This window comes from Cyanistes caeruleus, chromosome 2 (genome assembly GCF_971803275.1).
Source record: "Cyanistes caeruleus chromosome 2, bCyaCae1.hap1.1, whole genome shotgun sequence".
In the NCBI taxonomy this organism is placed as follows: Eukaryota; Metazoa; Chordata; class Aves; order Passeriformes; family Paridae; genus Cyanistes; species Cyanistes caeruleus.
The window spans coordinates 16,704,636-16,848,814 of NC_141702.1; the positions used below are offsets into that span (position 1 = coordinate 16,704,636).

Genomic DNA, 144,179 nt, shown 5'->3' on the forward strand with positions numbered 1-144,179 from the left:
AAAACAAGTATAACATAGGTGTGTTTCTTTAAGTTCTGACTGTCTTCTATCCCAATTCTATAAGCAGGTTAGGAATATATGGTTAAAAAAATAAATGCAACCTCAAGATGGGAAGGTACATAAAGACAGGATCTACATGGTTCTGTGGATGGTCTGGTAGCCTCTAGACTAACATTTAAATTATTTCAACATTAAATAATTTGGACAGGAGAATTGAAATAAGTTATCGAAATCTGAGGCTGTACAATCCTTTAATTGTAAATGTAGTAGACAGCAAGATTAGAACTCAAAATTACTTTGATAAATTGAATACATTCTTGGTGTCAAGAATGACATTGAGATATTGAATAAATGACATGCAATAAATGGGACACAATTCAATAAGGCTGTGTGCAAAATATGGCACTGTGAGAGATAAACAAAAGTGAAGCACAAATACATCAGCTGTTGCCAGTTGCTAGAAATGGTATCCATTTTGAGAAAAATAAATGAGAAGACAAAATAATAGTCATAACACTGGGAGTACAAACTGCTCTGGAATGGTGAAAAATCTGTGATGGACATCACTGCCACTCCTTTGGGACACTTCATCTCACTTGTAGATGAGACTCACAGAACAGCACAAAGTTATTCCAAAGCAACTGAGCCATCCATGGCCCTAGATTTAGGGAGTTATTTTTAGATACCCTGGGTTTAGACTACAAAGACTCTCAAGGGCTTGGAAGACAAGTTGCATTGCTGACAGATTCATATTCAGGAGTATGGCACAAAATTAGTCCATTTGAGGGGTGAAAATGAAACAAACCATTCCTTATCACTCAGGCAGAACATTATTGTTTATCTTCAGGTTGTGTGCTAGAGACAAAAAGAATTTGTGTTGCTTTCTTAATTTAATAAAGGCTGATACCTTGTTCTGTGTGAGAAGTAAATAAACAGAGGTGGTCTCCTTTATGATTTAAAAAACCCAATAAAACCTTGAATTTTCATTCTAATTACCGTGGGACTGTCTTATATCTCTCTAGTCTTTAATGTATATCTTAATCCTACAGTTTCAACCTTACTAAGGAAAATTCTAATTTTTCTTATTCATGTATGGGAAGAATTAGTATTTTGTGGATATGTATGTCAAGAAAAAGATTTTTAATAAAATAAACAGAAAAAAAACACCAAGGAGACATTTTATTTTTATACAGAATCTATCCTTTTATAAAATTCTTTGAAACACCTAGCTGACCTCATCCATTTGTATTTGTTTACTAGCTGAGGAGGAAAACCCAAATAAAAATAAGCTTTCATCACCTCTGTTAGGTAGTGGATATTTTTTTTCCTGGTAAAAATATTTATGTTTTCAAATGAAACATGGGAGTTATAAGACCTATAGGCCTACTTCTTGAATGCTTATTAGCAATTCTACCTAAAGCAAATTTAACATTCAGGCACTAATGAAATAGAAAATCTGATCAATTAAAGTCAGAGGAGTTTTGGGGGTTTTTTAACATATATATGTCATTATATATTGGAAGTTTAAAGAAAATTATTTTAGAAAACTTCAGGTGACAAAGATTTGTTTTCATATTCATAGAACATATTTGTCCTATGAAAACACATAAGGCTTTGTCTAGGGTAAGTTGTGAAATTATTGAGTTCATTCAGCTTTTACAGTGCCATAAGAAAAATGGTCATCACCATTGCTCATTTCAGCTGAGACTGTCTTGCTTTGAGAGTGGTATGTAAGGAACACTGGTTCACTTAAATGTTGTTTCCTCCTTCGAAGACATGAAAAAACAGACCCCAGCTACTCCTCCCCCTGGTAAGGATTTTGAGTGTGAATAATCAATGCCAGTGAAACCAAGGTAACAGAACCAGCTGAAAATTGATTTTGAAGTTTTCCTTCTATCTGCCTCTAGCTGGTCATGGGACCAGCATAATGGTAAAGACCACAGATTACTGTGAGTAAAGTTTACCCAGTAAACTTTGTGCAGTTTGCTATACAAAGAGACTGAAACTGAAAGGAAAACATGGGAATGGTACAATTTTTATAATATATCTATTGGATAAAGTACTCTTACCAAAAATTAAAAAAAAAAAAAAAAGGATAAGTATTACTTGGGTACTCAGAGTGTGTGGAATATCAGGAAAGTCAATCCATGCATTGGTGTCTCTCAGGCATTCAATGAGCAATGTCAGTGCTTCTAGAAGTTTGTTGAATGCATTTAGGGGAAGCTTCTTAGGTATCTGACCCAAAATTAAGGTAAAATGCTGAGCAAATAAGAAATTCTGGACACCTCCATCCACAGAATCACATTCCCATAGAATCATAAAATTGTTGAAATTCCCAAGGCACCTCTGGAGTTCACCTAGTACAACTCCCTGCTCAAAGCAGGGTCAGCTAAGAGCAGGTTTCCCAGTGTCCTCTCAGGTGTTAGATATCACCAAGGCTGGAGATGCCACAACCTCTCAGGGCAATCTATTTTGGTGTTAAATCAGCCTCACATTAAAAAAAGCTTTTTTCTGATGTTTAAATACAATAATCAGTACTTCAGCTTGTGACATCACCTCCTGTATTCTCACTAGATACCACAGAGAAGAGTATCTGTATCTTCTGACCAGGTATTTATATACATTGCAAGATTCCCCCTAAGCTCTCTCTTCTCCAGGATGAATCAACCTTTACCCATATATAGGATGCTCCACTTCCTTCATCATCTTTGTGGTCCTTTTCTGGATCTGTTCCAGTATGTACCTGTCTGTCTTGGTCTGTGTCCAGAGTGTACTGATAGTGTAGAACTGAACCAAGCACTGCAGATATTCAGAGCTGAATAGAGAGGAAGGGTCACTTCCCCTGACCTGCTGGCAATGCAGCCTCTGATTCAGGCCAGGACATTGCTGATTTTTGCTGTGAGGGCACTTTGCTGGCTCATGGTCAACTTGGTGTACAAGGGTACCCCCAGGGCTCCCTCTGCAGAGCTGCTCTCCTGCTGGCTCGGCCCTAATGTGTCCTGATGCACAGGGCCACCCCTCCCCAGCTGCAGGACTTGGCATTTCCCTTTGTTGAACTTTAGAAGATTCTTGCTGGACCATTTCTCCAGCTAGCTGAGGTCCCTCATTGCAGGGCAAGCACCTGGTGTGTTAATGTATTAATCCTAACCCTACTCCTCACAGTTCTGCAATGACATGGCTACAAGCTGACACCATGAATTTACACACAGCATTGATGGTTCTTCTTTACACAGAGACACACACACACACAAATATACATCTGATGCACTGGAATACATAACCAAGTGTGCAGGCATTGCACTAGATGAACATTGTAGCTTTCTTACAACTGAAGTATTCTATTACTCTATTTTATATATATAAATATGTGTATGCAATGATGCACATATATAGATACACACATGTACACACACTGATACATACACATCAGGTATAATAGAAAAATTCATGGGGTATGAGTAGCTTTTAGGTAGATGCCTGTCATTTAGAGCACATTTTGGAATGTGTCAGTCCCACCCATAAGTCACAGACAATGGAGAAGTATGATGGTGGACAGGGAGCCACCCCAAATCTGATCACCAGAATATGCCAAGCACATCTGGGATGGCATAGACCAACACTCTCCTGGATCTGTCACCTCTTCAGAAGTGTGGAGATTGTTGTACCTACATAATATCAGGGTTCATTGAAGCAAACTCATACTGTCTGTCATCCAGCTGAATGAAATGTGCCTACTTTGGCAGCAAATCTTGGAGAAGTTGGCATTAAAATGCCTCTTTGCTTCCATCCAGAACAATATGGAGACAAAACTTCTTTTAAAAATTCTCTATTCTGAAAGAACTGTGCAAACAGTTATATTCAAAATTCAGAAGTTAGCTGCATTTTGATAAGCATTTCAAACAACTTAATTAAATGGTGCCTAAAGGAGAGCTGACATTCTTGAATATCCTTTAATAGGACATTCCAACCAATGCCAAATCTAGAAAACAAGCTGTATTTAATGCCTTTAACAAAAGGCTTCAGATGTCATTGCCACAGCAGGAAGTAAAACCTGGATTTAGAGAGAAGCAAGCTGATGTTTAGACTGAAATAGGTTTACAGATGAGATTTAGGCAGAGTGGACAGAAAAAGATGTAGATGGGTAGCCACAGTGCAGAGATGGAGAGATGAAGAGATAGATAGAGCAGATAGATTCTCATGAAATAGTCTTTCCGTGTTTGGTGTGCAGCTGCATAGCACCTGCCTGACATTTACAGCAGATAGCTTTTATTCATTTCATGGGATATTCATCAAAATGGGGTTGAGAGATGGAGAAAATTCCAAGTATGTGTCATCACTTTACTGGTTTGTGCAGCTGTTTCCTAAAGCACACAATGATGTTGTGTTGTTAAGGAAATACACTGTCACCCTGCTGAACAAATAAAGCATTTAGTTTATTGAGTAACATTACAATAATGATGGGAGATAATAGACTAAAAATACAGTTTATTCAGTAAGAATGGACAAAAACTTTACTGTCCATGAAAGAATCACTTCATGTACAGAAAATAAAAATTGTGTTATTTATTTAAGCTACCTTTTTAACAGTACTAGTGCAAAATACTTCCTGACATAAGCTTTGATCAAGGATAAGAACGAGCAAACATCCTTAGTGGCAGAACTCATCAGACTAGAGCTCAAACTACTGGAAGCAGACAGGGGACTGTACCTATCATGTGTAACAGCAAATAATTGTGCTGGAAAATACATAAGCCTAAGATAGATGAGGGGTAGGGAGTAGGGTGGGTGCTGTGTTTTTGTTGGGATATTGAATTAATAAATTTCTGATCACAAGAAAAGCTCATGTTACCCTTTCCCAGGAATAAGCCTGTCTTGATTTTACTCTTTTTACAGGATGCTAAATATTTCTCAAAACCTGATGCTTTCAGAAATATTAAAGATATTTCTGATGAGAATTGAATGCCATCCAAATCATCTGAGACAGCTACATAGGACTAGGCTGTTAATTGTATGAGGCTCTATTGCACAGGCAAATCTAGCCCAAAGTCATAGCATTTTCTTCTGTCCTGTTTTGTTTCTTTTGATTTTACAACTGTTGCAGGAGAAAAAACTAAACAGAAAAAAAAATAAAACAAAAACAAAAAGAAAAAATAAAAATAAAAAAAACCAAAAAGGAAATAAAAAAAATAAAAAAGAAAAAAATGAAAAAAGGAAAGAAAACAAAAAAGAAAAAGAAAAAAGTAAAAAAAGAAAAAAAAAGAAAAAAGAAAAGAAAAATAAAAAGAAAAATGAGAAAAAAGAAAAAATTGTCTACCATAATATTGCCTTTAGAGAGGCAGGTGGGACCCATTCTCTTGTCACAGTTTCATTTGTAATAGATTTTTCCTATGTTTCTTATATTTGAGCTTATGTTTTGGGGCTCATACTGGATTTAAGCAAACTTTCACAAACAATTTCAGGGACAAGATACAAGTATTTTTTATTTTGCATGCAAGACTGTGTGTTGGTTTAGACTGGATCAAAATCAGACCCAGTGTCAAGCAAGGCCCCATTCATATGCTCCACCTGCTTCATCCTGAAGCTCTCACCACCTCTCCAGACATCTGCCCCTCTGGGATATTCCCCAGGGATCACCTTACCCTCACTGCCCCAGAGCAGCTCAGCAGTGCTACAGTGGCACACCCCATTCCTGGGCTGGGGACAATCTTGGGGTCTGCAAACCCACCCCATGGCTGTGGGACAAATGCAAAAGCAACATTTTATGGGCCCAGGATTACCCAGCAAAGCAGTATGAGCTCACCTCAGATGGCCAAAGGAGATGTGCAAAGCCAGGAAGGACACAAACACAGACCTGGAATGCTGGAGCAAAGGGCTGGAATGGTGCTGCGAGCTGGGAGAGATAAAAGAGGAAAGCTTCTACACAAGAGAGAGAGTGCAGGAAATAGTGCTCAAAAGATGCATGGGTCTTTTTACTAATTTATTGGAAATCTAAAAAAAAAAATAAGCCCTCAGGACAATCCCTGCAGTCACAGCTATGGAGAGATGCAGTTACTGAGTGGTCCAGGCCAGCTGGAGCAGGGAGTTGAGATGCATGGCTGTAATTTATGGAGAAAACTTCAGAGATCCCCAAGACCCCTCCCTGCTCGAGTGGCAACCCCAACCACTGCAACCACAAGCTTTTCTGACTTGAGCACTCAGTAGCACCCTCTCCACTAAAGGAAAGTTGATTCAATTTGTAACACAAACTGTCTACTGAAGCCTCCTGGAGTCAAGTGAGGAACTCAGCAGTGCTGGAACATTTTAGGCTTTGTCCTTCAGAACAAAGTTGTTAAACTATGACCTCATGGTGCCTCTACCTTGGCCTAGATCCAAAGGCAATTGAAGTCAACTCCTATTGACTTCAGTGGGCTTTGGAACAAGTGCTCTTCCACTTCAGCACAAGGCTATTTTTAATTAATCAAGACAGCCTCACTGGAATCCGTTTTGGCCCTTAAAAATGGAGTGTACTGTTGCCCTGGAACTGAAGGTCTCATCATGATGCTTGGCTATGATATCAGGATGGAAGGAGAGATAAAAGCCCTTTTCTTGCATCAAGCTGCTCCTGCTGGAGCTGCTCTTTTCTTGTTTCTTGTTGCTAAAATAGCAGTGCTATTCTTTGCTTTATTGGTCTCATCTTTTGGGATTTGGAAATCCCTCCTCGGGCAGGCAACCTGCACACACACACACATGCCCCTGACCCCCCTACCCACAGAGGCACACACCAGTCATGTGTGCTCATTGCTGCCTATATTTCTGCACAGGCATTTTAACTTCATTATCTACAAATCACTGGTTATCTATTCAATTTATTTTTTTTTCACTTATGTATAATCCAGGACAGATTTCCCAGAAGAATCTGCTGTCATATTGCTATACACAAGCACTTTTTCCATTTCTTTAACATGTAGCAGAACAACTTATATACTATTTTTTGTGCTCAAGAGAAATTTTTTTACTTTATTTCCATTAGTTTTCATAGTGTGTTGCCCTGCCTTAAATAATCAAACAATTTTGTAGTAACATAAACAGGAGATACTAATTAAAAAAGGGGGAAAAAAGGCACAAATTGAGAGATTTTGTTTATTGCTATGGTACTAGAGAGCAGTCTACTCCACAATCTAGAAAAGAAAACCAAATCAAACTGGGTTTTTCAACCATACTTCATCACATTATAATGTGTTACAGGCAGTGATAATTTGTATTTCAGACTGTAATTAATGATAGATGTTGACTGTCATATGTATAAAAGAAGAAGATCTAATTTCATAAGTAAAACATAAAACTGAAGAATGATCTCTGACTTGATATTTCAAAATGTGAATAACTTCTTAAGTTATTATATTTTATAGTATTTTTGTCATAAGAAATCAAAGAATTATAGAATATGATGAGTTGGAAGGGACACACTAGGGTCATCAAGTCCAACTCCAGTGCCTGCACAGCACCATCCCCAAAAGTTACACCCTGTGCCTGAGAGCACTGTCCAAATGTTTCTTGAGCTCTGTCAGGCTGGTGCTGTGACCTCTGCCCTGGGGGAAAAACCTTTCTCTGATATCCAGCCTAAACCTCCCCTGATTCAGCTTCATGGCATTGTATTTTCTCTAAATCAGAATGACAACATTCTTCAACATGCTACAATTTCTTAGCAAAAGTAATTAAAATTTTGAGCTGCCTCTGAACTGTGAGAAGGTTGGAAGACCTGCATTTCAAGACAAAAGACTTTAATCTTGCTTGATATTAATAGAAGTCATAAAAGGAAATATTATGAGCTTTCACTGAGCTTTGTGGATATATGTCACCACAGAAATGGAAAGTTTTATTATTAAAAAGGAAAATAGTGATTTAAGGTGCTGAGCCAAAATGAGCCAGGATATGGAAAGAGACACATCCAAAGCCCTCTGGAGTTAATCAAAGCCTTTCCATTGCTTGCTGTGGAACTTTATTCAAATTGTGAATTTCTCATGGTGACATCTGTGTGTCCTTCATTGCTGGATGTGGTGAAACAGTGCTGGAGATGATCACAGAATGACAACTTCCTGGCTTTGTGTAGCATTTCTTCAGTTTTTCATGCCATTCTTTGGATGTCATCATTCATCTGTTTCCCATGGCTCTTTTCTGTTTCCTACTTTGATTTAATTCTCTCCCTATTTTTTTTCTTTTACAAGAAAAAGTAATAACATATTCAATCAGATGCAAATCATCGTTTTGGAATATGACACGTCACACTCTATACTTTCTGTTTTACTCTACACTTTTTGTTTTACTCTGCAGCATTTGTTTTCTGCTTTTTTTTTCCTTCCATGAATACAATGCAATACAATACAGGTAAGGGTGGAAATGAAGTACAGTATTGCATTTGTGACTACCTCAGAAATAACACCATCACTTCTTTCCCACGAGATGAAGTTACAACACCTGTTTTCATGCCACTTCTCCATATTTAAATTCTGATGTCATCTTACATTATAAATATGCAGTAAAAATGAAAGTGCAGTTATTTCCTTGCTTTCCATTTCACAGGAAAACACATTGATAAGATTTTGTTCCATTGCTTTGGGAATAGGGGAGAATTTAGGTCCAGTTTAGGTCTCCTAAACGTGTGCAAAGTTCTGTGAGTTCAACTTGTGTAAGGCTAATTACACAATTAATTACAAAGCTAATTAATTGTGTAATGAGTACTACTGAGCTGGTCTACTGCTCCTCAGTGCATGCACTGCTCTGCAATACAATGGTCAGCTCATAGCTAGCCCAAAAATTACTAAGAAAGTCTACAATATACACCTAGAAAACAGTACCTTGTCAATATGTGGGGATGTTATCTCCTCTTTGATCTACACAAACGGGGAGCAGGAGCAACTTGGGTTTGTGCATTGCGGATGTGTAGGTCTAGAAAGGGTCTCTAGAGTCCAGAAACACCAAAAGATATGTCAAGATTTTAAAGATGATTTCACATCAGTAAAACAATAAGAAAACAAAGGGAGTAGAGATTTAGCCTATTGACTTCCCAAATAAGTCTGACTTGGCAAACATCACTGCCTGCTGTTTCTTTTCCCTCCTAAAAAGCTTTCTTTAAGCACTGCAGCTGATACCTGCAAAAGCAGCAAGTCTTGTTTCCAAACAAAGTATTTAATTCTATTTAAATCTAGTGAACCTGGCAGAGCTGGTGTGCCAAACCGCCCCACTGTGTGGTTATCAAAAGAAAATTAGGTTATAGAATGTATCTGCATCACAACTTACCTTCTGAACAAGCAAACTTGGTTTCGCATGGGCCTTTGAAACAAGGCTTTCCTTTACCATTGTTCTTTCTTAAATACCCTTTTCTCTGTCTTTGTTTCTTGAGACCTCTTCACTCCCAAACTTGTGTTGAAACTATTTCAAAGTCAGATATTTTCCCATCTTACTTTCTCTTCTCAAAACCTCTATAAAACTGAGCTCCTTGTGCAGGGTGGTCTGTTGTTTTGTTTTAGGCTGTTGGAAGGGCAAGCAAAAGCTTCTTGCATTTGTTGAGCAAGACTTCTCCTCTGCTGGCAAACAGCCATTAAATGGTGATGTGGATAGCTACATCCTGGCAATCATGTGAAGCAGCAGCTGGGACAAACTCAGGCTGCCTCTTCCATGTGCTGTCCTGAGTATTTGCTTCCAAGGAGTGAGATTTTAGCAGCATTCCTATGTTACAAAATACTTTAGTGGCCATAGTGACTTGCCCAAGTGTCTGAGCATAGGTCTGAACTTTCCTGACAATTTGGAGTATGTACTCCTTTAAGTTACAGAAAACAAAAGGTCTCATCATGGATTTAAAATCATTGAACACCAGAGTTCTGGTGTTTTGTGAGGTCCCAATCCATCACCAGAACAACCTTCTTCCCCTGACATATTTGTCCAATCTCTTATTAAAATGTCTATCACAGAGAAATCTGAAAATCTTCAGCCTGTTACTGGGCTTCACTGGTTCTTCCATTAGCAAGCCTTGGTTTCCCTTCATTGTCCTTTCTTGCAGGCTAAAGCCACTGTTTACCCATCCACTTCAGACAGAACACACCTCAACCATTCAACATCTTGCTCTGCAGAAAGCAAAGCAGCTCAGGTACTGCAGGATAGCCTGACATGGTGGGAAAAGGTGATAGGAAATGGTAACAAACCCCTGCCAGAAGAATTTCGAGATAATCTTTGATTCAGCCATGTAAACTACCTATTTTAAAATCACTCCCTAACTATTGGTTCATAACTTGGAAAAGTTATAGTTGAATTCCTGTACATGAAGAGGGCCTACAAGAGAGCTGGAGGGGATTTTTACCAGGGCATGTAGTGCCAGGACAAGGGGTAGTGGCTTCAGACTGAGAGCAGATTTAGATTAGGTGTTAGGAAGAAATTCTTTGCTGTAAGAGTGGTGACACACTGGAACAGTGATATGATAATGGCAACAGTAAGGGAATTTAGTTTGACTTGCATTTTTTGAACTTCATTTTCATTAAAAAATGTTCTTTTGGAATATCAAACTGCCCAGAAACACATAATTAATTGTGTTAAGGAAGTCTTATAGAGTCTCACCATACAAAGAATTCTTATTTAGCATTTTTCAATAGGAAAATATCAAATAATTCATTCTTCAATGGGATTTTTGAATGTAACACACCCATCTATTTTTAAACTGATGAATTGCTCTAAAAACAAAGATCAGTCAGAAGCAATAAAGCAAAGGGGACTATAGACTACATACAAATATTCAAAATGAAGACATATGGCTTCTGGCAGCAGTGCACCACTACTACAGCCATCACTGCTGTTTGATGCAATTAGGCTGGAAGAGAGAAGAGAATGGAAAGAAGGAATGTTACACAAAATTATATTGATTTAAAATGTGAATGTCCTGATATGGATCTTCTTATATATGGGCTACACCTGGATGTATGAAATTGTGAACTGCTATCTGGAAAAGGCACAACTACAAACCTGGTGGATACAAACAACTATAAGCTGAAGAGTCACCAAGATGGCCCCATGTGTTTTAAGTGAGTTTAGGCGAGTTTCCTCTCCCTCACAGAAAACTCAGATGACTGTTTCTAATCACAGTTCAGAACTGGCACAAAAGCTTAACTATTTGCCATTTTACTCTTAATCAAATTCACTTTTGAGCTTCCCATGTATGTCTGTATCAAGTTCACTGTTTTAATTTCTCCACTATCAGGTACTTCCCTCAGGAATTCAATTGCTGAAATACAGAGCATGTGTAACACGCTGTTTGTATTTCCCCTAAAGATTTCTAGACTTTTTTTCCCCACAGAAATAACACTTGAGAACAGCAAGTTACCTCTGAAACTAAAATGAGAACCAATCTCTGTAGCAGGCAGTCAGGAACATAGCCCTCTAACCAGTTCCACAAAAACAAACATACAGAACTCCTCAGAAATAAATTTATCTTGGGAAGTTTAAGCAGCTAAAACTTATTCATCTCAGACTGCAATTTTACAGTGATTCTTCCAAGTGATACTTCCAAAGGGCTGCTAAATATACACATGGAAAAGTATCCCATAGGCTCCAGGTTCTTGGGAAGAGAAAAACCTTCTGTCAGACTTGCTTGGGCTATGGGAAACCAACCCTAAAGCTCTTCAACATCAGGGGACTGAGAGAGGGAGCATTTCAACTCATCTCACTCCTCTTAGAAACCAACCTGGAGACAAGTCTAAAACTTGCATAACTTGTGACATAAGGCTCCTCTGGAGGGAACTGTTTCTTTCTGTTGGATGTAATAGAAGGCTTTGCTGCGTAGCTCTAATTTGTAGACATCCAGTTTGGGTGAGATAAAAAACGTGAGAATCAGTGTGAGAATCTCAGTTTTGGGCTCCTCATTACAGCTCTGTGAAAGGAATGAATGAATAATTTTGCAGAATATAGTAATTAAGCCCACCAAATGTAAATGCTAGAAATTTGCATGTATGCATGTCGAAGGAAGAGAGTAAAAATTTTGAAGAAATAAGGGTGTCTTGTAAATCTCTATTTCTTTTGGACACATTTTCACTGTTGCTATTTGTATCCTAGTCCCCGGACTAAAGTGGGATGGAAACTTGCTGTGTTACTGCAAGGTTTTGTTGCATGTTTTATCACCACTACTAGAGCTATCACTGCTGTTTGATGCAGATTCCTTTACTGTTTTTAAAAATCAGAAGTTTCTCCAAGGTACTTAATGATTTGGTTGTTTGACAGAAAAAAAGTAAAAGAAAGAGAAGATGCAGAATAATACAAAACAAATTACTTCTGTGTTTATCTTTTGGGTTGATTTCTTGACTGGTCACAGCATTTGCTTGCAACACTGAATACAACAAAATGTTCTTAGAAAGAAAGGATGGTAAAATCAGGGTCAGAAACATTGCAAAGGTGGAATACAAGTATTTCTTTGGAAATACGTCAGGTTCTATCAATCAAAGGCTGCCACCCGAATGTCTAGTCTACAAAAGGCAGCAGTTTCCAGCCCTGTCTCCTGAGGGGTTTCAACCTTTCATCAGTAGCACATTGTTTGGTTAAGAATGGTGTCTCTGCCTCCCATCAACTTCCTACTAGGATGCTTAACCTCTAACTTGGGCAGGAAAAATAGTGACTGGAAAAATACCCTTGAAAGGGTGCCAGTCCCTGATTTCAGTTCACCTTCTGCCAAGGTCAAATTCCGCTCAATTTCCAAACTCTTTTCATTTAGGATCATTCCCTGTGGTTGAGAAGAATTTCCCATGGACACCTTTGGAACTGCTTCATCATTCTTTATACTGGTCTAACTCCCATTAAATGTTAAGCTATAAGATGTTAAAATTACAGTACTACAAGGCTTGGCCCTTGAACTTGCTGGAATGAAGATGAAAAGTGACTCTCTTCAGTGACCCTGGTTGGAGAGCTGAACGAAGGTAAAGCAGTTTGTGCCTTATCCAGGCACCAGTTTATCCAGGTGGGAATGCTGCTGCTGGATTCAAGGGAATAACCTGTCAAGGGAAATAACCTGCCAGCAGTGCTGGCTTGAGCAGATTTACAAAGCAGAAGTAAACTGACCCTGATATGCACTTTTCTACACAGACAGTCTATTAAACACAGTAGAAATAGATTTTACATAGGTATTTTATGAAATAAAACATGCGTTTTCACATAAATGTTTTACACTTGCTTGATTTGCATACAGTGGTTTTTTCTCCTTTCTCTTGTATTTGCATGACGGGCTTGTGTGGTGGTTTGGTTTTGTTTTTAATTACACTGTGCTTCCTTTTTTTTTTATTAAATACAGCATCCTCTTGTACTCTACTGGACAATTCTCCTCTTATTCTCTCTGCTTTTGTCCTTGCCCCCACATGAATCTGCTTTGCCAAGTTTTCAGCTGACAACATTGTTCATATCCAGGAAGTTACTGAGCTCCTACTGCTTTCCCACTTCTCTTTAGCTATGGATTAAACAGACAGCCTCTCTTCAGCTGCCTGCAAGGTCTCACTTGTTCTGCTAGCTGGGACCACATTTTTCAGAAGTGACAGTCGTGGGAGCATTTTGGGAGGAAGAGTTTACTGGTACACATCAGGACTCGATTGCTGCCTGCTTGCCAGCCTATATGGAACAAAAGCTGGTTCTCGTTACTGCCATGCATAAAAGAAACAGAGTAATTTAAAACAATATCCAAAATAAATGACAATAGTAATTTGTGGAACTATCTGAAAACATGCTAGAGCAATTCAGATGCTAGAAATTGTCCAGTATAATCTATAATCATCAATGCTGGCTGCAGGCAGGACAGATTCAAAACACCAAAGAGAACCACATTAAAAGAGCCACAAGGAAAGCACTACTCCTCAGAGTAACTGTGGACTAGTAAATCTGGTTATTGCCTTGTCTCTTACCCACTCTCCTTTAGCCTCACAAACTTCTTCATAAAGATGATACTCAAGTGATATCACATACCAGAATATCTTCATCCTGCATCTTGGGGAAGTGTCTACACCCCCAAATATTTCTGTTGAACTGAGTAAGTTTCCATTTTCAAAAAATATGGCTAGCAGAGTTCACCTCTTTGATGCTCCATATGTGGACCTGAGGAATCAGGAAAGGTGCCTAGACTTGTCTCTTACATCTGGTAAGTGGATCAATTCCTCAACACTCTGCATGGAAGACAGGCCAAGACACTGCTCAGTGCTTGTTGCTACTTTTCCCACATGTTCTTTCGCAGTTGTTGCAATGAGTTAGCTGTTGTTCTGACAGAAATTAGTCACAATATCCAGAGGTTATTTAAGCAATACCACTGATCCCTGATGCCAAAGTCTGGGAGGGCATTAGCTTCTGGAATTTCCAGTCATCAGCACATATTGTGCAATAGCTGTAGAAATTGTGTTGAGACCCCAAAGGTAAATAAGTGTGGAGTAACTTAGGGCCAAAGTGCTCTCCAAGTAGCTCTCACTGCATTCAAAGGCTTGAACAACAGCAATGTCCACAAGCTGCAGGACTGCCTAATGCCTAACTTCCAGAGAATTATCAGCCTAGTTAAAGATCTCTTTCACTCTTCACTAAACCAAGAATTAAATGCACTGTGACATCTGAATATATGTTGTTGAGGGTTTTTTTCCCCCCAGGTAGGTATAGTTTTTCATGCCAATGAAAGAAACATTTCTCATTCTCATTAAAAAAAAAAAAAAGAAAAGAAAAAAAAAAAGAGAATATTTTTTTTAGTCAATGGTAGGTTGTTTCTGGGTACCTTCTACCTGGAACATATAATTCAGACTGATTTGGCATAAAGGAACTAAGCTGTACAGAAAATTTGTTTTATACAAAACAAAGGACAAAATGCAACTCCTTGTATCTATTATTTATTCAAAAATCCTTCTTTTGGAGCTTGTACTGTATCTCAGACTTGATTTGTTTTGGCATTTTTTTTTAAATATTGCTTCTGGTGATCATAATGAATGAAAACTTGCAGACATGGACGTTTATCATTCAAAAACCAAAGAGATGGGCACAGAATATCCAGAACTTCAGTTTTATTTATTATTAATGCCTTTATGCCTCCCATGATTTCCCAGAAGCTGCCTCATAAATGGTTTGCTCACACATCACATGGGGACTATTTCTGCATTATGCAGAACAGAGGCTGAAGGAATTTGCTGCAGGGTCTCTCAGTCTGCACTGAGGTCCTCCACAGGATGCACAGTATGCCTGCAGCTGAAGTGCAAAATAGACTTGCTGGTACAGATTTGCAGGTTTGCCAGAGCTGGCAAACCAGAGCTGGCTTTCCAGGTGGAAGAATTCTATCTAATGGTTAAAAAATGGAATTTTGTCCACTCTACATAAAAGCTGTACAATATATGATTCTTAAGCAATGCAGAGCAGAAGAGAAAAATTAATTTAGTACTCTGACTTTGAATGAGGAAGTGAAACACCTGCTAAGGCTGGAAAGTCTAACTCAATTTTTATTGAGTTCTCTTTGTGTACCATCGAGGTAACTTTCAAGTTAAGGCATCACCATATCAAAGCAGGTACTGAGCATTTCTCAGATGAAACACATTCTCATTTCTGATTAATAAGTCATAAATAGAATCTTAGGGAAATTGTTAACAGTAATAGTTATTGAGCTGCTCCTGTTAAAAAGAGCATGCTTTGTTTCACCCATTGAGTTTACTAAAGTTTAACAAGATCAGTTTCACTTAATCACTTACTACCTCTTCCTGCTTTCCCCTCTGAATATTCTTTTGTCATGTATCTCTGTATTAATTCAATTTTCTTTGGCAGCTTGCTACATATTCAAATTATTGACCACAAGATCTTTACCAGACAAATAAAAATCCTTAGTAGCAAAAAGGACCTCTGATATTGCTTTTTCAAAAATAAATCTGAAGGCCAGGCTAAATCAAACACAATATAAGTAGAGCCCATCTTGCCTGGATTATAATTAATTTTTAATTCCTCCTGTTGCCATGACACCATGCATGAAAAGAAATAAGCCAGGCATTGTGCAGTACTCAGGATCTTTTTGAAATTTTGGGGTTTGCTTCTTATGTTTAAGATAGGAAGAAGAAAATAGTGAAATAAAAGCCATAAGTAACACAAGAGATGTTTTCCTCTCTGTGAGGTGGGAGAGGGGCACATGCCAGATATCTTTTGAAATTTTGCTTGTTGAAGGAAATAATAATGTATTAGAGACATATGCTTAAATCTGATTCTACTGCTGACAAATCAAGTGATTATCACATTTTCTAATCTTTGTGGACTACCTTCATTTAATATTCCTCTGTGACCACCCCCTCCCAGCTGCTTCAGGGGCAGCAATTAGTCTGAGCACTGCACACAACCCACACACTCTTCACACAAACCTTACATTGAGCCTTCAGTAGCTCTTCAGAGAAGCTGGGAGAGAACGAGTTCCTCAGGCAGAAAAACCTACTGTACACAAAAGACATACAGGATACCCTAGAGAGGAATGAAATTTTTTTCTGAACCTCATGTTCTAACTACCTTTATGGCTTTTAAAGAGATTATGATACTTTCTTGTTAACAGGAAAAGGTTTTCTTCTCCCTACCGACATGTTGAGTGCTCCTTGTATCCAGGAGCTTTCTTAGTAGTGCTTCACATGTGGTTGTTGAGCAGTAAGATACATAAAGCTCTATAAAACCCTTCCATTGGGTGTTGTTTCATTGGCAAATCCCACCTGGCACAGCCTCCTGAGCAAGACCAGTAAATGCTGCTTGAAGAAACACCACAATCGTTTCTGTGAGGCTGCTGCCCATGCCCGTTTGGAGATGGCCATCTCTGAGCAGAGGCAATCATTGACCATCGCCCCATGGTGCTGTGAGCTGCATGAAAAGGGCAGGCAGGCAGCTCTCAGATGTTTTGCTGGCACTGGATAGCAGCTAGAGCTCCTCTGCAAGCTTCATATTTGAGTTGGAGTAAGGAAAGCCATAGTCTATCCAGCTGCAAGCAGCCTTAGAACCTTACTGAGCTGTGCTGACAGGCTGCACATCTGAGGCTGCCATCAAAGACTTTAAAGACTTTAAGTACTGAGTGTCCTGAATGGTCATTAAGGCATCCAGTGATTTAAAACAAATGTTGCTGCAACCTCAAGCATTTGTCAGTTTTTCTCACAGCCACAGCTTTTCCCTGCAGCTCCTGGCCAGACCCTGTGGCTCAGAAGGCACTTTCTCAGGCTTAATGTTAAAAGCCATGAGAGAGGGTTGCACTGGACAGAATTCTTTAGGTTTAAGGAGCCCTGAGATGCTTCTAGAAGGACAAATGATGCTGCTTGCAGACACTGTAGCTTTTCACATTTGGTTTATTTCCACAGCACAATGGCAGAGAAAATATCTAGGTTAATTCTATCAGTCATAGGGCACAGGTGAAGCTGAGTCAGAGGGTCAGCTCTCACATAAGGCACTCACATTTGAACCCAGTCACAGCCTTCCCCTGTCTCCCTTATCAAGTCTTAGTTGTCAGGAAACACTAGTAATTGACTGCAGAACCTGCAATGCAGTACATCCTGAGATCACAAGTGAAAGGATAAAAATTGCTGGTAAGGATGATGGCACTGAGCACCAATGTACATTTTAGTCACAGCATAGGTAGAGGCAACAGAGAGAAATGTGTCTCAGAGGCTCTCCCTTCTGCTGCTCTGGATATCTCTTCTTTCTGATTCCAGTTGTGGGAAACAATAAGATAGCACACACACCCCTTCCCTCCCAATTTGCATCTTCCAAGGGCTATTCTTCAATACTCTGCGCCTAGAAACACTCCCCTGCTCCTGGGAAGACAGGAAAAGCTGCAAGGAAAACTGAAAGGCTGGAGGCATCCTGCATTGTGAAGAATCTCAGTCTGTAGCCCCCCCTGATTGATGTTGAAGGCTGGGAAAATTTGCTGAACAAAATGCATAGATATGATGGGAGGAAAGAGAGGTCTCATAAGAGGCACTGAGCTGCCCCAGTCCTCTAATTGCTCCATTTCACCTGAGAAAATGTCAAGGTTCTGAAAAGGAAAGACAGATTCAGCTCAGAAATATGCTTGAAACACATTCCAACAGGCTGTAATTGGCATGAACTAGAAATTTCCCAGGAGTCCCTGGAATTTTGTCAGGGAGATGGTGGCAGCCAGGACTGCACGTTGAATCTTTTCTTAAAAAAGTTAAAGTTTGTGTTAGCATTGGTAGGATCCCGAAACAAACCTCTAGTCCACAAAAAATATGAGATACCAACTTTTCATTTTGCTCTACTCAGATGTACTTGGTGGTTGGGCAGGGGTAGGAAGACACACGAACTTTGGAATGTATGTAAACAGGTAAAGGTAGAAGGACTCACAGCAACTTCCCTGTTGTATCTTGCCTCCCCTGCCAAACACATTGACTGCTGAATGGGTGGCTGGAATTATTGTTTGGAGAGTTGCATTGTTTCTGCTGAACATCTGTATTAAAGAACACAGATACAACAGCAGGCGTGGGTAGGAAGAGAGGAAAGAATAATTTGGCTGAGCTACAATATCCGTCCATTATAAAATATAGAGAAGATGCAGTGCTATTAGCCAAATCTTTGTTTGTAACCAACTGATTTTAGTGTTCTCCTCTCTTCTCCCAGTAAAATCAGTGTTTTTTGAACTTGGCATATTGAAAGAGACCCCTGGTTTGCACCTCTCATTTTACATTTGTAGACTGGAGCATCTCTTTATCAGCTTTTCAAAGTTCAACACTTGAGCTTTTTCCCTATCAGAAAAGGTTTATACACCCTCAGAGAACAGGAGCAATAATGTATGTTAATATCAGAGACTAGAACAGCCCCAGCAGTGTGAGCAGGCCCATCATAACACAGTTATTTTTAGCCCTATCTTTACAATTAGCTCTGTGGAGGCTTTGAAACACAGACTTTACAAGCTGGAGGTAGAAATCTGATTCCCAGGGATTTCTCCTGCAAGGCAGCCCACGCTGAGCCACGGCGATCAGCGGCTGCTCCCTGCTGGCTCGCGGCAGCACCGCTCACTGCCCGGAACACCCTGCCCGGGGACTTTGCCAAGGCAACTGAAAGAGTTTATCCTATTCCAGCTCAGGAATCCCTCACTCGACCTGTACCCCTCATAGCAGTTACATGGGACTTCAACAAAATTAGTCCACTAATAATTACTAAGGCATGAAAACAAAGAAACGCTGCTCATCTGCCGAGGCAATTTTAAATGCAGTTTTGCACAAGCTCATGCATTTCTCCTGTGGTTAACTCCTAAAATGACAGTAGAATTCTCAAAATATAATAAGACCCCAGGATTTTGTGGCAGCCTAAGTATTTCTGCTACTCCTATTTTGAGGAAGCAAAGAGGAAAAATAAAATGTGTGCTTGTTTGCAATTGTTCTCAATAACATACAGCAGTGAGATATCAGGAATGGCTGAACTAACATCTTTAATTTAGACTGGCATGAGAAGGTCAGGCCTACAGAACCTGCTAAATTATTACATTTCCGACAAAATTATGCAATAGAATTTCTTCTTCCTGTAGTCTTATATGAAGACACACTTGACATTTAGGGAGATGCTGTGTATAAAAATAAGGTACACATCAGCTACACACACACATATATATATCCAGATTTTAGAATACTGCATTGAATTAAATTAGGACACTTACAATTTACTCCCAGAGGCTCTCTTTATTTGGCTTGTAGTGTTAATTTCATTTTTGGCTTTAAAACCCAAACAAAAATAAAACAAGGAACATGAGAATAAATTCACAGATAGCACACACAACTTGATGTTGTTCTCTGCCACACACCACAGAAGAACAGGACTCTAGTCTTTTAAGTGCATTTCCATTGTTTGCATGTGTGAGTTGGTTCATATGATTTACATAATCTAAACATTTTGTATATGTGGCACATACGTTAAGTTATAGTTATCACACACAGAGCCATCTGGAAATACAGAGTAACCCTCTTTGCACCACCAAGTTCTGCCCTGGTATCTAAAAACAGTCCTTGTGATAAGGCACTCTACCAATGCTGTCCTCAGTTTTAACCATGTAAAAAGCTAATATGCCTGGACAAGTCATCAAAGCATATAGTGAAATAAACCCCACACCCAAGAACCAACTAGAGAGGCTAAAAAAGCTAATTTGTCTAGAGAAAAACTTTAGTAAAAGCAGCATAGGATGGGAAGGGAGATGTCCCAAAAACTCAGGAGATGTGTCTTTGCATCAACTACCACCAGCTGAAACCAGACACATGTATGTCAAGACACCTGACCTTAAGTGATGTCAGATACTACTAGGCTAAATCTTCCCCGAGCAAAGGATCTGGGTAGCAAAGGCTTCCTTGTACAAAACAGCCTTACCTGTCATTCTCAAAATCAGTGAAAGTTTCAGTGGTTTCAACATATCCTGCATAATATAACTCTTAGTATAGATGCAGCACTGACAGGTCAAGTACCCATGGCACAAAAATCTCTTATGAGGAACTTCCCAGCTGATCTTCAATTAAGAAAATAAAAAGAAAAGAAGAGAGGTGTTTTGTGGATGCTGTGGATGCACTGTGCTTACAAGCTGGTAGTGGCAATTTCTAGCATTATCTGCCACACGTGTGTGTACACAATACCAATTCCTTTAGTACCACTGTAACTAGCAGAACTAGCACAAAGGGTTTGTGCTGGGCAATTGTCTTGTCTCAATCTTTCAGTTCTTACAGGACAGTTACTGACACGATTTTGAGCAGAACTCTTCCATCCAATGCCCAGGTACACTTCAGGAGTTATTCTGGGGCTGCAGTCCCTCCCAACAGAACTTACTAATATGGATGTAGTTCAGCTCTGGCAACTGAATGATCCTGGACACTGTTTACTAGAACATAAGTGTGCTGTAAGTTTGCCACTTAAGAATTCAACTTAAATTTTCTAATTTTAGACAGATGACTGTTACTCCACTTAATTTCTGCAGTGCTTGATTCTCTGATGACTTCTGGTCATTCTCTGGTGACTTCTTGTAAAGAAACCCAGTCACATAGCTGAAAGGCACAGGTTAGAAAATCCTTCTATAGCAAGAGAAGCTGAACCTGGTAGAGAAACAGAGAAGCTAAAGGTCATTAAACTAATGTTATTGCACGTGACTGAGAAATAATCCTATCTCCAAGAGAAAACTGCAACACCAAACATCCTTTAATTGGAAGCAACAGTGTGGGAGTGGCAGAAGCAAGCAGAAAGATCACTTTGTTAAAAACACCTGCTCCTAGAAGAGGTCAAAACCCCTTGTGGCTTTTAGAGACTATTTTCTGCCCAATTAATCGAACAAAATACCTAACTTGCTCTTACCCTTATGGACAAAAATCATTATGCTCCATGAAAATGAAAGAAGAAATGAGTTAGTAGCAGCTATTATATGATCTTTTCTAAAGTTGTTGAGTAGAAGGGATGCATGTTCTTTATGCACACCATTTTCTTGAAGAAATTGTGCCTATGCTTTTTTTATGGGTATAGACAAATTATATCTTAACAAGTGATAAATAAACTGTGGGAACTTAAGAAAAGTCTGCATTCTCAATTGCAGTTTAGGCAAAATATAAAGTGGTTGTTGATGGAGTTAAGAACATGAGAACTCATTACCACTGTCAGGGAGTTAAATATGCTCAGTTACTCAGGAGATTGAGCTTTGCTCCTAAGTTTCTCTTCCACACCAAGCTGAGGGGAGTACAAGCTGCTTGCAGCCACCTGCACCAGACCTAAACCCATGGTGCAAGAACATACACACACCTGAGACTGATCCTTGGGGCAGCACGTTCACCTGCCTAGAGCATCCACCCATGGACTACAACAGGAGCTGGATCAAGGATCCAGCTGTGCATAGAATTAATTCTAGAGATATCCAGATTCCCTCTTTTAGCTGAGCTGGGAAATGGTGAGTCAGAAACCACAATTATATCCAGAATTGTGCCAGGAGGTCTCCAGGCCGCTGGCTGTGCTTTCTCCTACGGACTGAGAGGCAGAAAAGCACGAGAAAAAGTCACTATGAAGAATCACAGGAAACACATTCATTTAAAATATCTATTGAAATTACAAATTAAACTCTCCAATATGATTCAAAGTACAAAACACCACATTAAAAGGCATTCAACAGCTCCTTTATACATCACAGTGTTAGTGGCACAAAATGCACTTACATTTCAAATACATCAACAGAACTATTTTTACACTGGTCAAATACATTATTTATACATATGCATGACTCCTTCATGCTTATGCCTATACAAGTTTAAAATACATCATAATAAAATGATCAAGAAAGGTTCAGTTATGTACCATGTACCTAATGTTCCTGGAATTCTTATAAGATATACACAAAGCAATAATGAAGACCACAGGGCTCTAAACACAAACAGCATGCCTTACTTAGTACAAGTGCATTAGCAATTAAGGGCTGATGCAGGCTTTTTTGATGTCCTTAGTATCACTGTCATCAACAACAGTAATTTACTTGTTTTCCTCAGGCTTTTAGATTATGTACATGAAATGTACAAACTTTGGTTTTAAAAAAGCAAACCTGCACAAAGGCTTATGCATGCTGCACCTCACTGGAATGATAATGGCCTGCATTAAAAATATTTATTCCTATACAGTAAAAAGCCTACAGATGAAATGCACAGAAGTTCATTCTAATCTTCCTGCCTATAACATTTTTTTAAAAAAAAAAAAACACTTTGTATTTTTCTAAGCTATGGATATTTTATCCTGTCAGCTCCATATATGAGAGCTATTCACTAATTTTGATTGTTTTCTGCATGTCAGGAGCTCAGCTGTAAACTGAGTTAAGTTGATCCAGTCTGCTGTTATTTGGGATTTTGCCTAATTTATGCACCAGAGTATCTGAGGAAAAATCATGCTTTTTAGTATCTGGGGGGAAGTATCTTAAATTCTTGACATGCTAAAGTCAGAAGTAGGAAGTTTCAGGATGAATGTCAACATGAATAAAACTGAACTATTAACATAAACTACAGTAATCTTTTATATAAAATTGTTCATCACAAACTTTTCAAGAACCTCAAAACCAATGAATTTGCCCTCACAGCCCTCCTGAGGTAAACACTGGTCCATTCACTAAAAAGATGGTTAAATTGAGATAAAAGGCAGTGACTTGGTCAATGTACAGGGCAGAGGGGAAAACCTGACGTTACCACCACTGAAGATGAAGTGGGCTCTGCTCCTGATCTCTCTCAGGACTGGCTTCAGCCCAGCTAATGGCAAGTCTAGGGAGATGCACAGCCTCTGGAGCTGGGACTCCACACTCGCTAGACATGACACCACATGACAGCCCAGAAGAACAAGCAGATGATGTGCTGTAACTCATGTTACAAACTCCATTAAACAGCATTTACAAACAGATCACTCACTCAAGAGCTGAACTTGATCCTTGTGGGTCCTTTCAAATGAGAATAAACTATGATTCCCCCTAAATAATAGTACAACCATAAAAATGCAGCAGAAATCATGCTGCGATACTTTTCTGGTGTAAATTCAAAAAGCCATGACTGTTTTAACAGACTTTCACTTGAAAAGACAAAGAAACAAATATTCCCTTTCCCATGGCAGGGGGTTTAAATGTCAGAGTTTAAAATTATGTATTTACAGTTCAGTTTTTGGGTATTAAATGTCACAGTATCAACATAAGCTGTAACATAAAAGCACCCTGAACTTAATATATCACCACCAAAAAGTTGCTACTTTGGAACTAAATGAGCATTAAAAATAATAGTAATAATATTAACAACACTAAAAACAAACAAAAAAATCCCCGAGAATACAGATGGAATGACATTTAGGAAACCTGAAAAGACTGGGAAGGTATTTGGTAAATATATGTAGGTATACAGACTATTCCAACAGCTGGGATGTGAAACAAGAGCTGTGTCATATAACTCATCAGTAGCAATTCAAGTATGTTGAGATCAGAGATTCACTGACACAGTTTTGATTAGATATAATTTTACCTGTGTATATCAATTATAAATTATAATTTTTAAAGTTCTGTAGTTGCAAAGAACTTAATTATCTTTCTTTTTTCTTTTAAATCTGGATATGCATTAATTCTGACTTTGATTATTAACTGGCCACACAGCACGTGGAAAGGTCAAGTTTTGCTGCATTTTGACATAAATTCTCTAAGAAAGGCACAGAGAAGATAAACCTCCTCATACCAGGACACTCAATACTGTTCACAGGACAGTGAATCCCTCCTGCTTACTTATGACCCCAGTAGGAGAACTGGTCATCAGTCACAGCCACAATACAGCAAAACCCCTCAGTGCCCCAGCTAGAAAATTAATAACCCATGAGGTCTTTACATCCTATTGCCCAGGGTTCTTTTCTTCAGTTACACAGAATTACAGGGCCAAGGAGGAAAGACCATAGTTCAAGCTAACCTTCAGGAAGCTGTCCTTTGAAGAAAGGTTTCTACTAATTCTGGACAATGAAGCTATGACTCAGGACTACTCAGGTGTGTGGCTTGGGATCCCTGTGGGATGGACTGAGCTGATGCCAGAGCCAGAGCAGCACTTCCCTTGCTGCTGAACTCAGCAGTGCTTCACACCCCCTGGGAGCTGGTAGACAGGGATCAAATGCACTACCCAAACTTCCCTATGGATATTTTTGAACAACTAAGCAATTTTTAGTAACAAAGATGGACAAAATACTAAAGATACTAAGTTAACAGAAGATCTGAACTGTGCATTGCCATAAACAATCTGAAGATATCACGAGTTCAATTTGTTGGAAACCAGCTATCCTTCTCATTCACACTACAGAGGCTGAACTCATTAATATCAAGCCAAGTAAGTGAATTGCAGATATCACCAGCTCCTAAAGCTAAAATCTCTGGTTAGATACAGTTTTAATTTGGATAGCACTAAACTTGGAAGATAAAGGATGAGAATAGTTTTTTTAAAAATAAATTGGCCCTTTTCAAAACTGCACCCTGCAACAATTTTATTTAATATACAGTGTAAACCAAAAGACAATAAAGAGAAATTTTTTATGGTTGAGCTATTAAAGCATATTCCCAGCCTGTGACAGTAGACAGAAGCAGATGGATTTAACGAACTTAAGACATTTTCAGTGTAAAGTTATCTTGTCTTCAAGATACTCATCCATCTCAGTACATTGCTGATGACAGAAATAAGTGATGAAGAAAAAATTCCGTAAAGCTTCAGTCCACAAGCAAAAGAATGTTTCCCTTCATAATACAGACACACACATTGTTTCAGATGCTTCATATGTCATGGCAAGAAGCTATTAGTCAAATTCTTGTTGGCTTTAAAATCAGAGCAAAATGGTTTTCAAAAAAATATTTCAAAAAAGAGAAAACTCAAAGATGTAGCATGTTGAATAGCACACTGTACTACCCTGAAAACACAGCACTGAATTATGCAAAACTATCAAGTGATTAGTTTTCAAATAAAAACTTATTTTGTCACAGTATCGTTATTAACACAATACATCACATATCATACAATATTATCTCTGAAAATGGGCTAAGTAGTTTAAATGCAAAGCACAACTTCCACAAACATCCCAGGCATTTTCATATTAATTACAGGGTTAACCATGATGTATTTTTGCATTTAAAAGGAAAGACTCATTGATAACCCAAGAGTCTGCTAAACAGTAAAGTTAGTCCTGTATTTTTTAATAATTGTCCTAAAGACAGAAGCAAGCTATCCTGAATTTCCAAAATATTTCAATAGCACAGCTATTTACACATTTGGTTTAAATAGGATTATATATATATATATCTATGTATCTATAAAAAGATTAAGATACCTGGATTAGAAGTTACATAGCCCTGTAAGTGTAGCAGAACCCTAAACAATAGCAAAAAATAACAATTCAGAAAAACATTAGTGGTCCAGGGGTAATCAATACCATCAATGCATTTTTAAAATAAACTTGATTAAATAGCAGGTTTGTGTCACCATTACAGCTTCATCAATTAATTTTATAATGTAGCTTTTTAATCAAAGAGATTTACTATAAGACTTTATAAAATTAGTGGAAGGCAGCAGGACCAACTTTGTCCCTCTGATCCTCCCCAAATTTCAAGAAAGGCATAGGATGGCCTATATGCACCTTACTAATTTTGTTAGACTTGGAAAAAATAGGTATTAAAAAGGATATTGTGATGGCTTTCACAAAAACAAATGTGTAATAAAGTCACGCAAAGTTGACTGTCTGATTTAAATAATAGACAACTTAAATATATGCAGGAACAAGACACCAAATTTGGAAGCAAACAGATATGCAGAAGTTTGTAGGCTTTTTCAGCTTGGTTTGCTGATGTCATTCAGTACAGTTCCCAGTCCACCAGCAGGGCAGCACCAAGGTTTTGCATTATTTTTAGCAGTATCACCTCTTAATTTCAGATAGCTGCCCAAGTCTGTGGTCTCCCTTTAGCACCAAATTTGCCTTCTATTACCCTCCTTGTCTGTTATCAAGTGATCTGTACAACAGTAGTAACAACAGTTCCTGGAATCAAGACCGTGTCAACGAAAAGCAGAATGGGGCAAGTAAGGCTACAGCAATGTAAGTGCAAGAGGGAAACATAACAGCAACAGTAAAATCAAAACATGTTGTGACGAGTTCAGTCTTCTCTCAGTCTAGGTAGGTAGAGGGTCATCATCTCCTTTATTACATTTGCACTTGCAGCACAGAACAAATGGTGTAGCAAGTAGAAGGAAAGGGGAGGCCACCAAAAGTAGAAGACCAAATCCTGCAAAAATGCCTACCACCTGTAAAAGAAAGGGATAGCATTGTGTCAGGGATGGCATTGCCTAGATTCTATGTCTGCTGCACCATTGCATCATCTGTGTCCATCAAAAAGACTTCAGCAAATGCTACTGACCTCATCAGAGCCAGGACTCCCCCACGTGTATACTTCAGTGACCAGTAAACATGAATGAAAGTAGTGTGAATGTTCATGTTTTATGGCTCCAGTCAGAACTGTGCCACAGAACTCCATTTTAACACACAAAATAATGCAGATGGATATTTGCCTTTTTGAGTTTTCTTATATCTCAAACAACCAATGAAGCAAATCACTACTTTTTTTCTTGATCAAACCTGAATACTAAATATTGAAATCAAGACTACAAGAAAGACTTACACTTTCAGGTGCTCTCTTTTTTTCTACAGAAAGCTTCAAGAAGAATTAGTCAGGGTTCTGGTAGTGCTCAGAGGATCTGGGAAGAATACCATAGTGTCCCACCAGCATGCATTCAAACTTGGGAATTCCAATCACAGATTACTAACACCATGAGGAGGACTTTGTATATGCAATGACTTACTGCAGTCAGATCTGAGCTCACGTTGCTGCTTCAGGGGATGAGATCTAACTGAGATCTAACTCTAAGTGCATCTTTTTCATTGACATTTATTGATCATCTCCTTCCTAGCATGAACAGAGGACCACAGACTTACCTACCTGGTTACCTACCCACCTTACACCTAATTTTGTAATTACAAAAGTAGTAATTTCTACAGAGCTTAAATTTAGAAAATTATTTCAAAAGCATTCAAGTTGAGCTTCATCCCCCAAGAAAGTTTCCCATTTGCCACAGGCAACTGTAAAAGTGATGTTGCAAATGCCCACCAATTATTTGAGAGAATAATTTAGATTTATTCACATGAGAGTGTCTGTGAATAATTTTGAATAATGATGGCAGGAGTGGAATGCTAATGCAAGAGCAGAACCTCACAGCAGAAGGCAAAATGAAATTAGAGTGCAGCACTCATCAAGGATTTTTCTGGTCAGGGCTAGATACACCACTTCGATTAGCTGGCAAATGTGAAACTAGCCACGGCACAGACGGGACGGTGCAGTAGCAGTTTTGCTGGGCACGGATAGCGGTGTGCGGGTGATGCTGCAGGCGGCAGTGGGGCAGCCGCGGGAGATGGCGCTGTGGGACAGCGCTGCGGGCGCTCCGCCGCCCGCCCACCAGCGCCCGCACCTGCCTCGCCATCACCGCCTCATCTCTTCCCAGCAGCGATCTCTTCTTCAGCTTCAGAGGTGGGCACGTTTCGTAACTCATTCTCTTTTTTTTGGTGATGCTGACATTCTGATGCAACTTCTACTAATCTTTGCATGTATTTCTCAGAAACCAAAGTTAAATTCTCATCTTTAAAAAACATGAGCTGCAACTATTGCCGTACTGCTCTTTGCAGCCCAGGCTGAGTGCACTGGTTCAGACAGAGTCAAGCTTGAAACTGGCAATTCAGTGGGCCAGACTGACTACTGGCAATTAATATAAAACATCTGTTTACACCTTCCTTTCAGCCTCAATATGCCACCAAAGAAATCATCAAGTTTCAGGCTTTTTGTTTTGCTGTTTTAGTTTTTTGGTGTGGTTTTGTGTGAGGGGAGGGGAGGAGGGGATGTTGTTTATTTTTAAGTAAAACTGCCCACTGAGTATTACTTATTTATTTTTTGCTTGGTTCTTTTTCTTCTTAAGAAATTGCTGCCCTACTAGGCATCAAGCCATTTTCTCTGGCCAAAACAAATATTTTTTTAAACCCACAAAAAACAAACCAAAGACTTACCTCAATTTGCTTTGGATAAATCTAAGAAGAACCTTAACTTACTCAAAGTTAGCATAAGGAAACAATTGGAGTGTTGATTTGGCTTCAGTGGGTTTAGCAGAATTTTATCCTGACTAGTAGTGAATTATCACCTTCTTTCTCATCAATCACCATATCATCAAATATTCCATATATCCAATATATTTGCACAAACTGCAGTTTGCTTAGAACATATTCCAAATATCAGATTAATTACCTCATACTACAGGTTTATCAGGTTAACTTAATGTACCCACACATTTCCTGAGATACCACTGGCTAATCCAAGCAAAACCCAGTCCACAGCTCAGACACCTAGTGGTATGGGTGAAAGGAGAGGGGTGAGATCCTTCCCTTTTATTTCAGTTTAGCTGTTTATCCAGACTTGATGATTATTCTATAGACTTGGAGTTCATGCTCACATGGAAAGAAATCTGTATTTCAAGAAAATACCTCATGTCAAGCTAAGGTAGCTTTTTCCAGGCACACAGTTAATTTAGGAAGAGATGACTCAGATATACAGATGTCCTCATATCTCTGAAGTGACTGTAAAGGCGGTAGATTGGTCCAAGTCACATATTAACATTTATACCGCATGCATCGAGGTGCTGCAGAGAGCTCTTTTATTACCAGCATTCTTGCTGAGTCTAGTAACACTGAATCTAGACTACAAGAGGTATTCCCACACCCTCTGCAATTGTCAGTTTGAATCTGTGTTTGAAACTACTGATAACCCTTCAGGGTCACTTTGTATCCAACCAACAGCAAGGACTCAGAGTCCATAGCAAGATAATGTCTGTATTCAGGTTAATTCCCTTCCAGTTCTGGATCCAGACCTAAAAATGCCTTGCAGGAAGAGCTTCCTTGTAAATAATACTGACGGTGGCAACCTAGTTCATCCTCCAAGTTCAGTGAGAACATACCTGGACTGGTACCAAACCGGCTCTGCAAACATATCTTTTCTGGTTCTCAGTGGCACTTTGCCAAGGAGGGTCTTCTCTAGGAGAGCTAAACATTCTACTCCAAGCTACTGTCCTCTTTTTATCTGCTACAAAAATCAGTTACCATTTGGTACAGAATTTTACTGTAAGGTGTTAAAATGAGGCACTATGACAGAAGTGACCTGTAGAGAGCTTTCAAAGATCTGAGCTTTACCTGTGTCCTGTGCCAGATAACAGACGCCCTGGAGTGCCCCAGCTTGTTTCGACAAGGTCCTTTGTCATAATGTATAAGGAGAAAATCATCCTACAAATATTAAATGAGAAAGCAGACAATAAACAGAAGTTCTTCAAGTTACAAAACACTATATCCTGACAACTTAAACCAGTAATCACACAGGAAGATTAAAGTAGGCAGATATGGTTATGTCCAACCCTCCCAGTGCTTTGTTTACAGTTAAGTGTCTTCTCAAACAGGTTTGTTTGGCATGTGATATAGATACATAAGAAATTCTTCTCCCAAAGGTTCTCAAGCTGTATATTTAAATGGTAGCATGAAATTTAGCAAGAGAATCCAAGAAGACAAGCTGACCACTGCAAGTATTTATCACACATATAGAAAGAGCGAAGGAAAATCAGTACTTGTGCTGCAGACTTCCCACAGTTGTTTCCTTTATCTAGCTGAAGAATAGAAAGACAAAACAGATTTTTGAGGTCTTATGCCCCTATCAGTCCTGTCAGCCTCTCACAAACTAGACAAGATAGCATGCCTAGTTCTAAGGCAACACTGCTTTTTTATCTGTGAGTGCATGTGAGAAGCCTGTAACTTCAGGATTGTTAGTAAAGTATTCAAATGGGACAACCACAGGATTTGAATAGTTGGAGTAGCTTTCAGGAACCTAATTTCCTTTGCTATTGTTAACAATGTTATAAAGTAAAACTGATGACATGGAAACAGATGTTGTGTATTGTATATACTCTGATCTGTGGCCATGATAACAGGCTGATTTTAAAAAAATATAAACATACGACAAAAGCAGCTTATAGACCAATAAATTCCTGCTGTTGGGAGAACATTGTATTCTTTCTCCTATGTTAGATCTATTTCTTGTCCCACAGAATACAATGAATAGTAAACAAATTTGACTGCTAGTGACATACCACATCTAGTTTGTTAAACACCCTCAGACTAAGAGCATTGCTAGTCTCATATTGTCACACTTTTAAGAAAGGCAACATTGAGAAGTCAGCATTGGAAGAAAAAGCAACACCCTTCCCATGCTGGGTGCCATGTAAAGATTGTAAACAGATTATTGTCATAAAATTTTACTTTCTAATAATTCTTTACTGACTCAGACCAAATGCGACAAGTAAAACAGAGGATACAAATCCTATAAAATTTCCTATGGTGAGCTGTGGTCAGAAGCTAGTGAGCTGTTTATTTAATTGATTAAAGAAAGCTGGACAGCAAAGTAATGAACTTCTAAGTTCCTGAGATTCAGAGTGCATGGCATGTACTCACATCAAGAGATTCCAGACAGTACCAGCAAAAGGCATGTTTGCAATTCTTACACATCATTTGGGCACAGCCTTCATCTCGTTCAATGTAAACTTTACACTTTGGACAGCGTTTGATCGGAGCATCATCATCTTCCATTTTGAAAACTGAACTGTGGGAGAGAGTGAAAAATCAGTAAAATATGTGACCATGTTAGTTTAGAGAATGTTGAAGAACTGTGCTATGAAGGTAAGCCTGTTTCTTTTGCTTTAAAAAAAAGGAATTATTAGAGATTCAGGTATTCAAGCCATTTTATTATTCAGATATTATACCTGTACACTACTTTTCAAACATATCTCTAGAAAAAGATGTTTAATGACTACAGTGTCTACATAAAAGTTAGGATATTTTCTTTACCATGTAAAAACCAGCTGGTTTTGCTATCTAATGATACTAATAGATATTAAACGTTTTTCTTCTGTAACGTACCAGATGAGCAGCAGGTAGCTCACACCTAAATATTTTGTATGTCTAGATTATTTTCCTTTTCTCTCCTTTCTCAGAGGAAGAAACAATCCCTTGATTGCACAATAATGCCAGACCACGTTCCTCTGGACTAGGGCACCAGGGATTGCTTGCCTGTGTCCTCCTTGAGGATCCTCCCTAGGAGTTTCACTCCAAATCAAGAACAGTAAGAGGTTTTGGTGCATGTCATTCCTTCAGTTAAACTTTGTCTCTGTCGAGAGTCCTAACAAGTCACTCTTTATCAGTTAGGGTCAGCACTGGCCTTGCACAAGTGTGCAAAACCACAGATGTCCCCTCCTATAATGGGCACAACACAGAGGAATGTTGAAATAGTGGAACAACTTCTATTTTTCTTTTGTAGCTTTCTACTACCTGCAGGTTTTATGTAAATAAAATATAATATAATATAATATATATTATATTACAAAAATATAAAATAAAATATTTAAATATACCTTAAATGACAATTCCTGAAGCTACTGCCAGTGAAAAACAAGTATGACTGATGGGGAATCAACAGTTTGCTGGAAAACAGGACTCATGATCGACTGATTTTCCCAACAGCACAATAAAAGGACACACTAATTACTAATAGTAGGGGTGACTGTACTAGAAAAAAATGCTTTGTATACATAAAATGTACAGGAAACTCCAAATGCTACTAACAGGCACATTATGCTCCAGGAATTATGAAAAAACAATTTTTACTTTTACTAAGTGGAGTAAAAAAATTAAACGCGAAATAAAAACTAAAAGCAACCAAAACACTAAGCAGAAACAGATAAAGTTTGTTACCTTGCCATGAAATTTAGCAACCTTCAGTTCTTGTCAAGCACACACAAAAGCATGTGCAAAAGTTAGTGTATTTGATAAGGAACTCATCATGACAGCATCCTAGCTAGTCATCTGCTCCAGCAAAGCTTGAAAGAAGACAAGTTATGAGTAAGTAAGTCCAAGGCTGGGCAGGGTTTAATGATGCCTTGGAGTGCAACCAAACCTTTGAAAAAACCCTGACATGAAGTGGAACACATGCACAATGGCCTTTCTTGTTCAGTGGCTGCAGTTTGACACCAGAGACCACTTGAAACAGAACTTAAGATCATAGGCCAAATGTGCAGCAGAGGGGATGACTGACAGGGAATCCTAAAAATCACTGTCTGGCATGATGTTACCAACTCTCACATTGTCCAGTAGAGCAACATTAACAAGACCATCTCTTGCAGGAAGCTGATGAGCTGCCTGGATGTCATTTTTCCCACTGGGGCAAAAGGCCAAAGGCTCAAGCAGCTTCTTTGTGCTTTGCTGGGAATGCTGGCAAAGAGTGAGGCTGCCAAGAGCTTTTCAGTTCTATAATGCAGCATTAAAAGAACAGGAATGACTAAGTGCAGGAAACAGCATTAGAACAAAACATCACGAAAATGCCTCTTTGAGTATTTAGCTTCTAAATACTTAATCTGTTGCAATATCTTACCTTGTTTCTCCTGGAAGAAAAGAGATTGGCATGTTCTCTTGACAGCCTTGACCTGGATGCCAATTAGATTTGCAAGCAGAACAGAACTCAATGTCGCACACTTTGCACTGGACCAGCTGAGGGTCCTGTGGGCTTGATTCCTGGAGCTGGCAAACTGCCTGGCAAGTAGAGGATGGACACCAAGTCCGGCATGGATCCAAAAGCACTTCTGCAAAAGGATATAAAAGAACCAAATTCAAAGGCGGATACAAGATCAGCCTTTCATAACAATGCATTTTAGCTTAGGTTGACTGGCAGGGCATTTGAAGACAAATTTTCAAAAGGAGCTTTTTAATTTATGCAACCCACATTGACATAAATCTGGCCTGCTTTGCAAACAGGCACCAAACCAAAACGAGTTTCATGAGTCTCTATTAATTGCCTGCTTTCATTCACTGAACTAAACTTGTTCTGAGAATGAGATTTTTTTTTTTCCAGTTGCACTTCAAGTTAAATACAGCATATACTATGCAGTAAAACTCACCAGAAAGTGTTTTCACAAAGCCTTGCCCAGTCAGAACTGAGCAAGTTGAAACAGAATTTCAAGTTGACCTCTACCCTAATGTAACCACATGATTAAAAACAGCATAAGATACAGTTTCATCCCTTTCTTGGAGGCTCCTTACAGATAAGTAATTTCATGTTTCAAAGCCCAATGAAGGCAATAAAAACCTACCAATTATTGCAGTGGTTTCTAGGCTAGTCCTACCCTCAGCAAAACTTTAAGTTCTGTATAGTCACACCATTGGCACATCTCCACAGAAACACAGTCAGCTTATGTTCTTAATGTGTTTGTATCATTACACAAAGAACCCCTCATTAATTCTGTACCAAATGTTAACCCAGGAGATAACCCTGGCTCTGTGAAAGAGGTCAGTATTCCTCTCCAGCCCCTACAATACTAGTAGTCAACTTAAACACAAAGCTCAAAATAGAAGTCACTCCCTCCCTTAGCTATTTAGGAATGTAATACATAGCAATTTTCTTTCCTTAGTTTATTCCCAGAGTGCTGCAGTTCTGGGAATTATGCAGACAAGAACAGAAGCAATTATTTTTTAGGTTTTGGGGTTTTCCTTTCTGATGACCAAGCAATTAACACGAAATGCTACTGCAAGAACACATGCAGAGATTCTGATTTCTAGGATTGCTCTGGAACAAACCCATTCCCACAGCCTTCAATGGGAAGTATTACATGTGTTACCTCTTTCAAACTGTAGCTTCTTATACCTTTGCATGATTTCTGATGCGACCATGCACTCAATCTGTTTAAAGAAGGAAAGGAATAAAAAATTCCTATTAGAAACAGTAATAATCTAAGTGATTTTAAACCAAGAGTATTTGACCTTTGAAGAATTAATAAAAATACATATGTTGTCAAAAATGGAAGCTGTAACATAAAAAGCAAGACACATTTAAATATCCTGTAAGGAAAAGAAAACACCCTCTGCAGAAAGAGTGTACCTCATTTTCTTGCAGATGACCTCGCTTTGGGCAGGCAGCATCAGGGCAGCTGATTGCTGTTTCTAGACCTTCTTTGATCAGAAGTTCCACATACTGTTTTAGGCACTGTAAGAGAGCCAAACATTGAGTTAACTATTCTGCCGAGGAAAAAATCACTCAGTATTTTAACAGCTTTCATCTGAAAATCTGAAGAACCCAGACTTTGAAAAAACAGGTACTACTATGTCCCTTTCACAGCCATGAGCCACATTCATAGCTTTTTCCACGGTTGTACCTTTAAATGGAAAACAGCAAGCTCATTTCCTCATCAAATCACATAATCATCCATGTTGAAAAAAACCTCGAAGATCACTTAAACCAAAATTAACCAAATAGCTCTTTATCAATTTAAAATATACAGCAAATTAAAAAATAACAAAGGGGGAAAGAACAAATCAAAGAAGAAGAAGAATCAGAAAAAGTAATTAAGCACCTCCATGATACAATTAGATTAACCACACTCTAAATATCTGTGTGACTGGAAGCCACAATAGAGCTTAGCAAGCAGTAATTCGCCATAGACCGACATCTGTAAAGGATACTACAACACAAAGGGAGTTGTGTATCTTGCCACCTATTCTTGAAAAATAACTATCTGAACTTTTCCATAAAAAGGGCATATATGAGAATTAGGACTCCCTGAAGAACTACAGTTTCTATGGGGACCAAATAATAAATGTTGGTAATACTAATACTTTTCTCCCCTAGCAACCACAGCATTTTCCCCTACTGATAACTGCAAATGTAGCATCTAACACAGCAGTGCGCAGCATTGCTGTCAACAAAGCAGAGAAGAAAAGCGGATATTTTTGACCAAGGGCAAAATATGATTAAACCTTATTATTCTTGATGAGCAACAACTCCCCTCCACCTCCATCCTTCCTACATCAAGCTGAGAGTTAATGCATCTAGGTGTCTTTTGGGAAGACAAGGTGGTAATGAAGAGACCCTGCTCTCTGCTGCTACCATGCAGTGTCTACCAGCCCAGCACTACACAGGAGGAGCAGACGAGGGTCTGCTTCCCAGTGAGCTGGGCACCCTGTGATGTTCTCGCCCTGCCTGTGTGCTCAGCTGGCATAAACAAACTGGAGACAATTACAGAATGAGGTTCCTAACTCTCTGTTTACAGATGTGTGAATAAAGAGTGAGGCTAGACCAACTGCAGAGTGAAATGATGGTATGAAACCAGTTCAGCATACAGCTGTGTGGGAGGCAAGAAGGATTACACACTCTGCAGCAAACGGGCAAAACAAGGATTTCAGTTAACATTTCCAGACATTTGCAAAAGGTATGCAGCTGCTGACTCACCACCAGCCTGGGAAGGCAAAGGGCTGCATTGACTGTGCCAAGGCTGGTGTGCCTAACTTCAGCTGTGAGCACAAAACTGCTTCTCCTAAGCTGCTTCTTCCTTCACCCTGTGCAATCAAATAGCCCAGCAACAAGCACCTTCCAGCCTAACCCTCAGGCATGTGGCTTGTAGCTGTTAAAGTTCAGACTTCAAACCTCTTTTTCTCTTCTGCCTCTCGATTTGCCTATTCAGCTCCTTTCAGACACCTCTAGTAACAAATTATTCTAGATTTCACCTCTCACAGCTTGATTGCAGCAAAGACTGTACTTCCTGCCCACACAATCTCTGCTGATCTGGTCCACAGCATTCCTAGTGGCAAGTTGCCACCACCTTGATAGCACAACAAATCATTTCTGATAGAGCTTCCTTTCTCTGTGTCTCCCAAGCTTTAGAGAAAGCAGGTCAGTTTTTTTGAAAATAAAAGCAGAGATTCGATAATTGATATTCATAAAATTTTTAATTGTGCAAAGAAATCCATGTGTGACAGACTACACATAGTCTTTGTCTTCCTCAGTAGGGATTTAATGAGGACAACTGTTCATTTAGTAGATGTTTGACTTGCAGAAGGTTTCCAAGCCTCCACTTGGAGCTCTGCAGGGCAGGTGGTAGAACACTTGAGGAGAACCTGTATCACTAACCACGACAGGCTGAGCTCTGCAAGACCCAGATCCTAGTTTGTGTGCCTTGGCAAGCTGTGACTTCAGCTGTACTGAGGTATTAGTGCTGCTATAATGACACTGCTGGCTCTTCCCTTTCCTCTCCATTTGCAGACACCAAGTGTGGATTAAAATGAAAATGCATACATTTTTAATGCCAGCACTTAGCACTTATAGAAAGTACTTTTCAAGCTGAATAAGCTTTGCAATCATTAATCATTAATGTGGCTAATTCTCCTCCTCAAACTGCTTAGGACTATTGCCAAAGCCTATTTGATTTGCTTCCCTTTCCTCTCATTTTCCAAGAAACAACTGAGTTCATCCCTGTCATGAGCAGTGTCCATGGCCTTTCCCTTCCCCTGATGGGACACTGGCTGCTGCATTCTCAAAATCAGCACAGCCAAGTGCACTTGTCATACTTCACCTTCTAAGAAATGCCTCAAGTCTATAAAATATTGTTGGAAAATAGGCAGAGGATAAAACACACTATCCACTCAAGTCTCCCCTGAGACTTCTTGGGTGGAGAAAGAGGATCCCAAAGCACTTGCAAGAGAATGTGATGCATAAGGTACCTATAGTTTCTCTTGAGAGCAGACAAAAGATGTGCAACTTGCGTAAAACTGGATACAGTACCAGAAATGCAGCAACATGCAAGCAACACAAAGTAGGATTAGGTATTCAATCATATACTATGAAAAACTCATCGTAAAACAATTACAAAAATATGACAAATTTTTGCAATGCAACTTGTTCCAATGCTGGAAAAAAGTACCTTCACTAAGGCAATAAAGTACTCTATAGCATGAGCAAAAAAATGTGGCAGTGTAGGTCACCCCAAACAACATTCAAACTTAACTGTATTACACAACTTTTCCCAGAGAAAACAGGAGATGAAATTAGATACCTAAAGCCTGACATTGGAGTAAAGTCACGAGAGTAGACTCATGCATATAAAACTAATGTGCTGAGGAACATCTTTGTTATTCCTCTAATGGATGTGTGTCAGAAGAGACCAGTTAGCTCCCCTGACCACTACTCCTGTATTGTTCCCTGTGCATGCATAATCCTTGTGCATCCCTGCTCTGCCCTCTTTCCATCGCTGTTGTCCTCTCTGACGTCTGCATAACTTTTTCTGTCACCTGATAATCCGTGAATCCTATGGGCATTTGCTGTCCCTACGACAAAGGGCAGGAGCGCATCCATTTTGAGGAGCTTTGGCCAAGATTTGTGTGGCATTCCCTCACAAAGATCAACTGAGAGCCCAATTCAGCAGCAGTTTTACTATATAAGATGCCTACATAAATTGGGAACACTTTTTTCTGTTGCCTCAGAGACAGATGACTAATAAAGGAATGACTTCCTTTCTGTAGCTGCCAAGCACAGTGTAGTATTTAAAGCTCAGCAAGATGTGCTATACTTCTAACCTCTATACATCAAGGATTGTGCTACACGAGAAGGAATATATGTACAGAGACCACTGATGTGCCATGGCTTTAGAGCTGCATATCTTTTTGTTTAATGTTATAAAGATCAACATACCCTACATAAGGAATCAAAATTATAATTTTTTGCCTAATTTCAAAACCACAACACATAATCTTGATCTGATGCATTTAGCTCTAACAAACCTGCACAATTTTTTGACAACAAAATTTCTCTACTTTTCCTCTTCTTTTAGAAGAATCCCAGGAATAATCATGCTTACTCCTGATGCTGGTGCTTTGATTTATTTCTCCCGACATCAAACCTCAAATAAACCACATCGTAATTCCAAAAAAGGAATCTCAACTCTCACTGTTTACATGGGGGGCAACACTTATCTACCATCTACTTTGACAGAAAAAATGTGTTCACTTGGTGCCTGAGGTAATTTTACAATATAAAATGCATGTATTTAAAACCACTTGGAGATGGTTTAGGAAAGTTATAAGTAATTTAAGAACATGTTATTGCTACTACTGCAGCAAACAAGGAATGTTTTTTCAAGATGACACCTTTGATTTGAGTTAGGCAGACAAAAAGATTATCCTGCATTATTGTCTTAACAGCTAATAGGTGGAATTTGTTAAAATGTAGACCTCTGACTAAACTAATGCTGCAGATGCAAGTGCCAAATCATATGGGAAATATTTTCATCAGTCCATGGATTTGTAAAGGCCAAAAACACATCAAAAGAGCCAAGTATATCATCACTACGTCACCTGATTTATTTCTTAAAACTTCATTTGTATTTTAGTGCTGGCACTAGGCCACAGCCATCACCAAATTAAGTGTGCACTATATGCAGAATCATCACATGCTGGTATTGGAAAACAATTTTTAAAAAATCAAAACACATGCACTGATAAAACTGAAAGGGGGAAAAATAGAAAGAAGAAATCTAGCTTTTACCAAGTTCTAAAGAAGAAAGGGAATTACGTTTTTTACAACGTATTTAGTAGCAACAAATATTAAAGATAGTCAAGGGCAGTTGCTATTGTGCACAAATACTAACGTTGGAGATAACCCTGCACTTTGGGCAATCACTAGGAGTTTACACTGCACTTCAGAAACATCAGAAAGGGCTGACATGCTTTTTCAATAAGGGAGATTTTTTAAAGATCAAGCTGAAAATGTTTTCAAATAGTGTAATTATTAACACGTAGATTAAATTGCCAGTCTCAAATTCTACATCACCTGCAAACTAGGACTAGATGAACATGTAAAAATTTACATACATAAATACACATACATATATATATAATTACATAAACTTGCACTCTACCACATGAAGACTAAGTAAAAGTTGGTCGGTATTTTGTGATCCATGTTAAAAATAACACCAGGGTAGGTACGTGCAAAGATCCCTTTGGGCATTACATTCTGGGAAAAAAAGATTCTTCTGGATGAAGAATATGAAAGTATATTGAGTAAGAAGCACTTATTTCAGGTCCTGTAGCTAAAAATCTACCGTTTGGTTTATGGGTCACTTTTATACTAACAGGATACTAAGCCAAAGCTCAAAATTCATGTGATGGGGCTACACAGATGACCAAAACTACTACAGCATCAACTACATTTGGTAGCATTTTGTAGTATTTTTATGCTCCACATACTGTGAATTTTTCTTTACGTTGCTTTAAAATCAATTCTAAGGTGGTGATATATTTTCCTTACGTAAGACAGTGCAATACCAAGGTTATTCTACTTCTTTCTGCTAATTCCCCAAAGCAAATTCTGCAGTAAGTCTGGTGAATAGGTAGAATTTATACTCATAGACAAACTGCCTGAAAACCTTTCAGATAATGTGATGCAATGTCCTATTTTTAGCTTTAGATTAGAACAGTAGAGTGTGCAATACTCACTGGGGCAGGGGGAGACAGCATGTGTGAGAATAAGTGAATTTCTTTCACTACAAAAAAATCTGAGTGTCTATGTCTCAGGTGAAGACTCATACTCTTGGAATAAAAGTCCCCCTTCCTTTTGACCAATAGAAAATTCACTCTTGTAGAGAGCTTTTACCTGAATATAATTTTCTAGAAATAATTTTCATTTAGAAAAACCGTAACAATTCCAAGAAGAAAAACTCCCCTAAAACAAGCAGCCTGCATCTAGGATGTTCTCTGAAGAAGAAGGAAGGAAGAATGATACAACAGAGCCTTCCCTATTCCTGAAAAAGACATTCTTGTAACCACATATAATTATCATATGCTACCTTTTTAAGTATTTTGGTGCGTATTTCTTAAAGCAATAGAAATGTTCATCTGGTAATAGAACAAATCACAGAATCATAGCATGGGACAGATCTTAAAGATTGTCTAGGTTCCAACACTTTTGCTATGGGTAGGGTCAGCCTACTAGACCAGGCTGCTCAGAGCTCTATCCAAACTGGCATTAAACACTTCCAGGGATGAGGCATTCACAACTTCTCTGGGTAACCTGGCCAGCACCTCACCACCATCATAGTAAAGAATTCCATCTTAGTATCTAAACCAACTCTTTTTCAGTTTGAAGCCATTCCCACTTGTCCAATCACTATATGCCTTTATAAATAAAGTCCCTCCAATCTTCTTCTACAGCCTCCTGGTTGGACTCCTTGTAGCAACAAACCCATCATAAAGTTACCTGTCCCTGCCCTCCCTTTAATCCTGACCCATAAGCTTTTGGTGGTCTCCTTATCCATTCCCAGGTGTAGCTCCACACCCTCCAGCTGGTTACTGACATGCAGGGTGACATCTTCATTTCTTCTACCTGTCCTTCCTAAATTTGTATATTATAGAAAAAGCAAACTACTTTCTGAGAAATTTCCATTGTATACTTACAGCACACAAGGAAACGTGTAAAAAAGGAATGGTAGGTTCCTCAGAGAGGTTTTAAGCTTCTTTCAAATTTACTACATGGTTTTTTGTGTAAAGTAGTTATAATCCTGCCTCAAATCTATTGTTGTTTAATAACAGGCTCAACTTGGAACCACTCTTGCACTGCTGCTCCAGTGTGCCCAACTCTCTACAGTAGATCTACAATCTAGCTTTTTAATACCACCCTAATCCTACTTAGTTGACAAGCAACTTACTGGAAAATATCTATGCACACTTAATCACAGAGATCTGTTCGAGGCATATGCATGCATTTTCTTTATTAGATGAACTGTCAGCTATACTGACCAAATCTGCAAGCACAAGTTGCATTCAACTTCACAAACCACCTAGATCTGAGACAGATGTACGTTAGAAGTGTAATGTTTGTGGTAATATGCTGAACTTAAATAATTTCCACTTCTATAGACATCTTTTCAGAAGCAATTATCTACTTGCAAATAAATTTTCACTATTAGAACTCAAATTTTTATTAATACTAATTTATCATCTTAAGAATAAATCACAGGAAGAAAAAAATCAAGTATCTTAACATGCAGTACTTCAAATCCGAAAGCAGTAACAGAGAACTGTCTTGCATGTTTATCCTTAATATCCTTTGTTTTGTTAGAGACAAAAATTCTGCTACACCAGCATACCAACCCTTGACTTCAACACAAGCACCTGCAAGGCACTCCAGAGCTCCTCAACAGGGGAATATCTAGAGCCTTATGCTGTGAACAAGATACACAGAGAGAGAGACTTTGGCCAGGACCAGATATAGATAACATCACAGATGACACATGTTTTACCCAAAGAGGGAAGCAATTTGGAAGACCTCTGACAGGTTTCCTGCCTCTATCTTCCCAATACTTGGCCTATTTTAAAAATTTTTTTTGCTTGAAATTGCCAAGGGTAAATGCCTCTTTTTCCCCACCATGCTGTCAACATTTAAAGACTCCATCAGCTGTTCTGTAGCCCTGTTATAGACTACACTGTCAGTCTAAATACAATCACATCATCTTGTGCATGGATGATGGCCAAACAGGATGAGGGCTGGGAAAGATAAACACAACTCATGTACTTCCATGTTTGAGGACAAACCATCTGAGCACTCTTTCCTGAGCTGTAAAAATTATTGTTGCCAAGAGTTCTTCTGTTCCCAGCAGCTGGGTGATCTTAGCATGAGGACTGGCTGGATCCTGGCAGGAACAGGCATCACCCATTACAAATGCTTCTGTAGCTAATTAGTGCAGTGATGGCTGTTGGTTCGTCCTGTGGACAGCAGAGCAGACTTTCCTGCATTGGTTCTACCTCTGTCCAAATGCCTTCTGACAGTACACCCAAATATCACAGCAGCCCCTGGTACACGCTTCTTAACGAATGCGACCAACAACTTGCAGACAAGATGTTCATATCAGGGATGAGGTGCATCTCTGAGTCCAGCCTCCAAATCCTCCTCATGAGACTGTGCCAGTTCAAGTACAGGGAACAGCACCATCAGGCCATCAGTCAGCAAATGATGAAGTAAGGCAAGAAGAAATGTATTATCAAGAATGCAGAAAGAGAAGCCCTGATGACTACTTCAGCTTGAGGAAGGTCAGGACACAGCATTTGAGACACAGCAGTCAATGGCTGGAGAAAGCACAAGCAAGACCAAGCATCCACAACTAAAAGCACTGGAAAAACAAGTGCCTCTTTCCAACTGAGTATCTTGAAAGAGGAAGAGAAGGCAACACAGACTTACAGGTGCCTAGCCTTTGAAGTGGTGGGCTCATTTTTTTATATACACACTTATTTATGGCTGTGTACTGTAAAATTTATAGAAGAACAATTTTTCTTCAGAGGAATCAATCACAGCAGTAGACAGCAGAAAATGGCCAAATGAGACAAGGACAATACCTTGTGATACCTCTTCATCTTTGAATAGATATTTCAAGTGGATGCACACATCAACTTTTTTCATTATGCATTTTTACCCCTCCATTACCTTGCATAAAATTTTTGTTCTCACCTATTTATGCCTGCTGTTGGTAAAAAACATACAGTAAACTTTACAAAAATAAATTTATTTTTAAATGTCAACATATGTGGGATGAAAATCAAATATTCAGAAGGCAAAAACACCACAGAAAAATCAGTCTTATATGTTTGAGAAAAGTTTATTCTATTTCAGAACAGAAATAGCAATTGGGAGTGGGAGGAAAATACACCTGCAGCAAACAAAGGGCCTTTCCTTTTCACATGCAAAACTCTGTGCAACCAAAATGAGCTAGGTTTCCCAACACCCTTATGCAGACAGACAACATTAATCTCATTTAGTGACATCACACAGGAGAGGAGAGCTGAAGGCTCTGGATCATGTTTAGTTTTTGCCCAGGGTTACATGGCTCCTGCTTACTAAAGCAAGGAGTTCCGTCATCCCACCACCTACAAGACAAGTGAGAACGCAGCCAGCCATGCAAACTGCTATGCAAACACACAGTGACCTCTAACCCTGAAGCCTCTACTGACACATCACGTGTCAAGATTAGTAGCAGTTCTCAGCTAAGGCTGGGGTATGTGAGCTCAGGCAGCAAGCTCTGAGCTTTGGTGGTAGGAAACAGGGAAACATTGCAGCTGCTAAGGACCTTGAACTCTATAAAACCTCACAAGCCATTAGGTTTCCCCCTGCCTCCTGTCTCCGAGCAAGCAGGGCAGCTCCTTTGATAGAGGTGAGGAACAGCTTGGTGTCAGCACAGTGCTGCCCTGCTAAGGTAGGCTGCTTTTGGCAAGCAGAGACCAACCACACAGGACCAGGAAGGCAGCCAAGCCCACCTGCTTCCATCCACACTGCTCCTGGTGTCTGCCTTGCCCTAGGGGAAGAAGAGGCTGATGCTGCCTCTGCCTCATTTGGAATGAGGGATAACACTAAGTAAATCACTTTTTTTTCCTGTCCTTCAACTCAAAGAAGCTCCATGTGTTTCCAGCCAAGTATGACAACAAAAAAAAAAAAACAAAGGAGTGCCTGACACCAGTTATAGGCAGGAAAATATTTGCCTTGCTGATTATCAGCCTAAAAGAAAGCTCAAATAGCAGAATAATTAGAATTAAGCAGATCTGTATAACCAGTCATTATTAGGCAAATTCAGAAATCCTGTTTAAAAGGGCTAGTGATAACAGAAGTCTGTCACTATCCTACTATCAAGCTCCTTGGGATAGAACACAACAGACTTAGAAGGACACCTAAAGGTCCAGGTAAGATTAACCAGCTGGCTCAAACACTTAAGGACAAGAATCAGCATATGAATATCTACAAAGCAGTCTTAGTTTCAAACACCAAAGTTGATCCACATGTCCATATCTGACCAAAAAGAAAGCACAAACATGAAGCAGAAGGCAGGTCTTAACCTTAGTTTTGTTATTTTTCTAACTGTTGGTGGCCCTCTCTTCCTGTACCTGACTAGAGTTTCTCCTATCAGTAACAAGGTAGGCTATAGAGCAGAAATAAAATTTTTTCAAAGACAAATTTTCTGTCATGTTTCATATTTCTTCTAGACGTTTGCTTGCTCGGACTGCCTATGTGACAGACTTTTGGTTTAAATTTGAGAACAGTAAGCAATGAATCCGCTGGTACCAGAATGATCAGTAGTGCATAACATCTTGAAGGGGACTCAATAATCTAATGCGAGGTCAAAAGGAGCTTAGCCTGTCTTGAGTAATAGTGGCATCACTGCACTTGGAACACACTGACACATCGATGTGTGTATACATATATATACAGTATTTATGTTCACAGATGTACATGTAAACTCTGAACCAGAAAACATTCAAGCAACTAACTGCCCGACTTCCAAGCAAAAAAAAATTACGTTGCAACTTCAGCACATATACACTTGGTAACACATCCAAAGAAACATCCTGTCCATTAAGACATGTGTGAATTTCATCACAGATTACAAAATAATCAGAATTTCAGACACAACTTGGATAAAATTGCTCCCTGCTTATCTCCCGTAATCCCCTTAAAAAAGCAAAGGCTAGGTAATAAAAATTCAGTGCAGCAAATGATACAAAAAAAATTAAAGAAAAAGAAAGTGCTCTCTGCTTTACTCTGTTTTTCCTTCTCTAAGTATAAAATTTTCTGAAAAAAACATGCAAAATCAATTACTTTTTCTGAGGCTAACAACTGCTAAGTGACTACCTTAAAATTTAAAATTATTAGCTACGTACTGTGTGCTATTTAAACAGGGAAAAAAAATTATTAAAAGGTATTTCAGTGTTTTGGTCCAAAATTGTGTGCCTGTCCACCAGCACACTTAAGATTGGTCCTATTGTTAACATCATTCTAAGAGATATACTGGTTTGCCCCTTGATAATACTCAGAAAAACAAACAAAAAGCTAACAGCAGGTATCTTGTTTTTCTATTCTTTAGACTTTTGTTCCTCTGGTACCTCAAACAATCCAACAATGGATTTGCTTGAGGTACCAGAGAAAATAAATTCTTATAACATTCCTAATGGATGAGATATACAAAACTTGAGAGCTCACAGCATTGTCTGGGCATTAACGATCATACTGATAAAAACAATAATGGAGTATTGTACTAACTGGCAAAATAACACTATGGGAAATTGTAGTGCCTGCCTTATCAGCAGAGGAGTGGCAGTTTGCTCTATTTAATCCATGCACAGCTCTGCCAGAATGCAAATGGAAACAGTGTCCCCATTCTATCTTTCTGAATAGAAATGCTGTGCTACTGTACAAGTGTCAGGAAGAGACAATCCTTCATGGTATCTTTACTACGGCACTTCTGTGACTATAAAGAGTCAAGAGTTGCAGATAGAAATATAGGATTGAGAGACCTGTACATTGATCCAAATGCTGCCAACATACCAGTAGTACTACACTTGAAAGATCTAGTAATACATATTCATGTTGTCTCAGCTAGCTGTGGTTTAGACAGAAGGGCCAGAGCTAGTGGTAAAAGCTGTAGCAAAAGTAGTCCTCACACTTACATGGACATCCCTTTGTCTTTTTTGCTCTTATTCCTGCAAACACCATCAGTTCTCTGTTCATTTACAAAAAAAGAAGCCTGAACAAAACTATATATTGGTCAAACAAGAATATCCAGAGATGAACTGGATCTGCTATACACAGACTCCATGCAAAATCTTGAGTCAAAAGGCGACACTTTTTGATTGTTCGGCCATTTACGCAACTCATATGCAGTGTCCCTGGTGTTTCTGGAAATGATTGCTGAAGTGGAGGATTCTGCATACATCTGTCACACTCTTCCTTAACGACTGTCAATAGTTAGTCAAACAATCTTGCCAGACTTCTGAGAGTATTTTCTTCAGGAATTTATCAACTCAAAGGCAGAAATTAAGGCCTTGGGTTTCAGATGAAGACCTGGGCTGTAACAGATTTATAGCTATTGCCTCTTGCATTTATTTGGATTGATTCTTAACACTTCCCTCACCATCATCCAGGAAAGCAAGGATAGTACTACGTGTTAATTCATAGGAAAGCTTTAGGATAAATAACGTTTTTAGGGCACTTTAATGTCACTGTCTAAAGATCGTAAGTGGCAAAAAAGAGGCAAATCACAAAAATTTCTGTAAACAGGACAAAGCTGAATGAACTACTCAAGACCATCAAATACAAGTAGTAAAAACTCTCTGATGATTCCAGCTGAACAGAGTTCAAAACACAAATTCCATGTCACCAGTCAGATTACTACATCAGCTGTAAGAACAGGTTATCGGTAAAGGTTACATATCTGATCTCTGTGACTGGTTGTACCTTTCAAAACAGCAGTAAGAGTCAGCAATCACATTCTAACCAAAAACCAGACAATCAAGGATGGCAGTAAACATCAGAAGGCACAAGGTAAAGATGAAAAAATATATTTGGTAACCCAGTCTTTCTGCAGCCATGGAAATGTTACTGAAAACTGCATTCAAGCACCAGGGAGAAACATGACATTCAGCTGTAAGTACTAGAACAGTTTTCATGCAACTGTTAGACCAACAGCCTATTACTCTCTTTTTCATGAAGTCTATTATTTTATATGTTTATGCATGCTTGAGCAAACATTTCTTTCACAGTAGATCTACCTGCTCCATTGGCTGCCTCCTATATCTAGGAAATCTACTACAAAATCTACTATAAAAAAAAAAGTATTTCCATGAAGAAAAAATAACTAAAAGTCTTGATCTTAAATATTAAAAACACACACCAAAAAAACTTTGCCGGAAAGGATTTTCATATTTAATAAGTCACCCAATCCCATGTCTGAGTCTATAACACCATATCATAAACTGTTGGGAAATTAAGGTCTGAGCATCATGTATCAAGTTATATTCTTACTGATAATACTCCAATTTTTCCTCTTTTGAACCATCATCTTGGTGTAACTGCACCCATTGCAAAATTTAATGAACTAAAATTTTAATTTAAATTCAGTATTAGGAATGAAAACTGACTAGTAGTTTCCTCTGTTCCTAAACTAGCAATATCCATTAACTGTGATGATGATGATGATGTTCTTTGTCAAATACTACACACATTCTCCAGCGTTTTGCATTTAACTGACAAAATTCTTGTTCTTCTGGGTAAGCATTTGAACCATATGGTAATGAAAACCTGTTATGTGACTGCAATTATGACACAGTGAAATAAGAACCTGTAATACATTAAATAACTTCCTAGTTACAAGTGTGTGCATGGCTATGCTGGGTACTACTGAAAGGCATTTAAAGAACAATGCAATCATTAGGCACGGTAAACATGGGATCAAAAAGAAAAGACTGTTTAACTAATTTAATAACCTTCTATGGCAAAGTCACCTGTCTGGAATTAAGAATTAGGCAGTGCATGTAGTTTCCCTGGATTTTAGTAAGGCTTTTGATGCTCTTTCTCTCTCAATACCCTTCTGTACAAGCTGTCCAGCTGTGAAATGAGCTCTGAGTGCAAAACTGGGCTCCAAGGGCTGTAGTGAATGGGACTACATTGTTTGGCTACCAGTCACCAGCCCTGTTCCTCAGCTCTAGTGTCAGCTGTGTTCAATATGTTTACCAACTGTTTGGACCCAAGAATCAAATGTACCATCAGCACATTTGATGATGATACAAAACTGGGAACTGCTGCTGATTCTGTTGAGAGTCAAGATGCCTTGCAGAGATCTAGATAAATTGGAGCAGGGAAATAATTAATGGCATGAAATTTAACAAGCTGAATTGCCAGATTCTGCACCTGGTATGGAGTAACACCAGGCACAAGCATAATTTGAAGGAGGAGTGGCTGGGGAGCAGCCCAGCAGAAAGGGATCTGGGGGTGCTGGGTGACAGCAGGCTCTGTGTGAGTCAGCAGTGCCCAGCAGCCAGCAGGGCAAAGCCCATCCTGGGATCTCCAAAAACAGCATCTCCACTCATTCAAAAAAGGTGATTGTCCCACAGTGTTCAGAGTTGGTGCAGTCAACTGGGTGGAGTTCTGGGCCCCACCATTTAAGAAGGATGTCAAGGTCCTTGGGTGCATCTCCAGAGGACAACAAAGCTGGTGAAAGGGCTGGAAGGAGTGTCCTGTGAGGAGCAGCTGAGAACCTTAGGTTTGTCTAGTTTGGAGAGAATGAAACTGAGAATGAAACTAAGGGCCAACCTCTCTAAAGCTTCTTGAGTGAGGAAAATAGAAAGGGAGGTGCTGAGCTCTTCTCCCTAGTATCCATTGAAAACACACATGAGAAAGGTTCAAAGCTGCACCAGGAAAGGTTCAGACTGGACATAAGAAAGCATTTATTTACAGAGAGGGTGACAAAACACTGGAATAGGCTTCCTAGAGCAGTGTTTATGAGGTATTTGGACAATGCCTTTTAACACCATGCCTTAGCTTTTGATGAGCCATGAAGTGGCCAGGCAACTGGACCACAGATCATGGTTGAAGTGATCCCTTTCAACTGAGAGACTATTCTCTTCTAAAGTTAAAAAAAAAAAAAATCAAAAATTCAACAGGAAAAAAAACCAAACAAACCACAAACACCTCAGCACCCAACAAAAACCCAATTAATCATAAAACCACCCCCAACAGTCTGTGATAGTCAATTAATTGTGGGCATGACTCCACCAAGGTCTCTAACATTTCTGAAAGAAAGTGAAGATTTTGTCAGCCCTCCCATTCAAGTCCAACTCATTAGATGTTTTTATAAGATACATAAGGGACACCAAAACCACCCCTAGATGCAAGCCACTAATAGATAAAAGGGGAAGTGTGAAGAACCTTGGTAAGGTGATAACTATACACTATATTGAAGTGCTGAATAATTCATCTTTTTTATTACAGGAAAACAAAGGTTTACTTCCTAGCTTTTGTGTCAAGTACACAGCAACAGTATTTATTTCCATTGCAAGATCAATACTTCAGGGTGAGTCCCACCCAGCAGAAACACACTGTTTCTGCAGTTAAACCTATGTCTTGTTTTTTTATGTCTAATAAAGAACACAAACTCACCAGGGTACAGAAGATGCATTGGCATTGTGCTATTGTTGTCATCTGCTCCACAGGGTATTCACCAAGGCAGAGCTTACAGGACACTAATGGGTCAAGTACCAAGTCCCAGGTAGGCCTGTATCTTGCTGTAGTCATTGCAGAGCAGTCTGAAGAACAGCACAAAAATTAAAGACACTCAATTATTTCCTTATATTGATACACAGTACATTTCTGCCATTGGGAATCATATTGTCAGCTATTGCCTGTTGGGTTTTCTTCCCATGACCTAACTAACCAGCAATAGTTAACAGAACAGTGCACTTGCATTCCCTTTTATATCCCCTGCCTGACAGAACTTGCATATAGAATGAAGAAGGAAAAATAACCCCACACATAATACACTAAACATATGAAAGCAAGCAGGAATACTCTTAGGTCATAGGCTTTTGTCACACATTATAAATGCAAAACTCTCACTTCCAATTCCTGTGATTTTCATCACTAGTTACAAGCTTTCTCTCACCAACATTAAAATTTACTCATGACATTCCTTAACTTCAGCTACCCAGGAAAGACTCAAAAGGTCTTCCATAAGCCAGGCATTTATTATGCCCTTTTCCAGTATCATGATATTTCAACTTACAGAGCCAGATATTTTTGTTCCCAGGAGCACGACAGATCAATCAGTTTGCTGTTAATTTTAGCAAGAACAATAAATATTTTGAATACACTGCAAGTTTTAGTCTGAATTTTCCTCCAACCCTTCAATATGCTGAGAGCACAACTTTGTTGTAGCAACAACCAACTGGGGTAAATAAGAGCACAAAGTAAGCTATAAGAAAAAGCTATAATAACCTATATATCACCCTCAAGACAGTGATAGGATAGGATCATGTGCAGGATCTTCATCCTAGGCTTCAGGGCCCAGATGGTGTGTTGTCAACTGACTAAGCAGAAAGAAACTCTCGCACATAAGAAATGTATTCCAACAAAGAGGAAAGCTAATTTATGAATTTTTCATGAAGAAAAACAAAACAAAAACCCACACACTCCCCCAAAACATCTAGGGTAACTTATGGAGTATATCAAATCTTAACAACATATTTACTAGTAATGTTTTGCCACTGTGACATTGACCTTCCAAGCATAGAAAATTCACATCTCAAGCTGCTGAGAGGTTCATGTTATCATGCCTTCCTCATTCCCAAAATTAGGTGGTTCCTTACCATCGTCACACCTGCAGTTATGCTACTCAAATAACGGTTACAGTTTTGTTCAGTTTTGTTTTCTTTTTTCTTATTTTTTCCCGCTTGCCTCCACTACCCCTCGCAGAAACTGCTAATTTTTAAGTCATATATGTGAACTTTGCAGGACTTACAGAACTGCAACACACTAATGCTTGCTAGACTAGATTTAGGCAGATGCTCAAGAGAAACGTGCTTTTTGTCCCCCAAGAAATCACATGCTGGCTTCGCAAACATTTATTTGAAATCCAAGTCTTTGACATTCAGTTAATTTTGGGCTTAACTCCACCAAGGTCCGTAACATCTCTGAAACAAAGTGAAGATTTTGTCAGCCCTCCCATTCAGTCAAGCTCATCAGAAGATGCTTTTTATGATGTACATAAGTACCACCAAAAGATTTTTTTCTAGTGCAGTCAACCAGGAGAAGCAGGGGGAGAATAAAGGTTAAGCAACCCCATTTCCAGGGCTGCTCTAGAGCACTTCCTCTAAAAGCCCATACACAATACTCCCACACGGTTTCAAAGGAAACAGATGGAACAGCCCCACAGAACAGCACATGAATAATGGCTCCACCTCACAAAATACAACTTGTGCTGTGCAGTCTTTTCATAGACCTCAATATGAAAGTCTGACAGTGATATAAATGAAACCCCATGATTCCTAAGGCTACTAGACTGCTTTTTTTCTTCACCACTACTTTTTAATTTCACACAAATTACTAGCAAAACCAATTTTTTTTTCTTCCAAACTTTGGTTTATCTGACATTTACAAATTCATGAGGTATTTGAGAAGTAGTGACCAAACACATCTAAATTGCCTATTTTTTTTTTTTGCCTTGTTTTTCCTAATTTGCTTGGCCTGCCTAGTTTATTGCATATCTGATAGTTATGGTTGCAAGTAGATAAAACAAGGGAATGAATAACGAAGGACAGATTCATGTTAAGGATGCACTTGCATACATCAGGCAGACCAAAATCACAGCAAATTTTATGGCTAAGATGTAGAATCTGACAATTCAGACAAAAGCTCACCAAGCATATGACATGGCTCAATTCAGAAAAAAAATAAAATTTAGATATACGTATTCCGTGAGGGTCAATAAGTGACAACAAAGGGAAAATATCAAGCTTTCAGCCCCAAGGCTTAGCCTAGTTTCTAGGCTATTCAGCAGAGGCTTACTGGTATCACTGCGGTAATTTCACTTTTGCAGAACCACTATACTGAAAAAACACCTCACTGGAAAATATTTCTTCTCTTTGTCTTCTGCAAAGCAAGAATGAATCAAAGTAAAATGCCTTTCAAGCTAGCTTTCAACAGACCAGCAGAAACTAGCTGCCCCATACAGCTGGCATGTAATCCATGCTGAATTCAGCCATGGTGATAACTGAGCAAAATCTGAATTCGGCCTCAAATGGTAGCAGAGCCATTTGCTCTCCCCTCCTTGCCAAACACCTTTTAATAAAGAAATTTTACATTCATTATGGGGCAAGGGGAGAACACAATGTCACTGGTTCCATTAAAGTAAGGACCAAGAAATTTGCCACCTAGCCTAAAAAAGCTTGTACCAAAAGCCTCCACACTCCACCAGATCATTTCTCCTGGGTACCCCTGCAAAGGAACAGAGAATGAAGCTTTTCAGACATGGACTAGGTCTTGTTTCATGATCATCCAGCACACTACTGCAACTAAATAATAAATTTCTATGTTTACATTACAATGCTTAAAAAAGCTTAAAAAAAATAAAGCATAAAACCAAACAACAAACTTGTAAGAGAAAAGCAAAAAAAAAAAACCAAAACACCTTCTGTCAAAACCAGATTTAAACTCCTACTGTTCCACAGCTGTGGGCTCTTATGGCTTCAGATTGTATTTTCATGCTTTCTAGTGATGTGCAGTACTTCAGGGAGAATGCTAAGTAATTGCAAGAAAAACAAGGTAACTTAAAGGGTTTCTAGAGAAACCAGATATTGAAAAGCATCTTGGTGTGTTATTGTGTTGAATGACAACACTAGTTACACAAAAAGCCAGTAGAAAATGCTGCCCCATGGTTTGACTATTTACTAGGAGGTCCCAAGAAATACAGCTAGTGAAGGTACAGAACTACAGTTCAACAGACCTTAGCACACTAAATATATAGTTCACTGGAGACTGTATTGCTTGCCAAACTCAGTCCAAACATCAATATTGACAGCAGATACACCAAATCAGACTTAGAGACACAGAAAACCAAAAGAGAAGTTGGTCATCAGTTCAGAATCCCAATTCTACTGCAGTCAAGGTCAGTCTCCTTTATGTATTTTTGCTGACTGTGGTCCATATCTGGTAATACTGAAAAAACACAGACTACATTTTCTAGTGAGAACAAGTGGCTGATGATCTCTGGTAAGTCAAGAATAGAACAATTTTTTTTAGGCCTCAAAGAGTTGCAGAAAACAGTGAAACATAAATACTGCAAAGACTTCTATGAAAGCAGGAAATAATGCAACTTTCTTATATACCAGCCATTCAAGAAACCCTAAAACAATATGATTTTTCTTACTGCACGCCAGTCAATTATTTCACAGTGTACATTTAAACTGCAATTGCATCATCAACACCTAGGATACATGACTGCCTATGTGAGAAGACTGACTAGAAAATAGGGTTGAATAGAAGTCATATGCAGCACACTAGCTAGTGGGTCTTTTCCACCAAGCAAGACTCCAAATAGAGATTTCAGCAGAATCCCATTTTCAGCTTTAGGTCAGGGATGAATTTAATTTCTAAATTAAGGGCCTCAGTCCCCTCTCCTACCAGACAGATAGTTTATCAGGTACACTTAAGTCATCTGCCTTAAGCAGTTAACTTAATCTGAATTTATTGACATGATGAAAAGCAGCTCTTTTAGAAATCAAAGGAAGGGACTTAAATGGAATTTAAAATTTGGTCTCAATCTTCATGTCCTTCTTTATCAAAACAACTCTAATTAAAGTAATACAGCCTACTAGATGAAATCAGACATCTGCTATAGTACAGTTTTAGTACTGTGTATATGTATTTATAGATTAAAAAGGTATATAATACAGACTACATTTCCTCCTATAAAAAGTCAAACATCTGTCAGTACAATTGTATTTATTTAATATATGAAGTATGTTTCTATACTATATATTTTTACGACTAATATTTATAACAATACAAATCTATACAAAAACCTACAGATTTTTACTTACATGGAAGAAGCTCACAAATGTCTCAAGTGCAGTCATCTGCAGAAAGGCTACTCCACTGCACCCTGGAACTGGCACTGCCTGCCACATCTTTTAAGTCAATATTTTTGACTTTGAGCCTTCTTCTGCAGCCACAGCTGTGGGTTGTACCCTCATGGCAGCAGGGACTATCCTCCATGATCCAGGCTGGTGGCTAAGGACATCAGAGCTTGCATTATTTGCTATTCCTCTGTCAGAGCTGGAACTTGATGCCATTATTTATTGTTCCTAGGCTTTTCCAAAGATCTCAGAAGGATCATATGAAAGAAGCCTGCTTGACATAATTGACCTTTGCAGGCAAACCATACTTTGCAACTGTTTTGGCACCCGTTTTTATTACACAACTATATTACAGATAAGGTCATTTTAAAGTCACTTTATAAAACAAATTATTACATCCACCCACCAGGTAGATCTTACAATAACACAAACTGGCAGGCAGACTTAGTATGTCTCACTTATCAATCTCAGTTAGTTACTGGCATCTATCATTGCAGTAACTGTGTCTCCAAGTCTTCATCTTCACAGAAGTAACTGCCTAGTAAAGCAGAATTATCTCTGTGATACGTGTCAGTCACACTAACACAAGACTAATTTACATGGATGTTTAGAGATGACTAACTTCAGAGTTTTGATGCCTACCTTCCTTAGGTTCTTAAATCCTGTCAACCTGTCAAATGCCTAAGTCTCCAGGCTCACTTAAAAATCTGATCCGCAATCAACTGCACAAGTCTGGCAGATAGGGATCAGCCCTTGAATTCCAGACAATCCCAGTCACTAAAGTCACATTCTTTATTCCAGCAGTATAACAGGCTGCTGTTTATAGGCATAACTCAATTCAACATGTAGAAAACTTAAAAAAAAAAACAAACTTCAACTTAGACTAAGTACAAGTGTCTTGTCAACACACTGTCTATTGTGAACTTTTCAGACCTCGCCTTTAAGTCCCTACACAGACTAACCATCAACTTCAACCTCTCCAGGTTCTCATCTTCAAGCTATTTCAGGGCCCAAGCCCAGAAGAAACAAAAGACCATGCATAAGCTTTAGAACACTGTCAGCAACTTCAGTCTCCTAGACAATAAAGCAAATGGGAAACAAGCTCTTACTCTGAGCTGAAACAAAAATTCCAGGGACTTGAGTCCACTCATGAATATCCACTACGTTTCTCTGCTTTACCTCCCTGACTGAAAAAAACCTTATATAAAACATACATACATATATATAATATATATGTACATGTACATATGTGTATAGACATATGTACGAATATATACATGTATAAAGATCACACTGAAAAATTCAAATACCAAGAAAAAGAAGAAAGAATGTGTCTTGTTAATGATAAAAGGTATCTGAACAGTAACATTGAGTATAAAAGAAATCTAGTGGATTCCTTCAGGGACAAATCACTGTTAGGGCTTGTTAAAAGAAAAAAAAAGAAAAAAAAAAAACACCACACCAATTTCTTTGCTAAATACCTAACTAAATTTTTTTCTTGTTTCTTTTCAAGAGAAATTAGAGTATTATATACAGCTGCCACCCCTGTCAAAACCTTAGACAATGTGGTTTGATTACTGCACAAACCATGAAGATTTTAAAGATCAGAAAAGCAATGGACAGTTTCTAGACCTATGGATGTGAGAATATTGCCTATCAAATACATGGGTGGGTAGAGAGGAAAAGATATTATGGCGACACAGAAAACAAGATATTGTTAAAAGTCCTCTTTCAAAAGAATACTACAAATAGACACCATGCAAAAGTGCCCCAGAAAGCTAGATCCTTGCACATATGCCAAAATATACAGCCACTGAATGTGACAGAGCCAAAGACTTTCCTGACCTTGCATTTTCCTCTGTTTGTCAACCAGCACTGGTGCCACTGTGGCTTCTTGTAGCACTGCCAAACAGCAGCAACCTGAAATAAACTGGGTGAGGCTGCTATTCAGATCCTGAGACAAGGGTGAAAACATTTAAAAGAAAAAAAGAAAATCACTTATCTTCATCTGAAAGAAACTGCAGATGGAAAAGGTAAACTGGCAGAAGGGAAAGAACTGGAAGAGTCAAAGGTAAGAAAAAAGAAATTTAATAGAAAGAAAAATGGTGTAATAAGTAAGACAACAGGTAACATCGGAAAGACAGGAAAAATCTGGAGAAAATAGCTGAAATAGGTCAACCTCCCAGCTCTTCCCAGAAGTAATGTACTTTGTTGTACAGAGTAAAATAACGATTGAGGTGGAATCCCATTGCAATATGACCCAAACATTCAATATTCCCAAAAGATTACATTAACAAAAGGACAGGTGCGTAACTATTAAAGAACATTGCTCAGAATTCACGTGTCAAATTAATGTTTGCTAGCCAAGAGATTATAAAAGCATTGGACCAGCAGCAGATGACCTCAGACAAAAGCTGGGAAGTCCTTGTACCACGCCACTTGCTAGTAGTGGAGTCCCAGATCCTCTGTTACCTCAAAGCACTCTCAACAGCCAGAGGCACGAGGCTTAAGATAATTTGAAATGGTAAGGTCAAGATGAAATGCATTTTAAAAGCATCGTCATCTCTGCTCGATGGCAGAACTGCTTCCCACATAATATGGGAGAAAAGCATGGACACTGTAGAACTCGTGTATCAGCTGGATCTAAAACTGGCACAAGTACAACACATTTTGGTCTGGAGAGAACAAGCCTGCCTCTCTAATTTTCTTGCTTTAAGAGTCATGAACCTACTAGATCCTTATTAGAAACTTCCATAAACTTCACTGCAGTGAACCACTGCCTTTGAATAGTGGGGCAAACACCAAGGTATGATCTGTGAATTACTGTGGCAACAACTAAACCTATACAAAAGTGTGTGAGGCCACAGGTTAGATCATTAACAGTCAAAATGTTTAGGCTCCGAATATTTTAGAGAAGTGAGTATCAGCTGCACACAAAGAGGTCTTAAAGTAAGGCAAGATGAAGCCAACCTAAAAGAGACTGATCTTAAAGTCAGTTGTAACCTAAGCACAACTGCAAAAACACCCCAACACTATCTAGCAATCAGAAGTGACTCAAGACCAAATAATGTCCTAGCTTGTAAAGACCACAATAATAAGAATGGCACAGACAATTCCACTGCTCTCTAGAGAAGTACCTTATCATTTGCCAGAAATTCTTAGACCACCCACTCAGAAACAACCACTTTGATATGTCTTTCCTCCCATCCCTTACATGTTTTTATTTTCTCTTCCCCAACTCTTTTCCCCTCCACCCACTTTCTTGTTTCCTCCTATTCTTTCCATCCTCTCTGCTTACATGAATTGATGAATTAGTGCACTCTGGGCTGTCTTCACACTAGCAGTAAATCAGTAAGGAACAGCTTGAAGCTTAGACATACCAGAAAGTTTTCCTTCTCCACAGGTGACTCAGAAAAGTAAGAGCTATGTTTACACAAAGTCCAAATAACACCAAGTTTGAGCTCTGTAAGACCTTTCTTTCTGAGGGGAAAGAGAAAAGCCTCAGAAGCTTAAAGCTAAAAACCACATTTAAAGCTATGCAAAGTTATTGTGAAACTGAAAATAAGAGAAAGGGGAATGGAGCCCTAGTTCTAACTGAGACACTTGGACACTTCTCAAAAGGAAATCAAACTGTTCTTTTACTTGCAACTATGACAAAAGGCATGCTTAGGGGAAGCTGTAGTTCCATTGTGCTTTGCAAGTGTCAGATGAGGAACAGAGTACATGGGATTGAAAAACCCACCACAAACCCTCCCAAGGTGCCACTTGCATTCTTAACAGTGGAGCTCAAGTTTGAACAGCTCAAACACTGAAAAAACTGATACTGCCTGCTCAGTACATCCTGCATACAGGATCTAGTCTGATCAACACTAGCTGCTACTCACTGTTTTTCTCACTAGTGGTCCTAAATTTAAAAACAGATAAGAGAACAAAATATTTTTATCATTATTCATATCATCTGATGCCTTACATGATAAAAAATACGACTATCAACTAGGACATTTTACAACAAATCTCTAGCCTAACAAACTTGATGACTCTGGATTCAAATCTCTTTCTGCACAGTTCAAATCCAATTGATTATTCCCCAGCATCCCCCTAGAAGTTTTGTCTTTTTATCTCCTGTTGTTCTAATTTCCTCCTGCTTGAAGCAGCCTGCCCTCTTCCCATCATTTCTGTAGCAAAATCCAGTTCTTCACTCTCACTGTCCTACTAGACAATTGGCTGCTCCTTTCCTCTCTGGGAAAGGGGCATTTTGCCTTTAAGCACGTGTTACAAAATTTAATTCTATTTTTGTCTGTATTAATATCTCAACCATACTACCTTAATTCATCAAGTGATGTTTGCTTCCAAGTTTCATCTCACACATCCAAAATTCCATGTTCCAACTATGTATCTCCATGCCTTTTTTTCCATGATTAGGGACAGATGCTTTGTTTCTCTCTAATTGGTCAAGTGATTTAGCACAGGCCTTGCAAGACCTTCAACAAACACAATCAAAGGAAAGTTCTTATGCCAGTGTGAACCACTAAGATTGCATGCACCAAAAAAATTAAAATTAAAAAAAAAATCTGATGGTTAGATCACCTGAAAAAACCTCTTTGCTCCCAAACTTACTGCTTAACTGAACAGCTCATGCAGCTTAGTCAGAGACACACATCAGCTGGTGGTACCTATCACACCACATGGGCTGAGCAGAGGGTGGGGGGATGAGCAGTGCATCAGCTGCCTGAATACATTTTCCTGTACTTCTCCCTCTGCAGAGAATCAGCCTGTAACAGCATTCTCAGAGGTGTCATGTAGTAGTCTCAACATTAGCCCCAGCTCTAATCCTTCACAGTAGTATTACTGTTGTGCAGTAATGCTTGCAGCCTTGTTGCTGTTTTTTTCTCTCCCCATCTAAAAACAACATTTGCAGTACAACACACATACATAACCCTTGTTTACTGTAGAAAGCAGCAGCACATGGCAGAGACCGTGCCTAAACTCTCTGCAACCACACAGGTAGAGATACCAAAACCAAAGGCTGAAGTACTGAGGACATGTAGAGGTAACTGAAAGCATAACAAGGAAGAAACAAAGAGCACAGAAACAACACAATGGTGGAAATACTCCCTCCAGGGCTCTCCTTGTCTAGGTAAATACAGTAAGTTACAGACCTCTTGATTCTGGGAACGCATGCAGAGAAATGCTATTGGGATTTCCTCTGCACCACTTTGTGCACTTGAGGACAGCTCAAAAATCAATAGGTGATGGTCTCTGTTCTATTACTTCTAGTTTACATTTAGCTTTCTCCTTGTACTCATGAATAATTGTAGTAGATGAAGATTAAAAATTAAATTTTGGCACCTAAACTACAGTTTCCTTCCTCATTTACAACCAAATGTTAAGAACAAGCTACTGGAAGTTCTACAGTGGCAAATCACTTTCCCTACCATTTAATTAATTTAGTAAGGACAAGAGGCAGTGGGCAGAAACTGATGCCAAGAAGGTTCCACCCGAATATGAGGAAGAACTTCTTCACCATGGAGGTAAATGCACAGGAACAGGTTTCCAAGAGAGGTTGTGGAGTCTCCCCCACCAGAGAAATTCAGTAACTGTCTGAACACAAACCTGTGCCATGTGCTGCAGGATAACCCTGCTGGAGCAGGGAGGTTGGACTGGATGATCCCCTGTGGTCCCTTCCAACCTGACCCACTCTGTGATTCTGACCTTTGGGATTTTTAATCTTTATTATTATGGAATAGATTTGGCTTTCGAGTTACACAAACAGAACAGATGTCAAAAATTATCCAAGGAATATACCAATAGAATAAGCTACCAAAATTTATTTAAATACAGCGTTTTCTGACATGGTATCAGCAAAATCAATTTGAATTGTAATAGAAATCTTAATTAAAAAAGGATGCTGCCTACATGTCACTGTATTGCTATGAAGAGAAAGCTGAAGGTACTTAAGTCAACCCCCCTACACCTTCTACATACTCCCATAATTCATCCTGATAAAGAGGGAACACCTCAGGTACCACTGATACGCAAGCATTAATACCTAGTGCACCGGAGCACTTAACTCTGCTGTAGGTTACAGTGAATGTGACAGCCTAATCAAGAGAGAAATCACCTACTACCATTCTGTGTTATCTCCTAGCACTCCTAGACCATATTAACCTCTTCCCCAAAATTAATACAGATGTTGCAACTGGTAGTCAGTCCTAGCATTCAGATAACCCCATGCTGAATGTCCATTGGAGCACTTTTGGGTTTTGTAGCTGTACAAACCGCCTGCATCCTCCTCAACCTGTAACTTTTACATGCTCATGCACATGGGCAGGAAGGAAGGATGCTGAAACACAGCCTTCACTGCACATCTTGTGGGTCACAGTGCTGACCTGCTTACTAGCAGAAAGCATGCTGGGCACAGGGATAGAAAACACCTACTTACTCTTCCATTTCCCAGCAGAGATCTGGTTTGCTGCATAAAGTGACTGAAATTTGCATAGACTTATTCTGGCATGGAGAAAAGCATTTTAAGGGCAGCTTAAGCTTGTGGCTATTATTCTAGGGGATTATAAAGAAAAGCTTTGAAAACAAAAAATCAAATGAAGGGCTTTTTCAGTGAGTCCTCATGGTTTTTTGGAGTGAAAAATATCAGAATTAAGTAATTTTATTTCCTAAAGAAGGAAATAAAGTAAAGCAGTGATACTTATATTTAAAGCATTTACATACACAATATATTCCCTAAGCCACTTTATAAATTGAGCTCATTCCACAGGTACAAATGATCCACTTCCTAAAAAGTAACTAAAAAGCTAACTAAACCTTGTCCCACAAAAACAAGATCCAGGAAAAGACTAATAGCTCTTCAGAAACATACTTCTCCCTATGTAAAATATCTGTGTCAAGCCTTTTACCTTGGATATCTGTTATGTCTGAAAAAAAACTTTTCAGGAGCTTGACATGTACTCATATGAACAGTCCCAAACAGTTTATTAGCAGAAATCAACTGCAAATTGCTCTGTGGGATATTCTCTAATGTTTGCATGGTGCACACTTCAGTGGGCTAGAGGTTCCAGAAGTTTCCATCAATACAAACAAGCTATGAGACAATTCAACTAATACTAATAGCCTTGGTACTAAATTCTGTGCCTCAGAAAACATGAGTAGCTGAATTTAGTGAGCAATCATTTTCTGCAGAGCTGTTTGGGCATCAGGAAGTATCTCAATACAGTATTTGTCTGAGCAGTTCTGATTCCTGTAGATTTCATCCCCTTTGTATGCAGCCCAAAAAAAGCAGACCAATCAAGTCAACATCAAAGAAAAAAAAACAAAACAACTTTTTTCTTGAAAAAGTGATGACTAAAAGGCAGAATTAAAAAATGATGGGCAAAAATATTATACACTTCCCAGAGGTCAAGTTACATTTCAGATAGTAGGAAACTTTCCAAGTTCAAGTCACGCTTTCCCAAACTAAACAAGACACAAACCACAGAAGCCTGCCCTATTTCCAGCTGCTGGGAAAATCACAGATGAGATTGTTCATTATGGTCCCAACCAAGTAACATGGTACACACACCACCACCCACCTCTTCAAACATACCTCTCTATTTAAAGGGAATCCACTCTACTAAAAAATATTTTTTTTTAAGTTCTGTAGTTGTTACTTTTTCCTATTTACTCTAACACTCATCATAGTGTCTTATGCTCAGGACATTGTGAAAAAAAAGCCAGAGGTCTGACATACCAGTCTTAAATAGACATTTGGAAAGGAATTGCTGCAGGGGCTCTAAACCAAACAGCATGGATTACAACCCACTGTTTAAAATTAGGTTTTGTGGCTGGTTTGTAGATATTCCTAGTAACAAACCCAATCTGATTGTTCTTTCTTGGCTGAAGTTATTGTACCTAGCAATCTAGGAGGCCAATAATAGAAATTTCATTTTAAATATGGCTATTAATGTTCCTAAGTATAGTCTACTTATATGACTGAACCATGTCAAAGGCCTTAAGTCATTCTCTAGGTTTTGTTGGGGTTTTGGGGTTGCTTTTTTTTTTATCAAAGGACAGTAAATGCTTGACTAGGACTTAAAATTTTTGGATTAAATAGTTTGACAGTATTAAAACTACACAGAAAAACAAAGCTTTCAGGGAGGAAATAAACCTGGAACATCTCTAAATTCTTACTGCATGTTTAATGACAAAAACCCACCACCAAAGAACAACTGTTTAACCATTAAGGTATCCCACATTTCTTTTCTGAAATCCTTGGGTAACCTACATTGTCTACTAACAGATCATTTTGTCCTAGTTAATTGGCAAAGACAGCCCTTGAGTTTCTTTCCATCAAGAAACAAATTAAATAGATTCAAGAGCAAGCAGTGCTACTTTAAAAAACAAGCAAGAGGGAGAAGCACAGGAGCTGGCTGGTACTTCTCCAAAAGAGTTGGAATAAGCCATTCCTTTAAAAACTGGAGACACAAAGCAGCATATCTCCTTCATACTGGTGAGCACAGATGGGAGCAAGAGCATCACAACTTGAACCAAGGTGCTTGGTGGGCTTCAGAACTCACTTAGCTGGGAAAGGCTAGAGCAGAGCAGTGTAGGAAGACCCTATAATACAACAGAATAAATTCATGGTTTTTTTCAGCCACACCAAACATGGTTCTAGATGGAGAATAGGGAAGATTTAGCATCAGATACAGACCAGCTGTAAGACAAAGCAGTGCTACTCTAAAACCTGCAAAGTCTAATAGCTGAAGTCATGCAATTGAGTTAACAGGGAGTTTGGGAATATGACTGACAAAACAACTAGGTCAGTAGCTAGCAGCACATTCATAATCTATCTGTACTTGAAAAGAACAAAAAAACGCAAACCCCACTAAAGAAGACCCATGGGAGATGGTGAAAATGAGAAGGATATGTAGACCAGGAATCATTCAAATATTAGATTTAAAAACATAAAGCAAAAGCTGACCACATGTGGCTTCTAACCATGTGGTTGTTAGAAATTAATAAAAGTAACCAACCATTTGTAAAAAAAGCTAATAAAGATTTAGCAAGTATAAAAAATAATTGAAGCACTAAAAAGGAACCAATTATGGACACATAAATGTCACTAGAATAAGAATTCAGAGTGCTGAACAGTAATACAGGCTCTCACACTTGGGTACAACACTTTCATACTGAGAAACAAACGGAACTTAACTTCTAACCATAGGTCTGAATCACCTGAGCTGGCTTGAAGAGGATGCTACAATACCTGCAAGTGACCTGAAATAACCAGAAGGTCTGGGTTCTTGCAAAGACAGCAGTGGTCAGAGAGTTAGCAGATGGAAAAAGCAGGCAAAGTGGTATGTAGTGCATAAGACAGTATAATTATGCTGTGACACAGACAGTTTTTTCTCTCTCCTGCCTTCCCTACTAATACTCAAAATGAAATGTTTTCTTCTGTGGAGACTGGTTTTGCTGTTTGGTTAAAGAAAGCGGTGTTAAAAAGTAACTGTTGGGCTTGGAACAGCAAGCACTGAGGTTAGAGAGAGCTCCCAAGTGCTTGGAGAAGTTCTTTCCACAGCTCTTGAGAAAACCAGCTTGCTTGTGCAGCTCAGCCCATGCCTGATAGACCAGCTACTAACCTGCTTCCTCCCAAGTCCTGAGCTCTAGGCTTGACAGAAATGGGAACCAGCACCTCAATTTATAACAGAGACATTAAAAGGACTGCTGAACAATATAGCAAGCTGTAAATCGCCCCTTTACCACGACAGAAAAAAAAAGTTACTTAACTTTATAAAGGTCAAAACACACAACAGCAGACAAGTGTCTTGACTTGTGCCTCCTTCCCTGCTTCATACATTGCCAGTACATTCCAGCACATTTAATATTTTTTACATTTGCAGTAGTCAGTGTCCTCTATTTCCTTTCTCAAACATTGAGCTGGCAAAAATGAACCATCTCCAACTCTACTAACTCTTGCAATCCCCTCCTAACAGAAAGGCGATCAATTTTACAGAGTCTGGAACAAACTACAAAAAGTCAATGTCAGATATAAATAGCAACCATATGAAAAGTAAACATCCACAGCCAGTCTTAGTTCTACAAACTTTAAAAGAGGTGAGAAATAACTCCTAATCAGGTTTTGGTGTATGGTATAACCCCAAAACATTCCTAGGTTGGTTAGAAGCTAATACTGATTTTAAAAAAACCAAAAACAGCTTGCAACAACAAAATAACAAAAATATAGGGAAAAAAACCAGAACCCTCCAATATTTAAAACAAAGCCTCAGAAATGCAACCTGCAGCTATTTATTTCAATAGGATGCTAAGCTCTTCTGCAGCACCTGACGGGCATTCAAAACTAAGAACTGGAAACCATGAAGGCTGAGAAGGCCATGGCTGGTCAGAACCACTTCCATGCTGATCTGAGCTAGCCTCAGACCCAAACATATGAACAACCAGATAAATGAAGAAATGCAGATGGCTTTAGAACGCGCACAGATAGTTTATTTTTAAAAATTTTGCACACTGATAAATGTATCCCATCTTCAAACCCTTCTTTATTAGTGGGGAATATTTTTTGTGACAACAGCTAATAAATAAATGTAGTTTTTCATCTTGTTCCATGGACTATGATTAAAACCAAATTTTACTTTGTGGCTGACATCACAGAATGAGTTTGTCACCTCCACAATGCAATTCTTTCTCCGTGTCACAGGGTAAAAAAACACTCTGACTTTTGTGGACAGATATTTACAGTTTTATTAAATTTTATTTTAGTTACCAGTTTCCTATGTTGGACTAAGTCAAGTTGTGCCTTTGGCTACTGCTATAAGACATAGCACAGTAATGATGATTATGATAGTAATAATAGTAATGTAAATTATTACTGTATCACTAGACCTTGATCACCCACTTAGCACTAAATTATGGTACAATGATTCAGTTTGTGTAGGTCTCAACTGCCATTAAGGTTACAGACAGCTACTTAGAAAACATCTTTATCTGAAGCAAAGCCAAAGTATTGGCTTTTGTTTCCTTCCACAGTGAAATGAAACATTAGAACTATTTTAAGGTTATAAATAATGAGACAGAAGTTATAAACTCTAATAGAAAATCTGACAATTTCAAACCAACACTAGATTATTAGAGAAGAATTCTGCATTTTACTGGCAAACTGACTTTCTCCATCTGCTCCCTTTTCTCCCTACTAATGAGCAGGAGCAAACTATGAAAGCATGTCTAAAGATGACAAGAGCACAAGCCTCTCTAGATGTTTAGGAAAGATCAATGAGCTGTCCCCCTATGTTCACTATCACACAGACAGGAGTGGCAGGATCTTGCCTGCCAGACGAGGAAAATCAGATGGCAACACTTCTCTGCTTTGTATTAATCATCTGAGCTATGTATGGTATTTTCTTGTTCTTTACACAAATACCTCATGATCATCTGTATGCCACAAATATTTTCCAATACAGTTCTCCGCCAGGACATGCCCCATTTCAGTAATCCCTTAGAGCCATTTCAGTGAAATAGGGTTGGAAGGCAGCAGAAAGATTCAAGAACTCAAAACACATTTTAACTGTGTTATGTTCACAGTATGTCAGCGCTGCCTTCACACTGATCAGAGGCCAGGAAGGATCATAGAAGTTCACAATTGTTTGACTTTTCCCAGAACATATCACACTCAACTTAGGCTTCCACTTGTTTGAGAAAATGAAAAAAAGACTGACCAGTTATGCGTGCTTTTCCGAGACAATGGACATACTTCCTGAGTACGTTACATTTGTTTTCTCCCTCGTGTTTCAGAAAATGGGATAAGATGCCTGGAGAAGTTTGAGGATCTTTAGAGGCACCTCAGCAGAAAACTAAACAAACAGCAAGGTGAGAACATAACAAGCTGCACTGCTGAAAGAATACAGTGATGAATAGGTGCAGAGGCAGACTATCATGCCTGAAGGCATGGGACTCTTCAGGAGCGGATGGAGAACTGAAGGAAGGGAGAGAGAAAGGCTGAGGGACCGTGGCTCATTTAACTTCCCACATGGAAACCAAGAAGAGATATAGTTGCTCACTGAATACCCATGATGCAGGGTAAAGTACAACACTAAATGGGAGGGGAACTAGTTCAAGAAATTATTGAACCCAAGGACAGACATGCATAAACTTGCCATTTCTCACTTCTTATAAGGATTTTCTTCAAGTTTCTAAGTATCAGGAATGAAGAATGTTTCTAGCATAGCTTACAAAAAGCAGGAAAAATGCTGGTTACTTGTAAGCTGAAAGTTTATAAAAGCAATTAACTAGAGCACTGTGAGGGACAGAAGAATAATCTGATTCTTTGTATTTAAATTTCAAATCAACTAGTTAAATTAAAGAAGAAAACAATAAAACTGTAGATTTTTTTTTTACCTCAGCTTTTTTTTTTTTGAGCAAGGGGTATGAAAGACAGTATCAGACATTTTGGTCTTAAAATAAGTGTTATCTCTTCTTCCCCCCTCCCATTTAGATTTTCTGCTGTAAAAAAGATGTGAAAATACAGATTTTTTTTCACTTAGTACTAAAAAATGGAACAGAAAAAAAAGATGAAAAATATTTCAACTAGCTATATAATTAAGAAGTACTTCTTTATATTAAGATATGTTACTCAAGCAGAGCATACATATTGTTATATTAAATCTTCAATACTTAAACAAGGGTATGATTATGTTTTCACAAGAGGTTTTTCCTGTAATCAAAAAGAGCCAAGTAAGAACATCACTAGACTTCAATAACTAAGCCAAGAACAGGAGTTTTAAAGAAAAGGAGGGAAAAAAATTGTACAGTCTGCTAGTCAGTAAGTATATGACTTTTTGGTACTATTTCCAGAAAATGAATGGGTGCAAAAGAGGCATTGCTTGGAAAAATGGAAAACTACCAATGGCAAGTCACAAGCTAGGGCAAATAAAAATCCTAAAAATGCCATTATTTCTGCATATAGCCATGTATCAGAGCAAGCATAATGCAGAACTTGCAGCTCTAGAGATATTCGCAGGATGACCTTTTCCAAGCTAAAGAGAAATAGATAGGTTTTCATTATTTAAATGTAAGACCTGCTGCCTTCTAAAATACCTGAAGATAAATATGTGCTCTGGTTTTTTTTGACTGGAGATACATTTACCAATTATATCAATTATTTTCTATGGAGTACATACAGAACTGTAGCTATCTTAAAAAGGAAATCACTTTATTATATCATCCCCTTATTTGGAGTATGAAGTATATAAGACACATGGAGTACACAGAAAATGGAAGTATTAAATCAAAAACCACATATAAAAACAAAACAGGCTCTGTTACAGAGATGAAGATATATTTTTAGATGTGTTTTATATGTGTATATATATATATGCACATATATATGTTATGCAGAGATTTAAAAATGAAAGTTTAGTGAGGCCATTTTAGGTGGTACCATTAAACTGTGCTTCGAGGATTGCTATCAGACAAGTCTCTGTGACTTGGTTTTTACTAGGAAGCTAATTAGAGTGGAGATTCAGTTGTTTTCCTACATTTCTTTGGTGAATGAACCAACCCTTTTCATGTTAGAGCCCCATAATTAAAAGCAAACTTTGACAAATTCCCTCATCTTACACGACCCCAGGCTATGTGGCTTCCACTTTTATGGGAAACCACAAGAGCAACTCCAAAGACTGTAAAACCTATCTCCCAGGCATATTTTTCTCCTCCCACGGCTTCTGTTGGCATCAGAGTCCTATAAAAGCATGGCTGTATTGAAAACTGCATCTGTCTATGCCCTGGACAAGCATTATTAAGACAGGCAAGGCAAACACCTACCACAACAAACTCTCCTTTGTCAGTCACACGGATCCCATGAGAAAGCACCAACCAGTCTAAAATTTTGGTAGTGTTAGACAAATCTGAAAGACAAAAGATAAGATTGATTACATAGATTTATAGATTAGATAATAACACTTTATTTCAAGTGACTGTATAAAACCAGAACTAAGAGTTCCACTTTGCCAAGCAGCTTTTAAAATTATGTGATAGCACAGTCTTAGCAGACAAAATTTCATGGTGGACTTGGCAGTACTGGGTTAACAGCTGGACTTGACAGTCTTAGAGGTCTTTTCCAACTAAACAATTTTATGATTCTATGAATTCAGAAAACAGCAACTGGCAAGAGTCCTACTTTCACTGCAAGCCATTTCCCATTTTTCTAATTTATCCAATAGTGTTTTTTCTCAGAAATAAACCATCAGCTGAGTTCCTTTCCAACAAATACTCAAAAACCTTATTTACTCAAACCAAACATGTAGATCTTAAACATAAAACATGTCTTTTGTTGCCAAATATTAAAAAAAAAAAGCAGCTTGGAATAAGTTTATAGCCAAACATACAAAATTCCCATCTTCCTTATTATGTTATTTAAAAATATTCGTAATTATTGAAGGATGCTTTAATGTTTAAAAATCCTAAAATCCTAAAACTAAGTGTTTAATTCCTGCAACATTCTCATCCTCCACTGATTTCCATTTAGAGGGAGATGTGATATGGGAAAAATATCTACCAAACTTCTAGAAAAAACAAACAGTAACTACTGTTACTCAGGCAACCAATGCTCAAAAAAAAGCTCAGATATATGTAATCCAAAATTCTAGGCTACTGAACAGTTTATTCAGCCAACAGCTGTGTCACCAAAACAAGGTTCACCCCTCACTTCTTTAAAACAAATCTTGCTTGAAAATTAGGAAAACTGACAAAAATTGTTATTGTCCTCTTCCTAAATTATTTTGACCTTTCAGGAAGAAAATCATAATCTGTTTTCATTATGGTGTATTTACTCATAAAATAAAAAAACGGTTTCCTGTACCTTGGGGTCAGAAGGTCCATGGGATGTATCAGACTGTTAACCTGAACACCACAAATTATTACACATTTTCCAAGTACCCCAACAGCAAGATAAGTAGCTTTTACATTGATAACAAACACTGCCTGGGCATGCAGCCTGCCTTGGGCTGGAAACCTCGAGAGATTCACCACTTTCTCTAATGGCAGGAAGGGCAATTTGCTGGTTTGAAAAGCTACAACTGTTCACCTTTCCATTTAGCTCTTCAGACAGTGTTTCTAGTTATGCTTATCACTCTCTAAATGGAAGGATGAAAATAAATTTAAAAAGGAAAGTAAAATAATTGAATACAATACACTTTCTTGTCAAGGCAACTAAGATGTTCAGTCTTTTGTACAGTCAGGGTATGTTTAAGCTGCTTTCAAACTCTATTTCTAAAGCTGTACCACAGATGTTTCTCATCTCTTCTGCCAGCTCTCCTTTTTAGTGCACACCTTGTCCTGGGCCAGCACTCAGTCACTGCATCAGCTTCATCTGACTTAGGCATCTCCTAATCTCTTTCTTCCTCTTAGAACCTTGCCCTTGCCAGCACCTCGCTCAGCGCTTCACTAACCGCTCTACCAGCGCCGCCTTCCTGGGGCCCTCTCTCCCACTTCTGTCTAGGAAAGGCCAGAGGGGGTGGATCCTGAGGAAACAAATAGCTCTTTATCAGCAGTGTTTGTCACTCCTCCTTTGCTCCTGGGCAATTCTTTCAACCACAAAAATTCAGTTTATCCTCCCTACAGAAGTACCTCACAGATTTACCTCCTACTCCAAAAGTCCCTCTCTCTCTCTCCTTATCCAAACTGGAAATTTCAATCCTTCTCTCTGACATTTCCTTGGAGTTATCCAGCTATTAGGTTAAGCTCCACACACATGGACAAACCACTTATCTCCCCTCCCATACAAACTTTCCCAAGAGGCCCTTCCTACATAGCCAGCATCCTGCCAGTCCCCTAGCCTGCACACTGGTTATTGTATTCAACAGTAAGTTGTATGTCTAAATCCTGTACAAAGAACATATATGTAATACACGTAAAATGCAGTCTTTTCTCTGATCTTTGACAACTAAAATGGTTATCCTAGTTTATAAAATGCTATCCTTTTATCCTGAAAGATCTTCCTCCTTTTCTCAGGCTTCAATCAAGTGAATCCAGCTTCAAGAGTTTCTGAAAGGACATAAGCAATGGTCATCTCCTGCACATGCCTCTGGGCTATTTTAACTCTAATTTAATTTGTGTAATTGCTTTTCCCAAATTTTATTTTTATAAAAGCATCCCAAATGCTTTTCCCATAATTTTAATAACTTTCTCAGTCTTCTCAGCCTTTTCTCTTTATCATTTTTACTAATGTTTTATCCTTCATCAACAACAAAGCAATTTATCTCACAAAGATGACCTGACTAATAAATCCATTCAACATTTTTTAGATATTTGTCTTTGGATGACATGAAGTTTGTATTAAAACTATCTGGACAGGAATCCAGTAACTACTACTAAAAAAGCAGGTGGAAAAAAAAGCAGCTGCTCACATTCCATCCCTTTCCATATTACATCACTTCCAGGATTTTTTTCTCTTCTAATAATTATTGTGGCTCTTTCTAGACCACCTAAAGGTTTTCAAAAGACCTTTTAAAGATGAAAAAACTAGAATCAGATACAGAATTTAACTGTTATTGTCATTAATAACATCTCTATCATGCCAGGAGAAAAATGCTTATTTTAAAAATCCCATCAACCAAGGATTAAATTAGCCTCTCTTCCTGTAATGGTGTACTGATACCTTAATTGTTCTGTATCCAGCTTGTTCCCTATACTTTTGCAGAGCTGCTGTTTTCCAGGATGCAGTCCCTCATGCTTCATGTCTGGCAAACTTTTCACCAAGAAACATGAACAGCTACATCCTGTATACAAACCTTTGATTTTACTCATCAAAAAGAAATAAATCATTCTTTGTGGCTTCTTACTTATTATTACGATCTGGTAAACAGTGTAATTGGATGCTTTTTTTTCAGCTTCTGTCTTAGAAATGAAAACTTTAAATGGTGTCTTGCCTAGCCCCAGTACTGGAACATCTTGATTCTCAGTTTATTTTGCACAGATACCTATCTACTTGTTTATATTTTACAGTCGGCTGCTGTTCCATTCACCTGGCAGGCTTTTACTGATGGGCTCTAATGGTTTTCCCAAAAAAAAAAAAGCTGTATTGTACAGAGCCACAAGCTGACAGGCAGAAGAATTAGGAAACCTGTGTCAGTCTCAGCACAGGACCAGTGGCAGATGTGGAAAGAAAGGCTGTGGGATCTACTCTATATTCGTGTGACAGCCCATCATCTGTTTTTTGTGTCAGCCAAGAATAGCCAGGAGGCACAAACGGCCGTGAACTCATCTCTCTCCACTTCATCCTGTCAGAGCTTATGATGCAGCTCACAGCCTGGCAGCCACAGAGTCCAAGGACAAATGCTAAAGGGCACATAGGAAAGAGGATGAGGTTTGACAGGTTATATGCACAAGAAGGAATTTAAGCTTCTGATTCTCACTTTACTTACAGTGGTGACAATTTGTGATTATGCAAAACATGTCCTTACCAGTCTCCTTTGTTTTGTCAGGAGACAGCATTTCATACAGTCCCACACTGTCAGCCCTATTCACAGGGGGAAGGGACACAGGGTGAAAGATGAGATTCCTCAGCAGTGCCAGCTCCTGCAGCAGTCAGGGGAGCAACACACTGGTCAGAGGGAAATTTCTGCTGTGCCAGGTAAGTACAGGCCACAAACAAATTGAAGCCCTGTGCCAAGGAGACACAGAGTTACATCCTAGAACCGTAAGCAAAATTTAAGTGTACAGCTTAAGAGTAGAGAGAAGCACTTAGGAACTCTGGGTAAAGCTCCTTGCTGCACAGTGCAAGCTTAAGTATACTGTTCCTCAAGCCAGGGGATGAAATTCTGATGGGTTCCCTTAAGCAGAGTAGGAAGCTACACCAGCCACAGTCCTTCCCCTCCTTCCCTCTGGTTTATATATCCCACACCATTTTCTCCTGGGAAGTGCTATTCAGGTTACCACGGCTGAACAGATATTTGACTGGCTGGTTCCCAACAGTGAGGTGCTTTTCATCAGATCAGATGTGGGAAGCTCTTTAAAGGCTTTTTAGAGAAAGCAGCTACATGATTTCATGAAGACAGAAAAGCTCAAAGCACAGTGATAAAAGGCATTTTAATAGATCCATTCATACTAATACAGGAGATGCTGTGTGCTGAAAACAGGGAAATATAATACTTTTCTAGCATGATAGGCCAGATTTAATTGCTAGCTTTGCTTTGAACCTGACAGCTATTACTATTCTACCAACTCCTGGATGCACTTCTAAAGAAGCTTTCTCATTTCAGATTTTTAAGAAGAGATGGTTGGATTTAACTATCAGGTTTATTATATGTAATAGAAAAGTACACAGAATTAAGTCTTTGTAAGAAGACAATTCCCCACCACATACACACCTGCTTATTAAAAAGCTGGAGTGGAAAATGTCTTCCCTGTATTTATTTTTCCCTCCAGTGAAGAAAAAACAATCAAAACCTTCAGTTAAAATAATGAAATCACAATTTCATATTCATTTTACCAGATGAGCTTTTCTAAGCCTTCCAGAAGATCCCCAAACATAGTAAAGTTGACTAAATATTCTATGTTTTTCTATAAAAAGGTAGAGGTAGGCAGATCACAGCTTTTCAAAAAATAATACAGTTGTGTAGGGGAAAAAAATAGCTTTTTCCACATGACTAGTCTAATTTGCTAGGGAAAAATATTAAAATAATTTGACCACAATTGGGATCTGATTGTGGTGTAAATACAATCTGATTTTTGCAACTTTCTCATAATTGTATGAGAACATAAACCCATTTTTAATTCCTTCATTTGAAAATATTTTTAAAGCTATTGATCACTTACAGATACTAGAGAGAAATTAAACTAAAAAAGGGTCTAAGGTTTAGTCTAACCTAGAAATCCACAGACTTAATGTGACCCGATTTTGTCAGTCAATCACAAATGGACCAAAGAAGTTGCCCATAATCTCAGATACACTGAAACACACAAGGCATTTGACTGATAGAAAAAAAGGAAACATTCTCTTTCATTTTGAAGACCCTAGATTCACATTCCTTCCCTCTTGAAACCTGACCACACAGGACATGACTGAGTGAAGAGAAACACACTGGGCAACTCCTTTTAGGCTACAAAGTGGCCACAAAACACATGAAGAGGCACAGATGTGGACTGAGGTACAACTGCGTTTTGCATAGGCTAAGCCAGATGGACTGACTTGGCAATGGCTCCATCACTGCAACTGGCAGTGAGCTGCACAGCCAAAATAAAGGCAAAACAGGAGGCAAGAAGAAATTGATATAATGGTATTATTCCAAAGCACATGCTCTCTGTAACCCTGGAACTTTTGGGGATAGTCTCCCTATGCCTGTTGGATGATGTGACTGTCAGTACTCTTCTACATCTTGTGCTGTATCAGACATCTACCAAAGGCACTATCACTTAAGAGAGGACTATGGTTCTTGGATGGAAAAGGCAATTACATATGCAAGTTATCTTCAGTTTTCTGCCTCATGTTTCCTATGGAGTCACAAAACTAAGTCAACTAACCAACAATCCCCTCCTAACACACACAGGAGACCACAGGGACAGCATGTGAAAAGAGGGAAAAGATCCAAATAGGAATTGTCATGAAGGAAAATACAGCTCCACATACAGAGCACACAGCTCCTTCCTTCCCTTTGTGCTCCTTTAGGACAAGGCATGCAATGCTGCAATTTGCCACACCACAGTAGCCAAAGGCCCATTCAACCTGGCTCCCTTCATGGCTAACACCAGACAATATCCTCTGAGAGGGTTCTTGAATAATTCACATCTATCCCATCACACAGCACTGCTCATTCATTGGTGGGCACATCAAGACTTCACATATTAAGAGTTCATACAGTTTAAGATGTTCCATTAGATGCCCAACACTTTTGGGACAGACTGCCCCAAAGCCACTCTTTACATCTGTGGTACTTCCCTGGAATAGATGACATCTACAGAAGCATACTGCATTGAGAGGAAAACCACTGTATTTACATTATTGCTTTCTGAGGAGTTCGTATCTTTTTTTCTTTGACAGTTTCATTATACTCCTTAACTGTTAACATCCACAGAAAATGTCAACATTCAAATCCAGCAAATATTTTTGGAAATAATTTATGCAAAGTATCCCTATTTCAAAATATCCTCATTTCCTTATTTCCATGTACTGAATGGCTGCTGAGTAGGAACAAGAATATGGAGGAGAAGAAATTGGAGGAGGCTTTTTGTGTTATTATTATTGTGAAAAGTAAATTGTTTTAAAGAAATATGAAAACAGCATGCTCAGGAAAAATAGTTCTCTGTTAAATGAGGTAATCTTTTCTCTGCAGACTTTGCATCACTGTAGGTATATAACAGTTTTAAATGTCAGGAGCCACCTCAATTAAAGAGAAAGTAAATTTGGCACTCAGACTCCCTAAGAAGTGCAATCACAGAAGGTTCTGTTACAAAGCCCGTTCAAGCATTCAATAAATGCATTAAAACATGATGTGCTTTATCTGATGCACACACTCAAAAATGAAGCGCCCATATAAAATAGGAACACAAGCCTTTATTTTCTTGTTAAAACATTTATTGTTTTCAGGTAGTGGAGTTCTACATACTTTCACTGAATGAAAAAAATCAAAGCCTGATGAATGTCTGGGAACAATCTCGTTGCATAACCTCCAATTTTCTCCCACTCAAGCAATGAAAGAGTTGGACAGCAATACAGAGACTTTAACTAATATGAAATACCTAAACCCAGGTCTACAGCTCCCACAAAGAGCATTTCCTACACATTTCTAGGAAGACCTGTTTTCTAATGGTAAGATACCAACTTTCTGCAGCCTTTCATCAATTTCCAAGAGCTCAGACATATACTGCTTTTCATTTAAGCCTGCTTGTTTTTAAGTTTGAATGTAAAGATTTATTTTTTTTTAAGAGAATGATTTCCTCTTTTTCCTGTAAAGCTCCAGATACTTGGATCATTTACTATGGTTTCTTCATAACCAATATGGCTGAATAAGTCCCATGTTAAGGCAGTTACATGGAAACTCCCTTGGTACTGGGAAAACAAGTGGACTTTCACATTAGTTGAGGTGATTTTGATAGGACATCCTCATGTGCACTTATTGTTTCACCCTGGAACTCTCCAGGTTATAGTTTTAGTAACATCCTGTCCAGCACAGCATAAAAACTGTTCTGTTCTGCAGGGTTTTTTGAGTTGTTTTTCCCCTCCAAAAATAGCACCATCTTTGCCCTTCCACAGTTCAAGATCAGAACTGGTTGATAGCACAGTGAAAATACACTTATTTCAATGAAAAGGATAGGTTCAGTCTCATGGGGTGAGAAATGAAGCTGCATGAGAAAATATACTAAGGTGAAAGGGATAAAGCAGACATACTCTCTGCCCTTGCAGCAAACCCTCCTGAAGCTGCCTCTAACAGCAGTGCTGCCAGCCAGCAAAATGGTACATCACTATTATTAGCACAATGAAGGGGCACGATGGTTTGACTCTTCCTTATATTGGCAGCTGTGGTGAATCATCCCATGCAAAAGCAACTATTCCTGTTAATAAAAGTTACAAGGACATGCCTGTGTTGGTCTGAAGTCCAGTGCAGTAGAATCTCAGAGCACAGGAAAACAAATCCCCAAAAAAACCCTTGCAGACCTCTCAGAGAAGACAGACCAAAACAGTAAACTTTCCAAGGAAGAGCAGCCTATGAAAACACATTTATCTGTAACTATTAGAAAGCTTCACAGCAGTAGTTTAAATTGAAAAGCAGGGAACACAGTCAAACATTATATTTCATTCAGATCTGTGAACTTCAGCTTTCTAAGGAGCTAATGGAAATGTGAAGTGACTGATGCAAATATTTAGCACTAACTGACAGGTTGCTAAAAAGACTATCACATTCATTGGATTTATGAGCTGTCTATGAATTTGTCATACCTTGATTTTTGACTAAATATGCAACATGAACTGAAGTTAGAACTACCCTGTTGCTTCCTCTCAAGTGAGACTCTATTTTTAAGAAAATGACAAGCTAGAACAAAAGAGAACAGAAGCAAGAGAAGTGGCTTATCACACTCCTAGTGACTACAGATGCAAAGGGGTTAAAACAGTAAAACCTCTAAGAACTATTATGTTTCACCCTCAATAAAAGCCAGTGGTAAAACCTTTCAGAATGGATTTTCAGACATAAATCCATGCAAAGTAAATGGCCAATGCTGTTGCTCCAGTGGGACATCACATCATGCAAGTAAGGAGACAGATGACATGAGGTTGCATATTCTGAACACCACCACAGCTGATGCCCAGAGACAGCAGAAGTTTGATGGCGCCAAGCTGTTTGCTTCAACAAGCAGCAGAGGTGAAAAACTACAGTGGAGAGAAGGATGAACTCACACAGAGAGAATGGCTGCCTCAGAGCCACAAGGATCCAAAGTACAGAGCACAACCAAACACACAGAGCAGAGCCAACAACAGCATGGAGAGGTGCCAGGGTCAGCAGCACTGCTTTGAGCAAGCTTCACACAGCAACAATTCTTCCAGCACAACCCTCGCCAAGGCCAGGGACTGTCATATCACATGGTAAAGAGAAACAAGTTTGTAGCCTTGATATCAACTTACACCGTGCAGGTGAATATGAATGGATGAGCATCCATAAATTCTGAAGGTGTTTAAGGGCTTACCATCAGAACTATAGATACTGCACCCTCTGGAAGCGGTTGGCTTCAGCTCCTGCAGAAACTACAAGGTTGACCACCATGTTGTGCTTAACCTGTTTCACTTCTCAGTGATTAACAGGAAGAAAACACTGCTCTGTTTTACCTGAGGCACAAAGCTTATGACCTCAGCTCAGTCTTTGGAGCAAGCCAGAGCCCAGCAGGCTCCAAGTGTGGTCCTGAGGATCAATGAGACTAAACAACAAGATGGAATAACCAACAGCCCATTTGTGCTGGCAAGCGCATCCTACAGCTGTGACTATGGTTATCCCACTTCTCACAGTGAGACCTAATGAATACTGTCACATCTTTGCTAGAAAGCTAAGCACACACACCTAAGAAACAGTAATTGACAGGAAAACCTGGTGATTTAAAGTAATGAGAAATCACCAGAAAACCTTTCAAAATACAAGACGTCAATAATTATCAGAAGTACAAAGAAAAAGAACAGAAAGCTCTAACAAAAGTTGGGGCTTGGTTTGGTTGTTTGTTTCTTTTTCTTATTTTAAATATGGTCTGCCTTTCCACAAACCTAACACACCTTATACACTCTCAACATGTATCTTTTTGGTCAGCACTTTTTTCACGAAAGTAAGAACAGACAGTACACATCAAAGGTAGAAGTAATGCATAATTAATCTAAGAAAGTAGGTGTGTTTTCTCCTCTAGGCTCCAACTGCATGACAGGAAATACATTATTCATGAATGAAGATGATGGTACAACATTAATCAAGTCAGCGTGACATGACAAACAAAGACCACAAGATGTATTCAACAGATAGCAGTGTGCAAAAGTGATCAGCTAACTGAAAGGTTCACACAGAGTCTGTTTACAGAAAACAAATACTGAGGAGAAATACAGAAATAAGACTGAACTGCTTCAGTTTGCATCCTATTAAGTCTTGTTCCATTTGGGGAACAACCTTTATACAATACAACTACCAAAAAAAAAGTTCCTGGCTGTCTAAATAATTGCTATTACAAAGCAAAATTAATAAAAGACAAGAGTTAAAATAATTATTTTAACAAACAGGAACTAACATAAGGAGGGCATATATGAAGAACAATAATAAAATATTTTTTAAAATCAATGAATCTTTCTTTTCTCATAATGCACTTTTTGCCATATTATAATCTTGGGGCTAAAGACTCAACACTTGCTCCTCTTCATATTCAAAACTGTTGCAAAAACATTCAGAAATGAAGGAACAGTATAATTTGAAACAGTGTCAAAAAACAGGAACACAATATAAGTTGATTTGTAAGCAACTGAGCCAGTAAAATCTAGTTTGCTAGAAAAGTGTGTGTCTAAGTTGTAGGAAGAGTTCAAACCTCAATCTGTCCTTCAGCAGGCATCTTTCTATCTGCCAAGGCAACCTAATGCCAGAAAAGGTGTAGGTTTATTGGAGATACCACCCTCTCACAAATGCAACCAGAATTGCTCAAAAGGTTTAGAAATTAACAGCAAGAATGAAAGACATTCACAGAGAGTTGCATGCAATTTCTATTTTCTCAGAAAACCAGGCTAAATATATATATATACATATACACATATATATATATATATATATACACTGACTGCAAATATCTTGGTCTTGAACTTTCAGTTTCTGTTACAAGACTGTACTGGAGACATGAGCCTGACCACACAAGTCACAGAGCATTGCTCTCATTCTGTCTGCATGGATGTATTTCTTAATACGGGAATAGAGATGAAGGGAAAGCTGTTTCCCTTAAGTAGTAAAAGAAGGACACACAGACTTAAAAAACATTCATTTTCTTTCTAAGAGGACAAACACTGTCTGAAGCATCAGGACCAGAAAAATACAGTTGCTTTACAGAATGCAGCATGACCTCTGCTGTCACCCCAGGGAGGGGGCATTTGGGCAAAGCACTGACTCTGCTCACCCATATCATCACAACCATCCCGTGTTGTCACTGCAGGGAGGCAGCCCAGGCTGAAAACACTATATAAGAGGACAGAATGCAGCCACTTCTGATGCTTCTGTCAGACCTACCCCCATCAGATGCCATTTAGAGAAATTAAAAGTAAAAAATATACATTTATTATACATTGCATAAAATGTTGTATATAGCATATATTTATATACATATATATAAAAAGTATATATATAAAAATTCTTATCTGTGAGATTAAAAAATCCACACACAGATCCTCATCAGTAATCAAACATGAAGCCAATCAACTGCTGAACAGCAATGACATAATAAGCATAGGAAGAAGCTGATTGTGTACCAGATCATCAAGGGCTAATAATGGATTTTTGCCTCAATATATTTTCCTAATTCATTTTCATATGCCTCATATTTGATATTCCTGGCTAAATATGAGTCTTCTGCAAGGACTGTACATGTAGAACAGTATATAATTCTTATCCTATATATGAGTTGAGATAAAGCCTGCTGAAACTGCCTCCAAGAGCCATAGTGATAGCTTTCATTGCTTGCAGTTCATACTAGAGTTTTATGGGTACAGAAAATAATCTGAATATTCCAGAAATAGAACTATCAGTAAAACTTCCAAATGAAATTCAAGAACAAAAACTCCAAAACTATGGAGTCTGGCTGCTCACAAGTAAAGCAGTGATCAGTGCAAGCAAAGCTGAACATTTGTATGTAATGAAAAAAATTATGCCTGAACCTGGTAAGTTAGAAATTTATTTTCCAGACAACCTGCATGACCCACTCACATTCTGAAGTATTTCAGATAATCCATTGCACATCATGAAGAAGAAAAAGTTGGTATTTAATAAGCTTTAGTGCATTTTTTCAATCACAAGTCATTCCATTCAATATAAACAGGATGAAGTTGCATTAAACTGTCATACTGATATCTGGAGGATAACAGCAAGGTGTTTCAATGCAACACGCTACCATTCACTTGATATACTTTGAATAAAAAGGTGAAAATGCTGTTGTAATAAGGAAATAACATAGTCATGCCAAGACTAGAACCATCTGACAAGATATTCTGTCTTCACAGTAAATAAAAAGTTACCGGACATAATTGATTTGCTTTCTCTGTTCCTAATTTTCTTCAGCCTTTTTGAGAAAAGACACTTAATGGTGTTACCACTATAAATGGCACCATCAGCAAATAACCAAGCTATTTGAAAATCCATTTCATACTATCACTGCAAGCTCCAGAATTTGCTGACTGCATATGCAGAAAAACTGTAAGCATTTCTGATCTCAGTTGATCAGGAAATAAAAAACCCACTCCTATCACTTTGCAGCAAGCAGCCACAAGAGCAAGTATATTTTCAACAGTTTGTCCTCGCCATCAGAAGTGGAAAGCAGACATTATCATTACGATCTCTTTTATCTGATCACCTTCAAAAGGTCAGGGAAAGATGAATTTTATGTGCTTGTTTCTGCAAAGCAATAGAGAATAAGCGATTGGCTTATAGAATGAACAGCTGACCACAGCCTAAGTTAGACACAGCAGAATCACTACACCATTCAAAAATGAATGGTGGGTTAGCTTGTAATTGTTATTCAATTCCATTTTGTAACTCAAGGTGTAAAAAGGAACACAATGAAAAGCAAGTCTTCTAATCAAACCGCAGACAACTAATTCAATCACATAATTATTGATACTAATCCACAGGAAATAGGGTAGTAAGTATAACAGGATCCAGTTCCCCTGCTGCACCAGGTCTCTAGGAGAGAAAAGGTCTGTAATCGCTGACCAGGCTGCAGGATGATCAGAGCCATTGTTCTTCCCTGAATCAGCACTGGGAGGGCAAATAAGAGTTTTCTGCCAGCCTATGAGAGCGTTCTTGAAAATACACCAGATACACTGAAGCCATTCATACCCATTGTATGACAGTGCAGCCAAAACTCATGTTTAAGACAGCAGCTTTGTCCCTTGCCTTAACTGAAAGAAAAGTTGTCAGAAGTTATAAAAATCCTCACATTAAATCAAACAAGAACTTGGAATGTAGCTCTGGGGGAGAAAAACAAAACCCATGCTTAAAACCAAAAAAGTTAAACAACTATATAGCCTTTTTACCCCCACAAATTATTTCCTTAAAATACTGAATTAGGAAAAAAAAAAAAGTCTGTGATACTTCTAATAGTGTAAAAGTGTAACTTTTAATACTGTGCATCAAGGGCAAAAATCTACAATAACTGCAGACAACAAACACATGATTTGATCCAGCAGCTCCTAGGATATGAATCACGGTGATTTAGATATGAGGGGAAATGAGGGGAAATCAACCCTGTTTTACGTAAAGGATGGCTTATTCAAAGTAGTTACATCAAACTGAAACACCCATCATTGTACTATTATTTCAATCCCAGATGGTTTCTCCTCCCCATAATACACACATAACACAAGAAGATAATGATAATGAGACATGATGGCCAGGGAAAGGGAGAGTGAGGGGGTAAAGAAATAAAACTTCATCCTAGGGGGCAAGGATGGTGGTGGGGAAAATCCTGTCTTTTTCAAGACACTCCCGAACAAAAGGAACTATTTTTCCCTCTTACCACAACTCTTCTCACTTGATCCTGCTTTTTTTGGGGTATTTAACAAACTTCATGTCAGGACACCTTGATACCTGACTGCCAGGAAAGAAATAATCTAAGTTTTCCCACACTGTAAAGTCCCAATAAAGTATAAATTAATCATTCTCATTAAAGGCACAAATCTTCCCTTCACCATACTACAACCCTGCACACACTTTCACCCCCCCCCATCACCCCTTCACTAGCCTCTGATGCCTCTGAGATAAGCACACACGAGCAGACAGGCCAGCCACCAGAAGTTAAACTACTGATGTAATCTCTCTAGTAGCACTCTGCCCAAGAACATGTAACTTCAGTTTAGCCACTCCTGGCCCAGCACTGATAAGCTAATGTGAAATGAAGCAATCCATTTCCCAATGTAAACAGTTGTTTGGCTACACGGGGAACAATATAAACAAATGGATCTATTTATAAATCACCATTTATGCTTGTTGCAGAATAGGAATATTATGTTCCAGGGCAGAAGTGACAGCAAAAAGTCAAACAGCTGGTATCTTCTTCCATCAGCCTGCCCCGCTGACACTCTCTGTTCCAGTTCTATAGAAGCAATAAACACATGATGCAGGGCCTCATCTGTTTAGGAACAAGATACACTTGGTCTGGGGTGGGGGGGTGGTCAACCTCATTTTCGTACCTATGGGTTCTTACGACAGCTCAAGAAAAGTCAACGGCAACATCACTTCAGCTCAGGGCAGGAAAAGGTGAGCCTTTACCCCGACTTCTTCCACCCCTGCAACCCAAACGATCCGGTTTCTCCCCAGGCTGCACCCTCCGCTTGTACTAAGAACGCTGACTGGGGGGGCACTCCACAGACCCCTCTAGTCATTATTCCCCTCTCCCCAAAGAACGGCTACTGCCTTCCAGAGCACTGGGCTCTTCCGAGACGTTTTCGCTCGTTTATGGAAAACCCAAGAGAGAGCACACGCGGGGCTGGGGAGCCGCAGTCATTACGCCCCCGACGCGGCGCTCCGCCGGCGGCAGCGCTTCCCGCGGGCAGCCCGCGCCTCGCCGTGCCCTCCCCGCAGCCACAGCGCCCTGCCGGCCGGGGGCTCCCGGCGGCCGGCAGCGACAGGGACACCGCCGCCGCGGGGAACGCCGGGCACAGCCCTTCGCGTAAAGGGGTCGTGGGTACCCCGCGCGCTCCGGCGCCGCCTCACGCGGCCCCACCGGGGGGAGCGACGCCTCCCCACCGCCCCCGGAGGCGGCCCCGCTCCCGCCGCGGCGGGCGCCTTACCGTGCCGCTGCAGCCCCTGCCGGCGCGGGGCGGCCCGCGGGCGGTGCGCGGCGCTGTCCCGCGCTATCCCGCGGAGCCGCGGCAGGACGCCGCCGCCCCAGCCATGGTCTCCACCCCCCGCGGAGCCGGAGTGTGCGCGGCGGGCGCCGCTCGCGGTCTTTTCTCCGGCGGGGGAGGAGGAGGGTGGGGTGAGGGCGGGCGGGGGCGGGCGCGCCCGCGGCGGGCGGGCGCCATTAACGGCCGCGCTCGCGCCGCCGCCCACTTTGAAGCGGCCGCGCCGCGCCAGGCACAGCGGCGCCCCCTGGCGGCGGCGGGACGCGCCTCCCGGCCCGCGGCCGCGGGGATCCCGGGATTTCCCGCTTGGCAGCGCCGCCGGCCCGGGCGTGCCGAGCCCAGCCGAGCCGGCGGCTTTGCCGTGCGGCTTTTCATCTGCCTGAAGCAACAGCACCTCGGGTTGCCTGAGCGTGATGGGCCGGGCCCGGCAGGTCCGCCAGCGGCAGAGAGAACAAGGGGGCTGGTTGTGCAGAGGAGGCGGGGGGTTTGTCTCGCCTGCCAGGGAAGGAAGGAGGGGAAGGCACGGGAACCATGACGGGCACGGCTGTTCTGCGGGAGCTGTTGGAGCTTCCTTGTTGGCATCTGTGCGGAAAAAGGGCCGGCGCTCCTGCGGCGGGCAGGAGGCTCAGCACGGACCGCACGGAGCGGGAGCTGGCTGGGGGATCGACCCGGCGGGGCTCAGCCCCCGGCTGTGACACAGCCCTGCAGCCACCCCGGGCAGTGACACAGCCCTGCAGCCTCCCCGGGCAGTGACACAGCCCTGCAGCCACCCCAGGCAGTGACATAGCCCTGCAGCCACCCCGGGGTGTGACACAGCCCTGCAGCCACCCCGGGGTCTGACACAGCCCTGCAGCCACCCGGGCAGTGACACAGCCCTGCAGCCACCCTGGGGTGTGACACAGCCCTGCAGCCACCCCGGGCAGTGACACAGCCCTGCAGCCTCCCCGGGGCCACACACAGCCCTGCAGCCACCCCGGGCAGTGACACAGCCCTGCAGCCTCCCCGGGGCCACACACAGCCCTGCAGCCACCCCGGGCAGTGACACAGCCCTGCAGCCTCCCCGGGGCCACACACACAGCGCGGCAGGCACGGGACACACGGCGTCTCACTGCGGCTCTGGGCACCCTCGCACCACCGCAGTGTGCGGGGGGAATGGCAAAGGGGGGGTAAAAAGCGAAGCATCCTCTCACACGCAGCCAAATACTGTGAAAAGCTCAATGGGAGGTTGTCTAGTAGGAGAGTTTAGACCGAGCCTGAAGATGGAAGATGAGCTTGAGAAGCTGCTTGTGTTCAGTCTTCTAAATAGACTGCTTTTTCTCTCTTATTTACCATAACAGAAGATAATCTTATTTTTGTCCTCGGATATTTATGGATAGCTGTGCCTTTCGTGTCGGCTGTCATCTGAACAGCACAAGGTATTTGAACTGTCTTCTCCCGGCACAGGCCAGTCCACTCAGGCTTGGAACAAGTGCCTTTCATCACGAGGAGAATCACCACCATTGTTCTCCATTTCGGCCTAGATGCTGCCCTTGGCACCGTGCAAGCAGCCCCCCCGCTAAATACAGACTAAATGTATCCAGAATTACACATCTCTTGTGAATGCAGCCACACATTCTGCTAGTATGGCTTATATTACAGAAAAAAAAAAAAAAAGTACAGACGAATTTAGGAAAATACCAACATTTATTGAAAGGTGCAACATACTCATTAAATACTTAGCATTAATTATATTACACTATAACTCCAAAATTCATTATTTGTAACATTCAAATATATCAGCATCCTACATGCTGAAAAAGAGGGCATCCTAAAGTGCATCTTAAGTGACAATTTTATTCATTACCCAAAGTATAGTCACAATTTTATCAGAAGTCATCTTCCCAAACACTCATTCTCTAAATTTTTTTTCCAAATAGAAACAATTGTAAAATGTTAGTAGAATGCAGCGTCAGTTCCTTCCCAGTCCAGAGTCTTTAGCAAGCGCTGAGCTGCAATACTATGATATGATACACAAAGATACAATTAAACATGTCTGTGCTTATAAAACTTAAATTTAATCCTAACTTCTCAGGATCACAGCATACTTGTAATCACTAAACCTGGGAGTAATCCTATTGAATTCAGTTTATTTTTCTAGTGCCATACTGAAGGATAGCCTCTACCATATAATGAAAACCTAAAGTCCACTTTTGGTCCAATATGAACTGTGCTTATAATTTTTTATTTTTTTTTTAAGTTTACTAGATTAAGCAACTGTACCCAATTTTTTTCTGTTTTACACAATAATAAATTTTGCATATAAAAATGCCAATAGCTCTTCATTAACTTAAATGACTCTCAAACTGTGAAGGTGAGATTCTTCATTTCCAATGTATACAAACTCATATTTCCATTGAAAAAGAGTATCACACAGAGCAGAAACTTTTTACAAATTATGTATGTTAACATTATGTTAATTATGTTAATTATGTATGTATAACGAGGTGATGTGAAATCCCTAACATTTTAAGAAAGTAAGAACATAGAACCTTCTTACAAAAACCATCCTAAATGTCTGTGCATTATTTACTGGATTTTGACATTTTCAGCTCCTTGTTTCTCTTGCAGCTTCCTCTGTAGGCACAGAGGAAGCAAAAGAATAGCCATTTACAGGGTAAAATGCAAAGCAAAGAATGGCAGGATTTCTGGATCTGAACGGGAGTTTGTGTACCTCATATCTGTGTGCTGTGCTACAGCTGGCATTTTCTGCAGAAGCTGCAGGGTGGTAGATTTTTTGGTACATTGATGCACTATATCTTTCCCCATGCTGGGACTGAGCCAGCAGCAAAGAAAAATGCTTCTTTTCTATCAGTGTGGTGTAGGTACTGAGGAAGAGACTAGATTTAATATTTGAGCAGGGGAAGTCAAACCCCAGTTACATAAATTTGCATTGCCCATAGAGCCAAGGAGAACTCCAGCCAAGGTCAGTGAAATAGCTGCCAAAAGACAGTGGGGTTACTGTGTGGGGGCCACATTTTAAATGTCACTTAGTGTTAATACAAGAAAGAAAAAATACTGAAATGTCAGTGTCTAGGAAATGTTGTGATTGCAAAATGCAAAATACAGAGGGACAAAAGAGCACAACTGAGTATATTTACAGTTAGGATAGCAAAGATAGAAACCGAGGGAATTATAAATGGAAACATTCTCACATTGTATTCAGAGGAGCGCTTTCCTTTACGCAGAAGTAACAGCTCCAGCTTAAGCATTTTCCCCCTTCAGCTTGGAAGATGCATTAGGTGAATGCAAAACATTTATTTCAAAAGCTTCTTAAAAAAATCAACTAGCATTTTCAAATAAATGAAAGGAGGTGTAATTTTCTCTGTGTGGTACATTAATGCATGCTGGCTCCCAACAGCTGCAAATATTTAAATGTGTGAGACAGTCCAGACATTGAGTTCAGTGGACAGGATGAATGAGTAGTGCCATCTCACTTCTGCTCTGTGCAATGCCTATCCCCATGCCCTTCACACAGGGGGAGGATGGGATTAGCTAAATTTGAAATAAATTTGAAAACCTGCAATTATAAGCCATAACAGTTGCCAGAAAACCAAAAATGAGGGCAGCACATTAGATTATTTTTCAGGTTTTGGGGATTTTTTTTTTTTTTTCTATTTTATATTGGTACTACCTGTTCTTAAAATCAAAGGTAGCTCTCACAAAACCAAATTTGTTCCATTTAATGTCTGCAGGTTTGTAACCAGCAAGCAAATTAGTTACTGACACAAGCAACATTTAAAACAAGGTTGCTTGATATATGAACTTTGTTGTTTGTAGTGCCATGGCTTAGCAAAATAAAAAGCTACTATGCAACAGAAGATACATGTTAGGTTGTTCTACATAGTATTAATTAGTTTTGGAAGGAATCTTCATCAAACTGTATGCCCACAATTCAAAAATAGTTTAAAATAGTAAATCAATATTTGCAGCAGAATGGAAATGGATATAGTAATAAAGCGAAAACAATGTTTCACTGTAAATATTTGTTAGAACTAAGGACATTGCCAGTGTGCAAAATGATGTTGTTTATCATTAGGTAAAATGTATCTCTAGGTTTTAGGATGAACGAATACAATATTTTTTCATGACTAAAAATATGTTTTCACAGAAAATTACATCCCCCAACATTTTTGCAAATATGTGTGTATACAGAGGAGAGGGAGAAGATGCTGTTACAGTTCAGTCTTAAAGAATAAAAATTGCCGATTTTTTCACCTTGATTTCTTTCTAAAAACATTTTATTTAATGATTCCTAGATTCTGACCTTCTATTACTCCTGAAAAAAGCAGAGTGGTTCCAGAGGCCTGCCAGCTAGCCCTCCAGTGATCTACCCAGGAACTGCAATCCATCTTTTCCTGAGAATCAGCAGAATGCCTTCCCTACTAAGAATTTTGACTTCTCCATCATTACAGCTGTTTAGGATGAATTAGAGATTAGGGTGTTTTTTGGTTTGTTATCTGGCATGCACATTCATGTAGTATTTTATAAAAACAGTTTTCCTTAAAGTTCTTGGTGCCATAGACTAGAAAGTTTATTTCAGAGATGTGTTCATGTGAAAGCTCTGAAAATATTTGGTCATGCTCAAGAAAATAATAGACAATGTAACCTGCACTTAAACAAACACGTAACATATTCATATGTTCACATGTCAAAAACACATATTCATATTCATATGTTCCTAACACATAGAGTTATACTGAACATCAGTCTGTGTAAAATACCAAGTGTAGTTAAAAGCTTTGGATACAAGTATACACTCACCTATAAATATACACCTATTTTTACAGAATGCACTGCCCTAACTCAGTATATTGAGTCACCAGTCCAGTTTCATATCAGCTTTACTCCACACATACTTTCCTCCTCTTTTTAGGAACATCTTCTCATCAAATCCACTGAATTTTATAGCTGCTTCTACACCAACATCCAGGATCGATTTGGAAGGTTCTTTCCGTCCATTTCTACAGTTTAGAAAACGCATCTGGAATGTAAGATAGATAAGATTACAAGAAAGCCAATTTGCAAAAACTTAATTTTTCTGCAGACTTAAGCAAGTTTTGTGCAATTGCACTGCAATTCCACAAAAGCCTATGTAAGTGCATGAAGAGGTTCACTCTAGTCCTTAGAAGGCTCAGAAGATCATGGTTAGACATGTGACATAGCAGGAACTTTGTTCTTAGCAGGAACAAAGCAAGATCATAATTGAAGATTGAACATTGGCTCTTCAGCCATGTACTCTAAGTGGGCACTCTGAAGCTTAACTTTCAGGGCAAGTTCTGTATTTTTATATTAAAGAAAAAAATGAAGCAAAGATGTCCTGCAAAACTAGACATCTACACTTTAAGATTTGTGATGAAAGGATTAAGCATGCAAGCTGATGGCAACTTCTCCTTAGGTCATACTATATTATAGTTCACAATATGTCTGATGGGAATCACATCTGTTCCTTGTACTACATGGTAAAATTATTTTATGGAATGCAGAGTAAATTAAACTGGTTATCACTGTTGTATACATACATATATTAGCATACAAATACTATGTATCAAAAAATACTTACATATTCATCCAGAATGAGGTATGAATCCCTCATCTGTAATAAATCAAAAGAAAAAACTAAATTAATGTACAAATCAAAATTCCATTTTACTAAAAAATAAGGGACAAAAACAACTATTCATTCAAAGTCTAATACAAATCTTTGAAACAGTTGCTGTATCACCAGTATTTCAGTGATCTTGGATGAAATTTATAGAAATAAATGACAGAACTACTAAAATAACTTTATGTATTAATAAACCAGTCATTCCTGGAATATGACCATTGCAATGTCTAATTGAAATGTGAGTTCCCATCTGAAAAAAAGTATTTTAAATAATATCAAAGCTTTCTATTGACTTCTACAGCAGAAGAACTTAGAGTTTTGCATGCTGGAATGATTATGCCATTTTCCAAACCAATGACATGGATATTTAAACTGGGCTGTTTAATTATTACCCCACCAAACAAAGGTGTTCTCCCAGCTCAAAGGTAAAAAAAAAAAACTCAGGTCTGCACAGAGAAATATGCCAACAGCTGAAAAAAAACAGGTTTGCTTAGACAAATGGGCACGCCCTAAACTCTCCTTAAAATTCTCTGGGTATTCTCTGGGTAATTCTCTGGTAAGCTGGAGCTTGCTACTGTGTAGAACAGGTGTCTGCCTTTCACACAGGTTTAACAGAAATCAGAAACAGCCTTCTGGAACCAAACCTACCATGGGAAGCCAAAAAAAAATAAATGTAGAAACAGTTCTGGGTTCTCCTCTTAACCCTTTGTCTGATGAGTTCTCCCTCCCACCAAATGCCTTAAATGCTAACTGCGCAGCCCCACTTTTATGTCTTACATAGGAAAGGCAACCCAGTCTGCTCACTTGGCCTCTACATACATTAAGAAGTGAACTGTAAATGGAGTCCTTATCTGTGGAGAGGAAAAGGAGCACAAGATAGGAGATTTAAGGCATTCCTGAACTTGGTTCAATCTGCTGTTTCTTCACTTAGTTCAGAAACCTCCCTATTGGTGAGCCTTCTAACTCTCCCCATTCCTTGCTTAGGGTCTGTAGGCATTTACAAAACAGCCTGAGCTCCACCCTTAGGCAGCAAAGTCCTTTAGTGTGGTTAATGTAAGCTAGATGGCAGCTGAACAAGTTAATTGGTATGCTCTGCAGGAGCACAAGGAATCTTCTCCCAAATAAAGAGCCTGAGCCTGCAATCCAAAGGAGTTCAGACAGAAAATGTTAAAAATGCAACTTTATTGTGAGAGGAATTACCCAGAAATAGTGTTAGTTGGCCAATAAAAGGCTGTTTGGGATGCTGTCTTATTCATGTAGGTTGATAATGCTGGCATAATGTGACATCACAGTCAATCTCTATTAGAAAACTATACTTAGACTATAAAGTGTGTTTACATTAACTTTGAACCTTTTCAGGATCTTGTGTCCAAGTCAGGAAGAATACTCCCACTGGAGTCCACAGGATTGGGAACAATGAGTTTTAACTCTTCTGCTAATACGAAAAATTTATTGCTTTATTGTCAATGGAAAGCCTTAAAGAAAAGCCTTAAAGTAAATTAAAATCTTGGCTTCCACCATAACAAAACCAGTTGCTAATAAAGTTGTACTGCACCTCTTCTAAGCCACTATTAATAGGGAAAATATTAATCACCGTGAAAGTTTCTTGTTTCTTTCAAATATTCTAGCATTATTTAAAAATAAAGTTACAAAGAGACAGTTTAATTTTTACCTTCTGATTAGATTCAGGTACCAAACAGGAGACATCTTTGTGGCGATCCAGGAATCGATCAAAGTCTTCATCACTGATAACAAATTTTTCTGCTTCCCTTAGAGCATCCTCACCACTGTTCTCTCCTTCGATAAGCAGGCACTGGAATACCTGAACAAAGGAAGCACCTGGTTAAGACTTTATGTTCTCACTTGCCTTGAAGAATAAGAAACTTCAGTCTCAGTAGCAATGTCTTTAATTTTTCTGCCAATGGAGCCAAAATGACACATCTTGTGATAACTGAATACTCCACAAAGGTCAGGGTGCAGATTTATTTTTTGTAAATTAATATTAGAGTTCTAAATGTTATAAACTATGATTTTCCTTACTATCTGAGATTTCACTTACAGATTTTTTGGCAGTTTGTTTATTTTTTTCTGAATAATTCTGTGTGTATAACAATATCCATGAGGCAAATTATGAGAAATAATTCCTATATTTCTGTTACATTATCTCTACCCATTTTCAAATTTATTTCTAGTAAAAAGATCATGCTATGTATACACTAACCTCTAATACTCTATAAGAGAAAATTAATATACACTTATATCTTGCTAACAATAATGATTTCAATATATCAGTGTTCAGTAATTTTTCCTGATTTTCTCTACACCATAACATATTTTCACAAGTTAAAGTGTTTTAAAAATTAACTAACTTTCTGTGTTAATTTTAATATACTAAAACAACCTAGATCTACACACACTGAAATAATAATTTTCTGTACATAACACAATCAAAAAAAGATTCTTGACCTACTGGACTCCATTTAAGTGCAAAATTATATAGAACCTATCTCAGCAGCATGCAACATTGACAAGAAGGCTCCTAACACTGGAGCTGGAGATAAGACTCAGGTCAGCAGAGGTTCAGACAACTCCAGGACTTTATTTTTACTTTTCTTTGATCAAGAAACATGTGGTGTATACTACTTTCTTACCTTCCAGCGCACAGGGTTGAGTGCCTTGATCTGCTCGTTCATATCTTCCTCCACATTAAATCTGTTGATGACTGAATTTATTTTAAAAGCAACAGCATACTCTCGGCACCACTGTCTCAGTTTATGCAGATTTTCCACATGGTTCTTCTTTCCTTGACGACGGCCAATTAAAATGTTGACATCCTCATCAAAACTATCACATGAAATTGCCAGAATATCTAAATATTCACCTAAAAATAAGTTTTAAAAATTAATATCCAGTCCATCAACTAAAAGCTGCTCACTCTCACTTCCTTGTCATCTGTCACAAAATGTCATGTAAATGCAGTTCTGTGGAGTCATCTGATCAGCCACAAAAGCCACATCAACAGCAGCATCAAAACACGTAGTTTGTGTGTGTTTGTCCCCACCATTATGGAGACAGGCGGAATTATTGCTTTATTACACCATTATACCAAAGAGCTTTTTTTGTATAACGCCTATGTTCACAACAGATAATCAACACTGTTTCACTGATATTTATATTTGGTTTGCATTTTATAAGAGAACCACTATGAAACCATCTCCCACCCGCCCCCAAGCCCACCCATGGGTGAGGCTTCCCCACGGAGGCTCCCCAGCCCTGCCAGTGCAGCTGCGCCCAGCGGTCCCTCCTTACCATACTTCTCGAACCACAGCTTTCTGATCAGACTGCCATTGCTAACGATGCTGACACTTGGGAGCTCCAACTCCTGCTTGCAAAACTGGACCAGTTTGCCCACAAATTCGCCTCTGTCCTGAAGAAATGGTTCTCCTCCTGAGAAATTGATTTTCTCCATTCCTAGTGAAGGACCAAAGAAGGATGCTATGAACCTCTGCTGCCCACTGCCTGCTCCTCCTGCTCAATGCTATCAGTGTCCCATGGCAGTGGGACAAGGGACATTCCCTGGTGTCACAGTGAAAGGGGCTGCAACAAACCTTTAAATCTCCTGATTTCAGGGCAGAGGGTGGCAGAAAAATAAATAGGAGTAGGAACAATGGTTGGCACTAGGAAAATAACACCTTAATAAGGAATAAAAGGAAATAGGGACAATGCCCCAAAGCCAAACAGTAACCAGGGAGAGCTCCGTGGGGGTGACCAACCAAAGACAAGAACAAAGGAAGGCACAATGATATATAACCTTAGGGAATGAACATTCTAGTAGCCTGACCATATAGGGAACAACATTACCCAGTCAGTAACTGACACGTAACTTATTTAACACAATAACAGAGGGGTATCTTGGGAAAAAGTTTCAACTCAAACGAAACATTCCCACGGCTTCATATAGATAGGTGATTCTTCAGAGGCAATAGTCGGCTGGCTCGTGGTCTCCAGCTAGGCTGAACTCTATACTTCCATACCCAGGATAGCTTTTTCGACGGCACTTAGTCCAGCGGGGTCCCCCTTCCCCGGTTCCCTCCCGCCCTACCTCCCCTGGACTCACCTGCTTCCTTGAGCATCGCCAGCCCCCGCTTGGCCTCCTCCAGGGGCAGCACGAAGGAGGTCTTGGCCGTGTGGAAGCAGAAGCCGCACTTGTAGTTGCACTGCCGGGTGAAGTGGTAATTGACGCTGGTGGGCGTCGGGGGCGCGCCGTCCCATTCCTGCTCCCGCTGCGGCCGGGGGGCCGCGTCCCGCCAGCCGGGCAGGGACAGGGACAGGGACAGGGGCAGGGACAGGGGCAGGGGCAGGGGAGCCAGGCTCCAGCACAGCGCTCCCAGCCGCCCTCGCAGCGCCGCCAGCACCGCCCGCCCGACGGACAGCAAGCGGGCCAGCAGGGCCAGTTGCATGGCTCGGCTCGGCTCGGCTCGGCTCGGCTCGGCTCGGCTCGGCTCGGCTCGGACCCTGCGGGATGAGGTTTTGGACCCGCCTGCGCACGGTTCGACTGGACTTGGTTCGGCTGGGGTCGGTTCTGCTGGTCTCGGTTCAGTTCAATCCGGCTCGGCTCGGCTCGGCTCGGCTCGGCTCGGCTCGGCTCGGCTCGGCTCGGCTCGGCTCGCAGGCTGCAGAGAGGTGTCCGGTGCTCCGCACTTAAACGCGCCGTGACCGCCTCCCGTCCCCACCCCGCCCGTCCCTCCCCGCCGTGCCGGACCGCGAGGAACCGCTCGGTTTCGTTTTCCCTTCTCCCAGAAGCGAAACTTGGCACCGAGTGGCGGGCGCGGGGTTTTCCTGCTCCCTCCCCGCCCCATCGTGACCCCAGTGTCCCCATGCCTGTCCCCATGCCCCGGAGCCGCCTCTCGGCCACCGCAGAGCCCGCGGCTGGGAGAGGCTTTGAGCACCTCTGCGTTTGAGCAGCTCTAGCACCTAGGACCCCTTCTAGTGTGTGAGGTCTCAGGGACTTTGGGTCTTGTGAAACTCGTGAAGCAGGGGGAAAACTGAGTTTTTATAACTGCACTGCACCTTTGTCATGCATTCAAGAGCTCCTCTAAGTTTATACAGTTTTGCACAGAAGAGCAACTGAAGGTAGGGAGCCTGATGACTTCAGATACATGAAAAGAAAATAATTGCAGGTTCTTGAATTCTTGGTCTCCAATAATGCACCTCAAGCAAAGCTACTGCAGCAAGTTGAGCACATGGTTAGCCTTAACAGCAGGAACAGTTGGCAGCCTGAGGTGAGACATTGGTGGCTCATGTTACCACTCATGGTAACACCAGGAGAGATCAGGACCAAGCTGCCAGTTTCCATATTCCTCAATTCCTTGGTGGTACAACAGGTATTGCTGGAGAAGGAGCCCCTCCATCATAGCATCAGTTGCCATCTTCAGTATTCCACTGTGTCCAGACACACCAACAGGTTGGTCACTAATTTTCAGCCTCACTGTGTCTTCACTCAGCCTGTCCTCACTCTTGTGAGGGCCATTTAATGTTGTCACTGCTTCCAAGGTATGGAATCATACTCAAATATTAACACCTGCCAACTGCATGCTGTCAATGGCCTAAAATGGAGCTTCCCTCACTTCCATTGACCACTGAGCATTGGCTACTGCTGATGTAGCCAAGCACTCTTGCCCTTATGTTCTTCTCTTTTTATTTCTCTTTTTTTTCCCCTTCCAGAACAGGGGTAGGACTATCTTCACCCTGTGCAATTTTCATGGGACACAGAACTTGCCTGCGAATAAGAAGTGTTAATTAGTCACTGGCTATCAAATTCCTGTCATCCTTCCTTCAGTTTCACCTTAGAGGTGATCTACTGGATGAATAATGTCTGGATCAGCAAAAACCAGAAGAGTTTTTATTGTGTGAACAGTTTTTATTGTTGTCTCTATCAGCTGTTCCATGCTGGAGCAGGTTCATACCAGTAGGGCAGGGTGGGAGACTTCCTGCTGTGTCCAGCTCCAGTAATGCCACCTCACAAAGGTATTGCTGCAGCATGGTACGAAACATCTCACTTCTGACGCTTTCCAAATGGTCTCAGAGGCTGTCAGCAGAGATAATTCCAGCAGGAGTTAACCATGTGGCCTTCCAGTTCCTTAAGGTTTATGTAAGACACAAGCTTAAGGATAAAAGCAAAATATTCTAATAAATAAAGAGTCTGTCGATCACAAACTTGAAAATATAATTTGAAAGGGAGTGGACAAGACAATGCAAATTTAAACTGAAATCTGACATTGGAGTTGCTAATTGGTAGCTTCAATATTTCAATTAATTTGGAGGATTCTGACATGCCCTGTTATCTCCTCACTCCATACATCCCTTCTGTTGCATGGTAGGAGCCCTGTTCCATTTCTTATCTTCTCTCTTATCTTTTTCCCTAAATGTTGATCAATGTAAAACCAGCACAGGCCCCAATTCAAATTCCTTTCTTTTCTCATTCATATCCCTTGTTCATGTCAAGTTAAGCCAATGCAGGTGTAGGGACTACAGCCTTTCCCTCTTTTTTGAGATGGAAGGCTTGTTACTAGCCCTGAGCTCATTGGCTAGTACCTCAGCTGGCTAGAAAAATTAGGTTCAAAATACTTAATTTCCAAAGTCAGTAAAGAATCCTTGATGATTATCAATTTCTCCCAACACAAGATTTACATCTGATACCTAAACATTCCGAAAACATGTCAGAAAAATACTTCTCAATGAATCAGAAAATGAAAACATTAGCATTTTTGGACTGTTTTATTTTCAAAACACAGATGTCTGTTTCAAGCAACAAAACATGAAGAAACTTTGCACCCAAAGCTTCCTGCTCTTTGTAATTCTATCAGTGCTTTCTTAGAAAATGGCAATTATAGTTCTTTTTACTTTTTGCCTCAAGGAAGTATGATGTCGCTCTCTGCATTAATGTAAAGCCTCACAAAGTAAACTCAGACCAGGATGTGCCCCCTCCACATGTACAAGTCTCAGCAGCATCAAGAAAAACATTCATGTTTTACATCCCAGACTGTCTTAGCACACAGGCTCTGTGGTGAGGCCTTCAAGAAAACACAAATGTGCATTTTTATACACAAGCTTTGAATCTACAAGAAATATTGCAAGAAAGAACTGTAATAAAATTTTCTGTCCTGATTCTTTCTGGAAGAACCTCAGAGAAGCAAGCATAAATGTTCTTTGAAAATTCTAAGAGGTATGACTCCTTCCTCTAATTTTCTACAGAAGCCATCTTACAGTGGCACGATGGAGTCCCAGTAATAATATTTCTGTTCTCTAAATTCGTATCTAAAAGCCTTTCAAAGATTAATATAATTTTTCAAAATTTATCGAATAATGTTAATAATGGTGCACTAGATAATAAATAAGTACACAACTAGCAAGGAAGAATCCAAATGGAAAAACATAGATAATGCTCTTGTGCCTAGTTGCTAGTTAAAACAACTATATAACATTTATCTAATTTTTGTAATTTTATATTTTAAATAAGTATATTGCTTTCTCCAGAGTAGATATTTGGCAGTTCCAGTCAAATAGTATCTTGCTAGGCAAACCAAACTTCTGATACAAACCAGTAACATAAAAAAGTTTAAAGCAGAAGTCATATCACATCATGTGGAAGGACCAGAAATGGTCCACGGACAATCATGCAAATCATGCAAATCATGCAATGGCAGAGGCAGTTTTAGCATTTGATAAATGTATTACTTCTTGTTCTAGTCTCAGCTGAAAATTCTCTCTTTCTCATTGCATCTGCAGCACTGTAAATGCAAACCTGTCAAGGACCCTGTACTTAGAGCGACTCAGCTCTCCTTGGAATGCAGAAATACAAGGGGAAATTGCCAAACAAAAAACTTAAACCCACATGCAGTTAAGTTATGAAAGACCCATGAAACACACAATATAAATATAGATATAGATACAGATTAAGCACATTTGAAAGAAGTCCACCATGGGCCCTTAATAGTGTATATGTGATCTCCCATTTAGGAAGTATTTGAAAATATGGATTCTATGATCTAGGAAAAGATCATTGAATTGTAGAATGATAGAATACCAGGTGGAGAGGGGCCTCAAGGATCATCAGATCCTTTCTTGACAAACCTATGTTGAGAGAAGAAGCTGTGTCCTTTCCCAAACATCCAGCAGTGGCCACTGTCATGGGCAGAAGAGGAATCTCTCTTGGCTTGACACTATACTGACTTCTGTGTTCTTATGGTCTTATCCATGAATCTTTTTCTTTACTGGAGGGCCCTTTACTGATATTCTTTAAAGTGTATTCTACATAAAAAGAGCAGTTTTATTTGCATGTATTCTATATATCTAAACATTTTATGTGCCTTTGACTTAAGCGTTTTTCTGCCTGTGTATCAGCTGTTTAGTGGACTGTACACTTAGATATATTTTTAAGTTACAGGCTAATCAATTCCTGTTGTTTGTTTTTTTTTCTTTTTACACTTTGTGTGGATCAAAATTTTTAATATTTATATGGCCTCTTGTTGTGTCTGTATCTCATCCCTATGTAACACAGTGGACATAGGGAAAGATGTGAAAATGCTCCTGAACAGTGTTTTGTACATAATTAGCACATTTGTTCTTCAACATTGCTTCATATTATTCAGAGGACAAAATTATACAGGTCCTTGTAAAGAGTCTGAAAAATGCTTAACACAGGTTAATTCCAAAACTCAGTCATACTGTCTCCACTGATTATAAATACAACCAAAGGGCAAAAAAGACAATTGTCTTTTCCTATATTTTCCTATATTTTTACTTACAATCTGCAAGAGGGTACTTTTAAGTAATTTGGCAGAACAGGCATAATTGGCCTGTTATGAATGATCTCATAAGCTCATTATAAATGAAGTAATCATCACCAGCTTGGCTCAGGAATGGTTGCAACGAAGTCATATCAAGGCAGTGAGACAGGAAAAGGGAAAAAGGAAAATGAAAGTAAGTGCTTTCTATTTGTTCAGCAGAGAAAGGCAACAGTAGCATTGGAGAAAAAAACAAAACAAAACAAAAAACCAACAACAAAAGACAAACAAAAACGAACAAAACAAATAAACAACAACAAAAAACCCTCACAAAAAACAAGAGAAACAAGCTGAGAGCTCAGTGAGGGAAATGGCCAGCTTTACAAGTGCTTCTGAAATGAAACTTGGCTGCAAGTCAATTGGACTTCAAGCAAACAAATGAACAGAAAAGTGCAGATAGGTTTCAGTATAGATAAAGGTGAGGCAGTGCAGATACAAAAGAGTCATTGAAATCTTGTGTACCTGATGCTGAGCTCAGCAGTGGCACTTGTGCTCGGGTCACTGTTGCTTCTCCTCTGAAATCAATGGATCTGTGAGAGGCAGCAGAGAAAAAAAAGTCAGCTTAAAGCTTAGTATCACTCAGAAACAAGGTAGATTTCATTATTCTGCTGGTCTCTGAAACTTTTGTAAGTGTGACCAAAACCTGACTAGCGGTCCAGTTCAGGTATCCACACCTTGGCAGGACCTTACAGTTAAAGAAGTTATCCTTGTTTCTAAATAATCAAGGGGATGAAGCAATTGCCTTACCAAGGAATGGAGGCTGTCATTTCTGACATGAAAAAGCTGGAAGGGGAAATCTGAGTAGTTAATAAATAAACTGAATGTTGAATTATTATTCACCAAAATCAGTAATATTATTAGAAGGGACACTTTTTGTAGGTAGGGTGTGAGTTTAAAACTCATAACATTTTTATGCAGCAATAGCATTTCTGGAATTGGAGATCACAGGGGTTTGTGGAGGTAGATTGTATCACAGAGTCAAAAAGAGGTTTAGGCAACATCATGAGCAAGGGTCCACAACAGGTGCTGAAAGGGGCAGATGAGGATGTACTGTATAACATTCCTAATTCGGTGACTGTGAAGGCTGGAGGACTAGGAGAAGGGACCATGGATAAGCCAGGCATATGTACAGCATGTCATTTTGCCAGGGAAAATATTGGCTGAGAAGAGCTCCTACTCAATGCATATTATTATGGTCTATTGGCTTCCTGTATAAAAAAAAACGTTTTACTCTGTGTCTTCTGGTATCCATACCATGTGTTTGAGTGATGTGGAATGGTGCTGGAGTTCTCAGGTATGAAACAGCTTAAGAAAAAACAAATTAATTTTGGTACATGATGCTGGGACTGTACTGAAGCGCTTCCAAGGCTATGTTCCCAGTTTTGGCTCTGGCCCAGCCTTCCATCAGCTCCTTTGGAATGGGAGGTTTCCAGCTAGTACAGATGATTTACAACTGGTACTTCCTACCAGCTGCTCCCCTCTCCCTGCAGTTACACTAAGTAGAGGGTATTTGTGCAGTTGTTTGGGATGACCAGAGGAAGACAAGTTTCCAAGGAATTTCGTGTAGGGTATATTAGTTCAGAAAACATGTTTAGAAGTTTAACTTTAGATATCTCTAAGTCACAGTTCTCCAGCTATTGGAAAAGAGAAGTTTTCTACAGAGATGCAGATTATCCAGTATTTTAAGTTACATCTTTTGAGAACTCAAAAACTGCATTTTGAGCAATATTACTCACAGGACCTGTCACAAGACTAAGTCAGTTCTATTGTTATTTGCAGTGCTTCTGGTTCCTGCCTCTGAGCTGATGAAAGCTGAAATTGGCCATTGCAAAATTATGAAAACAGGCTTATAAAAGTCCAGTTTACTCCCAAAATTATTTGTGTCTGTTGGTCTTGTTATCAAGGCACTTAAGAACCAAATAATGGGGTCAAGTTACTGATATGCCTGACCGCCCAGTGCTGTTTGGGTGCTGCAACTCAAAGTAGCTCAGTTTGGCTAGGACTTGTTGGTCATTTGGGGCCAGTCCTAAGCAGTGGAGCATATTTGCACTTCTATTTTAATTTTTTTTTTTAATTTTACATTTGTTTTTAGACGATCAGAGGATTCAGCCACCAGAGCCGGTGGGAATGTGACCCTTTGTTGCTGGCGGGCGGGCAGACGGGATCCCGAGGCCGGGAGCTTTCAGGCCGTGATTGCTGGCGCCCATCCGCGCACAGGGACCGGACCCCTTCAGCCCGGTGCCACCGGGCGGGGCGGGGAAGGCAGAAGGGCGTTCCGAGGAGCTGTTCCTTGCTCGGGGCCGGTCCCCGCAGACCGGCGCTTTCCCGGCCGGCCGAGCCACTTTCGTTTCCCGCTGGCTCCTCCTCCGCCGGCGCCGCTTCGCTCTGCAGCTGGCCCGGCTTTCTGCTCCCGGCTTTCAGCTCCCGGCTCCCGGCTTTCTGCTCCCGACTCCCGGCTTTCTGCTCCCGGCTCCCGGCTTTCAGCTCCCGGCTTTCTGCTCCCGGCTTTCTGCTCCCGGCTCCCGGCTTTCTGCTCCCGGCTCCCGGCTTTCTGCTCCCGGCTTTCTGCTCCCGACTCCCGGCTTTCAGCTCCCGGCTTTCAGCTCCAGGCTCCCGGCTTTCTGCTCCCGGCTTTCTGCTCCCGGCTTTCTGCTCCCGGCTCCCGGCTCCAGGCTCCCGGCTCCAGGCTCCCGGCTCCCGGCTTTCTGCTCCCGGCTCCCGGCTCCGGTTCTCTGCTCCCGGCTCCCGGCTCCAGGCTCCCGGCTTTCTGCTCCCGGCTCCAGGCTCCCGGCTCCCGGCTCCCGGCTCCGGTTCTCTGCTCCCGGCTCCGGCTCCGGCTCCGGGCCCGGCGATGCTGCGGCACTGCGCCCCGGGGTCACCGCGCTCCCGGCCCGTGGTCCGAGCCCTGCCGCCCTCCGGCAGCGCCCTCCGGCAGCGGCTGCGCCAGGTGAGCTCCTGCTGAGCTCCAGGTGAGCGCCGCTGGCTCCTCAGCGCCGGGCGGCGGGGACGAGGGGCAAACCAAGGGAGGGCAGATTCTGACCAGATGTAAGGAGGAAGGTTTTTACGATGAGGGGGGTGGTGAAACCGGCGTAGGCTGCCCAGAGAGGCGATGGATGTCCCATCTCTTGAAACATTCCAGGTCAGGCTGGACAGGGCTCTAAGAGACCTGATCTAGTTTAGGATGGTCCAGTGCTCTGAATTGGGGTCGGACTGGATGGTCTTTAAAGGTCCCTTCCGACCCAACACATTCTGTGACACCATGTCTCTCCTTGCAGTGTGCAGAACGGATCCCAGAGGCTGAAGCGGTGCTCGACCTGCTGGAGAAATGCCCAGGGCACCAAAAAAAAGGAGGTTTTCCCGTCATAGTTTTTGAGGGGCTGGATGCCACGGGTAAGAGTGACGTGTGGTTGAAGAACCACAGATGAGAAATTGTTGAAAGGAGCATCTGCTATGTTTTATATTAGGCATAAGACTTTAAAATAATATTAAAAAAATCTCAGAAACCTGTGACAGATAAGAAATTAATAATTACAAATGCCAATCTGTCTTCTCTTGTAAAAGACTAGTGTATGCTGATTTACATTCAGTGGTTTAATTCCTTACCTATGCAAATGAAAGAATACAGAGTAGAGTACTGAAAATTAAATTTCTTGTGCAGATGATGAAACACACTTTTACTGGACAGTTTTCAAACAAGTGAACTAAAATAGTGGTAGTCTGGAAAATTGCTCGCAATTTGTCTAAGAGAGAAATATTACTTGCCTCTGACTAGCTTTGTTTTCTAACTTGTCTTTTAAAGAGAACTGAAAATCCTCATAAAAAGAAGGAATTGGATGACCAGCATGGCAACATTCACATAAAATGCAACCTAGAAAAATATTATGAATGAATATATAGGGAAATTATAAATGAATATATAGGGAAATTTCCATGAATATGTAGAGAAATTGCCATGCACCTAATGCATTTAAAGGAGTGAAGACTTGAAAGCTGGCTAAATGAAGGGCTGGAAGGCCCAGAGAGCAGGAAGGGGAGTAATAATTCCTGCAACCAGACTCAGAATCATTTTCCACTGGAAACCTTATGACAAGATGCTCAGGTTACTTATTCAGATGTCAGAGCCTGTGCTCCTCATGAACAGACAGGAGAGTTTTTTAGTTTTTAAAACTCAGGTGTGTCTGGTAAACAATATAATGAATGTTTCCTTCTGTAAATGAAATGTAGGCAAAACCACAGTGACCCAGGCTGTTAAGGACACCCTGAATGGAGTTCTGCTGCGGTCCCCACCAGCTTGCATCAGCCAGTGGAGGACTGTATTTGATGATGAGCCAACACCCATTAAAAGAGCATTTTATGCTGCGGGCAACTACATTCTGGCTTCAGAGATAGCGAAAGCATCCACTCAGGCACCTGTGATCATAGACAGGTTTGTGTATTTAAGAAGCTTTCTTATAGCAGTGCTCTCATACAAGTTGTTCAGTGTTACAAGCAGTCAGTGATTGTGTTTCTTCAGAGGTTTTGTTTTGGGTTTTTTGTAGTTTGTTTAGGGTTTATTTGGAAGCACTCTGCAGAAGGATAAATATTGTATCTTCTAAAGATAACACTAATGATAACAGTAAAATGGGGACCTTCAATCAGTGTAATACTCATAACTAGATTTAGGACACATGAAAATTGTCACATATTCAGTTAGGAATAGTGGAGGCACAGATTGTGCATCCTGAGATAAACCAGTGTTTTGTGACAAACCAGAAGAGACTGTGGGCTGCTGGTCATGGCTGTCTCTGAGATGTGTCTGAGATATGGGTGGATTGGAATGACTGAGATTTAGGTAGACTTACTCTTTGTGAATTTGAAGCCAGAAATATGCTTCCCACTTTTTTGGGGTTGGTTTGTGTTATTTCTGTGTTATTTCCCTAACTGTAGGCAGTCTACAATATTACTGTTAATAAAAAAAGTCTAGATGTACTTTGAGCCCTCTGGCTTATTTCAGTAGGTGTAGTGTAACCTCCTGCTACCACACACACACACTCATACGCTGTTTGCATGTGAATGCTGTTTTCAACCACCCTCAAATCCACTGAGATCTATCAAACACAGTGCCTTGTAGTGGGGAGAATGTTAAATGCAAATGAAATTAGTAACATTAGTAATGGCTGGGTTCATTCACAAGTTTGTAAAGACTGCATGTTCTCTACCAAATCTATTGCATTAAGTAGGATGGGAACCACAAAAAAGGGGACTCAGAGTAAAGGATTTTGAGATATATTGTAACTTTCTTGACCTGTCTCATTAGATAAGGATACTTTCTTTTGATAGTAGTATCTGAAACAGTGGTTACATAGTTTTAATTAATAGTTCACATTAACTCTGAACAGTGTACTGAGTATTATCATTGATAAGAAATTACGGATAGCACAGGACTGTTATTTGGACTTTCCTTCAAAGCCATGGTGTCACCTATCTCATCATTATTGGCTTGTAATAGTGCCAACTGTCTCCTATATTACTGAAGAATTAATGTTCTCTTTAAAATTTCTCTTTGTATTTTCCTGGCAGATACTGGCACAGCACAGCTGCCTACACAATTGCCACTGAAACAAGTGGGAAAGTCCAGGATCTTCCACCAGCTCAAGATGAGGTGTATCAGTGGCCTGAAGATCTGCTTAAACCAGACCTTGTTCTTCTCCTGACTGTTGACCCTGAAGAACGAGTCCGGAGACTTCAGCATCGGGGGCTGGAGAAAACAAAGGAGGAAGCTGAGTTGGAAGCTAACAGCTTGTTTCGCCAAAGGTACCCTTTAATGGGGAATAAGAGGCTGGAGGCAATCTTGGCTCCTGTGGGATCAATAACAAATGTGCCTCTCACATTACTGGGACAAGAATTCCCTTTGTCTAAGCTTTTGTTTAGTTTTTGGTTTTTTTGGAAAGAATGCATGGCTTCCAGGGAGGGTAAATTCTGTCACTTCTAAATGAAAGTGTTTGAAAGATGCAGATGTATAATTTAACTGTCCTGTAAAGGACCTTTGAGTTAAAATACTTGTATTCTGCTTTGCTGCTTTTATTTTAGCATCTTTCTTAGTGAGGTCATGAAGGAGGTGGACTTAAAAGTTCCAGGACTGGGTGGCAAGAAGTTGAAACACAGAGCTTCCCCAGGAAATTCTGGAATTGAGCTCCAGATTAAGAGAATAAAATTCAAACATCCTCTTGTAGATGTATTTTGTTGTGCAAAGTGTGTCAGGTAGCCAATACATTCAATGGTGCCTTTAAAGTGATTAATATACCACTTGTTTGGAGCTCTGTGGTCTAAACTTAAGTATCTAAAGCCTTTTGACATGAGATTGCTTCAGAACCCGTGGACACTTTCTGGGCTAGGAACTGGAAGCTAAATGAGATATTCCAGAGCATCTCAAGCAGTACTGGTACATTTACTTAAGCAACTGAATGGCACCCTAGGTATCCTGCTTCAGGGTGTGCTAAAATGCTGTCTAGGCTCTGCCAAATGTATTGATTAGATCATCTTTGTCTAAGGTGGAAACTCAAATACCCAATGTTCATGTAGATACCTCAGCTGAGACACCTGAATATTGGTTGCCATATCTACAAGCAGGGCTGAAATCTACCTTTAGGCTTTTACATTTCTGGTGATGATAGACCTTAAAAATAGTCACTGGCAGCAGCCAAAGTGGCACTACAAAGGAGAGATTTTGCCTGGAAAATTCAACGCTGGTGGCTGGGAAAGAACAACTGATGCCATCTGCCTGGACTTCTGCAAAGTGTTTGACAGTGTCCCATGTGACATCCTCATCTTCAGATTGGGGGGACATGGATTTGATTGGTGGACCATTAAATGAACAAAGACTTGGCTGGATGGCAGCACACAAGAGTTGTCAGCTTATTACCCACATGGGAACCAGTGACAAGTGGTGTCCCCTGGGGTGGCTACTGGGGCTGGTATTATCCAGCATCTTTTCGGTGACATGGACAGTGGAAGTGAGTGCACCCTCAGCAGATTTGCTGTGTGGTGCAGTGGACATACTGGAGGGAAGGGATGCCATTCAGAGGAACCTGGACAGGTGTGAGAGGTGGGCCTGTGCAAACCTCATGAAATTCAACAAAGGGAAGTACAGTGTCCTACACCTGGGTCATGACAACCCCAAGCACATCTACAGGTTGGATGGAGAACTGATTGAGAGAGCTCTGCAGATAAAGACTTGAGGGTGATGGTTGATAAAAAACTCATCATGAGCTGGCAATGTGCACTCACAGCCCAGAATGCCAACTGTGCCCTGGGCTGCATCAAAAGCACCATGGCCAGCAGGTTGAAGGAGGAGATTCTCCTCCTATACACTGCTCTTGTGAGATGCCACCTAGAGTGCTGGATTCAGTTTTGGTGTCCCCAACATAAGGACATGGAATTATTGGAGAAAGCTCAGAGGAGGGTAACAAAGTTGATAAGAGAACTGGAGCACCTTCTCTATGAAGACAAATTGAGAAAGGGGGGCTGTTCAGCCTGGAAAAGAGATAGTTGAGTATACACCTCTCTAGGTTCCTCATAGGAACCTTCCAGTATCTGAAGGGGCCTACAGGGAAAGCCAGAGAGGGACTCTTCATCAGGAACTATAGAGGTAGAACAAGGAGTAATGGATACAGATAGAAAGAGGGGAAATTTAGGCTAGCTATTAGGAAGAAATTTTTAACTATGAGAGTGGTGAGATACTGAAACAGGTTGCCCAGAGACACTGTGGTTGCCCCAACTCTGGCAGCATTCAAAGTCAGGTTGGATGAGGCCTTAAACAACCTGGTCTTGTGGGAGGTGTCCCTGCCCATGGTAAGAGGATTGGGACTAGATGATGTTTAAGGTCCATTCAAGCCCCTTAACATTCTGTGATTCTGTGGTTTCTTAATTTTGACAGAAACTGTGTGGACACAGCTCATATAGTGGGACCTGCAGAGGGATGAGTTAGCTAGGGAACATACTGCCATTTAGGAATCTTTTACATTTTAATTCTGTTACTTCAAATTCATGTCAGAAAGCCTTTAGTTATTTCTGCCTCTTAATTATGTCAATCTGAATATGAGAACATCCAGAATCTTCCTTGATTTGTCTTGTGACTTCTGTCCTGAATGGCATTATGGGAACATAGAAAATAATATTCACATCCTCATTCACACCCTCAAAGACTAAATGTGGGAGAGCTCTGCATTATGCTTATAGCCTAAATGAGGAAATTTTCATCCTGAATTTTATCCTGATATCCATCTGGTTAGCTGATCAGAGGAAGGGGTTGAATGATAAGTCAACTCTGTAATCCAGTGAGTCAAAGATGAGATCAGTCAATGAATATAACTACACAATGCATGTTAATTAATCTGGAGCTCTGGGAATCAATGTCAAGGAAACTATGTGCTTTGAGATTTACATTGTAATAGTTACTAATGGTTTGTTGTTCTTTGCAGTAGATTTCATTCTTAGCCTCAGATTTTCTATCCTCTGTCTCTGCAGTGTGAGCACTGTATTCTGAGACTGATGTCTAATTTCATTTCATATCCCTGCATTTTGAATTTTAATTTCTCTTGTTTTGTTTTAGAGTTGAAGAGTCATACAGAAGGATGGTGAATCCTGCATGCCAAGAGGTTGATGCCAGCCCCTCCAAGGAAGAGGTTCTCAAGACTGTTCTACAACTAATTAAGAAACACTGTGCTTTTTGAAAGTAACTTTTGTGTAGGAGCACTTAAAAGATACTTTTTATTGCCCCAGTGGCTTTGGTACCTGAAAATGCACAGTGATTTTTGTCTCACAGAAATACTGAATATGGTTTTATTCTGACCACAGTAATCTGTGCAGGTTATCTGTTTTGTGGTTGCTACTGTACTGTACTTATACTTTTCTGTATAAGGCAAAATGCTACTCATGTCATTCAGCATTCTTAGTAAAGAAACAAACATACTGCAGTCCTGCATGAAGTACCTCAGAGTGCTCTCTGACACCAGGACATTTTGAGGTGCTATCATGTTGCATCTTCATCATCAGGAGAACATGTTCCCCAATCCATTGTGTACCAAAATTTGCTGCACTGCATCAGGAGCATTAGATGCCCAAGGAGAGGCTTATATATCATCAGCACTAAAACAATAAAGTTATCATAACATTTAAGAACAGAAAATCCAGTGCCCAGTGTGGTATTTCTTTGAAATAGAGGATGAGCAGCTGTTGCTGTGATGGGCATCCTGGAAAAAAACCTGTTGTAAATGACTGCCAGTAAACACCAAGGGCTGCAAGTAATAAAGTCCAAGTCTGTTTATATATGCAACTGAAATATCAATTATTTTCAGAGGGAAACCAGACAATGCCAGCAAATGAGAAACAGAAATCTGAGGCGAACCCAAAATTAACAACTTATAAATGATCACTGAAATATTTTTTACAAAACCTTTTCTCTATCCAATTAATATTTGTTAATGAGAACTAGTAATCTTTTGAGAGAATGTAAAATGAAAAACCACAGAGATTCTGAGCAATGGGTATGATTGCACCTTTTCAGTTAATCTTTTCTTTCTTGTGTGGGTGTTTGAACAGGCTGAATGGGAAAGGCTACATCAAGACTTTATTTTTACTTTATTTTCATGTACATTAGTTTAATTATTGTTACTCTTAAGTGTAAAACTAAATATATGCATAAGCCTTTGTGAGGTCAGAAATAAAGCTGCATTTCCAGAAAAAAAGAGCTGAAAATGTAAATTTGATTTAAAACACTTTTACTTACTTTTCTGTTTTAAGCAAGTGCAATTATCAATGAATCTGTCCTCTAAATAAAAATATAGTAGTTCCTATATCCAGTCTGTATTTACAAGGTTATAGAAAGAAAAACTTCTAAAAATATATTTTATTCACACTGTTTAATGGTTTTAATGGTTATTAATATTATTAATATATTGTATCATTTATGCATTCTATAAATTTATAAATTTTAGAAATAGATGCTGTTTTGTTTGGTATATTATTTGTATTTCAGCAGCCTTTGGATTTGCCATACATGCAGACTGAAAATGCATACTTGTAGCTGCTCCAATTATTTTAGAAATTATAAAGCATTCAATTTTTCAGTCCTGAATAGAGGAAATTCTTATATAGAAGACGCTACTGCATATTAATGATCAGGGTGCAAATACGTGCCTGTCCTAAATATTGTGTAGCCTTTGCTTGTCCAGGTGAAGGATTACCCTGCCTGAGAAACTCTGCTTGCCCTTTCTCCTTACACAGACTTTCACATGAAGCCAGACTTTCTGGGTTTTGATGCTAGGTTCTTAGAAGTGTAGGTTTGTCTTTGAAATGGTGCTGATAATGTATGCCAAAACTGACATCAGGCATTATTAATCACACACATGTAGAATATATTCATAGTTTAAGTTTTTCTGTAACCCAAAGCTAGTGATGCAGACTCAGAGAACAACAAAGCAAGGTAGACAAAACAAACATTTCCTTTCTCACATCTTTATTAGAATTAAAGGTCTGCAGGAAGCTGTGTGCCACATGCAGGATGTTAATGTGCAGAACCATACTTCCCATTTCTGTGGCATTTCTGCCAGTTTTTTGTCCACAGTGTCTAAAAAGACTACACTTCATTTACATTTAGGACAAATCACAGAATCAAAAAAATGGCTTAGGTTAGAAGGAATCTTAAGGATCATCCCTGCTGTGGGCTGGGATGCTGCCCACTAGGTCAGGTTTCTCAGGGACCCATTAAATCTGGACTTGAACACATCCAGGGATGAGGCATCCTCAACTTCCCTGTTTCAGTGCCTCAACAGCCTCTCAGTAAGGAATTTCTTCCAATTATCTAATCTAAATCTTGACTCTTTTAGTTTAAAACAATTTCTCCTTGTACTGTCACTATCTGCCCATGCTAAAAGTCACTCTCCCTCATGTTTATAAGACCCTTTCAGGTACTGGAAGGCTGTTTTAAGGTCTCTCCAAAGCAATCACTTCTCTGGGCTGAACAGCCCCAGCTCTCTCAGCCTGCCTTTGTAGGAGAGGTGCTCCAGCCCTCTGATCACATTTGTGGCCCCCTCTGGACCCACGGAGATGTTCAAATGATGTCAATGACTCCTTGTACACAGGCAGGTCTGGGAGAGGAGCAGCAGGAATACACAAATGGCCATCCCACACCCAACAAGAGCATCACCTGGGTTAGAAACTGACAGAAACATTTTCTGGACAGTTTGATGTCCACAAGAGGTCAGGATTTTTTGTTTAAGTGCTTGAAAGGCCTGTAATCTTCAAGTATTTCCATGCGGATTCAGAAACGTAGGCTGTTCCTTGGAAGGTAATTTATTTTTTCTGCAACTTTGGAGGGTGCTTGCAGTATCAGACCTCCTGTGTAAGGGAGGTTAAGCCATGACACAGCGCTGGCCCGTGGCCACCAGCCTCTGCCAGGCAGTCCTGAGTGTGGTCAGCCCACAGAGCATCCCTGCTCACCTGCAGCCACCCTACACTGGACACCAGGAGTTTGCCAGTAACAGAGAAGTGCTGCTTTCTGTCAGTCACCCTCAGGAGAGAAAACATGCCAAAGCCTGTTTCATTTATTACTATCCCAGCAAAATCAGTAATTTGATAATTTATTGATTTACTAGCTTTAGGATATGGTCCTGCAAAGACTCTGATGTTACAGTCCTCAGAGTGTCTGGGGCATTAGGCCAGTAAATTACACAAACAGAAACTGAATCTCAAGCTTTGCAATTATTCTGTTAAAGCCAGTGAATTCAGCCCTTAGCGAAAAATAAATGCAATTTGTAAAATTCAGCTGTTTCTTGAAGGACAAAACAGTACTTCTGTCCTTGTCAGATTAAACTTTGTATACTTTTTTAGTTTATTAAAAAGAATTTTAAATAATTTTTCCAAGAAATTCTATTTTTATTATTTTATTTATTCTACACTGTGTATTTTATTTCACAGAACACACCATGGTATTTCAAGCATCTCTTTTCTCATTTTTAAGCTCATTTGCTTCGATTTTTTTGGTCTAGAGGGGGATGGATGCTAAAATAAAATGGTATTCAGTTGCCTAAACATAGACATCCACAGCAGTTAGTCTCCCTAAGGTATCTGAGATGTCTGCGTGGGGCTGCCAGATATGACACGAGACATTTGGTTGAGCTGTTGATCTGCAGAGTGGCAGCTGGAGGCCTGCAGGGGTACCATATGGTGCCTAAAATGGCACTGTTCACCCATTTAAACAGTGAGAGGGTTACAAAGCAGCAGTGCAGCCTCTTTGGGTTGTGTCTACGTTAGCAGGTGGCCTGGAACAAGTAGGGATGATCTGTAGCACAGAGGAGCTGGCACAGGGGACCCGGAGTGTGCCCTCCGTGTATTTCAGAGATTTATTTCAGACCAGCTCTAATCTGGTCACATTGACTGGCCTCATGTTAGCAGCTGTAGTGCAATAAGTGCACTCCCACACCAGATCTGTTTTGTTTAGCTTTGTCTGGATGGAATCCAGTTGGTAGATGCCAGGACTGTTTCAGCACATGAAACAAAGCATGGCAAGGATGGGTGCTCAGGAGGAAAGCTGCCACAGCGCTCTCCTGATCCAAGGTGAAGTGCTAATGTGGATGTATTGTGTAGAAGAGATGTAGACACAACACAGATCTCTTGGAAAGATTTCCTTGGAGTCAAAACAGACTTTGGGGCTAGTTTCATCAGCATCCTATTGTGGATGAAGATAGAACATGCTACAGCTCCTTTTGGTCCATGTCCTGGGCTTCCTGCCAGATGTAACCTCTGGACAGGTGCAAAGAGTGAATTTTGTTGCTTGTTTGACCCCATTCTCCCATAGCGTGAGGTTCACCCAGTGTAGCAGTAGTGAGTGCTGCTGTCAGTATGGGAGGCGAGGAAGCTACTTGAAAGCAAATACCAAGCTTCAGTGAAATGTAAGGCAGGTGTTTAGCCATTCCCCTCCTAAAAATAAGTTTGCAAGGCAATTTCCCCAAAGTCAGATGCTAGGAGGCGACATGCAGGCTTTCTCAGAAGACATGAAATGTCTATCTCCACTGCAGCTACAGTTTCTAACTCATGATTTTACCATTATTTTCTGTAGAGTTACCAAGCAATTTTATATACAAACTGATATTTTATCAAGTAGGAGTTCACTAGTGCCTGGAGCTAGCACATGGAAGCTAGAGAGGTCAGGTCTTCACTAGGTTTTCATTGTACTTTGTCTTTTCCACACAGCATTACCAGCTTATAGAAATTTGTCTAAAACTGTGCATGCTGCCTCTCCTATCAATTTCTGCCTTTTCAGAGGCAAGGGAGTCAGGACACTCAATGGGACTTTGATGAAAGGAAAACTGTCTCTCTCAAAGTTCAGGATAAACAAAGCCCCCGAGGAGTTTTTATTTTTATTTTCCTTTTTTTTCTTTTTCCTGCTTGTTCAGTCCCAGTTACCATATTTTATTAATTCGAATAGTTGAAGAAACTTTTAAGTTGTTGCTGCAGGGGGCTGCACTGACTTTGATCTTTTAAATAGAAAGCTTTGTTCAATAAAATTAAATCAGCTCTTTTGTGAAGGCAAAGATTATCACCCTCTGGCTTAACTTAACTAAACAGATGTAAGGTTTATGTAAATATGCAGTCAGTGCAATACGAAATAAAAGCTACAATACCTTGCCATTAGTGTAAAAATGCTTTTTGAATTACCAGCTGGCCAGTCATGACCTTTTATTCAGCCACAAAGCCAGTGCATGTCATGTACTCCAAAGCAGGGGAAATAGGATGAAAAATGCTATGTCTACAACCTCATTGCTTATGAAAACACCCAGACAGAAAAGATGCACTTTAAGCATGTGGCAAGTACAGACTGAGTTCCAGTAGGGTAATTTACATTTTCTGCTGCTTTCCCCCTCTCTGGAACCAGCTACACTGGTGAAAGTGCTATAATTCTATATGATCCCTGCCTCTATAGCCACCATCTGCCCTGCAGTAGCCAGAGGGGCAGGGAAGAAATTATAGCATGGAAAAGAAGAACTAAACCAAGGCTCTTTCCCTTGCTGAGATGGAAGGTCAGCTTTATTCCTGGGACCTCGTGGAGAAGGAGAGCAGGAGGGGAAGAGGACGAAGTATTGATAACATATGTCTTCTTGAAGGCAGGGGAAAGAGGGTGGATTACATTCACACAGCCAATAAGGAGAACTGGGGACAAAGAGATAAGGGAAAGAAACTTACATTCTATATTTTGGGGGTACATTCTCTCAGGTAATACCATTTTTCTAAATACATTGCAACATGAAAGCTTAATGAAGGCTGCAGACTTCCTTGGGCTTTCAGTTTTATTTCATGAGAGATGTTGCAACCAAGTAGGCACAGCTTTCCTTGAGAAGACAGAAGACACTAATTTTGCAGATGCTTCAGACCACATCCCACATCAGTAAGTCACCTGAGCCAGTGCTGAGGCTTTTGTTGGTGATACAGATGCCACACCCTGAGAGCTGTGCTTGAGACCCTCACTGCAAGAAAGGCATTGAAGTGCCAGAGTGTGTGCAAAAAAGAGCAACAAAGCTGGTGAAAGGTCTGGACCACAAATCCTATGAGGAGTGGCTGAGGGAGGTCATTTAGCCTGGAGCCTTGGTGGAGATCTCATCACTATCTACAGCTGCCTGAGAAGGGGTTGTAGTGAGGTGGGTGTTGGTTTTTTCTTCCAAATAATAAAGCAATAGGACAAGAGAAAATGGTTTCAAGTTGTGCCAGGAAAGGTTTCGATTTGATATTAGAAAAAATATCTCAATGGGAAGGTCTATCCAACATTGTAACAGACTGCTCAGGGAAGTGGTAGCCATCCCTGGAGGTATTTCAAAAATGTGTAGATGTGGCATTTGGTGCTGGGCTTGGCAGTACTGGGTTAGCAGTTGGATTCAGTGATCTTAGAGGTCTTTTCCAACCTCAACAATCCTATGATTCAATGACTCTGACAATTTCCAAGTAAGTCTTCCTTGACTCTGGTGTGGGTCAGACTTGGAGGAGTCTGGAGTGGTAATGATGCACCAAGCTAAGGAGTCTCATCAGCTGATGGAAGCAGATTTCATAGTATTGACAGACAGATGATCCTGTGCTGCTGCTGTCTCTGAAGTCTGGTCTGTATCCAGATGCACATATTCCTTGTTCCCAGGCAGCAAACTTTGGGGTCAATACTCCAGTTCATGACTGCAGCTACCAGAAACTTGCCTTATCTCCTGTACTCACAAGTGGCAGCAGACCAAGTTTCAGACATGCCTGATACCAGTCTTGTCCCTCCAAAACAGAAATCCTTAAACACCTTAAGACTATTTATTGTTTTCTTCCAAAATTAGATGCAATGCTTCTGCATCAGGCTGGCAAAAGTATATCTGCAGTAATATTTTAATTTGAAAAATTGATTCACTCTACAACAAAATTTTGCTAGAGTTGATTACCTAAGTGTCAAATGAGCCATATAGACATTCCTTGGTAATGTAGTTTGTGTATCATGTACATGTGTTATGTGTGTGTGAATTACCCAAACAATATGGGTTTTGCTCTGTTTTTCCAATTTCCACATGAGATTTATTTGTTAAATGGAACATAGGTTATTCTAGTAAAGGGAGAGTACTTACAGTTAGCTGTTATTTAGCAGTTCACAGCTTCTGAACTGCTGCTAGGTTTAACTGCTGCTAGGTGATCCTTGAAGTGGATGTGACTTTGCTTCCCCGTGGCAGTGCAGCTCAGCTCCAAGCACCATTCCCATATGACTCTGGTAACACAGCAAAGAGTTCAGCTCTAGAGTTCATCTACTTTACAATTGCAGCTGCCTCCTCGGGGGATGCATCATCTGTGCAACAACTGCTCTCAAGGCACCGTGAAAATCCTCTCCTTTTTCTGTGTGGGAGTTTCACTGAGCAGACAGCTCAGAAATGATCAAAATTTGGCCTCTGCCTAGGAAATTAGGATTTAGTTGCAATTCAGAGGAAGCACCTATATGTAGCTTTGCCAGCAAGTCCCCAATATAGATTCACTTTCTCAAAGTGTTTAACCTTAAGAAGAGATTTCTTTTTTTGCAAAGGCTTTCCTACAAATCTAATTCTGTTGGGAGAAAACATGTTGTTCATGTACGTCTCCAGAAGCACTGGATCTACAGGGTGGTTTCTCAGGACAATCTCACAATTATTAGAAGGGACACATGTTGTTACCCTCATTTTTTAAGGGCAAAACAAAAGAGCAGCTGTAGAACTGTCCCAGAGAACGGAGCAGAATGGTCTGCAGCCAGTTGCATGCACAAATTCAGCCAGCCTACAGAGCCCTGGGGCACTGCCTTAGAAACCAAATCAAACAAGATTGCAGGAGGCTGCAGAAAGCCCATTGAGGAGAACAAAGGCAAACAGGAAAAGTCTCCCAACAGAAACAAAACAACCTGGGACTTGCTCCAAGTTTGCAGCCCACCAGACAGAGGGGAGATCTGAGTTACAGGGAACCAGCAAGTGCTGTGCTCAGCCCATACCATTATAAAGAATGGGAGAGGAAAAAGAATGAGACAGGAAAAATGAGTACTATTCTAACAAAAGGCAGGCTCGAAGGAACATGCATATTCCTCCTGAAATGCCATGCCACACAAAGCACAGTAAATATCCCATACAAAATCAGTAAGGGGAAAAAAACTTAGAAATTGCAAAAAGTAGAGGCATTTTTGTTTCAAAAACTCATCATTTAGGATAGAATGACACTGATGCAAAACTGAGAGGATGCACACCATCCTGAACTGTGCACATGTGTACCTGTGCATGGGTATGTGTGCACACATGGGAAGGCATAGGGAATTACATCTGTCTCTAATACATGACTTTGTTATATGATGGGTATTTTGTTTCAAGTGTTTCAAGCCTGGAAGTTTAATTTACATCCCTAAGAAATGGCAGCTGTAGGTCAGTGGATCCCAGAAATTTCCCTAGGCTGCCTCCCCTTGGGTAGTCACTAGTGGGGAGAGGTGATCCATGCATCACCTGATCCATGCAAGGGATGCTCCAGTGGGTGCAATGATCTGCATGAATAGTTTTGGCTCTCTAGCCCTCAATGCCATCCAGCATACTTCTAAAACCACTGTGTATCTTCCTCAGAAAGCACTGTGATCTGTTAGTAAAGCATGACTTTCACATATGAGAGACAAGGCTTGTGATTTCCTAATCTTTTCTCCACAGGGTTACAAGAGCAAAAACTCTTATTCCCACAGCAATTTCAGCCTGACTCTTACCAGAGAAAAGAGACAAGGGATTGAACCTTTGAAGGCAGAATAAGGACCTGACCTGTGGTTTATGTCTTCTTGGAGTGCATTGTGACAATCTGTTGTATACAGAAAAAGCATTTCTGTCCCTGTTCCTTCAAGATAGGTGAGTGAGTCCTGGACAGGCTTTTCACTGGAAGGGTACCACCAAAGTAAGGATGTGCTCCTGGGCAGATGTGAGTGGTCCATCTGATGGCAAGGAGGATCTAATATGCGCCTTCTTCTCAGTCTTTCCACTTTGATATTTTGGAGACCTTTAAGCTGTGCATGATTTCTGTAATGATTTCCTTGATCAAAGTCTACACTCTGCATGTAAAATGCAGATACATATTCAGATTTCTGACTTCATCTTTGGAAGACAGAAAAAAAAGAAAAAAAAAAATGTGTTGATTAGTTTTTAGAGAACACCAGCAATAGGCATGGTAGATGTATTCTGGACAAAATTAAAACTCTTAAACCAAAATTGTAGCCCAAGAAAATGATCAAGAAGCTTTTGAAGCTAAACTTCTCTCATATCTCTCCTCACCTTCACCCAAGACTATAAATGCTGAAGCAGTAAGATATCTTGCTCACAGAGGGGTATGTATCAATAAAAACACAGCAGGCTTGAAAGCTTTGCAGGAGGCTTGTTCTCACCATTGTTTCACCTCTCTGTTTGAGGGTTTGTTTTTGTTTTGTTCTCTTCCTTACAGCTGTACTTACTGAGAGAGATATGAATATATTGCAGGTAGTGTTGAATCATATCCTGCAGGAAAAATTGAAAAGGTGAGTGATTTTAGCATTTCCCATTGCCAGGTTAAGGAGCAGAATTGGAGGTATTGACATAAGAAGGGGTGAGGAGATGACCAGTGGGAAGGAGGAGTTGAAAGATTTCTGTAATCAAGCTCTTTGTTCTCATTCTCATTCTGCAGAGAAACATCTTTTGGTAAATATCAACCCTTGCTTCACTTTTGTTTACAGTATCGAAAATAAGCAGGAACATAGTAGCACACTGCAGGAGAAAACAATCATGTCCTTTGCTTCCAGCCATGCCAGTGTATGGCCAGTTGTGACAGGGAAAGCCTGTAATCCAGTTTCAGTAAATCAAGCACAGCTGGGGCATCAGCAAGTCTGTGGTTTTCTTTTGTCCCCTGGGACTGGAGCTGTGTTAATGCTGCATGCACAGCCTGTGGAGCTGGGGTAAGTCACAGAAGTCTGGATCAGGGTCTGAGCTCCTTCAGAGGTCACAGCTGCTTTGGCTGGGGATTTTGGGTTAGGCTCATTACAGATTATCACTCTGAGCTCTGGTATTCTTTCTCAGCGTGGAGTTAACAGGATCCACATGGTGGATTTGGAATCTAATATTCAGATGTGGAGAGCCCTGGGCACTAAGCCCTGATCTTTAACAGGAGCTGTGCACATGCTGAGACTTGGGCTAGCAGGTCCTGTGTATTGGTCAGCAATGAGAAAGTGTCTCACTCTGTTTCAGACAGTAGAAGGGGTTTATAGCCTCAAGGTATACTCATTTTCAAGCACTTCAAGAAGAATCAAATACATGAAGGAACAGAGACGTATGGGAAATACTTAAAGGAATTTCAAAGGACTTCCCCTCCTCATAATCTGTTCTATAGTATAAAAGGGCATGGAAGGAGCAGCATTTCATTTAGACAAATAACTTATTTCTTTTGTCAAACCTTGTCCTCTGTAAAGGCTGTCTGCCCACCACAAACATGGATCTCAGATGGCATGCTTTGTCCATCACTGTCTCCCTGCCTGCATGCTTGACCTATTGATGTCCACGGCGATCTGTGCAGAGACTCGAACAGGAAGGAGCACTGCCTCTCCACATTAGGATCTTTTGTTTTGACCTATGGGAAATGGTATTTTAGAGCGAATTTTGCCCGAGGCAGGCTCGGTAGTATGAAATCCTCTCCTTGCAGGACCATGGGGGCCCAAAGGGAGATGCAGGGAACTGGATACTGCTCCACAAAGTCTGTGAGGAGGTAGGGAGGGAGAGCAGAGCCCCGGTGACACACAGGAGGTGCCCGGGTTTTGGCAGGAACCCTAGAGATCTACAGAGCCTGAGGCTTCATCTGCAGGGTGGCCAACATCTGACAAAACAATCTGCTGGAAGGCTCGTGGAGGGAACCTTGCAGACTTTCCTGATGCTTGCCCAGATTTCCCCAGACAGGGGGCAGATCTGGCACGAGCTCTGGGAGCAGTTTGATTTCCAAATGCACCGTGCCATAAATTCCAGCAAACGGGGAAACACTGCGGATCGGATGGTGGGCTGCAACCCACCCATCTCACTCCATTTGTGGGCCTAAGCCAGTTGGGATGCCGGTTCTTTTTTTTAAAGTTTATTTTCTTTAACTCCTTCAGTAATGCAGTGTAGCAAGCCCGCTTGTGCATAAAGGGGGATGTGCAGCCCATCAGATTAATGCTGTCTCTGAAGGGCCTGTGCAGAGACATCTTTTGGAGTCGGTGTGTGGAGAGCAGGGACCACCAGAGGGAGCGAGAGCTCTAAATACGGCAGGTTGGGATTCAGCCTTCAGCGACAGAAAGGAATCATAAAGAGCCAGAAGGGGAGGAGGGGTGGCTCAGAAGGTATGTGGTTGAATTTAGATGTAGTAACCCCAAAGAAATTTTAAAGCCCATTTTAATGCATGTGGTAGGTGGTGGGGGTTTTTTTGGTTTTTTTTTATTTGTTTGTTTGTTTGTTTTGGTTTTATTTGTTGGGTTTGTTGTTTTTTTTCCTAATTCTTAATTTCTTTTGATAATCAACACTGTTTTGGGTTTTTTGTTTGTTTGTTTGCTTTGTAGTTTCATGATTTAGAAATCATACATGATTTCTTTGTATGATCAACACTGGCTAAATTCTATAAGCTGCCAAATGGCATAAAGATGTTGCTATTACTTTATACCATTTCTCCAAGAGAAAGGAAAAAGTAGAATATTAAAGTGATTAAAATGACCCTCAGTTTCACAGAATTTAAACACCATACTTTATCTTTACAAAGCACAGTTTGCATTTCTTTCACTTCTGCCTTGTGTGGCTGTGTGCAAAGCACCCAAACCCAGATCCTCTTTGGTAATAAAGAAATTTAACTCTCTGAAAAACAGCAGAACTCAAATACCTAAATAATACTGTAGTCCTATTTCCCCTATGCCCCATTTTCTCTATGTGTCGGAACTGCAGCTTCTTTCCTTCACAGAGAAACAGACCATGCTCTAAAGGGTGCACTAAAGAGTGTAAGATTATATGTTTCTGGTACCTGGGACTTGGGGGCCTTGATTGTTATAACCAGCATAAGATAACTGGGAATTAAAACAACATTATTTTTTGTTCAAGGACATCCTGGGCTGGTTTTCCATGCAGCCATGCAGAATGCATGCTGCTGAGACTACAACCCAGGCATTCTGATTAAACAAATTGAGATCTCCAGAATTCTGCTGCATAGCATACACAATATCGGTCTGTCTTGCTTTTACAGACATGACTTTGTGTCTCCAGAGTTTTATCAGTTTCCTTCATTGTACTGGGTTCATTCAGGATGCAATAATTAAGGGTGTGTCAGATTTTTCCATTGCAGATCTTTTTTTCCAACGAGTTATAAAACGTCATTATTGGCTGCAACCTGACATATGAAGCTGGGAACCTGCTGCTTTTAAAGCATGCCTTGAAGCATTCTTTGAACCAAATTGGGCTATTAAGAAAAAGGGGACTGCACTCCATAGAAAATTGCTTCTAAAATATGAATTCATCCCCATCCTTCTCCTAATATCTCTCAAGCCATACATAATGGCAGGAGTAATATGCATCATGGGTGTTAAATATCATAGTATCACTTAGGTTGGAAAAGACCTCTAAGACCATTGAGTCCAACCTTTAATCTAAAACATACAAGTCCACCACTAGACCATGTCCCCAGGTGTCAAATCTACACATCTTTTAAATACCTCCAGGTGTGGTGACTCAACCACTTCCATGGCATGTTCCAATGCTGGAAAAACCTCCTTCTGTGAAGAAATTTTTCCTAATATCCAATCCCTTTCCTAGCACAAATTGAATCCATTTCCTCTTGTCTATCTTGTTAACCGTCAGAAAAGGCTGACTCCCACTTGGCTACAACCTCCTCTCAGGTAGTTGTAGAGACCAATAAGGACACCCCTGAACCTAATTTTAGTCCAAGCTAAACACTCCCTGCTTCCTCAGCTGTGCTTCATATGACTTACTTTCCAGGCCCTTCACCAGCTCCGTTGCCCTTCCCTGGACCTTCTCCAGCCCCTCAATGTCTTCTCCATTCTGAGGGCCCCAGAGCTGAACACAGGACGAGGTGCAGTCTCATCAGTGCTGAGTACAGCAGGACAATCACTGCCCTGGTCCTGCTGGCCACACTGTTGCTGATACAATCCAGGATGTCATTTGCCTTCTTAGCCATCTGGGCACGCACTGGTTCATGTTCAAGTCAGTTCTCAGCCCCCTCAGATCCCTTTTTGCCAGCCACTCTGCCCCAAGTCTGCAGTTGTTGTTGTTGTTGTGATCAAGAACAAGTGATGTGCAGGACCCAGCACTTGGCCTTGTTGAATTTCTTACCATTGGCCTTGGCCCATCACCACTGTGCAGCTTTCCTTCGCTCCAGAGAATCAACACACCTGCACAACTTGGTGTCATCTGCTGACTGAGCATGACCTCGTTCCCCTTGTCAGGTCATTGACACAGATATTAAACAGGACTCTCCCCAGAACTGAGCCCTGGGGAACATCACTAGTGACTAGCTACCAGCTGGATATAACTGTGCACCACCACTCTCTGAGCCTGGACATCCAGCCAGTTCTTTTTCATTGTAGACATAACATGTATGGTCCATAGGTAAGGCTGCATTGAATTGTGATTTTAAAGCAAGGGAAGGATTTACTGTTGAAAAATTAGTTGTAGTGCCTCAAAAATTAAGGAACTGTGTAAGTCCATGACTTTTCTAAACCATATTAATAGTTGTATTTATGGTGAATCTTGCTTGAAATGTGTTTTTTTAAGACACTCTTTTTAGTTTCTCATAACTTTGCCAGTTTTTCTGAGTTGAAATGTTGCCTGCATCGTGTTTGCCCCAGAGTTAATGATTTTTGGAAAATTATTATCAAAACATTCAGGAGAAACATTGCAAAAACAGTATGCTGGCTTCCCAGCGTGGCACATAGGAAAAGACAAGCTGCTTCACCCATTTTAGAAAATTTCAGCCACCATTTGGTTGAAGGACCCTCGTCTCCATGGTTTGCAGTGCAGCAGAAACCTGGGCTATGAGCCACTCCTGACTAGGTATCAGAAAAATGGGGGCAACATTCAGAAAAAAAACCCCAATCCAAAGCCTACCAGCACCTGGACAAGTCCTAAGCCTCTGCACTGCAGTGACAGCAGGGCTGTTAAAGAAACCTGGCACTCTGTTGGTGACCACGGTCTGGCAGAGCTGAGCAGAGCTCTCCCTGCAGCCTCATCACCCACATCCAGCACTGGGGATCAGGCACCACAGCACAGGGCTGCTTCCACCAACTCTCCCAGCTCACTGAGAAGAGCAGCTCCACTGTATCAGCCTCAAGATCAAAAAACCTTGGGATGACACAAGAGCTAGGAGCTAGGCACTTGGATGTGCACAACGGAGGACAACTATATGCAGCCAAAGGGTAGATCACGCTGTTTGAGGCTCATGTGCTGGTGAATGAGACAGGATTCACCAGATTCAGTCTGACAAAATGTTTTCTTCTCTATCTCCACACACTATACGAGGTGGATGGGATTCAGGAAATGGCTCAAGACAGGGTTTGAGCAATCCCTTGTTAAAAAGGACCTTCATCTCACCATAAAAATGGAAAGCAGTGAAGGTCTTGCAGCTGCAGGAAGGTTGGATGGGTCACTAAAGTAGTGTGTTCTCTGACTGCAAAGCCCTTTGCCAGCCTTGGTGGGAGCATAGCAATGTTCTCTAAGAAAACAGTCTAACAGTAGATCCAGTGTGGGACTGATTTTTTCAAGTATATATCAAATTCAAAGCAATCTACCTAGATAACACACTGGCCCCAGAGCTGTCCCCTGAGGAGCCACCTCCTTCCTGCAGCCACACACGCTTTGTCCCCTGCCAGTCCTCTCTTTGTACAGGCAGATGGGCCAAGGCTGGGGCAGGTCCAGTTGAGCACCAGGGCCCTTGCAGGGTCAGGTCACCCTGTGTCCCTGAGCAAGTCCCAAGTCCATGTCACTTTTTTTACACAGGTGATAATTGTGTGTGTGTGTGTGTGTGTGTGTGTGTGTGTGTGTGCGTGTGTGTTCCTCGCTGCAGTGCCTACCGGGGGACACCTGGTGCCTGGCTGGCAGCGACACTGAGCTTTCAGGGACACTCACTCAGTGGGAATTATACTCAGGGTAAATGAAAACTCTGCCATAAATAAAGCACATTTTAACAGCATGGTTTGAAAAATCTGGGGCTTGGCATTTAAAATCAGGATTTAACAAATGAGGAGGAGGTTTTGATGTGCATTTTGCATCATCCGTAGCAGAGAAGGGGAAGAACTATTAATGTCATAAGGATGCTGTGAGGACAAATCCATTTGGGAAGCACTTATATAGTGCTGTGATGGACCTATAGAAACATTTGTCATTAAATGACTGATTTGTCTCTCATGACTGAAGCTTTCTTCAGGAACATTCCACTGAATTTTTATTTTAAGCACAAAACATACAGTTTATACAACAAACTGTAAAGAAAACAAAAAAGCTTTTCATTTCTTAAATAAAGCAATTTTGCTCCATTCAGGGATGTTTTTCCTCATAATTAATAAAAAATATTTTTACCTTCAATTCTGGTAGAAACAATTTGAAATGTCAAAAGCCTTTTTTAACTGTAAAAAGCTGACCAACACAACTAGCCAAATAATTCTCTAAATCTATTATTTTGAGAAAAATCTGGGAGCTCTTTTTGTCAATGGCTAGCTTTGGATGACTACAGTGGGACTAGAATTTTGTTCTTTGATCTTGTAAATGCATCCCTGTCATCAAAGTATGTGAAGTCCTTAGTAGCAGCATTTCTGCTTTCAGATTTGCATAAATCCAGGAAAGAACATAGCATTACAGCTCAGTGTCAGAGATTAACAAGGTACCATGTTTAAGCAAAGTGTGATTATTGCTGACCAAAGTGGATAAAGGAATACATGTGAATAAATCAAATAATACAATAGAGATAAAAATACAGTAAAAATAAGTCAAAATAATTCTGACAGTTTCTGAGGAATGAGGATCTATGATTCTGCTTTAGATGAAAATAAGAATTAAGTCAAGTCAATTAAAATGATATGGATGACAAGAGAATCAGACCCAGGTTTTTTCAGACAGGCTAGAAAACGTCAGTGGTAGGTTTCATTTCAGTCAGTACTTACAAATGGTGCAAAAATTTAGTTAATTCTTACATGAAAAAAAAAAAAAAGTGAATCAAACCAGCAAGAATTAAAACAATTTAGGATGGACAGTAATTTGGACAGGGTAATGTTCTTCAGTTATCTTACTCTGGCATATATTGTTGTTTTATTGAAAAGAATACACATGGTTTGAAATCATTGTGTTTCCCATTGAAGACAGATCAGACAGAATTCCTTATAAAAATATTTCATATATTTTTCTGAGAGCATTACTGCTGCCAGAATCGGCAAGGGTGCATTATCTGGAGTGCAATCAAATGTCACGCTAAAAAACCACTAAAGCCTTTTTAATTAAAAACGTCATAAAGGATTAAGTAAAATTATAATGGCTGGTTACTGTAACCTTCTCATAGGGGCACTATGTGTGTGTGTCTGTTTATATGTGTGTGTGTGTGTGTGAGTCTGTGTGTGTGTGTGTGTGTGCGTGTGTATATGTGTGTGTGTGTGTCTGTGTCTGTCTGTGTGTGTCTGTGTGTGAGTGTCTGTGTGTCTGTGCGTGTGTGTATGTGTCTGTGTGTGTGTGTCTGTGTGTGTGTGTGTGCATGCCTGTGTGTCTGTGTGTGTCTGTGTGTGTGTGTGTCTGTGTGTGTGTCTGTGTGTGCCTGTTAGTGTGTGCGTGTCTGTGTGTCTGTGTGTCTGTGTGTGTGTGTGTGTGAGTCTGTGTATCTGTGTGTGTGTGAGTCTGTGTATCTGTGTGTGTGTGTGTCTGTGTGTCTGTGTGTGTGTGTGTGTCTGTGTGTGCCTGTTAGTGTGTGTGTGCCTGTGTGTCTGTGCATGTGTGTCTCTGTGTCTGTGTGTGTGCCTGTGCGTGCGTGTGTGTGTGCCTGTGTGTCTGTGTGTCTGTGTGTGTGTGTGTATGTGTCTTTGTGTGTGTGTCTGTGTGTGTGTGTGTCTGTGTGTGTGTGTCTGTGTGTGTGTGTGTGTGTGTGAGTCTGTGTATCTGTGTGTGTGTGTGTGTGTCTGTGTGTGCCTGTTAGTGTGTGTGTGCCTGTGTGTCTGTGCATGTGTGTCTCTGTGTCTGTGTGTGTGCCTGTGCGTGCATGTGTGTGTGCCTGTGTGTCTGTGTGTCTGTGTGTGTGTGTATGTGTCTGTGTGTGTGTGTCTGTGTGTGTGTGTGTGTCTGTGTGTGTGTGTGTGTCTGTGTGTGTCTGTGTGTGTGTGTGTCTGTGTGTGTGTGTGTCTGTGTGTGCCTGTTAGTGTGTGTGTCTGTGTGTCTGTGTCTCTGTGTGTGTCTGTGTGTGAGTCTGTGTGTCTGTGTGTCTGTGTGTGTGTGTGTCTGTGTGTGTCTGTGTGTGTGTGTCTGTGTGTGTGTGTCTGTGTGTGTGTCTGTGTGTGCCTGTTAGTATGTGTGTCTGTGTGTCTGTGTCTCTGTGTGTGTCTGTGTGTGTCTGTGTGTCTGTGTGTGTGTGTGTCTGTGTGTGTCTGTGTGTGTGTGTCTGTGTGTCTGTGTGTGTGTGTCTGTGTGTCTGTGTGTGTGTGCCTGTTAGTGTGTGTGTGTGCGTGCCTGTGTGTCTGTGTGTGTCTGTGTGTCAGTGTGTGTGTGTGTGTGCGCGTGTCTGTGTGTGTCTGTGTGTGTGCCTGTGTATGTCTGTGTCTGTATGTCTGTGTCTGTGTGTGCCTGTGTGTGCGTGTGCGCGTGCGCGTGTCTCTGTGTGTCTGTGTGTCTGTGTCTGTGTGTGTCTCTGTGTGTGTCTGTGTGTCTGTGTGCCTGTGTCAGTGTGTGTGTGTGTGTGTGTGTCTGTGTGTGTCTGTCTGTGTGTGTGCCTGTGTATATCTGTGTCTGTGTGTGTGTGCCTGTGAGTGTCTGTGTGTGTCTGTGTGTGTGTGTGTCTGTGTGTGTGTGTGTCTGTGTCAGTCTGTGTGTGCCTGCTCAGGCAGGGCGGTGCAGCTGAGCGCTCTCGGGCATCAGGGCACAGGCTGTGGCTGGCCTCGGCCTTGCCTCTCTGCCCAGGCCCCCAGGCTCTCAGGCTGACCAGGCTGACCAGGAGTCCCAGGCTGACCAGGCTGGCCAGGAGTCCCAGGCTGCCCAGGCTGCCCATGAGTCCCAGGCTGACCAGGAGTCCCAGGCTGACCAGGAGTCCCAGGCTGCCCATGAGTCCCAGGCTGCCCAGGAGTCCCAGGCTGACCAGGCTCCCAGGCTCCCCAGGCTGCCCATGAGTCCCAGGCTCCCAGGCTGGCCTGCAGAGCCATGGTGGGCCGCAGACGGTGTGGGTCTGTGAGCCCCTCGGGCTGCACGCTGCCAGCTGCCGGCGGAGCCCCGAGCCTGCGGGCCAGGACACCTGGAAACTGCTCCAGGCGGCTCAGAGCAGGCAGCTGCCCTGGGACAGAATATTCCAGCTCGTACACTGCCCAGCTCCAGCCTCCACGGCGGGGTATGACACAGATACTACTTGACGGCATGCGCTGCTCCCGCCTGCATGAAGCTGCTGCTTCTATTCCCACCTCTGTACCATCAGGAAAGGAAAACATCTCCACCTATAGCCTTCTTCTGCTTTTCCTTTCTGCCACAGTTATTTTTCCTTTAATACCCTATTTCTTAAGCTCCCTTCATTGAAAGTTTTGTCCCCTTAAACCTTCCTTTCCCATTTTTCACTTCCTCCCCACAGCCCCAAGACAGACCGTGCCACCACTCTGAAGCCATCACTAACACTGAACTCTGCGTTGAAAAAACTTAAATTATAAATATTCTGTTGCAATATTAAGAATTTTCACTCTACATATGCTTGGCCATTGTATTAATCAGTAACACCAAGCAACTTTCAAAAGTAACCATTGGTATATTAATGCTTACAATCCAGGCATCATATAAGCATGAAGATTTATTTCTTTCAAGGCCAAACTGTGGGGTTTTTGTGAAACCCATGCAAAGGGCTGGATAATGTTCCAATGCCCCAGCATTGGCTACAGGGCTACAGGGCAAGCTGAGTCACTCACAGTATAATTTTTTTATGGAGTTTATTGTTCCCTTGCATGGCTCTGGAAGTTGCACCACAATTTAGCCCCAAGGAAGTTTACATATTTTGAGAAACAAATTGCTGGAGTAGCCTGTTGTTTTGTTACAAATTCATTGAAACACGGGTTAGATGTGTCAGTACACAACTAATCACACAGAGACTGGTACTCTCTGCTGAGTGTGTGTTCTGAATAGTAAAAGTACACCTTGTCATCTTTCTGCTGTTGCACTTATTTGTATAACCTTTTACTTTTCTCAGTTTAATAAAATATTGGCCAGGCTGACTTCATCCAGGTGCTTCACCAGCATGCTACACAGCATGCTCTCTCAATGAAATCTCATCTGCATTATATCAGATGTTCAGTGCAGAAGTTTTAAATTAAAAAAAAAACAAAACATGAAAGCTCCTTTCCCAACTGCACATTTTCCACTGCTCTTTCACAAAAATCTCTGATGGCCAAAGTGAGTGAACTGAGCACATTTCACCTATTACTGTGAGACAAATATGGTTTTTTAAGCAGTAGTATCTTCCCTTCTACAGTAAAGAAGTTCTTATTTTTCTGCCTAAGTAATTTTAAATTGGTTTGATTTGCTAAGGTGAGAATATAATGGACATAAAAACTGTTTGACACTTACGTTCAGGTTTGTCACCTATTACAGGTCTGTTTATTGGAATTCATTAATTTAAAATTATTTATTCTTTGTACTAAATGCATGCAATGAAGCTTTTGCTTAATTTCTTCTTGTCTATTGAAGGTAAGCACGAGATGCCACAATGCTTGAGTTCAATGCATAAATTAGCACCGTTTTAATAGCACTTACAGGGTAATAAAACACTAAGGTTTTCATTCAAACTAGGAAAATTTTTTGTGCTTTGACAAGCAGGATGAACTTTTCTGTGAAACAAACTGCACAGGAAGATTGTGAATTCTGAGCTGATCCAGCCTAGCATGCAGAGAACGGACACAGCTGTTGGAGAAACTGAGGCAGAGACTTCACCTGGGTGTTGCAGTGATTGAAAGGTCTGTCTATAGATTGTACAATTCAAACAGTTACAGTTTAGGAACCTTTGCAAAGCCCCAGAGTTAAAGGTTGAAAATATCAAATACTGTTTTTGTTATCAAACAGGTCTGATAGCATCCAGAGGAGGGGTTTCTACAGATTCTTGAGCATTCTGCTCTCCTCCTGGAAAGAGAATCACTTTGTATCAGTCCATTAAACTGATTCCATACTGTCCATAAACATTCTCAGGATTGTTCTAGGAATTTAACAGCAGCTCAGCATGCAGACCCGAACCCTATTCTGGGGCAGCAGTCTCTGCTTTCCCAAGAGGCACATGTAAAATATCTGAATTCACCATTTTGGGACACAAAGCATCCGCTGGTCAAACAAAGAATGTGCTTTGGATTGTCCCAAGTAATGTAAATTATGTAATTTAAAATCCAGGTTTATAAATCTTATATCACTGTCAGGTCTTTCAGTTAATGAAAGATCTTTGAATTTTATAGGAAATGGAGGGAAACTAGAATTAAAAGTTGCAAAATTTCTCTGTACATGATTAGTTGAAACATCAATGCATCAATGTCATCAGAGATATCTGAGTACTTCTTAGTCACCACAGCATTGAGAGCCAACCCTATTCCACAGAGTAGAAGCAAATGTCTTGTGTAGATTCAGTTTTCTCATTTAAGAATTATTTTAAGAAATGAACAATACTTGAAGTCTTAACTATCTTAATAAATGAAGATAATTTCTGTTTCCTGCTCCAGTGAGATTACTACCAATATTGCACCCTTTCTTTACAGTAAACTGTCACAAAATCATAAATAAAACAACAAATCTTTGGCATATGGAAAACACTTTTCAGATTGACAGGACTGAAACAAGTTCAGTGTTACAGGTAGCTGCCTTTCCAAGATGAGGACCTAAGCTGCTGTGGCAGAAGCATGGAAACAGGCAGCATCATGTCTGAGCCTCCAGAGGCTGATAGACTTGCTCACTTGACAGTTGTCTCCTGACAGCAGGTGAAATTGTGTGCTGGTTGTAGTCTAGACTTTGCCTGAGCATCTGAACCACTTCCAAAACAGTTTACCTAGACCCTGGATTTCTGCCAACAGCAGCCAATCCAGTGTAGACATCTACCTTGGCACAGTCTTTGTGGATTTTTTTCATATCTTCTCTGGTGAACAATTGGGTTTTGTAGCACAAAGGCTTTTGAGCAGCTGCATCAGCAGAACCCAGAAGCAGTAAATACAAGCATGACATTTCGTACCTGCAGTTGAACTGGAGGCACAAACATATGATGAAGGGACTGATATATGGGAACATGCTGGGTGCACTATAGTGATAAATTTCTTCCCTGTTATGCCTGGGAGACAGAAGTGATGCACATGCAGCATCCTAGCATACTGTCACTTCTGTTCCTGATGCAGTAGGAATCTGTGAAGGTAACAGCTCTTCTTATTTGGTTATGACAGTGCTGGTCAATATTAAAATGACAAAAAGAAATAATGCCTTTGCTCTTCATTATCAGTGTTTTATTTAGACAGGGCCTTATTACATTTTATGACAGTTTCTCTTTGAACCAGCTTGAAACTTTCTAACCATGGGTAACTCAGAATGAATTTCTAGACATTATATACAGTAAAAATACATAATCCGATTAGAAACTGGTACTGCAGGAAGTGTGCAGGCAAATGCAATGGCCATTTTGTAAGTATCTGTAAATTTGAGGTTTGCTTATGCTGAAAGACTAAAATTCCCCTTCCATCTTACATCAAGAGAGTATGAACACTGAAGGTTATCAAGTGGGTAAGACTGTGTTTGACTGCTCTGACTTTATACCCTCAGTCACAGTGTAGCACTGGATTAGTCTTTAATGTGACACTTGGAATATACTGTACCATCATTATTTTCCTTAGTGTGTCAGTGTGGAATATTAATAATGCTCTTTTTTGTATGATAATTCAGCACAGAGCATGGATGATTTTCTGAATAAGTAATTATATGTTTAGAAGCTGCCTTCCAGTTACATGATTAGACTGTAACCAGTGTTGCTATCTATACTTAATCAATACTCCAGATACCATCTGATTGTGGAACAAATGCCAGCAGTGCTCAGAGTAAAAAACAATGTCACTGCCTCCTGGCTTAGTGCTGACTCATCAACCAAGATGTGTTACCACTCCTGTACCATAACTCACCTTTGAGCTTCACAACATTGATCAAAAAAAAAGCTTTGGTTCTTCATATACTTTCTGAATGAAATAATAATGCTTTTTTTCCATCTTCTGTCTCCCGCATTCCAGTGCAGTATCAACCAGGCAGAAATATTTAGCATATTTCCAGCACTAGACTGCAATTTTGATTTTTGTGCTGCATGCACGTCTCTAGACAGGTGTTTTGAAATGTAAATAAAAAGCGGTGTAGTGTGGGACTCGGTACACAAACTGCTGCAGAACACTCTAGCAGGAAGAGAAGCACCACATCTATCTGTTTAACAGGGCAGCAAGCTTGTGTAATGAGCAGAAACCACTCATTTAAAATCTTCACTACAGCTCCCTGGCTAAAATATACAGCACGTTCCGAGGAAGAAGGAGGCGGAACAGCAGAGCTCCAGCACAATGTGGAGGGTAGCGCACAGCAGCTCAGTAAAACCCCCTCCCAGGTGATGCAGAGAGGAAGGGTGTGACAGGCTCTTCCTCAGCAAGGCAGGAGCCAGCACAGTGGCAGTGCCTGCTCTAACAGCCGCGGTGCCGAGCAGCCAAAAGCTGAGGAGGTGTCTTAAACGTGTGCGCTCTGAGCAGGTTTCTAAGCAAGTTATCCATTTCCAGCATTATGTGCCTGTGGTTAAAGGGATTAGCCAGTGGTAATCCAGTTCTGGAGGAGATTAACTTTCAAAAATAAGAGAAAGCTTCTGTGGTGGACACATTTTTGGCCCTGCTAACTTGGGTGGAGAGTTTGGCTGGGTGGGGGAGGGACAAGGATGAATAACCTCCACTCTCTGTTTATCTCCCCACTAGAGGCCTCTACACAGCTGTCAAAAAAAGCTTTTATTGTCAGCATATTTTTAGGCCACTTAGATGACAAAGTGCAGAAACCAGTTAGGCAGCCTTCTATAGAAGGTGAAGCCCTGTGCAAACAGAGCTCCAGGCACAAAACTGCCCCTTAGGTAATGAGGATTTGCACCATTGTCTGGTTGCAGCCCTAGAATTGGTAATATATTTATATTTAAAGCTTGATCATGACTTCACATCAGATGGGTTTATGCAATGTGATCCCACTGCCCTCACTTATGCTATTTTAGTTGATATTGGTGCAAGCAAGGTGAAAAGCAAGGAGGTACCATGCTAAAACATACAATGTAAACAGTACATTCGATTTCTCTTTGTATTGTTATATCTTTTACCTATTGTTATCTTGAAAGCTACATAGAGCTATGCTACATGAGCTCTTTGTCTTCCCATTAAAACAATATTTCAAATGGCTCTTACTTTCCGAAGATGCTTTTCAGTGCTTCAGCCTTTCTAGGGAGAACCAGTGCTGATGCTAATGACATCAGCATTGATGTCTATCCCACAGATCATAGAAGGTCTCTAATTCCATCAAGAGAAAGACTTGAGGAGTTGGCTAATGTCACCAGAAAACCTCAATGGAATTACAGCTGCAATTGTGGGGGTCTGGAGTATTTCACTTGCTGCAGGATGGGAATGAAGTGCTATCACTCAGCCACCTCTGCTGTTCTCTGAAGCACAGTCTTGTTGAACTGTTCAGAGCAGCATGGAGAGGTGGGGAGGGGATACATCTGTTACCCCTCAGAATCAGTGGAGCTGTCTCCTCAGGTTTTGTAAATCCAAGAGAATTAGGGGACCTCCACCCACCAGCCTGCAGCCTGGGCAAGCCGTGGGTTGGTTGTGAAGGACTGGCTTCCAGTCAACTGCAGAGAGTTGTGCTTACAGGAACTTCGTGTTGGGAACAGGAGGTTAAATTCATTACATTGCCTCGGACACTTGGTTTAACCCTCTATGTGCCCTATTATGTATATTTTGCCAATATTTTTTTCAAGGTTTTTTGCATCTGAGGTTGGTCTTTGTCTGTTTCAGCCTCTTGCTTGCTGTGAATGAACTTACTTTTTCTCTCCCCATCCCATAGTAGGAATTTTCTGTCCAGTACCATTCAGATAGCTAAAGACTTTACTGTCCTTCTTCTACTTCTTTCTCCTTGGAAGCTGAAAAACTTATTTCAGATGAAACCTGACATGTGATCTGCCATGTGACAGCTGCAGCTATACACACTTATGCAAGCCCTGCCAAAAACATAAAGAAACAAAAAAAAGCCAAGCCTAGTAACAACAACAAAAAACCCCAAACAAAAAAAGTATGTTAAATAAAAAAAGGCATCAGTGTTACATAGTTTCATTAAAATAAGAATGAAAAGACATATGGGCTGCATCTGCATCTGTAGATGTGACCCCACTTTGCCCCCCAGGACATACAGCTTTGTCTTCTTGCTGTAGGCAGAGGTCAGTGATCATATTCTGCTTATAATTTCTGAAAGTCACTTTCATATAAAACCTGCCTTCTTCCTCCAGATTCTCAACACATTGCCCAAAACTTTCTCAGCAATGCTACCTTTTGAGGATCATTGTAATACCTCCTCTGGCCTCTTTATACCCCCCCGCACCCTGTTCCATTCACACTGGCAGAGATGTTATCATGCTTGCTTTCCTCTTCTTTCATTGTAGGCTGTTCAGAAACTACTCTTTAAGCTGAGTTATGCTCCCAGACTCCTTAAAATATCACAGATTTTCAGCACAAACTGAAGCCTAATATCACTAATGAACAGAGAGCTTTTATCTTGCTTTTTTGCCAAGTTCAAGTATTATTGCATAAACCTTCATAATTACCTCATCATTTTATCTGTGATTGCTTAGTGTGATGATTTCATGAGCTTTGCTGGGGAAGAGGTAATCTAGCCAAGGAACATTTTCAGGCTATCTGGCAGCCTTTCTTTTCAAAAGATGTATTGTTCCTATTGGGTTTACTATTTCATCCAATTCTTCTTGACATTTTGCTGCTTGCACAGTGAACTCTTAAGGAACAAGATGCTTTAGTCTTTGTCCTCTTTATCTCTACCCTCATCTTGTTTGTTGTTAGCCTTGAAAGCAGAGCCATAGCTATCTATATGCCAAAAGAAAAGACAACTGACTTCCTTCTGGGTTTATCTGGCCTGCTTCAAGCTAATTTAAAGAAGTAGCCCTGGCAGGCCATATAAATGAGGATATAAATGGTCATAACTTGTCCAGGGAGACTTTTAAATGCACCTAGCAGGTTTAAGAGCACATATCTAATTGTGCCTAAATCACTTATGTTCTTTTATGAAATTCCTTATCTCCAGTGCTCTCCTGCAGTAAAATAATGAGTCTGCATGGACACAAGGAAGCAGAGGGGTCTTGGACTCTGAGACTGTTCCATTTTTTTAAAATATATAGTTCAAGAGAAAGGAAAATTAAAGTTTAAAAAATAATAGAATCTCACAAAAAAAAGAATAAAATCTTTAGTCATAAAGATAACCTCTTCTAAGATGTACTTTAGATTTTATTTTTCCCTGGAATCATCTTTTTCTTGCAAATAAAGCATAAATCTTAAGTTTAACAATCTTTTCCAAAGATATATTAAGGATCATATGCACTTCTTTAACAAAATATATGGAAAGCATTATATTCCCATGAGAAGCTGCATCATTTCCCATCTGGAAAACTCTTGCAGCTAAACTTGAGAAGATAGAACTGTTTTCTCATGATATTTTCTTTTAAAACATCTCATGCCATCCCAAAATGGAAATTTTGAATTTTATGACAGACCGAACCTTTTATTTTTAATTATTTCCCTCAGTTTGGAAACATCAGAGCACTTATTGCATTTTATTTTGAGAATGTCAGAAAGTTTCAGTACAATAATATTGGAGGATTTAATTTAGACCACGGCAAATCTCAGTATAAAATATTAAATACTCCAGATATATTATATAGAGGATAATATTAATATTTAATCTTTAGGTCAGAGGAAAATGCATGAAAACAATAAAGCCAAATCAATTTATTTTAATACCAGTGAAGATCTTTATTTTATTTAAATGAAAGAAAAAATCTATTAGTGATTTTAATTTTCTGTTATTGAGAGTGAAAAATTCAGTTTTGCCAAAAATGCCATCTTTACTCTTGAATATCATCTTCTGACATATCTCTCTGTCTCAAAAAGGAAATTTTAGCACTTGTAGCAGCACAGAGAAGGTCAAAGAAGCTCAAAGATGTGGAGTGGCTGTTGTGATCAAATACAAGTCTGACAGCTGGAAAGGGAGATGAAGGAAGGTCTGGCTTTGTGGTGGCCTGGAAAAAGTGTCTCAGAATAGATGATTCATTTCCTCTGCCAGTGAAAGAACGAGAAAGACTGTTGGTGGGATTAAAGTAGGCAAGAGATATTTTTTCCCTGCAAAGTACACAGAACCTTGCACGTGGAAGGATCAAACATTTACTGAGAAACTGAGAAAAATACATGTCAGGCTCAGGGCACGGAGGTGCTGCCTCTGGTTCGGGAGGCTCCTGGACTGTGAATGCCAGAAGCCAAGGGAGGGTAGCCAAGTCTCTCCTTATCTGGCCCTCCTCTGGCCCTCTCCTCTGGTCTTCTTCAAGGAGTCTCAGAGTCAGATTCTAAAAACATACATGGAAATAGCCTTGCTCATAGCAGCTGCTTGTTCTGCATTGTCCCGAAGAGGCAGGCTCCTCATGAAACCCGATCCTTACCCAGCGCAGAGGGCGCAGACAGCAGTGCTGTTACAAGAAATATTCCTTAAAGGTGTGATGCCGAGGGCCGGTCGTGCCAGCTTGTTTTCAGGCTGTTATCTCTCAAGCAATGAGAGATAAAATGAGGCAAGATTGGGATGCAGGCTTTGGACGGCCTGGAGGGAAGAGCAGCGTGTGGTTAGCCAAGTAACCACTGGATGACACTGTTGTTCCACACAGCTACAGCCAAGAAACTTCATCTGGCAGTGGAAATGTGCCTTGTAAAAGAGAAGTGCAGATGTGGGGTTTTAAGTGTTTAGTGTATTCTCTGTCTTAGTGCAAGGGGCAAATTCATTGCATTTGCCTTTGTGTATGTCCTCACAATTAAATGCTGGCTTTCATTCCGTGGCGTTTAGGTTAAACAGCCTGATTCAATCTGCATTTAGCCACTACTGCCTGAGTTCTCCAGATTCATAGCAATGAAGAAAATAGTAACTTCATATGTCACACAGGGCAGCTTTACTTACAACATCACTAAGAAGATTAAAAATAAATTGAAGCATATGTCACTTCAAAGGGGGCAAGAAAAGGACATCTGCATTATTTGATGCATTAATGAGAAAGTTCTGCCGAGACTTGATTTGAACTGTATGGGAAATTATGTGATTGGTGAGCTTGCAAGTTAAATGTATTTCAAATGAAATTATTTCTGCAATTTGTATTTAAGCTAGGTTAAGGGATGCTTGCATTTTAAACTTTGCCTTCTGATATCTTGTTCATAAATTGAGCTTTACCCTTTTAACTTGAGGAGTTTACAATAAAAAAAAAAAATCAAAGCAATTTAGCTACAAATATCTAAGGCTGCATTTCAGTGGAATAAGCAAGAACAGCTCTCCTGCCTGAGGCAAATCTTATCATCCATGACCATCTGTACAGCTACAAACTAACTACCTCTGGCACTGCATGATTTTGTAGACACTGGGCTATGGACTAGTAAACTGACATCCATCCAACCTGATTCACATCCCCAGCTCCAAATACTCCCTGATAGCCTCAATTCTGTATCAAATGTACCCAAAAATCTGGAGGCCCAGGTCATTTTTACCTCTCCCATCTTTACCATGAGGATAAGTAAATGTTAGTGATGTACAGCTGGATGTTAGAGATGCATGGGCAGGAACCCTCATGAAAAATTCACAAGGAACAATATGAGTTACTCCACGCCATCTTGGTGCTTCTGGTTTGTACAGCTCAGCTGAGGAAGGCTTCTTTGCTTCTGAAGGAAACACGACATCCAGGAGGCTAATGTTCTGTTTAATGCATTAGCTTTCCCCCTTGGGACTCAGTTACAAATGCAGCTCAAGCCAAATTGATGAAATATCAGTTAATATGCGAATCTGACAGCTTGGAAAGGACACAGCTGTGGTGAGATAGGATAGTTTTAAGGTGATAGAGAAAAATCTAAATATAAGAAGACCAGTATTTGCATATGTGGGTCTTTTAGAGGGAGACATTGACAGCTTGTTAATGAAACCAGCAATAATCAGTCTGTTTTTCCAGAGATAATTTCTCTGCAGTTCATCCTATGGGGAAATTTGGCACGGTACAAAAAGACTAGGCCTAAACCATAGTCCATTTGCTTTATTGTTAGTATGACATTTTGCTGCACAAAGGTTTCATATATGTCAACTTTTTCGGCATAAACGCATCACAACTTTGTGAAAAATCGGAGTGTGGACAGTTGCCAGATCCTAAATAAAATGTCTTCCATTTGGTTTACCCTGAAGCCATAGGGATTGCTCCAGCAGAATGGAAGAAGGCCCAGTTTCAAATAGTTTCCCACATTGCTGTGTTCACAAACATATTTTAAACTCATGTCAAGAAGCCAACAGAAATTTGTCTTTATATATGGAACAGCCAGTGCAGGTGGCTAAATAACATATGTAATCAAATGTAAAAATGTTTCCAAACATTGGTCTTAAAAATACGTTTGAGTAAAACAGTGTGCCTATAATTGACTGACGCTGGATCTCCATGAGGCTCTAGGTCAAGTCTTCCCATCAGTGCAATGGCAGGAGCACAGACCTGCCCTGTGGGTTATATGGGTCCCCTCCTGCTGTGGTTTATTAGTGTGGTCGTGTTCTGTGGTGTCCACATGGCTCTCTCCACTGGAGCTGCAGTGTGACTCGGAATGAGAATTCCATCAGGTGTGCTTGGGGTGGGGGTCCCTGGGGAGGGAGTGGCTGTAGGGACATTCCACTCCTGGGAAGAACCTGGTGCTGAAAGGAGCCCTGCTGAGGCCCCCGTGTCAGGGACTGCTGTGCCTGTGCTTGCCATGGGGGGAAAAGCATGGATGTGTATCCTTCACTGACAACCTGGCCTATTGTATGTGTCCCTATCAAGTTATGTGTTGGCCCAGAAAACAGCTGAGAGCTCTATATTTTGAGGTTACACCCTGCAGATGGAAACATTTAGCCTGAACACTACAGGGACTTATAGAAGCCAGGAAGAGAAAATCCATCAGACCTGGAAACTGCCTGTGTGTCTTTGGAGAGGTGGGAAAATCAGAAATGTGATCTCTTCTGTCAGTGTTTCACAGATATTATATAACGGTATATGAATTAATTAGTACAGTATTGTAGAGAATTTAATTGCATTCAGGTTTCAGAGTAGATAGTCCAAAAGTTAGCTTTTTTTCAGAAGATATGATGAGAAGAAACAAGAATTTTTGGGAAAAGAGAGGACAGTATGAAGCTTAAGCAGAGATTTAAAGAAATTCCTTCTTTCAGGTAAATGGAGAAAAGCAAGAAAAAGTCCACTTGAAAAATAAACATTGAGCTTACAAAAACCGGGGCAATTTATTTACTGAACTATGTCTGAAAGAACAGTTTTAACATTTTTAGTGTCAAACCACTTGCTTATAACTTTTCCTTGATCACCCCAAGTTTACAGACACTTAAAAATGACTGCAAAAATTACCAGATTACTAAGGAAATCTTATAAACCATCCAAAACACCTATCAGAAATTGGAAGCAAGATTGCACTGGTGAAATGATAGAAAAGAAAGTAGTTATAGAACAAGTCATTTGATGAGAAGAAAGTTAAAACATGAACCCAGGCAACAGGATTTATAAAGTCAGGCTATTTGTGTTATGGCCTGAAGCTGTGTCAGGGAGGTTTAGGTTGGATATTAGAAAAAGGTTCCTCACCCAGAGGGTGATGGGGCACTGGAACAAGCTCCCTCCCCAGGGAAGTGGTGACAGCACCAGCCTGACAGAGCTCAAGAAGCATTTGGAAAATGCTCTTGGGCACATGGTGTATCTTGGGAATGATGCTGTGCTGTGATGGACTTGATCCTTGTGGATCCTTTCCAGCTCAGTTTATTCTGTGATTGTGTGATTATGTGATTCTGTGTTTATAAATGCTTCTTAGAAAAGTTAGCAATTATTTGTCATTTAATGAAATAAACTTCTTTGAGTGCCCGTTTTTCAAAAATAAGTGTTTTGAAGGCAAGCTTTCCATAAAACTTCTTCAGGCAAAGGGATTTCCAAGGTCAGGACTGCTAGAAAACAGAGTCCAGGCTTTCAGTCAGTGTGAAAGGGCATCATTTGAAGGAAGCTGGAAGTAGTGTAATTTATACCATCTGAGGAGCTCACCTTCTCACCCAAGGTAAAGCAAAAACAGCAGAGCTGCTCTCATTAATACAATAACATGTTTTCTTTTCTTATCTCCAGGCTTTGGTTCTTCATTTCTCTTTAAAAGTTTAAACTTCTGTCTGAAAGCTGCCTTATTATAGTATTAATAGGAAAGAAAATAGTTGCTTCAGCTTTGTTCATGTTTTCAGAACAACTTACTCAGAAAAGCAAGTGTACAATAATATTTTTCACTATAATCCTATTTTTTTTTTTTTCCATTGTACATGTGGAGATACTGAAAACCAGGATGAGGTGGCTTCTTTATGGCCAGTAAGTAAATCACTGTTCAAAACATCCTAGCTCTCAGGATGCACTAGGTTTTTGCCTCAGTTGGTGATTGCAAGTAAGGTTAAAGCAGAAGCCTACACTTAAGAGATTACTTTGCTTTTTAATCCACTTCTGCAGAGGCATCAATCATCACTATAGATTACATATTCTATTCCATTTGCCTTGAAATATAAGAAATTAGCTTCTGCTATGATAGCACAAATCCCTGTTTGACAAAGGGGTAGATATTTACAAACGATCTTTATATCACTTTTCCACCTGTATCAAAAAAAAAAGACATGGTGCCAATATTTTGAATTCTTTTCCAGTTTAGTTATTTCATGTTTCCATTTTAGTCTGTACTTGGAGAAGAAGGCTGATTTGCATTGTGTTTTTGCTAGATGGTGCCAGAGTGCACTCCTGCTCTGTCCAGTTCATATAACTGGATGGAGAAAAAAATGTAGCTGTTTATTGAAAAATCCTGCACTAAAGCATGAGCTGTATGGTCCTGCTGATCTGCACTGGTGCCTGGGCACAGCAAAATGCAAAGCTGAGCTGTGCATAGAAGATACACTGTTAGTAAATTGAGCAAGTAAGCAGAACTATTTTCCTATGTTTGAAATATGAAAGAAAAAAGATGTACTAAGTGATTTTGATCCATTAGCTTGTGTTTTGAAATGAGGAATCTAACTAAGCAAATATTTGTAAAAACAATGCAACAACATCTATGTAGCTATAAACTGACAACATATACTGTATAACCAATGTTGATAAGTCATTTCCATCTGGGACTCAAAATTTGTCAGGGTGTTTTGCCTTCTTCCACCTCACTTTTGTTTTTCATTCTATTGCCTTTTCCACAGGTCTGCAAGCAATTAGCATGGGTGAAGAATGGCCAGAATACAGTTTTTTTCTTGATGTTCATATGTCACTGCCATAATATTACTGGAAGTGTAATAATTTAAATGGTGAAACTAATTGCCTAGAAAGTGACGGCACTGAATGTGCTCCGTTCATTGTTGACAGAGGCCCATTAGGTATGATATTATGTCAGTCTTAGTAGCTCTACAGGAGAAACTGTCTTGTTATTACTGCACTGTATTGTGAAATATCATCCTTTGCAGGTCCAAGTGCTGAGCCTGTTTTTGAAAGGTAAGTGCAGGACACAAAACACAGATCTCGTTATGGGGGGGAAGTACATTGCTGTACTGAGACCCATTTGCCTTGATGGAGCAGAATGAAACATTTATTGTTCAAATTAAAATAACCAAAGAAGAAAGCCTATTCTGAAAATTCTATTCTTCTGAACTAGCACCTTTTTTTGAAGAGTGTTTGGCACAGTTTGGGAACAGAATATAAAAAACACTTTAATGGGATTGCTTTTTTTTAGTGCTTTGTGAAGTTGCTCCCAGTTTCAAAACAATTGGAGAAAGTGCCTGCTTTCTCATGGCCCTGTCACCCTCAGAGGGAGAGAGTAGAGTTGGAAAGATTAAGTTCTCCTGAATGCCATAACAAAATCCACAATCAGGAAGATGACCCCTACATTCTCAGATAGTCTGTGCGTGGACAGATGGATGAAAAAGTGAGCACAACACACCTTAGAACTGAAGCTTGTATTAAAACAGCTAATGAACTGCACAGAGAGAAGCAAATCAGGCAGATACTGTGTACAGGGCTAATACATTCTTACTGCATTATAAATATTTGTATTTTTCAAGATTAATGGACTGAAATATTTTAGAGTGAGGTCCATTGTTTATCCATGAGCTGCAAACATAAGAGATAGCTGCAGTGTGAGCTTCCCCACACCATCCTGTTAATGACCTCAACTCTGACCCTGGAAGTCCTCTTGAGGAAAAAGGGGAAATTTGGTTCAGATCATTTATGGCCATTTCCTGTGTAAAGCCATGCAAGACATTCACTGCTGACATTGCAATGTGAGCTACAAGCAACTGAATGATTGCAAATTTCTTAGGGCTTGAAATCTTGAATGTATTAGAAATTGTAAAGTTAAAAGCCCAGAAGTTTTCAAACTAAATCCTAATCCTTGCACCAATACAAACACTGGATCATCCTTAATGGTCTGAGAAATACACTGTGTGGCTTAACCTGAACTGAATTAACACGTGACTGTACCTGTATTCATGCAGTGATTCAGTTCCTTGTCTTAAACACTCTGCCAAGAATTCCTCCTAAGGTGTAGTCCAAAGCAAGACATACAGTTCAGGGATGGGAAGAGAAATGGGAGAAGATTAGGTCTTGTCTGTTGCAGGGAGATACCAAAGATGGGATTTTGTTATCAATTGTAGTTTGTGAGTTGTTGTTTGACCACAGGAGAAGACTCAATACAAACAAAACGAATCAATACTTTTTGTTGCTATCTGAATATGTGCTTCACTCAGATATGAAATACATCTGCTTTATGCCCTTTATGGCCTATTTTTTTCAATTGTGGTAACTTAGTCAGGTACCCTGACTGGCCAACAAGCAATAGTTCATTAAGTGGTGGTAATTTAATTGATTTTCTTCACTAATGCATATCTTAAGATAGACTACCATTACAGGAAGGGTTCAGGAGGTGGTTGATCCACATTAAAACCCTGTGATTATGCTCCAAGTTTCATAGCTTTACAGCCCGACCCTAGCCACTGCTGGATTCCATGGTGGTGAACCAACGTATGCTACACAAACAAAGGGGCAAGATGAGATGAAGCAATATTTACAGGAATTCCCAGAGGGTGGGGACTAAGGAGCATTAAAAAGTTGGAAGAAAATACTGTTATAAAGGTTACTTGCTATGGTCCTTAGCATTGTAATATCCAAACTTACACAACCATTAATAGATTTGTACTTCCTCTACTCCTTTGAGAGAGAAAATAATTTTTTACATCATTAAGATAAGGAACTTTGGAACAAGGTGGATTAATTCACCTTTCCAATGTCTCCTTTAATTTGCCCAGGAATTCAGCCTGCATGTATGCAATCTGACTAACACACTCTGATAATGATGACATAGATCCATCTTTTGTCCTGGATGGAAGCTATCTCAGGACCAGAAATCTCGGACCTGAAACATTTATAATGGACACTCTATTGCTCTGCTGTGACTTGAATTTTATGATTTAGAGAGTGTAAAGCGCTAATGAAGGAAGGCTGTCCATTTGTATGGATTATTTTAATTTAAATAATACCTGAAATACAAAAATAGTTCTATAGCAGCAACAATGCATAATCAAATAATTGCAAATTGTTTAGTAACTTTTGAGACAATTGGGTATTTCAACAGGGGCAATTTTTCAAGCAGAGGTTCATATAAAACTAGGTTTTACTCTCCAGGTTAGAATAACTACAGAGTGCACACAGAAGTGTCTGGTAATGGTGACTGATGTGGTCTTGGACAGAGAGGCATGTGGGATGGTGATAGAGACATTGCAGCATTTCTGTGTACTTTCCCATTACAGTTGTTTTTTCCTCTCACTGCTACAAAGACTGGTCCTGGTACATCTTGATTTACCTGATCTTATTTGGCAGGGTGGGATTAAACCACCTGCAGACATATATCATCTGCATTTGACTCTTGAAATGTCAAGGCAGGAAACACATTCTGTAAAGAAGCAGTGCTTTGGTTTCCTCCTTCTCACTTTTGAAGATGTGTAATGGTCACAAAGTCCATTGCATCAATAAGAGATGGGATTTGTGTCAAGTCCAATAAGTAAACACAAAGAAATTTTTAATCTTACAATGATTTTAGGACATGGTCAAGTAGCAAAACAAATATTTCTTCATCAATCCTTTAGCTATTAGCTTGACTGAATGAAATGTTGAATGCTTGGGTGGTGCTGCAATGACAGATATCAAGTCAGGTCAAAAAGACTGAAATTTTCTCATTCTTTTGAATTTCAATATTTAGAGGTTATTTTAAAACTATTTCTGTCTTGATACATGAATTAAATAAACAGGAGCAAAAAAAAAATTCTTACAAAAAGGATGCTTTCGTCCTCTTACCACAAAACATCCTTCCTGACCCTGAAAAAAATGACTCTTTACATGACCGAAAAAAGGAAGAGAAGGCAGAAAGGAAATTAGGGTGGAAAAGGAATAAGAAATGAAAACAATCAGTGAATATTTCTTTGGGCAGATTTTGTATGGGGGTTTAATACTTGCTTCTATCTCCTTGTTTTCCCAAATAAGATGGTGAATTTATTAGATACATGACCAGATCTCTGAAAAGTGTGTTTTAATGTTAAGCTGGAACAGGTTTTCAATTCTTTAATATTTACATATGTAGTAAATAGCATAGCCTCCTATTTCAGTGCCACAAAATTGATCTCCACTGTGGATTTTACAATAGCAGATTTCCTAACCCCTTCAATAAAGCATGGCCTTTTGTATAAAAAGAGAAAGAATCCCATGGTATTTAAAATCTCTTTCTTTTGACCTTTCTTAAGGGTACATGCGATTTGCAGCACTGTATAATGTGTTAGCAGCAGGCAAGTCTACATCTTGAAAATCGTTCAGAATTGATAGCATGTCCCTATGCACATGATCCTCATACACAATTTCCCTTTTCGAAGGAACCTGCTAGGAATCTGAGTTTGCCATTTTAAAACTGACAATAGCCATGCTGTTTGTATATTTATTTTTTTTTTTTATTTTGTTCTGGGGCTTTTTAAAGGTTTCAGTGCTCAAAATATTTATAGAATAACAAATTAAGAGGATAATTTTGCTTTGGGCTACACAGAACAAAGCAGGGGCCAATGCTGCCAAAGCATAAAAGATTCCCTAATCTGTATATCTGAGTCAACTGCCTCTGTGACTATATCTGATAGGCAATAGGCACTGCTTCTCCTTTTCCTTTCTTTTTAAAAGCATTTCAATACTCTCTTAAGCTTTCATATGAAAAATTTAGAAGCAGGGCATATATCGAGGATAAAAGGATATGGTAGAAGAAAGACACCTTTCCATTTTTATTGCTAGCATTTCTTTTTTTCTTTTGTAAACTTTCTGTGTCAGAGGCAGCCACATGAATATACTGGCAGTCCAGTTCTTTTCAACAGCTTTCATTTGAACTGATGCACGATAGATTCATATGGTCACAGATTCTTCATGCTGAATTTATTCTTTATATTTCTATAAATTAATGCCATTGCTATAAGACAGCTCCTGACAATAGACTTCCCTGTTCAGGACCAGCATTAAATGTTTTGTGTATACTTGTGAGCTCCCCATAAAAGAACTCTGCTCTATACAGTAGAAGAGAAAACCAATACTGAGTTTTCATCTTCTTAAAAAAAAATCACTAGAAAGAACAATTCATGATAGAAAAATGACTAGCTCGACAGCACATAAGATTGTTTTATGAAAACATTTTAGCACTGATAACCACATCTTCGATGCAATCCACAGCTGATGGCAAGCCATCCTTGTATCTGTTCCCACTGCATGTAATTAGCTTCTAACACATATCCACATCACGCGTTTTAAATCTTCCTTTCATCTTTCTACTGCACTACTGATGTCTCCAGCAACAGATTCTTAAGCAAGCATTTTATGACAGATGCTCTACATAGTCATTTCATATCTGTGGCATCAATAAAGCAATAAAACTTAATTGGTTACTTCAGCATGAAGAAGCATATTTCTGACACCTTGAAGCCGCAGATTGACAGGTTCAGTGATGAAGAGAGGAGGCAAGAGAGGGTGGTTCAAAGCTGATATTGCTTTATGAATTACTTTTAGGGTGCTGGCTTGGCAAACACTCTGCTGATAAATGAACCTTATCTCATTTAGTTTGGTAATGTTGGCACAGCTGTGATGTGCCCAGATAGATCAGCACAGCTGAGTGCAGCTGCGTCAGAGCTCCTGAGGTTCAGGTTGTCCCTGGCCACAAACCTCCCAGCAAAACTTTCAAGCTCTGGAGCTCATTAAGAAATTTGTTAATAGAGATGACTCATTGGGATCTCTGTCCTAAAGTGCAGTATGCTCTAGATCACCTAGATTACCATCATGGTAGGCAGCAGATAATTGTAATGGTAGAACCCAAAGCCCCAGGTACGTTGATTCTGTTTTTTTGATGAAGGTACAAGCCTTCCACAGTTGTCTATCCAGGTTCTTTGCTCCTCCATGTAATGATCATGTTGATACAGATAAGAAGTTCTTCTAGCTGTTCAAAAAATATGACAAAGATGGTTATAAGGAAAAGTAGCATTCAAGGCATGATCTGACCTACTCCAGATCATGAGGCAGCATTGTGCTTATACTTCTGTAATACTTGAAAAAGATTTTGTTTTATAATTTTTTACTGGGCAGTACAGGTGTCTTCTGTTTGATATTAAAGTAAAAGTCCTGCTATAATTTTGCAAATATCCCTAGCGTGCTCTCTGATTGAAACCAAACCAAAGGAAACCAAACCCAGGAAATTTATTTTCTGAATGATGGAAGGAAATGAGGCTTTCAATGAATGTATATCATCCAATCCTCAGATTTTTTTCTTATGTTAATAAATTACCAGGATTTTATTATTTCCTGTTCATTTCTAGAGAAAGAAGATGAAAAAGAAAATGTGGGTAGAACCAAGGTGATTTAGAGATAGTGACTGGAAAGTTTAATGCACACTGAATTATGACTACAGTTTATGGTTATTTCTTGTCTCCAGTCATCTGCTAATTTAACTCATGTATTATTCAGCAATGTTACTTGGGTTTTGATGAGGCTGCTGCAAAGGTTGAGATTGAAGGTAGTATTTTCACACTAAGTTAGCACATATCACATTGCTGCTGAATATAGATTCTTTTTTTGGCAAACTGCATCTGGGAAAATTTCTCACACAGTCCTGAACTTCTATGACACTTAACTCCATCTCTGACCTCAAGCATCATCTGTTTTCACAACCCTTTCACTACTGTTGTTTACTGAAGGGTGCACTCAGTGCACTTGAGCAATGTCAGAGTGATTGAGCTCTGGGCAAGAAGACCTGAGAAGAAGCAACTGTCCTCTCTTGCTTGGCAGAGAGGACAGCATGAGCTGGAAGTGCAAAGACTCATTTCCCTGCTGCTTGCAGGGGCCACAGGGACTGTAGGGGAAAACTAAAGAGGAGCCCAGTGACTGCTGTGGTCTGCCTGATCATCTCCCTCACGTTCTTTCCCCTCATGTTGGTCCCTGTCCCCTCCTCCTAGCATAGGCTAGCACCACATTTCAAATGGACAGTTGGGTGATAAAGCAGATCCTCAGCCCTGCTGGAGCCTCTGCAAGTCCATGGCTCTCCTGAAGGGCTCAGAAGTTAAGCAGATGTTGCCAACACCATGGGCTTTCTGAAGCCCCTGAATGGGAATGAATTGCAGCTTTTGATTTGAAACCCATTTTTAGTGGTAATGCCTTCAGGGTCTTTGCACCAGGTAATTTTCTTGTGTGCAGTGGGATGGCCCTGATAAAATGGTGTCTTTTGCACAACAAACTTGTGAAAAAAAAAAATAAATTGTGAGGCCTGCACATAAATGAGAAAGTATTAAAAAACATGTAGATGTCTATGTAGATCTGTCAGTGAGAGATACAGAAACATTTTGGTCAATGGCTTGTGACAGTCTGTACTCTTATGCTGTGCCACAAAATTCCCAAAGAGGTGTTCCCTTCAGCTGTGTAGTTCTTCCAAAACAAAACCTTTAAAATAAGAAAGCACAGGTCAGGACTTGATTTCATTACTATGAGCGGGACCAGAGGCTGTGATGTTATTCACCGACAGCTGAATAACTAGATAAAATTGATAGTTTCCTTATGGTTTGATTAGATTTTGTGTCAGTTCTTGCAGTGACAGATTCAGAGAAAAGAAATAAAAAGACAATGTAATTTAAAAATCAAT

General features: G+C 40.2%; 3 protein-coding genes across 9 annotated transcripts; 1 reads left to right on the top strand and 2 right to left on the bottom strand.

The window, feature by feature from the left end:
• Positions 1-19,644: 19,644 nt before the first annotated feature.
• Positions 19,645-82,636, bottom strand: RNF144A (ring finger protein 144A). 5 transcript variants are annotated; one of them, XR_015282786.1, is made up of 11 exons: positions 82,367-82,599; positions 67,690-67,772; positions 49,394-49,539; positions 34,532-34,636; positions 34,272-34,332; positions 33,032-33,239; positions 31,060-31,207; positions 29,755-29,844; positions 25,810-26,774; positions 21,751-21,972; positions 19,645-21,056 (listed from the first exon to the last, which is right to left on the bottom strand). XR_015282786.1 is itself a non-coding variant. In XM_086875922.1 (10 exons), exons 4-10 carry the CDS (start codon positions 49,526-49,528, stop codon positions 26,643-26,645), a joined length of 879 nt encoding a protein of 292 aa, XP_086732048.1. In that variant the 5' UTR covers positions 49,529-49,539; positions 53,830-54,019; positions 67,690-67,772; positions 82,367-82,501; the 3' UTR covers positions 22,028-26,642. The 5 variants fall into 5 exon arrangements, 3 of the variants coding, with proteins under 3 accessions (XP_086732048.1, XP_086732046.1, XP_086732047.1); XR_015282787.1 differs by lacking the exon at positions 67,690-67,772 and having other exon boundaries at positions 82,367-82,636; XM_086875922.1 differs by lacking the exons at positions 19,645-21,056; positions 21,751-21,972 and adding an exon at positions 53,830-54,019 and having other exon boundaries at positions 22,028-26,774; positions 82,367-82,501.
• A 4,043-nt stretch (positions 82,637-86,679) lies between these two features.
• RSAD2 (radical S-adenosyl methionine domain containing 2) lies at positions 86,680-92,814 on the bottom strand. Its single transcript, XM_086875919.1, has 6 exons — positions 92,182-92,814; positions 91,374-91,535; positions 90,716-90,945; positions 89,737-89,886; positions 88,020-88,052; positions 86,680-87,440 (listed from the first exon to the last, which is right to left on the bottom strand). The coding sequence occupies exons 1-6, from the start codon at positions 92,522-92,524 to the stop codon at positions 87,276-87,278; spliced, it is 1,083 nt and encodes a 360-aa protein (XP_086732045.1). The 5' UTR covers positions 92,525-92,814; the 3' UTR covers positions 86,680-87,275.
• Positions 92,815-99,006: 6,192 nt separating this feature from the next.
• Positions 99,007-106,891, top strand: CMPK2 (cytidine/uridine monophosphate kinase 2). Of its 3 annotated transcripts, none has more exons than XM_086875924.1 (6): positions 99,270-99,637; positions 99,694-99,857; positions 100,186-100,300; positions 101,135-101,336; positions 102,470-102,703; positions 105,501-106,891. In XM_086875924.1, exons 2-6 carry the CDS (start codon positions 99,762-99,764, stop codon positions 105,619-105,621), a joined length of 768 nt encoding a protein of 255 aa, XP_086732050.1. In that variant the 5' UTR covers positions 99,270-99,637; positions 99,694-99,761; the 3' UTR covers positions 105,622-106,891. The 3 variants fall into 3 exon arrangements, with proteins under 3 accessions (XP_086732049.1, XP_086732050.1, XP_086732051.1); XM_086875925.1 differs by having other exon boundaries at positions 99,270-99,421; positions 99,597-99,857; XM_086875923.1 differs by having other exon boundaries at positions 99,007-99,857.
• Positions 106,892-144,179: the final 37,288 nt, after the last annotated feature.

Coding starts and splice junctions, on each gene's coding strand:
- RNF144A (XM_086875921.1), bottom strand. CDS start 49,528: ATGACTACAGCAAGATACAGGCCTACCTGGGACTTGGTACTTGACCCA. Junction 31,208..33,031: donor TTTCTTCCAGGAGAAACAAG/GTAAGATATTGC, acceptor TCTCTCCCACAG/TTCAGTTTTCAAAATGGAAG. Junction 26,775..29,754: donor TTATCTGGCACAGGACACAG/GTAAAGCTCAGA, acceptor TTTCTTTTACAG/GTGGTAGGCATTTTTGCAGG.
- RSAD2 (XM_086875919.1), bottom strand. CDS start 92,524: ATGCAACTGGCCCTGCTGGCCCGCTTGCTGTCCGTCGGGCGGGCGGTG. Junction 91,536..92,181: donor GGCGATGCTCAAGGAAGCAG/GTGAGTCCAGGG, acceptor GTCCTTCACTAG/GAATGGAGAAAATCAATTTC. Junction 90,946..91,373: donor GCTGTGGTTCGAGAAGTATG/GTAAGGAGGGAC, acceptor ACTTATTTTTAG/GTGAATATTTAGATATTCTG.
- CMPK2 (XM_086875923.1), top strand. CDS start 99,762: ATGCTGCGGCACTGCGCCCCGGGGTCACCGCGCTCCCGGCCCGTGGTC. Junction 100,301..101,134: donor TGAGGGGCTGGATGCCACGG/GTAAGAGTGACG, acceptor AATGAAATGTAG/GCAAAACCACAGTGACCCAG. Junction 102,704..105,500: donor AACAGCTTGTTTCGCCAAAG/GTACCCTTTAAT, acceptor GTTTTGTTTTAG/AGTTGAAGAGTCATACAGAA.